The sequence below is a fragment of the Myripristis murdjan genome, chromosome 12 (assembly GCF_902150065.1).
Source record: "Myripristis murdjan chromosome 12, fMyrMur1.1, whole genome shotgun sequence".
In the NCBI taxonomy this organism is placed as follows: Eukaryota; Metazoa; Chordata; class Actinopteri; order Holocentriformes; family Holocentridae; genus Myripristis; species Myripristis murdjan.
The window spans coordinates 25727991-25845016 of NC_043991.1; the positions used below are offsets into that span (position 1 = coordinate 25727991).

Here is a 117026-nt window from a genome sequence, read left to right on the forward strand (position 1 = left end):
TCTCCCCTTTGTTTCTGTTGTTTTTACCCCCCCCAAACACACACACACACACACACACACACACACACGCACGCACATACAATTCCTCCAGCTCTTCAACCCCACCTCCTCCTTTTTCTCTAATTAAAGGACGCGAGTCAGACCCATAGGCAGAGCGACTGGCCCAGAGAGGAGCAGAGCTTGGTTTGACGGCCGAGTGGCCAGTGCTGAGTGTGGAGGCAGCGGGGAGGCGCGAGGAGGGGGTCCAGTAGGATAGAGAGTATCTTTGTTCTCTGGCCTCCAGGAACCAGTGTTGTGGTATTTGGCTGGCAGGGGAGATTCACACCCACACACTGCCCAGAGAGAGAGAGACCAAGGGCAGGATAGGGAGGTGGATAAAAAGGGGCTGGGTGGACAGACAGACAGACAGACAGGGATGGATATGCCTCACTGGTGCACCACAGAGCAAAGCACAGACCTCCAAATGTGCAACCCCGACCTAGCCGCGCAGCTATTATGGTTCGGATCAGTGGGCCTGTAAAGACCAACTGCCTGGCCTGGCGCACTGCTCCAGTTCTCAGCCAAAACCAAGCAATGTTCCTCTCTACAAGCCAGAACACCCGTTTAGTGGGGCAGCAAATCTAATTTCTGTTTTTTTTTTTTTTTTTTTTTTTTCATTTGCTGATACAAGTATTTTGGTGTGTGTGTGTGTCTGTCTGTCTGTCTGTCTGTCCATGGTTGAGAGAGTGTTGCTCCAGTTGTCCTTTCTACCACAAGGTTGTGAATTACAGCCCATTTCCTGTAGTGTATAAAATGAAGGTGGCACCCCTCGCACTCTGGGCTATTCAGCCGGGGGAAGGGCACACAAAGAAGTGTGCGTCTGTGTGTGTGTTTTAGGGTGACTGTGTGTATGTGTGTGTGTGTGTGTGTGTGTTATGGGTGGGGGTGGTGCACAGGTATGTGCCCTGGTCTTTATCCCAATGGCCAGCATGGAGCCAAGTCCTTCCTGTGTTCCATTGTCCTACAGCAAAAACATTGTTGGCCTGCTGACACACGTGCATGTGCACACACACACACACACACACACACACACACACACATACTCAGACAATATAGAACGGGAACAATGATTACACAAAATCCACAATGCACAGAGCTGAGTCTGTTGTGTCTAAGGAATACTTGCATTGTACCTGCAGCTGCCCTGGGAGCTGATAATAAAGGTTAATATACAACAAAACATTCTCATCAGTGGAATTTGGGATGCCCATTTTCTCCGACCATTTCACTGTATCCTCAGATAAGACTGACTCCTCAGTCGTCCCTTTTCACAGGAGAGCCATATGTTTGGGTTTCTTTACTACGTTTCGGCTAGGTGTTTGGGGAATTAACGTGTTTCCCAAAGGGACAGTTTAATCCTAGCTAGTGGTGGCAGGATGCATACCAGTGTGGATACATAAACCAAGGCCACATCGTAAAACCCTAAACAACCTAACGAGGCCGCAGCAAATTGGTCTCCAGCTCAGTTTGCAGAAGCCACTTCAAAGAGCTGTGGACATGTAGAATGATTACACCATCCCCATGGGGCTTCTCCTCTGTGAACAGCGAAATTATAAGCACACACACACACACACACGCAGTACAGGAGTTCCTGAAAATCTGCATTTCAATGCACAAAAAAGACAAAGGTCCACTGATTGGCTAAAATCTTTACAAGCCCTTACAGTAACCCATGTTTTCACACAGGGAAGTTCCATTCACCACTCATTACTCACAATTTAATTAATTAAAGTGAGTCATCCTCAAATTCACAAACACAGATGAGCGGGTATGTCTAACCTTGAAAAAAAATCTCATACATGCATGACATGATGTGGTTTATGGTTTCTGCCGTGGGAACAGCAGTTTATTTGAACACTTACAAATAAGATCTCTACAGTAGCTGGAGCAGGAGCAGGGATATTCATGATGGTTTAACCAAAAGGAAAGACCGCTGGCTGCAGAAATGCTAATTTTATCAGCAGAAAAGCTAAATAAAGAGGGGAAGACAGACATTCAGAGGAAGATGAGTGCACTGAATTAACACTGGTATTGCCCTTAGGGGATGATGACAGATACAGATTTTTTTTTAGTCCGGTTGAGTTCACTGTTGATTAGCCACAGTCAACTCTTAGTACCTTCATTATATTACCAGTGCTTACAAGCATGGCTGTAATGGCCTGGCTGGCTTAAATACTATTTTTGGTAACACTAGTCTCAGTACAAGGTGTCAAAGTCCTGGTGGTACCGTCGTCAAGAGGGATTGCTGGGACAAAAACACCGCAGCAATGACTGCTTTGCAAGAAAGATGTGAGTTTGTGAAGCAAGAATTTCTTCATCTGGCGACCAAGTTGAGTGTCAAGCAGAACTCACCCTGTGTGTAACATGGTCTCTTTAAAGTTTGTAATGCCATCACATCCTCTGAGAGACAATTGAAGGGTATCTCCAGGTCAGGCTGCCAGTTTCAAACGTAATTTCACAAATGCCGTTTGGTTTACCAACTGTGATAAGCTATTCCATGATTGTCGTGAGCTAGACTGAACCAGCTCTCATCAGTCATCAGCAAACTTTGTGCCATGTTTGGTGTTCATAATGTTACAGCATGAAAAAGCTAAGAGTGGTAATTTGCCAAAAACTCCTTAAGGTGGATTTCCATGGCCCTGTACACCAAATATGAAAACTCATACCAGTCATACTTATGCTGTTGTAGCTATGGCCTTGTGAAATTTGAACCTTTAACTGCTATGCCCCATGTGACCACGTAGGGTAGTATCTGCTGGGAAGCCTTTGCCCACCATGTGCACCAAGTTTCAACCCGCCTTGAGTTATTAGTCATCATGTGGTATCAATATTCATCCCAGGCTCAATAGAAGTCTGTCCTCTTGCCATCTCTCTCTTAAACATGTGCTGACTATAACACAGGCACAGTAGCCACCTCCTTTCAACACAAGTTTCACACACCTAACCCTAAATACACTGTCCAACAAATGGCAGCTCACATGAAGGATCCGAGGCTAAAGCGATCTCTGCCAAAACGTCTTTCTTCCTCTCCTTGTTCACATGGTGAGACAACATGCAGCACATGCTTTTCACCGTGTCCGTGGTTGGGAAGAACAAAAGAAGCGTTAACAATGATTTAGTCATGAGTTAGTCACTATACACAATTATACACTCTAGAATGTAATGCTTCACTTAGGCCAAATCAGTAGTCAGAACCACTGATCTGGCCATGTGGAGAAAGCTATCTCCTCTGTGGTTTTAAGGTTCTTGTTAACATAAACCTTTCATTATCAAGGGACAACAAGGGGAAGAAGTAGATTTGTGTCATGTGAATGGGAGTTACGTCATTTTAGAGAGGAAAACTTATCTCTAAATAACAAGAAAATAGAATTGCTGAAAGAATGACTAAATGTCTTCCTTGCAGACAAGAAAACAAACTCTGTTATCTACAATTGTGTGGGCAAAAATGGGATTTTACAAGATATATTTAATCAGGATACGGCCCCTTTAATATTTTTGTTAGTCTGTGTCCAGTGTACACTGACCCTGAATTTCAGAGATATTTGGGTTCTAGTTATTAACAGCCTAAACAAATCTCAGTGTCCATGGTGACACAGGATGAGCCTGAAGGACTGTGAGATGGCGCAGTGCCAGAGGAAGTGGGTGCATCCAGTTACAGCTTCAGCTGTGAGGAGCAGGGCCAGTGGTTAGTTTGCAAAAATGAAAAGACCAAAGCAACATTCTGCAGCAGGCTAGAGTGCTGCTGTCATTCGCAGGCACTTCATCGCATTTCTAAGCGGCACATTTGAATATCAATTAAAACCAAAACAGACAGCATCACAAGCTGACGACTACATTATCCACTGCAGCATCCGAGCATGCAGATACCCACACAGCTTTTTATATATGTGGGATCACTAATTCTCAGTGGAGTCTCAGGGAATTTGTTGTGTATTACTGTACCCACATAGCCATCCTCATGCTAAACTCTGTCTCCACTGGGGATTAGATGTGATGCTCATGTGGCAAGGGCCTTGATCTATTCTCCTCATTACCAGAGTGTCTGGGCATGTTTGACATTAGCATGACTCCCATACATATCAGACACTCGACTAAAAACTGGATGTGAAGGCCATTACAGGAAGGTGATAATTGTGACACCTGAGGACCTCTGTGCTCTGATCCAGGCTTGTGTACTCCAGAGAGCAAAACAAATAGAGGCACCACACCATGGGGGGCTATAATGCTCCTGATAAAAATGGCCTGTTTATCCATCCACTTACCTCCAAACAACCAACAGAGGGTTTGTTTTTCTACAAACAGCAGCCAATTCAATCCAAGCCCTGTGGTAAACACGAGGCCATCAGATTGGCAGAGATATAGGTGTTAAATAGCTGGAGCTCCACTAGATTATAAACAAGAGGACTGTCTTATTCGTCATTGTGTAGTTGATAGTTTTTGGCTATCTGTCTGGATTTACTTGATTTGGTGGATCTTTAGGTCATTGCTGGTGCATGTCACCTTTTACTAACCCTAAGGAAATACTTAGTCCAGCTTTCTTCAGTCCATCAGAAAAAGAATTGCCTCAGGCGTCAGAAAAAGGCTTTGTGCTGCAATCACACACTTCATTTCTAAAAAGGTTTTTAAGCAAAAAACAGTGTCGAGAAGGTAATGTCCAAGTTAAAGGAGCCACATCAGACTCTAAAATTATACATGTAAGCTACAAAAATCACTTTTTTTTTTTTTTTTTTATTCTTCAGATTTTACTGTAAGTAGCACAGTTTGTAATGAGAAAGTTATGTTCAAATTTTTACAAAATCATGCTCTAGGCTAATATTTTATACATTGTGTTGCAATTATATTGTTAGGCTGATTTAGTAAAGTAAACTGATTTTGTCAAAAGCCAAAAAACGATGATCATTAAACAGAAAATAGATGGAATCGAATGCTAATGCCTACTCTGCTTTCAATTACAGACAAATCATTTGAATGTGAAGAAACAACACAATCACCTTACGTAATGAACAGAATGCCAATTGACATACTAGTTAAATATCAACAGGAGGTCAGAAGGCTAGAAGCCATAAATTACATTTCAACAACATGTCTATAAAGGCCTATATGCTTGAGATGCATGTATTTGTGAAACTAATGTACAGTAAATGGCACGTATTCATCAGTGGGGAATTGATTGCTCATGGGTTTCTCACTCTCAACTGTTGACTCTGCTCGCAGAGTGTGACTTGTCCATACACATCCTGTCACGGTGTTTTCTTTTAAGGCTTTGATGCATCTGATTGGGTGGAGACCAAGAATAATACTACCAGCGCCTGTCAGGCCTTGAGATTTGATAGTAAGATGACATCATATGGTCCATGCTACAGCCACAGTTTTATCTTAACTTCTGACCTCGCTCTATTTCTGCTCCCAGGGAAGGAAGGAAGGGAGTCTGAAGAATTAGGGGCCGCTAAAGCCTGCAGCTCTGAGGAACCAGGGTTCATGTGACAGAGGGCAGTTACACATATATTTAATTTCAAAGAAATTATTAGTTTCTTTGCACTTTGTGTCAACCTCTTTGTGCTATGTTACTATATTTAAGCGGTGAATTTGTTTTCCCAGCCTTGGGTTTTCCCCCTCTCAAACCTTGTGAATCCATTACAGAGCATTTTCTCATGGCCTTAAACTTTCCCCAAACAAATAAGCATCTCAAGTCAAAGAAATCCTCACCAGCAAAGACAGCGGCTCAGATTTCATGGCAGATAAAACACGGCGCACATGCACTGCCAGCTTATTTGCGAATCAGCAAGTTCTGATTTAAAGAGCAAATCGCACCTCACCACATGCAGTGAGGATGAGAATGCCGGAGGACATGTGTTAACAGTGTGGCATGACGTGAAATGAGTGTGTGCCTGCACAGACTCAACATTTCTCACGCTGGGTCAGGAGCGCCCTAGTGCGGTGCATGCCCACACAAATCTTTATTTAATAAGTCCTGCACTTTCCCCTCAACGCTTCACAGTCGCCAGTGCATTATGCAATAAAACTGTGGTTGATTGATACTCTCTCTCTCTCCCTCCCTCTGTTCTCCCAGGGGTTCCCACACTACATACACCTTAACAGACCTAGCCCCTTTTGGCAGTGGTCCATTTGGCAGTCACACCATAAGGAGCAGCATGTGCATGGCTCCATAATAAAATAATCTTTGCCCTCGGGTGCTGAAACTGCACAGTTACTCTCTGACAGTTTCACTTGCCCCGAGAGAAAGAAAAAAAGAAAGGGAAAAAAAAAAAGAGACATTTGGTGCAGACATCTACTCAGTGTATGTGAAACATGTTGTAACCGACAATTTAAGGAAAAACTTATTGTTGCACTTATGTTGTGCAACTGAAATGCCTGTGGAGAGACTGGACCAAGTCTGACCGATGGTAATAAAAATACATTACAATTAGTAATACTTGTTGCCAACTCTGTCTCAGCTGACCACAAATCAAGAGAGAGCAAGAGAAAGCTTTTGAGAACAAAGAACCATGCGGAGGTGAATAATGGGTAAACAAAACTGAAACAGGAACTAAAATATATGTTTGGGTTATTGTACAAGTGTTGTTGGTGTGGACATCAAACTTCAAGCTATAACAGGAATGTGTACTTAGGCTCTCAAATAAATAACCAACATAATAACAATTAGGCAGGCAAAACTTGGTGGATGGGCTTCTCCAGTTAGTATTTCACTTCTTGTATGCTGTATTTCATCTATGTTGTATTGTATGTTACATTTGCGTTTGACTTCTCTTCAGATTCATGTTTTTAACAACATATATTTTCTCGCATCGTGATGGGAAGCTGATGAGGATTTCCTGGTAGTCCTGTCTGTGTGTAGAGGGCGAGTGAGCGCTTTTATTTGGCTTGAGGAGGGGGAGGGGGAGGAGGAGGAGGAGTGGGAGGAACATGCAGAGTCGCCTCTAGTTTTCATTGAGAACTCAGAAGGCACCGCGTTAACATCCATGAGCTGAGTCCTCTCGGAAAACGAGCCTCCTTGTTGGATTTTCTTGCATGCCGGGGGATAATTTTATTTTAAGCCAGCGTCTGGAGGATACCAAACTGTGGATCTATGCGAACCCTCCGTGGGAGTGTACGACATTTGTGAAGTTGAAGAGGAGGAATGTATCGTTTCTTTGTGAAACTAACATTTCTGATTCCAGCCATCGTCATCTCACAAGGTAAAGTGACCGATACGTCTTTTTTTAGTGAATTTCTTACACTTGTAAGGCTGCTTTGCACGACTGTGGATTGCACTTAAATGCGATTTGTCTCATATAAACATAAGATTACTTCATGAGGGGAAATAATGCCTGAATATTGAAGCGGTATTGACTGTCTTAATTTATCGATAATTTAAATGATTGAAAAAAATAATCAAACACTGAGCTGGGACATAGACAATGGTATTTTATTCACACGCTTGAAACTTTCACTGATTGATCCTTTAAGCAGCCTTGCCTGATTCATGGGAATTAAGTCACTACAAGTGCAGCAGCCAAATGCTGGAACAGACGCTGCAGCGGCTTCCACTTGGTGCGCTTGTGAAAGTTACCCTGCGGAAGATAACAACCTGTTATGGCCGCATTTTGAAGACGAGTCTTTGCTCTGTGTTGTAGCTTCGATGCAGCAGTTGATGTAACTTAGTGCGCCAACACAACAATTAATTTGGTGGTTTTTTTTGTTTGTTTGTTTGTTTGTTTTAACTTCAACAGGAAACACAAGCGCCACTAGTTTTGATCACATTTTACAATTTTGCATTTCACCAAATTGCTTTGGACTGTTAGCCCCTTGTTGGTTCTTGTCGCTACGCAAGTGTGAGACCATGTTTTAAATATTGGGGGGGGATAATGGGGTAAGTCGGTGCGTGTGTTGTGCCCGGGGGGCGCGGGGGGGAAGCGAGGGGAGGGCAGCTTTTGTCTGCATGTGTGGGAGAGTGTGAGTGCCGGGTGGGGGTGGTGGAGGTGCTGTTATTCCCGTCTGCCGGTAAACAATACCACAGAGGAGTGTTTTATGGCTCGTGCTGGACTCTGATTTCTTTTGTTCGGCATCTGAGCCCCGCAGCTGCTGCGCCTTTCCCCGCAAAGCGTGCTGTCCAAAGCCACGCACCACGCGCTCTGGCCTCACCGGTGTCCAGCAAGCTCTCCGCTATCCCCCACGGACACCGGCCTAAGCCCCTGACTGTCAAATCAATTAAAGATTAGGCCGTACGAGCGCGTGTGTGTGTGTGCATTAAAATGTTCAGTTCCTGTGAATAAAGATATTTGCAATCGGATCATGGAAACCATTTCCCACGATTTTCTCCACCTCTGCTCCTGTCATTTTTCACTGTGCATAGCCTGATCCAAAGCAACAGTTAGGTGCCTGCCTGCCATGACTCCACACCAGTGTATGCTTTATGAGTCAAAGGTTGGGACAATTAAAAGTGTTTTGACGATTTTTTTTTTTTTTTTTTTTTAACTCTGCACAGGTCTAAGATGCTCTCTGCCAACTGAATCCTGTCTGAATGGAGGGAGGTGTGAAGCCACCTCCAATGGAAATGGAGAATGCAAGTAAGTAAAAATCAGACAGTGTTGCAGACTTTAACAGAACATTGTAACATTTCAGTGTACATGTGACTTTGTTGGGCGTACGCTGTTTGATGAGACATTTTGGCGTTTGTGCAGTTTTGGTGATGCAGTGTAGTAACGGCACTTTAGAGTGCTCTCGGGTAGAAAGGAGTGGGGCCACCTATCTCCCTTTCATTCCAGCCTTTGAGAGGTCCCTGTGCCCAGCAACCAGAGGCCCTTGAGTTTCCTCTGGGCTGCTGTGCTCTTGTGCCCCTTCAGGAGCTACAGGGTCCTGTGTGCCTGCACACATTCCCCTAAAGAAAGGAGTTAAGAAGAGAAGAAATAAAAAAAGGGTCCAATTCCAGTGTGGTGGAGAGGTGAGAGAGGGGTGGCTGGACAAAAGCCTCCCCCTCCCATCTGTGGGGCTGTTAATGAATGCAAGACCCCTTCACCAGCAAAGTGAGAGGACGCGTCCAGTCCTAAATCTTGTTTTTCTGCTCTTTCATGGGCGACAGCTGGGGCTCGCCCGCCGCCCGTCAGCCATTGTCCTGTAGTCAGAGTAATGCTGTGTGACTAATCTGAGTGGGGCTTCCCATAATGCCACAGCCACCCCAAACACCACAACATACACCAAACCGCTGCCATAGCCCCCACCCCCCCACCACCACCCCCATCCACCCCTAATACCCCCCTCCAAAAGGCTTGTCTCCTTCTTTCTGAATGGATGCACCCCCCCACTCCACCACCACCCCCTTGTGATCTCCATTAGAAAGCCAGATGGCTGTGAAATGTAATTGGATTGGTTGTTGAGAGAGTGAGATTAATTGGAATAAAGTGCAGAAATTTGAAGGCAGACGTGGGAGCAGATAGAGGGGTAGATTGCAGACTTTTTGTGTTGGTCACGGACTGATGCTAATAGTATGGGAGTGAGAATTTATGCTTGCATATTCCCTCCAGGTGACTTTGTGTAACTCTATGTTCACAGCAATTTCATTTTGAATATGATTGTGTAGGAAGACAAAAGCCGGGTGGGGGTGAAGAGTGTGGAAATGTGTAGATTTCACTTCCTACCACGTCACCCTATCATCAGACAGTCTGGAGGAGATAATTTTTTTTTTTTTTTTTTTTAAATCAGATTATGTGTGATATGATTTGCAGTTGCGGTGTCATTTACATCCTTGTAAAGAAGCTCAGGGGTGGCCTGGCCTTCCCTGAGGGCATCTGATCATGGCAGGCGCTTCCTTGGTCTTTGGGGAGAGGGGGCTACTATTGAGGGACCCACGCTACTCGCCCAGGGCCACAATTCACAGTACCTAACCCCCCACCGCACACACGCGCGCACACACACACACACGCGCGCATACACACACACACACACACACGTGTGAGCACACTTTCACACACAAAAAACTCCCTCCACTGCCTCCCCTCCCTCCACAAAGCTGTTATTGTGGTCTCCATCTCTGCTCGGTCCAATTAAAAACAGACAGGATGGGAGCATCACTCCACCCACCCACCCTCTCTCTTTCCCTCCCTGCTTTTCCTTTCATTAATCATTCAACTTCACCAAGCCAAGCAGCCATCAGTCACAGGGGGCAGTAGGAGCCTCTGCGTCAGTGCTCAGGGGTCAGAGTGTAGCGTCCATGCTGCGAGGGCCTCCATAATGCTCAGTTGTGTGCGGATTTTTTTTCCCTTTTTTAGTCTATGCGGTATTCACTGGCAAATGCAAAAAAAATGTGGGTTACATGGGTGTCAACCCCACGTGGGGACAGTGACCCTTTGCACACCTGTTAAAAACGGGACACGTTTTGAACTTGTCTTGCGTGACAACAGTGACCCACATTCAGATTAGGGTGATGTTATGATGTGCAGTTATGGAAATATGATGGTAAGTAGAAGGTGTGTGATTTAAAAACCTGTCTGATGTGCATAGTTTTGGCGTTATGAGTGAGTCAGTCTCTTGGAAGGAAAAAAAAAAAAAAAACCCAGTCATTTGGTACGTTTTGGTTTACGTTGCAGTGTGGGAGTGTACGGTAACAGATTAGAGTGATTTTGTCGATTTAAAGCCTCTCAGCTAGACGATTCAGGCACAGTTCCCACGAGTGAGTGAAATCACATGTTAGTGTTCAGAGCAAGGATATGCTAGGTTTGATGACTATGGTAATCATTTTTTTACGGATGGGTTCACTGTTGAGCAGTTTGGATGCTCAATCTCCCGAAACCTGAGAAAACAGGACTAGCTGTTAGAAAATGTCATCACATGTTTTCTGTCCCATTTCTAAAAATACCCTCTTTTGATTTGAATCCTTTTGACATTGATCACACACAAAACAGGAAGTGGCTCATCACAATGTGTTTATCTCTGTGAATTCAAATTAGATTTTTGCTGAGGTCTGTCCTGAAGTCGGGACTTTCGTGCTTGTTTGGTTGAACTGACATCGTCGTTGTGTCGCATGGAGCATTTCCATTTGAATTTTACAGCCTTTCATGCAGGTCTTAATCTAGGCACTGGTTCATTTTGTGAGATCACATCAATTTCACAACATGTAAAGTGGGTCAGTCTAGGGAAAATCATAGTGGTTTCTTTTGCTCCTCCACAGTGTACACACACAAAGGTGCTGTGTCTTACTACATCACAGTTTCACTTTGGCGATGGCACCAGACGCATGAAAACATTAGCAATCCGGTTTAATGGGGAAGCCCTCAGTCGTGATTCCGTGAAGTGAGAGGTTATCTGAAGGTCTGGGGCTTCCTGTTTCCCATGAAGCACAAGTCTGCTCGTTCTGTAGGCTGTTTAAAAAGTACACTGGGACGTCGCTGCATGGGAGTTAAATTTAGATTCCATTTGCCAAACAGTAATGAGGGTTTAGGGAGGTCGAGAGGTTGTTGCCCTTCCACCTATTGACCCATGCGACTCTGCCTGTGCATGACTCTTTGCTGAAATAGACACTGTTTTGGTCTGAGCTCGCTGTTAATAATAAACCCCCCCGAAAACATCTCAACTGTCTCGCTGGATGTCTCACCGTTTACAGAAATAGACACGAGACAGAAAACCGATAGAAAGTCTGCCACGGTCGCATTTAGATGGCCATCTTGTGTGTGCGATCAGGCCTTCCAGACTTTGCGGGGGGGGGGGGGGGGGGGGGGGGGGTCTGGTGTTGCTTATTGATGATAAAATTCCTGACCAAAGGCTCTCAAGTAAGCCCGCCACCACCGAGGAGATGTTCCACCCTCCCTCAAGGAATGCTGCTCTTCATTTGTCCTCCTATAGGATTACCAGGCAGGACTCTGTTAAGGCTCAGCTCCTCATGGGCTTTAGGCGTATCAGCGGCATACAAGTGCACGACTGGGTCAAGTGTGCTTGCTGGTGTTGGGCTTTTATTGGGGTTTAAGCTCCAAGACTGCCACTCCCCCTGGTTGGGCCCATTCCCCAGATGCCAGGCGCCCTCTGATACAACATTGAATGGGGTCGGCGGAGGGGGGGGGGCTGGGAGCCGGGTCCAATCTTCTCTGCCTCGGATGACGGCATATTTTACTCTGGATCCGTCGGGAGTAGAGAGAAGCTCGGAGCAGAACATCGAGACTGGGGTTGCGGTCACTGATCCTGTGTGTCTGGACATCCTCAAAACCCAGGGATCAAAGATGTGCTGGTCAGAGCACGGAGATATGAGACCATTTAGCTCTAGTGGGTGCTGAAAGTTCACATGCACCAGTGTAGGCTGTCAAATGTAGACACACCAAGTCTTCTGGCAGCAGCATTTGCTCTACAGCACATGGGGCAAGAGTGTGTGTGTGTACTCCTCATTGTCCGCAATGTTCCCACATAATTTTTGGGGACATCTACTTCACTGGATAGTGATGCAGTAGTGAGAGGGGAGAGATCAGACAGGGACAGTGATGACATGAAACCAAAGTAGGTGAGATTTAACTCCAGGACATTGTTGTATGCTGAGCAACAGGTAGAGTGTCATAGGTGTTGTCGATGGAAATCAGAGCAGATGTTTTGGTCTTTGCAGAGAGAGAGAGGGTCTTCATGGTGTCTGGAGTACACAAGGCTGCATCCACCACTGAAACAATCCAGAAACATAAGCCGTGTCTCACACTCACCAAAGTATGTTTGGTGAGTGTGACCTGAGCGAGTGACCCTCAGAATGCTTCTCACTTCACTCCCTAAAATGTCAGACGCTGGAGGGCCAGCTTAATTAGCATCAGCGCGATCTCTCTATCAGCTTTCGCTCACATTGCTTTTTTCATCGCTGACTAAATAGTGAATTGTGAACATCACCACTTCCTGTGTTTACTCTATGATGTACCCTCGTTCTCACACTGCATAGGAAGTGTTTTGAAGGAGGTGGCTTTCAAGGGTTAGAAGTGCAGTGTGAAGTAATGTATAGTGCAGGCTTGATCAAGCTTTTAAGGTGCACTTGTTTTGCAAGGTTTTAGCTCAGTGAGCCAACACAAATTTGAAAATTACATTTGATTACTTTTTTCACACCCCAATCCATGATATTTTGTAATTTTGCAAATTTTAAACTATTTTGCTGTATGTATTACTATTTCACATCTCCTTAACTACATTCTGTGGTTCTCACACAGCCATTTTACACTCAGATCATGCAGTGATAAAGTGCAGCCCTGTAACATTATGGTGGGAGTTGAGAACGTTTCAGTGCAGTTCTCATTGTCCTCTAGCAGAACCGTTCTGTTCACATCGTGGTCTCACTAACAGATGTGGACCCCGGGGGTCAGAGCCTGGATAATGATTGGCCAGCTTGAGGGGAACATCAACTAACTAGACAAAACTAATAATGAGGAAAAGGCAGATATGGGCAGGGGCTTGAGGAGAAAGAGATGGGAGTCGGAGGTTGCAGGGGAGAAAGAAAACACGGTGATCTTGAAGCATTTTCATAAATAAAAGCCAAGAGTATAAGACACATACACAAACACAGACACTGTACCCCCACCTGCCCTCCCTCATCCATTTACATAGCATTTCCCACAGCGGTGGCATTTCCATTGCACAGTGAGAGTGGGCCTGGTTTTGTGTTGGAGGCTAAAGTCACCCCCAGAGTGGCAGATGGCAGATCGGGCCCAGCAGGGACGGAGGAGCAAGGGGGTAGAAGGCAAGGAGGCCGCTCCACAGTCACAAAAGTGTTTGGGGTCAGAGGTCGGGGAAGCATCTGCTCTGGCCTGAGGGGACATTACATCGCCGGGAGAGACCTGTTGCCAGGGTGTGTTGTAGAGCCTTTCAGCGTGTGGGTGGATCTTTGTCCCAGACCGGACTGACTCCGGGACAAAGGGGATCTATTACAGTTAGTTAGCGAGGGGTGACTCTTGACGCACACGCACACAAAACCACCATACATAGCATCTCCGTTTCACTCTACATCACAATGCTGAGTAAGTAGTTCATACTGAAATGGCGACTTCCTTTAGTGCTTCGGTTCAAGTAAATGCTTCAGCAACACGGGAAGCAGGCGGACTTCAAAGCCACCCAGAGTGCTCTGACGGTCTTCTGCCAATTGCAACTGTCTGGGCTCCCCGTGGGGGGGCGGGTGGGGGGCCACGGGACTGTCGAAAACTCACTGGATGGTCTCACCTAACTTTGAGTCAACCGGGGAGTTTTCAGCAGGGCCATGTGACATGAGGAGAGCGCTGCAAAAAGCAAACAGTGGGGAGCTGTAAAAAGCACACACAGGAGAAATGAGGAAAAACAGGGAGAGTGTGGCTAGAAGTCGAGCAGAGACGCACGGTGCAAAGCCAGGGACTGTTGAGCGAGAAAAAGGGGTAGTGAAAGAAGGAACAGGTATGGAAGACGGGGGAATTGGGTGGAAGGATTTGGTGCGACGGAGAGACAGAAGTTGCAACAGCTGACTTCACATGGGTTCTTTATGTCCCCGGAGGAGAGGTTGTCTTGTCAGCACCCCCATCTGACTAAGGGGACAGAGGGAGGAGGAAGGAGGTGGAGGGAGGGAGCGAGGGAGCGAGAGCGAGAGGAGGGGGGGGAGGAGCCCTGTCCAACAGCTGCCTTCATTAACATGCGCACCTGCTCCCTGTGGAGATTCTAGAAGGCCAACAGATGCCCCCTCTTACACACATAAACACGCACACGCTCGGCACACACACACACACACACACACACACACACACACACAGGCAGCGATTCAAACATAAACACACGCCTATTTGCTGACTTTAAATGCTCCTACACGTGACACTGATAGGACTTTGCAGTTCCGTAGAAGCGGAGAGCCACGTCAGATGCACATCGGCTGACCTCTGACCTCTCGACAGTTTGGAAATCAATGCCAATGAGATCCTGCCGATTTGTGTTTGCGGCAAGTCACAGTTATAACACAGCCATTGGTGGAAAGGGGGGTTTGGTGATCCTCATGATATCCTAAGTGGGGGTTTTATTGACTTACATTCACTCTCTCCGGCCTAACCCTAACCATAACCAAAAAGGCAAATTAACCGCCCAAAATGTAAAAAAAAAATCCCCCATCAAAGCTAGGGGAAAAAATACACTTATCCTACTCAATGTTTCCATCCTTGTAAGCAGTCAGCAGTTTAAACTAGGTGGCTGTAGTAGTGTGTGTCCTTGGTGTCAGTCTGGATGTGAGGGGAGTACCCGGGGGCTTAGGGCCTGAATGCAAACGCTTCATGCCAGGACAGCCACGGCCGCCGTGGTCCCCTTGATCTCGACGGTCATTTGGTATGAGGGCGGACAGCCTGGGGGTTAAAGGTAGCTGGGAACGGGCTGTTGCGGCCCGACTTTTTTTTGTGGCTTCTGTTGTCCCGGCGGAGTGTGTTTTCAAAAATCTGACGGCGTCTAATCCAGAGAGACACGCTAGAACAACAGGCCACTCCTGGCCCGTTGCGGCGGGACTCTGCTGGGCGGGAAACATCCAGCTCCCTCCTCCCCTTTTCCCCTCCCCGCTTCCCCTCATTTTTTAAAAATGATTGTTCCAGTGATTAAAAATGGAGCCGGGTAAAATATGTTGAATTAATACATCTGAATTTTAATCGGCACGCCTCCTGATCCACTCTGTCCTCAGGTGCCCCAGTGACTATGTGGGCAGCCGGTGTCAGTACCCGAGTCCCTGCAGTCCTTCGCCCTGCCGCAACGGTGGCGAATGCCGCGCCGTCTCCCATGGCAACACGTTTGATTTCCACTGCGCGTGCCGCCTTGGCTTCTCTGACCGGCTGTGCCTGACGCCCACGAACCACGCCTGCATGAGCTCCCCCTGCCGCAACGGAGGGACATGCGACCTCATCAGCCTCACGGCCTACCGCTGCCGCTGCCCACCTGGATGGTCAGGTATGCAGCCGACGTGTCCCAAAATCTCATTTCAGTCGTTTTGGACCATTCCATCCTGAGAAAGTGTGTGATTGTGTTTCTAAGCCGCTGTCCCGTTTGACAGGTAAAACCTGCCAGCTCGCCAACCCGTGCGCCTCCAATCCATGCGCCAACGGCGGCCAGTGCTCGGCCTTTGATTCGCACTACATCTGCACCTGCCCTCCCACCTTCCACGGCCAGACGTGCAAGCAGGACGTCAACGAGTGCGCCCAGACCCCGTCCCCCTGCCGCAACGGTGGCGTGTGCGTGAACGAGGTGGGCTCGTACCACTGCCGCTGTCCTCAGGAGTACACGGGCCAGCACTGTGAGACCCCCTACATGCCATGCAGCCCGTCACCCTGCCAGAACGGGGGCACCTGTGTCCAGAAGGGAGACACCACCTACGACTGCAGCTGCCTGCCAGGTGACAAAACATTTAATATCATATTTACACATGAGACAATAACAGGGCACGGCAAAAAATATTGACTTTTCCTGTTGGCGTATGGACAGACTTGTGGCCTGGTGTCTTAACAACACATACACTTTAGTTTTGTTATGGTGACCTAATAACCAGCGTGTTATTGTAGTACGATCTGATTGAGTGGAGAGAGTATCCTGTGGTTGCCCCCCCCCTCTCTCTCTCGCTGCCAGCCTCCACTGGCAGGATGCAGTCACACAGACATTTCCTTCTGATAATTTACCAGTGAGCCCCCCTGCTTTCAGGCATACACACACGCACACGTAGACACACAGATGCGGAAACACACACCTGAACCTATTCGTGCGGATACACACACACAAACATCTCCTCTCGTGTTCTCGCCAAATATGACTTGCCCGTTTGGCATCTTCAGTGTAATGGCAGCCAAAGCCGTTGCGGCGTTGTGTAAGACTCTGGTTAATTTTGAGTAATTGTGGTTAGTGCTGTTAGTGTTGGGCTGTGCAGCTGCTGAGATCTTCTTTCCCCACTCAGGCCAAACCGCATCGCATGAATCACTTTTCTATTAATACAGCTGCTCGCCACATTGTTTCTGCAGGGAGCAATGGTTTGGTCATTATTTCTTCCTTTCAGCTGCTTTATAGACCGATTGTGTGCTTATGAACAGTTAAGAGGCGGTTGTTTGGATATGCAGACGAATGAGGGATATTGTGTTGCATGTTAACGTTTAACCGGTGCCGCGCGACTCTCGTGGGTGTCCACGCTGGAATGCGGATGGGTGGCGACGCCGCATGGACACCTGCGGAGCCGCGGGTTGATAGTTAATCAGACGGCGATGGCTGTAAACCACTCGCTCAATCCTTTGATGTGGAGAAAGGATACAGAACCGTCACTTACAGGGCATTCAAACAAGCTGCCACGGGAATACACGGAGCTTATCTCTCACTCGAGCACATAGAGATAACAAAAGGAAAGGCGGATGTAATTATTAGCCCAAAATAAAATGTTGTCAGATACATTTTCTTTGTCTTTTTTCCCCCTTTGTTTGACGACTTGTCTTCTCCCGTCCCTGTTCATCAGGCTTCACCGGTCAGAACTGTGAGCATAACATCGATGACTGTCTGGGCCACAATTGTAAGAACGGAGGCGTCTGTGTGGATGGCGTGAACACCTACAATTGCCAGTGCCCGCCTCATTACACAGGTGACCTGAATATTGCTTCGTTTGATTCGATTTATTTTACAAGCAAAATAAAATATGACTTAAAAAGAAAACTCTTACTGAATTTCCACACCTCTTTTTCTCTCTCCCGTTCAGGCCAGTACTGCACAGAGAATGTGGATGAGTGCGAGCTGATGCCCAATGCGTGTCAGAATGGAGGGACGTGCCATGACACCCACGGCAGCTATCACTGCGTCTGCGTCAACGGGTGGACGGGGGATGACTGCAGCGAGAACATCGACGACTGCGCCAGTGCCGCTTGTTACCACGGCGCCACCTGCCACGACCGCGTGGCCTCCTTCTTCTGCGAGTGCCCACACGGGCGCACAGGTGCGACGACCTGTGACCCCTCCAGCTACAGGGTGACCCGAAAAAACGGGAACTTTTTAACAATCCAATAAAACCAAGAGTGATGGAAGACAAATATGTTATTCATAGTAATTGAAACCTGAAAACATGCCATTTAAGAAACAATGATGGAATTTTCATTTTTTAAAAATTGTGCTGCCACTTGCTCATGTCTGCCAATACGCACTTCAAAAATTCCCGTTTTTTTTTGGGTCACCCTGTATAACACCACACGCTTAATGACGTCGCTGATTTTGACAAAATGTTTCTCCTGCGGCGTGTTCAGGTTTGCTGTGCCACCTCGACGACGCCTGCATCAGCAACCCGTGTCAGAAGGGCTCCAACTGTGACACCAACCCGGTCAACGGCAAGGCTATCTGCACTTGTCCCCCAGGTTACACGGGGTCAGCCTGCAACCTTGATATTGATGAGTGCTCGCTGGGTAAGTAATAAAGACGCAACCGACTTTCTCCATGCACTGCAAAAACTCAAAATCTTACCAAGATTATTTGTCTTATTTCAAGTCAAAAATGTCTTATTCCTAGTCAAAATATCTCATTACACTTAAAATAAGACATGATCACCTCATTAGTAACTTGTTTTTAGACAATTGCCTCTTGTTTCAAGTGAAAATTTGCTTGAAACAAGTGAAAATTTGCTTGTTTCATTGGCAAAATTTGTTTCTTGTTTCTAGCTAATTTTCACTTATTTCAAGTGAATTTTCACCTTTTCCACTGGCAAATTTTGCCAATGAAACAAGCAAATTTTCACTTGTATTCACTTTAAAGATAGATAGATATACTTTATTGATCCCAACCAGGGAAATTCTGGGAAACAAGTGGGAAACAAGTGAAAATTGTCTAAAAGCAATTTACTTCTGAGGTGATCATGTCTTATTTTAAGTGTAGTGAGATATTTTCACTAGAAATAAGACATTTTTGACTTGAAATCAGACAAATAATCTGGGTAAGATTTTGCGTTTTTGCAGTGTGCAGAGTGTTTGATGCTCCGCAGTATGTGCACACACACACACTGGCAAAGATATATGACCCACCTTGCATTTTTATGTTTTTAGGTGCCAACCCTTGCGAACACGGCGGTCGCTGCCTGAACACCAAAGGCTCCTTCCAGTGTAAGTGTCTCCAAGGTTATGAGGGCCCTCGCTGCGAGATGGATGTCAATGAGTGCATGTCTAATCCCTGCCACAATGACGCCACCTGCCTGGATCAGATTGGAGGGTTCCACTGCATCTGTATGCCAGGTGAGACCATTGAACGGAGAGCGTAGGATATAGGTGGAATGACTTTGAGCATAACCAGTTTCTGTGTCACCCAGCCAGACGCCGTCCAGACTTTTTTTCCACAAAGTTTTTATTGTCTCTCTCTTGACAAGAACACACTAAACAGTTTTGTAACCCTTTATTTGATTCATACTCTTATAATGTGCTGCTACAGACTGGACAGTGGCAAAGAAAGGAAAAGGAAACTGCATTGACTAATCCCCGTTTTATCCTTCTGTGTCTATGGCATTTCAGGATATGAGGGTGTGTTCTGCCACATCAACATAGATGAGTGTGCCAGCATGCCGTGCTTTAACAATGGCAAGTGCATCGACAAGGTTAACTCCTTCCACTGCGAGTGTCCGAAAGGTAAGAAAACTAGAGGGTACGGAAAATATGATGGAATGAAGAAAGTTCTATATTCATTCATTCATTCATTGAGGAGTTCTTTGATCCTTTTGGGTCGAATGCTCAGGGGTCTAAAAGCGGGAGAGCAGAGCATAAGAGAGTGAAACATTAACTCATCCGCCAGTGAGTATAGCGTATTGTTCACTGATTGAATGTTAATGATTTTCTAGTTTCAGTAGTGGCACTGTAGCCCTCTCTCATGATTTGGAGAAAGGCAGTCATAATGGACTTGCAGAAAACATTAGCATATTTGGCGGGCATGACAGTTTGTGTAAGAGCTTAGCGCCAAAAAAATGGGGGCAGGGATTGGGGCACGGGGTGGCGAGGCGGAGGCAATTGTGTTGTGGCTTGAAAGAAAAGTTGCACTGCATGGGAAGAGCTTAGGATGGGGGGGGGATGGAGGAAGGGTGACAAAATAGTGCGTTATGACCTTCAGTGTCCCCCAGGCTCACTTGAGATGCAAATGAGTTTTTCTTTCCCACATTGTGTTATTATGCGCACTGTAGCCATACATGTAGAGCGCATGATGAGCTTGATTATTTTCCTGGAAATTGCAAACCATTGGGATTAATTTTTGTCTAGTCATTGGTGCATGCATGGTCACTTGACTTTGCCAAACAGGAACTTAAAAACAAAAAAAAAATAATAATTTGCCTTCCCGATTTATCCTCAGGTTTTTCAGGGAGTCTGTGTCAAGTGGACATTGATGAATGTGCCAGCACGCCCTGCAAGAATGGAGCCAAATGCACCGATGGTCCTAACAAGTACACCTGTGAATGCGCGGAAGGTACACCAAATCACTGTTTTAACTGATTTATTCATTTTTACTAATGTCATTGATACAGTTTATTGTTTTTTTTCAATGGTTGGTAACACTCATTGCTCCTCTCACAGTGCTGATAGGACATTGTCATTGTTCTCATAAGTGGTTGCTCTCTCTCCCTTTGCAGGTTACACAGGGCAACACTGTGAGACTGACATCAACGAGTGTTACTCTGACCCCTGCCACTACGGCACCTGTAAGGATGGCCTAGCCTCCTTCACATGCTACTGCCGCCCTGGTTACACCGGCCGCCTGTGTGAGACCAACATCAACGAGTGTCTGAGCCAGCCCTGCAAGAACGGAGGCACTTGTCAGGACAGAGAGAACACGTATATCTGTGCCTGTCCCAAAGGCACCGCAGGTCCGAAATGTTCAAACCTCAACCGCGCCGTCCGACTCTTTGTCATCATTCCAGTGTAAAATAGCCGGGTTTCCCTCGTGTTTTTTTTTACTTACTTCTGTTCCCAACTCGCAGGTTTCAACTGCGAGGTAAACCTTGACGACTGCAAGAGCAAGCCCTGCGACTATGGGAAGTGCATCGACAAAATCAACGGCTACGAGTGTGCATGCGAGCCAGGCTACACAGGTGAGCGCTGGGTGGGGTTTACAGGTGCAGGGGACGGTCCCCTGAGCACGGGGAGGGGCAGGTAGGACAGGTGGCCGGCGGGTCCAGTCCTGCAGAACAAAGGTGTCAGATTGCCTGTGTGGGAGTGCCTGTGTGAGTCCCAAACCTGATACATACACACACACACACACACACAATTACACACATACAAAAACACAGGCACTAACTGTGTTTGCCATTTGAAAAGACTCTATGACGCTGAGTCTTGAAAGAGTGTGTAAGGGGATATTTTAAAAGGGAAGGAGCCTGAGCTTTAAACATATCTGGTGTTTATTTGTTCGTCAGTGCATGGCAAAACTCAAATTTCTTAAAGTATCTTTTCGGTTACTTCGCTGACACACATCCACCTGCAACATAACAAAATATAAAATTAGAGATAATACTGTTTGAACCAAAACATTGCCAGCTTACCAGTCCTATCTGCCTATTCCCATGAGGATCCCCTTTCATGGCCCAGTAGAGCCGGTTCTGACTGGCGGTGGCTGTGAGAGCGTGTGTGATTATACTAAGGAGGGGGCAGGGAGTAACAAGTGTGTGTGTGTGTGTGTGTAGGCTGCTGTGTATCCCTCCTCCTCTTCCTCTTCTCCATCTTTTTGTGCTGACGGGGTGTGTGTAGAGGGCACGGCAGGACTCAGACACAGGGGGACAGAGGACTATTGTAATTGCAGAGTAGGCAGTTGGGCCCTCCCCTTTCTGATTGATGAAGAGTAGCAGAGGAGGGAGGTGAATGGGGGGGATCAGAGGGGGGTTAATTGTTACTCGGCCGTGTGTGAAATGGGGTTTGGCCTTCTGTCCCTCTAAACAGGCCTGGGTGAGGTTAGTTCTCCCTGGAATGGGGGTGGTGTGTGTGTGTGTGTGTGTGTGTGTGGAGGATGCAGTAGCCCCCTCCCCCTTCTCGCAGCAGCACCTCCCCCCGGATCCAGCTGAAACGCTCCTTCTGCCTATTCACCTGGCCCATATTCAATCAATGGAGGAGAGGGCATACAGCCTCCAGGGGCAGGCAGCCGAGGCCTCTGCCTGTTAGGGGACTCTTTAGTGTCGGCTCTGTCTATTGTCCAAAAGTCCCCCACAGCACCTCAGCTAGCTGCTTATAAATATGTCGGAGCAAAAGCACCACCGAACAAAGTGTCCAGCTGCAGGGTATTTACAACGGTGGATAATCATCACAGCATACGCTTATCCAAAGGGGATATCTCAGAAGTCCAGAGAGGCATGTTCAGCAGATGGATACCAAACTGTTCTGACGGTGGATCATGTCGTCTTTCAGGAGCAATGTGCAACATCAACATTGACGAGTGTGCCATCAACCCCTGTCACAATGGGGGTACCTGCATCGACGGCATCAACAGCTTCACCTGTCTTTGCCCAGAGGGCTACAATGACGCCACCTGCTTGTCGCAGGTGGACGAGTGTGGCAGCAACCCGTGCATCCACGGTCGATGCCACGATCTCATCAATGGGTGAGCACAGATTCATTTAGAAGGCACAGACGAGCTCCCGGAAATGGGATGGATAGCGAATAAATTAAGCAAAATAAGCAAACAAATGCACCACTGACCAGTATGCTTTAATTTGTGTTGAAGCTACAAATGTTTCTGCGACTCTGGCTGGAGTGGCCCAAACTGTGACATCAATAACAACGAGTGTGAGTCCAACCCATGTATGAACGGAGGAACCTGCAAGGACATGACCAGCGGATACCACTGTACCTGCAGAGCCGGCTTCAGTGGTCAGTCATATCCCCACCCTCCTGATGTTTGCTTGTGTCACTCCCTGCATTCCACATTTCCCTTTTCCCTGTTTCTCATCTCATCACCATTCAGTGTGGCTTCCGTCAGCCCGTATCTAACTCAAGTGTGTTTTCTATCCCGACACTGTAGGACCTAACTGCCAAACTAACATTAACGAGTGTGCATCCAACCCCTGCCTCAACCAAGGCACCTGCATTGATGATGTGGCTGGATACAAGTGCAACTGTTTACTGCCCTACACTGGTATGATATCTAGCTGCTTGACTGTCCTGCTGTATAGAAAATTATTCCTTTTTTCATATCTTTACTTGTAACCATCTGTTAATACGTGTGTTTTCACCGGGTCTAAACGATGTAAAGGCACAACCTTCCAAAAGGAAAAATACATTTTATGTTATTTTAGAAATCACAGACCACCTAATGGCCGCAAACGTGTGTTTTTTTGTCATCTCTTTGTGGAAAGATCCGCCTGTCTGCTCTGCAGGGATAACAGCGTGTGTGTTTTGGAATAACATGCGGCCGTGGCTAATATAAGGCTGGGAACTGGAGTCTGCTCCTAGCTCTATTCCCTGCTCAGCCGTGTCCTGTTTCCTGTCTGTAATCACACAATAGCAGGAAACAGGAAGGCACTTCCTGATTGGCCAGGTTGTCGTGGAAACGGATAAGGAAGTGGAATGGAAGCTGGGCTTTAAAAAAACTTGATGTCACCTTTCAAAATGGAATCTTTTAGACGGGATTGGGTTGACGGGGAAATAAGAATGGATAGTGCTGAGTCACACTTTTATAAGCGTGTTTTGAGTGATTGTACAATAAGTGCAGTGAAAGCTGAAACAAAAGTGAAATTACCGTGTCGCAAGCTGACATTGTTTGCCTGCTCTGTTTCGACCTCCAGGTGAAAACTGTGAAACCCTGCTGGCCCCCTGCAGCCCCAGGCCCTGTAAAAACGGTGGAGTTTGTAAGGAGTCTGAAGACTATCAGAGCTTCTCCTGCATCTGCCCCCAAGGATGGCAAGGTATCTATCTGGCTATGGAACACGTCTATTTATCTATCTAATTTATTTAACACATAAATCTAATAATCTGATCATCTTTTCCTTGTTTTTCCACTTTCCTTCAAGGTCAAACCTGTGAGATAGATATCAACGAATGCGTGAAGAACCCATGCCGCAATGGTGCCACCTGCCATAACACCGTGGGCAGCTACCAGTGCAAGTGCCAGCCAGGCTACACGGGCCAGAAGTGTGAGACAGACATTGATGACTGCAAACCAAGTAAGGGGGAGATCTTCATGAGTTCTCATCTGGTCAGCATTGCCCTTCAACTTTGTCTAATCTCATGTGCTCTCTCTCTTCTTTTCAGATCCCTGCAGTAACGGTGGACTGTGCAGGGATGGCATCAACAACTTCGTGTGCACCTGCCTGCCAGGTTTTCGCGGGGGAAGGTGCGAGCAGGACATCAACGAGTGTGAGAGTAACCCCTGTAAGAATGGGGCCAACTGCACGGACTGTGTCAACAGCTACACCTGCTCCTGCCCACCTGGCTTCAGCGGCATCAACTGTGAGATCAACACCAACGACTGCACTGAGAGGTACTTCACCACGTCAGAAAAACTGTTGACATGAGATGAAACCCAGCAAGATGGATATTAGCTGCCACTTTAAATTATGCATGCCACAATAACCTGCATAAACATGACCATGTGTTTTGACTAGCGCATTTGTTTTTACTTTTGTTTACCTGAATAATCGACGCCTAAGCATGCCATTAGTGGATTAATATTCAGTCTTTTGTCTGTATTGTCACCTTGTGTTTCTTCAGCTCTTGCTTCAATGGTGGCACTTGTGTGGATGGCATCAACGCCTTCACCTGCCTGTGTTTACCTGGTTTCACCGGTAGCTACTGCCAACATGACATCAACGAGTGTGACTCCAAACCATGTATCAATGGTGGCACTTGCCTCGATAGCTACGGGACCTACAAGTGCACCTGCCCTCATGGCTACACAGGAGTCAATTGCCAGGTATGTGAAAGGGACAGGGCAGATTTCATCTTCAGTGACATTAAATTGCGTAATTAAAAAGTGTGAATGTTATCTGTATGGCCTCATATGTACAGTTCAATAAGAAACGTACCCTCTTTGTTTCCCTGGCAGAATCTTGTCCGCTGGTGTGATTCATCCCCATGTAAAAATGGCGGCTCCTGCTGGCAGCAGGGAGCCTCCTACACCTGCCAGTGTCAGACTGGATGGACAGGCCTCTACTGTGACATACCCAGCGTGTCTTGTGAGGTGGCCGCCAAACAGCAAGGTGCGATACACAGCCGAAAGTTATTTGACATTGTGTGACAATGCTTAAATTAGTTGAAAAAATGAGTCAGACTGTGTGTCCTGTTTTCACTGTCGCATTGATCTAATGTGTAACGTGTTCTTGATCTCAGGTGTTGAAGTGGCCCAACTGTGCAGGAACTCAGGCCAGTGTCTGGACGCAGGAAACACACATTATTGCCGCTGCCAGGCTGGTTACACTGGGAGTTACTGCCAGGAGCAAGTGGATGAGTGCTCGCCCAATCCCTGCCAGAATGGAGCCACTTGTACTGACTATCTGGGAGGCTACAGCTGTGAGGTGGGGGATCTAACTCTTGAACTCTCGAATGGCCTAAGTCATGTTAAAATCTTTCAGCAGATATGTATAAATATTGTTCTATATCTGTTGTTCTGTATCTCTGGTTGACTACTTAGGAAAAAATATTGCCCCACCTAATACTGATGTTCTTGTTCCCTCTGTCAGTGTCTCCCTGGCTACCACGGCGTTAACTGCTCCAAAGAGATCAATGAATGTCAGTCTCAGCCCTGCCAGAATGGAGGTACCTGCATTGACCTCATCAACACGTACAAATGCTCCTGTCCCAGAGGAACACAAGGTATGTGGCTGTGTAAACAGTGCCCCACCCAAAGCCAACACACACAAAATTGGCATATGTGCATTTTCCAACTGTCAACCCTTTTGTCCCCGTTAGGTGTCCACTGTGAGATCAACCTGGATGACTGCAACCCTTCCAACGACCCACTGACCAACGAGCCCAAGTGCTTCAACAACGGCAAGTGCGTGGACCGGATTGGAGGCTACCACTGTGTGTGCCCGCCGGGCTATGTGGGGGAGCGCTGTGAAGGGGATGTCAATGAGTGTCTGTCGGACCCATGTGATCCCAGGGGGTCATACAACTGCATTCAGCTCACCAACAGCTACCGCTGCGAGTGCCGCACCGGATACACAGGTACTGACATGCATGTTGTGGAAACATCAAAAGACAGATATATCCCTGCATACAACACCTACATGTTCATAGGTGTGCCTGATACATACAATACTGTTTTGTCATTCTTCTCCAGGTCAGCGATGCGACAAAGTGTTTGATGGATGCAAAGGTAGACCCTGCAAGAATGGAGGAACATGTGCTGTTGCTAGTAATACACCCCATGGTTTCATCTGCAAATGCCCACCAGTGAGTATTAAGAGTATTAACTGTGGATGCAAACCATGCACTTACTACTATCCATTGTCCTCATTTATATTGTTAATGAGAAGGATCCCTATTAGCCAAGAACACTAGCTGATTGCATAGCCTACTTCTTATTTTTCAAAGTAAATCTTCAATGAATTTTATGAATTTTATGAATTGTATTATTATTAATAATTAAAATATGCTCTAAAAGAGTAGCATCAGATATTTACCCATTATGTCATTTAAAAAAACTCTTGAAAACAGCAAAAATGATATCAGCAAACACATCTGTAGTGTAATATATAACACAAAACCAACATTATTAAAACATTATAACATACTTCTAACAACTACAAAGGCCACCATCTGTGCACGCAATACATCTTTGGATCGTTTTCAAATAATGATTTGTTATTCGATTAACAGAAGTAGGATGGCAAATTATTCCAGTTTGGAATAGCATGAGAAATGATTGTTTGTTTTAGGAAAAATTCTATAATAAACTGACCATAACCGCTGTCTGTACTTTCTGTCCACCTAGGGCTTCACCGGCTCCTCTTGCGAGTATGATTCTCGCTCCTGCGGCAATCTAAATTGTAGAAATGGGGGCACATGTGTCTCAGGTCACCTCAGTTCACGCTGCCTGTGCCCTCCAGCCTTCACTGGTCCTGAGTGCCAGACCCCCACCGACAGCCCCTGCATCTCCAACCCTTGCTACAATGGTGGCACTTGCCAGACCACCCCAGATGCCCCTTTCTTCCATTGCAGCTGCCCCAGCAATTTCAATGGGCCACTCTGCCACATCCTGGACTACTCCTTTCCTGGAGGGATTGGCCGTGACATCACCCCGCCTCCGGAAGTGGAGGTGAGCTGTGAGATTCCTCAGTGTGACGAGTGGGCGGGAAACCACATCTGTGACTCGCTGTGCAACAATCACGCCTGCGGTTGGGACGGAGGAGACTGCTCACTCAATTTTGACGACCCGTGGCAAAACTGCTCTGCAGCTTTGCAGTGTTGGCGGTACTTCAATGATGGGAAGTGTGACGAGCAGTGCAACAGTCCTGGGTGTCTCTATGATGGCTTTGACTGCCAGGGACAGGAGGGACAATGCAAGTGAGTGTCTTCTCATAAGATACAATGGAGCAGAATAGAGTTGTGTATCTTATTTGTGTTGTTATTATGGATTTGTCATTGCTTTTACAGAGATGACATCATAGAGAAAATTTGTGATCCATATTTTCACTCATACATCAGTCAAAATATCAACCATGTTTCCTTGCTTTCTTCCCCAGTCCTCTGTATGACCAGTACTGTAAAGATCACTACGCTGATGGACATTGTGACCAGGGCTGCAATAATGCAGAGTGTGAGTGGGACGGCCTGGACTGTGCCAACAACATGCCCGAGAAGCTCGCAGACGGGCACCTTGTTCTGGTGGTCCACATTCCTCCAGAGCAGCTTAAAAACGGCTCCTCGGCCTTCCTCAGAGAACTCAGCAGTGTTCTCCACACCAACGTGGTGTTTCGGCGCGATGCCAAAGGCGAACCAATGATCTTCCCTTACTATGGCAGTGAACAAGAACTGGCCAAGCACAATGTGAAGCGTTCCACAGAAGGCTGGCCTGAGTGGGCTGCAATGCCGGCGAATGTGTTGACTCAAGTGAAGGACGGTGTCTCTGCCATGGTCAGCCCACGGAGACGCAGAGAGCTGGATCACATGCAGGTTAAAGGGTAGGTAACACCTCTCATACGCTATCCATCCTTTTAGTCATCCATCCATCCATCCATCTTTAGATGTTGTTTGGAGTTTTGCATGTTAACATTTCCATCCATTTCTGCTTGAAGGTCTGTGGTGTACCTGGAGATTGACAACCGTCAGTGTTACCAGCAGTCCACTGAATGTTTCCAGAGTGCCACGGATGTCGCCGCATTCCTCGGAGCGCTGGCCTCCAGTGGGAATCTGAATGTTCCCTATATTGAAGCTGTCACCAGTAAGTGGCCCGGCTCTAGCCCATGCCTTTCTGTATTCTACCTCCTACACTATAACTGGTCCACCACCACAGAACTACAACCTGATTCACAGGTGAAACGCACCAAGTGACACGCTTTGACATTGTTTCTTTTTTCAGGTGTTAGACCTACTCCCACCAGTTCCGAGCTCTATCCCATGTATGTGGTCTTCCTGGGCTTGGCTGCTCTGGGCTTCATCTGCCTTGGTGTCCTGGTGTCCCGTAAGCGTCGCCGCGAGCACGGCCAGCTCTGGTTTCCAGAGGGATTCAAAGTGTCTGAGCCCAGCAAAAAGAAACGCAGAGAGCCTGTTGGAGAGGATTCTGTTGGACTGAAGTAAGCAGACCTGTAGCTGCAGGCTTAATCTAAGATGGAATATAAATCCACCGAAGGCTTTGCACTTTAAAGTCATGTGTGCATGCCATTTCAAGGCATTACAGGAATGTTTTCCAGAGCCTTAATTGATTAATATAAATGAACAGTGAATCATTTTGTCCAACACTGTATTTGATCGTGTTATCCAACATTTGTATTTGATGTCATGTGACTCATTTAACCTTTACCTCCTATTTTTAACCAGGCCTATGAAAAACTCTGACATCAATCTTATGGATGACAATCAAAATGAATGGGGTGATGAAGATCCAGACTCCAGACGCTTTCGGGTATAAATTTTATAAATATCCCATGTTTTACTGTAACCAGCAGTTTTCACCTGTGCTGATATGGAGATGATTGATTTGCTGACTAGTGCTTTTTATTTTTTTCAGTTTGAAGAGCAGGCTATGTTGGACTTTGGTGACCATACTGACCACAGAAAATGGACACAGCAGCACCTCGATGCAGCAGACCTACGCATCCCCTCCATCGCCCCTACCCCTCCTCAGGGAGAGATAGAGAACGACTGTATGGATGTCAATGTCAGAGGACCTGGTGTGTACAACTATTGGATCTTTTCCTATTACTTAATTTATGGTAGAAAAATTCAGTTATGGAAAAATGACTAGAACTTCACAGTGGCCCTAAAATATATTTGTCTCCCTCCTCCTTTCAGATGGTTTCACTCCCCTGATGATTGCCTCCTGTAGTGGTGGAGGACTGGAGACAGGTAACAGTGAGGAGGAGGAGGATCCCTCAGCAGAGATCATCTCTGACTTTATTTACCAGGGAGCCAACCTGCACAACCAGACTGACCGCACAGGTGAGACTGCTCTCCACCTGGCCGCCCGGTATGCCCGCTCCGATGCTGCCAAACGCCTCCTAGAGTCCAGCGCCGATGCCAACGTGCAGGACAACATGGGCCGCACCCCGCTTCATGCTGCCGTGGCTGCTGATGCACAGGGCGTCTTCCAGGTTTGCGAATTCATGAAGTTTGTCCAGTATCTCAAAAATTGACTTGGAGATTACTGTTTTGTGATGGACATGGATACTGAGCAAGTTTATTCAACATGTGTGTCTTTATTGCAGATTTTGATCAGGAACCGTGCGACAGATCTGGACGCCCGCATGCATGATGGGACCACACCATTGATTCTGGCTGCCCGATTGGCCGTTGAAGGCATGGTGGAGGAGCTGATCAACTGCCATGCTGACGCTAATGCCATTGATGACTCTGGTAGCTACCTTTTTCCCACCTAACAATGTCTATTTACAATGAATTTACTCAACCTCAGCCGTGTGCTGGATTGTAACATCAGTGTACCTGGCCTGCTCACCCTCTTTTTCTGTCTCTCTGCAGGTAAATCCGCTCTTCACTGGGCAGCAGCTGTAAACAATGTGGAGGCTGCTGTGGTGTTGCTGAAGAATGGTGCCAATAAAGACATGCAAAACAACAAGGTGCGTGAAATTGTCGTCAGTGTGATTGAGACGTTTTACCATTATTTGCACTCTTAGATTTAAATCTGCATATTCAGTGTATTCATTGCATTGTTTGTGAATTTTCTTTAGGAGGAGACGCCGCTGTTCCTTGCAGCTCGTGAAGGCAGCTTCGAGACAGCCAAGGTTCTGTTGGAGCACTTTGCCAACCGTGAGATCACCGACCATCTAGACCAGCTGCCCAGAGACATAGCCCAGGAGCGCATGCACCATGACATTGTCCGCCTTCTGGACGAGTACAACTTGGTTAGGAGTCCTGGGCTCCACAGTGCCCCCCTAAGCGCTGCCAGTCTCTCCCCACCGCTGTGCTCCCCCAATGGCTACGTTGGCAGCCTCAAGCCGGCGCTTTCCGTCAAGAAGGTTCGCAAACTCAGCTCTGGCGGGAAAGGAGGGAAGGACGGTGGCAAAGAAATCAGAGTGAAGAAGAAAAAGTCACTGGATGGGAAGGGCAATCTGCTGGACACCTCAGCTGTCCTTTCCCCAGTTGACTCTCTGGAGTCGCCCCATGGCTACCTGTCTGATGTGGCTTCATCTCCCATGACGTCACCCTTCCAGCAGTCACCACCCATGTCTCTCAATCACCTGCAAGGCAGCGGAGATTCACTTATGGGTCAAATTAGCATGGGTAAGGATTTGGGCTGCATGTCTTTTGACCCTAACCCACCCCGTCTCTCGCACCTACCTGTGTCCAGCCCCAGTGGTCAAGGTGCAGCCTCCATAGGTGGAGCCAGAGGAGGCCAATGTGACTGGGTCTCTAGAGTGCTCCCAGGTGTAGGACAACAGGGTAGCTTCAGTCAGGGCCCTCCCATATCCCACAACCTGATGGGTCCTCTCCACGGAGTCAGTACTGCCACCTTGTCACAGATCATGGGATACCAGGGTCTGCAGACCAGCCACCTTGGCCCGTCCCCACACATGATGCAGCAGGCTCACGCCCGGCAGCTCCAACACCAGACCTCCAACTCCACTACAGCCGGGCAGGGTTTCCCCAGTGTTGAGCTCAGTGGCTCCGACATGCAGCAAAACAACGGCTCAGGCCGCTCCATGCCTATCCACACTATCATGCCCCAGGAGACCCAAATCCTCGGCACACAGTTCCTCACTCCTCCTTCCCAGCACAGCTATTCTGGCCCGATGGACAACACACCAAATCACCAGCTACAGGTGCCTGACCACCCTTTTCTAACTCCCTCCCCTGGCTCCCCTGACCAATGGTCCAGTTCATCTCCACATTCCAACATGTCTGATTGGTCAGAGGGCATCTCCAGCCCTCCCACAAGTATCCATTCTCAGATGAATCTCATCCCAGACCAGTTCAAATAGAGACTTGTAATCGAAATGGAAAGAACTATTAAATGGAAAAAGAAATATAAAAACTTAACAAAGCAAGAGAGTGGCAAACCTGACTGAAGACTGAATATTCTCCCTTTTTTATTATTGATTTTTATACTAACGATAAAAACAGTTTTAGTAATTTTGTATTTATTTATGTGCTTTTGACACGGAATATAAAGAAGATGCTTTTATATTTATGCTTTTTTAATTTTAATTTTTTTTTTGTTTTGTTGTGTATGGAGAGATTAGAAACTGTTTCAAAGGAGTATATATTGGAAAGAGGCTCCTAGATTTGTACACTGGCTATTTATTTGTGTCTTGTGTTGCTATATTCACTGGATTTATTTTTATTTTCATTTTTTCGGGAGTTCACAAATTTTAATTTGGGGGTGCATTGTCTCCTTTATGTTTGTACAGAGATTTTTTTGGTTCAGTGTTTATAGATTATCGTTAAAGTTTCAGTATTAATTGGTTAGATTTTAACATTGAAGCAGGTTTGTTACTGAACTACATTTCACAAAGTCTTATCACTGAGTCTGTATTAAAAGACGGATGGTCAAATATTTTTTTATGGCATTCCCAAAGTGTCACAGCGTAGCTTTCTACCCCTTGCTCTCTCAGCTGACCTGAAAAGAGAGGAATAGCACAGAGGGTAACAGGGCTTGAGTTATTTATGTTGGAGATTTGGGACCAGATAACACAATCAGATTTTTTTCCCTTTTTTTTTTTTTTTTTTTTTTTTTTAAACATAATAGATATTCACTGCCCCTTATCAGTTGGACATCACATTGGAAATGGAGCTGAAGAATTTACCTAAATCAGCCTGAGCCTGTTTTGGTGTATCATGGACTGGTGTAGAGTAATTGATTTGATGATTTATGACCCAAGGATGAGCAAAGTGTTTCTTCTTTATGTGTTTTATCCCAATTCAGTCATTATGGTTCAATTCAGTCATTATGGTTACCTTGTTCAGCCTACTAGTATTACACTGAGGCCCTTTTGTAGAAATTTCACATGTTACCTTTGCCACAGTTTACAATGTTGCCAGCATAATTTTTGTTTTTCTTAAGAAAAACAATGTATTCATGAGATTTCCTGTTAAAGTGTCTTGGACGGCACTTTGTGCTTGTGAAAGAAATGGAAAACTTCTTCTGTGTGTTAAATGACATCACCTGCACTTTGTGTGGAGTGTAGTATAAGGTGTCTGTATGTCACGTTTTATAAACTAATCCAGAGATAAAGATGTTTTAAGAAAAGATGTAATTCAAAATTGTTGTTCATGCAAAGTTGTAGTTTGCAAAAAGTATTTCCTGATTCAAAGTTCTTTGTAAAAATCATTTTGATTCAATAAATTCTACTGTTAAACTTTTATTTAACTGTTTCCATACTCTTTACTATTTGTCATGTGTTTTGACTGATAAAATCTGTTATTTGAAATTGGTGTGGCATCTCTTACAGTGATATGAAAGACTCAACTACCATACCATCATAATAGCTGGTATCTGTCGCCCTCTGGTGGTCATGGCTTGAAAGTAGCATGATGTAGTTTGGCACCTGATAAACAGAGCACCTCATTGCAGATGCTCAAAGCCATTTTAGTTTGTCAGACAGCATTGTGCTCTCCTGAATAAATGAGTGGATGCCACCATATAAAATAGACGTAGCATGTAAAAGTAATTTGTTGTCACTATTTTTGATCACATTTGGCTGCTGCACTCATGCAATGTAGCTGTTAATCAGTGGATCCAAGGATGTAGCCTGCATTCTTAGAAAAGACAGACATGGCTAAACCAGTGACAATTCAGACTGAAGAGAAGAGAACAAAACAAATCATTACAAACTATTTATGGTGTCCATAGCTGTACTTATATGCATGGCCATTTCTTCACCCTGGATGGAATTTTTTAAGGTGTATGCTTTTTAGCCTCGTCTGTGATCTGGGTCCTGGGCTTTGGAGAGTTCATCTAGCTCACACACCATACAAAATACAGAGGAACAAAGTTGCTTTCTCTTAATCATTACAGTACATTTTACATTTGGGTGTGAAATAATTAGATGAGAAAATGAAACATGAGAAAAAGGAAAAAGGCTTAAAAGGAAAACAGCATATCAATGATATTTAGAGGATACTGAAATCACCTAAAAAAATGAGCCTGCCCTTTGCTGTTATTATGGGTGTAGTCACAAAACAGATAAGCAACTTAGATATGTCCCTTTATCAAGACAGTTATTGTATATCTGTTGACATCCTGAGACATCTTAAGATTTTCAATGAAATATTAACAAAAACCTTTTGAGGATGTATATATTAAGGTAACACAAATTCTTAGAGAAATGAAAAAATACACCATTTAGATGTAATTCTATGATGTATGAAATCAAGTACTGTGCTTCAAAGTTCAGACAAATATTGGATAAATAATAGGAACTCATATGTAATTTGCAAATGAGACAAAGTGACATTTACACCATCAACCCTCCAGTCTAGAAACAACTGACTATCCACCTCTGAGCTAATGCTGTTGTTCCCTGGTTACTTTGGAGTTTGGGTCTGAACACACTGACACATATGATGCTGAGAATTTAAAGAGTTACTGTGGAGGCCAATGATCACAAGGGGATGTCTCATCTGGAGTATTTTGAAAACGGGATATAGTGAAGCTTAAGCCTTGACCCCTGGGGGTCAGAGAGAGTGGACTAACCCCCTGAACTCTCTCTGACCTTTCTGCAGTTTGAGTCAATAAAACTACATGGACTGAGCTCGGCTGTTATTTACAGGGAGGAAAGGCTAAGCAAAGGGTGCTTAGGGTGGTGATGAAATAATCTGTGATGAACACTCATATGGATGGGCCTTCCTACTGATTAAAACCATCAGTGATGCTATTAACCTCTAATCTACACCTGCAAGTAGGCATACTATATACTACTGTATACTCTTTACTCTCCAAATTTATAATATCTGTATGTAGAAGAAAACAACCACTCCAACCTACTTCATCAGCTTGTCCTCCATTGTAGCACATAGCACTTTTTTCTCCCCTTTTTATCAGTAGACTCACCTAGTTTTGATAATGCCCCACCTTTTGATTTGCACATGGTCCAACCATTTTAAAAAATGTGCTACAGACTACACTGCACTGGTAGATGCTCGTTCTATGATCATGCTTTAATAAACTACTTATAAGACATTGCTGGCTCTCGGCTTGATCATTATAAAAAAATAATTATATAGCACTTTGTAAACATTAGATGAGTATTTGTTGTCATTGTCAACCCATAAAACTTGTTTTTCTGTATTTATTGTCATATATTGTTGTTTATTGAACTATGATTAATACACAAGTAGGGATTAATGCACACATTTATACATATTGCACATATAGCACATATATTTGTTTATTTTTGACTTTGATCCTGGTCTTGATTCTGGTTCCTGATGCAGAGCTCAGAGTGCAGCTGTCCATGGTGCTGACATGAAGACATGTAGTTAAAGTCTCAGCAGTGATGTTTTTTGCAGTTGCCTGGTTTGTGATAGTCATTGTGTGGTAGTGACAGTGTACAAATGTGCATCTGGTGCAGGCCCAACAAAAACTCTCACTGGAGCCCATTGCTATCATGTTATCCTCTGGCTCTCTCTCTCTCTAGCAGGCGTACTGCGCCCTCAGCAGGCGTGCAGGAGTATAGCAGCTTACATGCCTGAAAAATAATACTCGTCCCCATAGAGACAGGCTCCAGCTCCTACAACAGGGCTGCCACCCATTCAACTTGCCGCTGCTCCCCCATTCAGAGGCAGTGACAGCAAATATGAACCTGTCGGCTCTTGGAAATCAACCATTCCCTCGATAAAACACGCGGCCGGAGAGTTGCCAACCACGTATTTATCGGATTATATTAGCGAACGACCGTCAGCCGTTGCTCTCACGGCTAACGGTTTCCAGGGAGGCCGGAGATTTGTGTTACCGGACAGGGAGGAGTCCGCTGTCATTTCACCGTTATCAGAAAGGAAGCAAGCATTTTGCGTGTTGACGGTACCGTCACCTGTCAAAGCTGCGCCGAGGACCAAATGCACACCTAGAGGTAACTTCATGTTTTATCTGTCGCCTCGTATTTCAGAATATATGTGCAGCTAGCTAACGTTAACGCGTTAAGACAGCGTACAGTCACAGTGCCGCTACGCTGGGTTATTCATTGGTTGTACAGCTCCACAGGCAAGCTAGGTGAAGCTACATGTCAGTTCGACATCCGCTGACAAGGATGTTGTTTCGCTTATTTCTGGAAAATTAACCCCAAAGGTGTGGCTCCCAGCTGTGTGCCACCGAGGGAAACGTGTGCAGGATGTCATTGTAACCACAAAACAACACCAGCTGATTTCACTGGTGCCGCTCTCTGTGTTTTTGAAGCCAAGTGTAATCTAATCAGAGGCTGGTCAGGTGGTGTGAGGTTAGTATCTGGTTGGGATGAAAACTTGCATGCACTCGGGCCTCAAAGACAACACGATTGAAACCCAGAGAGCACCAGGCAGCCCCCGACAGCTAACGGGAGCAGGCTGTGTCCTGTTGTGTGGCATCACCAGAGCAGCGTTAGGTAGGTGGGCGTGACATTAATGAGCCGAGTGGCTGGCGAGGCCGTGGCTGCTGGCAACCACCATGAGCGATGATGTAATGGCTTTGAGTATGGCAGCACACGAGATTCTGCCTTGCTGGTGATGTGCGTCTGCATGCGCTAACATTTCTGTGTCCTGTACAGGAGGGATATGGCCGCTTGTGCCGGCAGGGACAGCACCTGGAGGAAAGCGGATCCGGCAGCAGGTGAAGCGGGAGGCGGCATGGAGCCTCAGATTGTACCGCTGGAGCTCTACGACTCTGCAAGAGCCAAGATCGATGCAAATTTGCGCTGGTTGTTCGACAAAGCTTATGGCACAGGTAAGCTTCCAACCTCTGTTACTCTATTTGTTTACTCACTATTTAACTGACTCATCGGGTGGGGTGTTTTTGTTGCATGGTTATTATGTTATGTGTTTATGCTTGCCAAACATCTGCAAGAGCTGATGGTGCTGAGGATGTAGCATTTGCTATCCTCAGCTGCCTGTAGTAATAGTGCTACTGCCTGTAGTAGTAACCATGGGCCAAAGAAGCCAGGAGCCCAGGGTCCTCTTGTAGGGAAATATGCATTTTATAATGAAGTAATAACAGCTGCGAATGATATTCTATTGTGTGCTGCATTGTACACATAGATATAAACAATGTTAATAGAGCACAAACATCTATGTATCTATATATCTGTCTATATAGCTATCTATGTATTTGTCTGTGTGCCCTATGTAAGTACAAAAGCCCCATGTATGTACAAAAAGTATAGTATTTTTCAGCTGTTGTCTCGGTTAGCCAGAGTTCTAAGCTCAGTCACTTTTGCTCAGGTTGCATACGGGGTGTTGGGCATGTGTCTAAAACAACTGCATTCATATCGTAGACAAAATAAATCAACCAGCAGCTTTACTGGCATCTTTTTGGTGTCTATAGATCATCTACATCACACTTTCATTGGCTTGTAGTGGCACACATACACCTACACATGCACACATAGTGCGTAGCTGTCTTTTGAGGACTGTGAACCCAAAGAGAGCATGAGCTAGTTCTGTGGCATAAGATTATGTTGGGCCCAGTCAGTAGAAGACAAGGTGAACGTGTTGTTGCAAATTTGTATAAGCTGCAGAGGCTCTTATTGGAGATTTGTTATGGATTAGTTGGAATGGAAGAGAAAAGCAAGGTCACCACTAATTTTGGTTGCTTAATAAATACGAATCACAGGAGCTACAGTGTTAGGACCTCTTTTGTTCTTTGTTACAATGCTATAATAAGAGAATTCTCACCACTTTTCAAGAATAAGTGCAGCCTGCACCGGAACCAGGATTTGATACAAAATAATAACAGCTGTGGAGCAACACCAACCATTTCCCCCAAGAGCTACTGCTGCATTAAAGTTAGAGAGGAAACAGAGAGAGTTTGGTCCACTGTGTTGGCTGTAAAAATAGGCTTGTTACTGGAGGGCTGCTAGTTTGAATCTCTGCACTCTCTGGTGAAATGTAATGTCTAAAGTGTAATATTTTCCCCATCCTCTCCCTCCCTTCCTCCATCAGTGGTGGACTCTGCTTGTACCAGGTAGCTGCCATGTGTGAATGTAATAGTGTGAAGCAGGGCAGTGCTGAAAAAAGTATGCGTGTTTGTCGTTTTCTGGATAAATGAAGCTTTTAAAAAATCCATTACGGTCTGAGCCTAGCTGACAGATTATGATCCAGCAATATAATTTGCTCCTGCCAGTGACTGAAATGAGTTACAAAAGATTTAGGAACTGGACATTTCATCTCTCTGTCTTCAAGGACTCCATCAGAGCACACAAGTCCTCTAGCCTAGTCTTCTTCTTGTACTTTTTTCTCCCCTTCACCTCGGTTCTCCATCAAGAGGCACTTTTGGTATCTTTGTTGCTATGCATTTACTGTAAATGAGAGTTTATTCATATTGATCTGCTTTTAAAAGTGAAAGCGAAGCAGTCTTTGCTATCCTTGGTTTTCCAGTGGTCTTGATGTAAAACTAGGCCCAAACATATGGATGGATTTAGTGTTTCTCTCATCAGGTTTTCAGCAGCTCTCTTGCCATCTCTGTTATGTCTCTGACCCCCACTCATTTATGGATTACTGGGTACATAGAAAAGCACAGTTCACACTGAGGACAGCAGAACTACAGCAGCATCTTTACTGAATCAACATCCTGTGGCCACACGTTTTGTTTGACTGCCCCTACAATTTTGATGTCAGTATGCAGTATTCTGTAAATTTAGCACAATTAAAAAAAAACCTATGTCATTGTACTACATACTCACCAACTACACTTACTTTGCAGTGCACCTATTTTGAACTTTCATTTCAGGTCAGCACTGTTAGTAGAATGATTGTAATCAAATGAGCTCATAGCAGCAGGAAGCCCTTCGTGTTTGTGAATAAAGGCTCAGGCTAAACTCCCATGCTTAGCTTTAATACCAGGTCACTGGCGATGTGAGTTCAGATGATGTCTACTAAAACATTGAAAAGACTTGCACTCCATCTCTAGGCTGTAAGTAAATGCCTGGAAATTCCTTCATGAATGTGGGTTTTTGTGTCACTTGCTGAAGGCTCTCTTGAGGGTGTGAGGAAGAGGTCAGCTGTGCTTCCTGTGACAAGCCTGCTAGTCTCTGCAGCTTCATCATCATTGTAATGATGAGGCATTCCTGGGAGAGACAAGACAGTCATTCAGCAAAGGGAAACTCTCCTCTTTGTCTTTGTGTCAGTTTTCATGAGTCAGATGTACCCTTCTTTCCAGAGCCTCATTTCTGATCATATCGGGCCTGATATTTGCTTGTGATAGCCTTGTTGTATGTTGTATTGTTTATGATTTGTTTATGATTTGATCAGTTTGTAGACTTATTTCCTAGATAAGGCTTGTGTGTTAGTAAAGTCTGAGTAGTTAAGTAACTTATTGTGGGTCTGTGGCCTCAAAATAAAAAGATCCTTGAACTTTAACTAGGTTGTTCAGTATGAGGCTGCCAGAATATTCAACATCATGTTGAGAATGGCTGCCTTTATTTTGTAACAAGTCAGCCTTTCAGGCTTAACCCACATTATATGTTTGAGATAGCCTTTGTCACCCAGCACAGCGTTGTTCTAGGGCAGAGATCAGATCCCCATAATAAACAACACACCATCACCTGCTCCCCCTCCAGGCTTCCTGCTTCCCTTAATCTGATTGGCTTCTCCTGACGTCACAGTGCCAGAGACACTAAGCAGGCGGCCTTGTGCTGCGAGACAAATGGTGGGACTAACAGACAGGCATTGCTTCACTAGCTAAAAAGTCATGGGAACTCCTTATCAACCCAGGACTGACAGTGCCAAAGTGCAAGAATATGACGATTACCATTCGATAATTATTTGCAAGAAACATAACAATACAGATATGTTGGTGCAGATAGATTTTAACATTTTATATTACATCTTACATCTTATCTGAGAAGTGTTTTGTTGCCGGTATTCTTACTGAATTATGTTGTACTTTGGGCCATGTAACGTTAGCACTGATCCTTTGTTTTAGAAGGCAGCAGGAATCTTACATCTCATCAGCACATCATCAGCAACTCAATCCCAAGCCCAGACCTCATAAAACTCAGGCTCTAATATGTGATGTTACCAAGAGATAACCTTCATGCTCTCATAAGTACGCAGCCCTGTAGCGAGATAGACACATCCCTGCTACTGGTGTAAGTTCAAATCCCACCAGAACTTTCTCTGCCCCTCTGATTTCTGACTGTTTAAATAGAAGAAGCTCTAAAGGTGAATGTACTGTCCTTTTCCTCATTGGCGCCATGAGTCAAATTAGTCAGTTAGTCAATTAGTCAGTCAGGTCAGTCATCAGTCACTTAACCCTCTTATGACACAACACCATCAGTTTATTTACATACTTGAAAAAATAATAAGATTTATTTTTTTCTTTGTCTTTTTTATTCTAATTTATTTAAATCACATTTCTAAGTTAAATTTATAATTAACAGATAAGTTACTGTGAACCAGGGGGGCCCAGTGAATTTTTGAAAATAACCTTACTGATTTTTTTGTTCAACTTTTACAGTCATTATTTGTTTTCAACTAGATGATCCTATGCTCACTTTGCCTATTTATAAGCAGGTTTGACTTATACATTTCAGGGGGTGATTCTGATGTTGAGTAGTTAGTCTTTGACTCAATAGTCACTGACACAATCACCAAATAAAATTATGCATCATGGGTAACAGCATCTTTTTACTGCTTCCTTAAACTTCCAATAGTGAAATGGTCATTTTCATATTTATCAGTGTCTTGATTAAATAATTAATTAAAATGATTTTGCTGGAGTTTTGAATTGCTCCCAATAGTTTGTCACTGTGCCATTCCATTCTCAAGTACATTAACATTTAGTAGTAAAATCATTTTTTGATATTTAATTAAAGGACCAGTTATTTTTTTCAGTTTAGATTTTTTTTTTTTTTTTTGCATTTCCGTTTTATTTGACAGTGACAGTATAGAGAGACGGGAAAGGCAGGAGAGAGAGAGGGGATGACATGCATCAAATGGCCTGATGTCAGATTCATACCCAGGATGCTGTGATCAGGACTTAGCCTTAACAAGAACAAGTGGTGCAGTACCAGGTGAGCTACAGCTACCAGGTGAGCTAAGTTCCCCAAGGACTACTTTTGAAATGTCAGGTCATCAAAACACAGCGATACTGCTTCTTCACCTGAAATGTAATGTGGACAGCTTTATTACGATGATGGAATACTGGTGTAAAGAAAGTTTGAAGTGTCTGAAAGTTACATCATGAGTGGAAATAGCTGTATAAAATGTAAAAAAAAAAAAAAAAATGATATGGAAGTTCTAAAATACAATTGCCAGCTTTGAGGAAAGATTAGCATAAGCAGGAGGAATAAACATAAAATCTCTGGTATTGTCCTTTAAATAGTAAAAAAAAAAAAAAAAAAAAAAAAAAACTCATGTAGGGTTGTGGTGGTCAAAATTTTGAAGAAATCTTGCCAGGATCTTTCCCCTATGTATTGGGGGAGGGGTGGGTCATCAGAAGAGTCAACAATGTGCTGTTTAGACATTGTTGTTTGTCTGTACTGGTGTGAGAGTGAGCACTGACAGTCACATGTCTAAGTTTTTAATGAGATTAGAACCTGACCACTTGTGTCTTTGTAGCTTTATTGATGGCTTTTGGAGAAGCATCATCAGCTTTTTGGACTTCCTGATGCCATTACCAGAAATTAGGGTCCTTGGCTTTTTTTTGTGGATTAGAATATATTTGATATTTGAAGTTTTATTAGAATATAACAAAGTAGAACAGCTTGATTATTTCACAGCTTAGGTGCCTTTGCCAACCTACATGCTCTCCGAGATGATGTTTTTTTTTTTTTTTTTTTATAGTGATTCTGTAATGTTAGAGTTATAGCTACTGTCTTAGCTAGACTATGACCAGTTCAAGCAAGCAAACCTTGAAGAATGAAAATTGTATTTCTGAGACATAAAATACACATGGACCAACCTTGTTACGTTTTTTTTTTTTTTTTTTTTTGATGAAATGATAGTTAATTTTTTTTTTATCAATATTACTGTCTGTAATATAATGTATTTCTATAATCTGTTTCATGTTCCTTTTAGTCAGCTTCCTTTGCTTCCTGTTCACAAGTACTTATACATGCGAAAATGCAGGTCTGCATGTTCCTTCAAGCTTGCTCATTTGAAAGAGCAGCGATGCCTTTCTCGTGCAGAGCACAGCGTCTGTCTGCCCTGCCCTGACAGTCAGTGTGATCTCTGCAGATCAATCTGACCTTGTCTCTTAAAGAACAGGAACAAAGGGTTTTCCTGACACACCCCCACCCCTTTCACTTAATCACACACACAGACACACACACGCACACACACTCTGGGGTGGGCTGTAATACTGGAATCAGGTGGGTAACAAATAGCTAGAGAGTATCTTCAGTCAGGATTAGAGACTATCCATCCTCTCACAACACACAAACACATACACACACACACACACACACACATACACACACACACACACACACACACACACACACACACTCCTTCTGATCTCAAATGCCTGGCTATAAATCAATTCACTGAGCAAGGCTTTGGCGTGGTGAGTGGATGGGACAGTGACCCAGCCCCTGCCTCAGGCCAAGCTGGCATGCTTCATCACCATCGCCAGGGCAACCAGGCTGGGTTGAGGGGGTTGAGAGACAGTCAGGGGCAGCAAAGCTGTAGGAAGCAGCAGGGTGACGAGGAGTGTGAGGGATGCTAGGGAAGGATTTTCAAGAGTGTGGCAGAGGAAACATGATGGAATGAAGGGATAAATAGAGGCATGAGGAGATGTAGATAAGAGACTGTGCAGGTTTTCACATGATGAGGTGTACATGGTAGCATTGTGTAACAAAAGAGGGCGGGGTGGGGTCCTCACTGGTGGTCAGTGAGTTGTAGCTTTAATTGGAGCCTTCTGTGGCCTGTGTTTAAGTTGTCTTACTTGTCTGCGTCTGCGTTTTCCTTTGAGGCTTGGCTCATTGTGTTTCTTCAGCTCAGTCAGCAGCATGGCTTCCAATGCTAAGCAAATGTGAATACATGCTGTTATTGTAACTCTGTTTCCAAGGTTGCTTGGCTGATAAAGATCATCATGTACCTTTCCATGATGGGATTATGCATACTAGCCCAGCCTAACTTCAAGAATCACTGAGACTTTGTTCTTGATTACTCAAGAAATAGAATAGAAATAATACTGTACCTCATCATACTTCTGATTTACAACACATTTTCAGTTTGTCCTTGGCTTTGACTATGGCTGCTATCTCTCCGATTGAAAATAAGATAACCACATTCTGTCAATATTCTCTTGCACAAACCAACAGAGAGCAGATGAAGCTAAATTTCATGAGTGTTTTGGTTCTTAACTCTGGATTAACATGGCGTGGGTACATTTATAACCTCCATCACCCTAGGGGGTAAAAATAGCAACTCCAAGTCTTAGTTTAGGAGCAGGGAAACACCGGGCTAGCCAGGGACAACACTATCACCACTAAATCCTCCTGGCTCGTGGGTTTAAAATGTCTGATCCATCTGTAGCTCCTTAGGGTTGGGTGCCTGGCACGCTGCTCGCCCAGTGTCTCACCGTGTCCCTCCTCCACTTAGACTGTCTAATACCTTGACAGTTCATGGGAGCTACTTATATAACAGGGTTAGGCTGTGCTGGACATGTGTCTGTACATGCTTACAGAAGATAGTTTGGGTGCTGGTGTGTGTGGTGAACTGTGGCGGCATGGAAGAGTTTATTAGCTTGATAAATATTTGGTGACAGGTAAAAAAAAAACCTCGTAAATTAATTGACAGACCTTGCAGTGTTGACATATCTAGATTAACCTGGCATGACGAAAGCAGGGTAAAGCAGATCCTTGTGGTCCAGTCATTTGTTCCAAATAACATGGTTTACCCTGTTCAGCTATGCTTTTTATGGGTCAATTCAAATGTACTCAGCAAAATGTGTGAGTTTGGTAATGTTCACACCTTTGTCCAGTCATTGGAGGAAGGTGTAGTTCAAGAACAGAGTCTTTCTTCCACACAGCTGAACAGAGGCATGCATAGATGTAAAGAAAAGGGTGTGGCAGCGCTGTTAAATCGGTTGTCTTTACTGTGCAAAATGTCAATAAGTTACAAATAATTCAGGGCTTTTAGCGTGCCAGAAAAGAACACAAAACATGAAAAGTTCATGGAAGTACCCAAGCATAAATGGCAGACAGTGTTGCCCTTGAGCATGAAGTTGTTCAGCATTTTGTTCAAGATGCATGTGTGTTATATTATTTTCATTGTGGATATGGTAAATTATCTTTACATTTGTGAGGTTCACATGATAACATATGTACATACGTTTATAAATCAGGTTGTACCACTTTGTGTCCCTGCACCCAAACCCCAATATTATTGTGTCTTGCAAGAGCCATGCTCCTCAGTAAGTGTTTCCTTCAATGTGAGGAGAAAGCTAGTTTTTTAGCCTCATGTGTGCACTTTATTTACCAGTATGTGCAAGTCTTTACAAGTACAACAGGTTTCATGGGACAAGTACTTTACATTGTAGAATCAGTAAATGATATGAAATGTAGGGAAATATAAACAATAAATTAAAAAGCGACCGAGAAAGAAATCATTGTAGTGTTTTCCCGTTATAATGACACAATATTCCTGGAATGGAGAACAGAAATAACAGCACTTAGGACTGTCTTTGCCAGTAGTCTCTGATACCCATCCCTAATATGAGATATTACATTAGGTATTCTAAGTTCATTGGATATCTCACCACAGTGATCTCACTACCCAATCCATGCTCATGATATCAGCAATGTCTCATACACAGTTCAGAAATTGTTCACAAGTAGGCCTATGCCTGTGAGCCTTTTTGTTGACCACTGAAACAAAAACATCTGTACAAGCATCTCTTTGAGTGTGCAAGTACTGAAGATTTTTATCCAGCATTTTTCATTGCTTTGTATTATTGATGTACCTTCACTACTACCCAGTAAACACAGTTTTAATATGCAACTATGCTTAAATAAAACATTAAAGGTCTTGTTGTTGCAAAATTTGGCAAAATTAAATGTTTCTGTAACTGAGACAAAAGTCACATGCTAATGCTTGTCGCTGTTCTCCTGTTTCCCAGACCACATCCCTCAGGACCTGCGCGACCCCTTCTACACTGACCAGTATGAGCAGGAGCACATCAAGCCACCCATCATCCGCCTGCTGCTGTCTGGGGAGCTCTACTGCCGTGTGTGTGGGTTGATCCTTAAGTCCGAGTACGCTGCCTCTCTCCAAGGCCATCAGTCTGTTATTGAGGCCCTGTCAAGGAAAGGCATCTACGTCCTGGAGAGTGACAACACGCCTGTCTCTGACCTGGACCTTAGCTCTGCTCCAATCAAAATGGTGGGTAGCAAAATCTTGAGGTCTAACATTTGGGGGCCTGAAGCTATTTAAATCTCAAGGAAATCAGAGAGGCATTGATGAATGAGTTGGGATTGTGTTTATTTGGTCTTGGTCTTTCCTTGGTCAGGTCCTTACATTCTGCTGAGTGTAGCTGCGTACCTGGTGATCTTCTCCATAGCAGTTCTGTAAATCTGCCAACTTGGGCCATCTGTTAAAACTCAGCCTGCTCTGTCCCACAGCCAGTTTCACAGCTTACAGGACAGAGCAGTGCAGTGAGTCCTCATAAAGTAGCCTTCCAAACAGAGCGTGCTTGCCCAGTGTGCCTCAGTGCAGCAGATGATTGATTTGTGAGGTGTCTGCATTTGGGATTCTTTTGTGGTAATGTCTTCACACCTTGTTACTCTGTCACTGCTCTGAGGACGGCCTCAAGTGCAAACTCAACAAACAAGCCAAGATAACAACAACTTATGCCACATATCTCCAGACATGATAAAGGAACTCAAATCATTTTGCCAAAAGGACAGTGTAGATATGGCAACTCAATATATCAGAATGCAGTGTACTATATAAACATTTTGCTTGCTGATACCAAATAGCAAATGATTGCTGCCTGCTTGTGTGCTTATAGCCCTGAATTAAATAGATGGCATATTTGAGTCACATATGCTGTCGCTATCGCTACATCTTCCATTAATCAATTCATTGTATTCCCACTTTTGTTCCACTTTGTTTTTTTTTTTTTTTTAATGCCATTGTCTTTTGCTTTCTGACTGCTGAAAGCAAAACACCAATGATGACAGAGGATACGCCTCTCCTTTTCTCCTTGTAATAATTTTGCATGAACAAAACTGCTTTGTGAACATTGTCTAGTTGCAACTAAGTCATTCATAGAAAAAGGTGTCCTCACTCATTCATAGATTTACCTACTGCAGGTGTAATCCCATGGATTTTCAGGCTGATGTTTGCTAAGCTGCATCACTGGCAGGTCAACTATGTGCAAGAGAGAGAATTTGGTTATATTGTGGATTAAGCAAAGGTGTATTTAAGGATAGTTGCTTTTAGTTACCTTGACTGTTAGGACAGGAATCATAAGGCTTTTTCCTCGTTTCTGGAAGCATTTTCAAGTTAGCTTAGATCCTTTGCAGTACTCTAACATAACCTCATGAATTTGCTGCCCACACCACTTGCTGATAGAGAAAATACTGCTATAATAGAATACAGGCAGCCTTGTTACTTAGTTCTATCTTATGTAACTCAAGTAATCATAAAGCCAAATGATTGAAGAAGCTTACATTTTGCTTTTAACATAAAGCCAGGAATAAAAACACAGAATGACACAAGCTTGCCCATAAGCAAAGACAAAAAAAAGTGTTGATATGACATGTCTGTTTATGAATATATGTTGTTTACAACTGGCTACTTGGATCAGAATTGTCTTCCAGTAGACAGGATTCATCCAGTGCAACTGCCGCCCCACTGGCGCCATCATTAGATGCAGCAGATGCTTTGAATAGACTCCTAATTGGAATATTTTATGGAGCCACATCACACAGCAGTGGTGCCCATTAACTGACTGTCTGTCCAGCCATCTGCCTTTGCAGATGGGTGCATGGCTGGTTTGTTTGAGAAATAGATGTCTATTCTTGTGATATCCGCCATGTTGTAAGAAAATATCTATGAAACATTCCTGTGGTCTCAGTTGTTTTCAATAAGAGGGCATCCAAGTGCCTAACTTCCTGCAAGCAAAAATACACACACGCACACACACCTACACACACACACACACACACACACACACACACACACACACACACACACTCTCCCTTCATTTGCAATAAACATTACAGATGTGTGTTATTTGTGTCTTCTGTAACTGCAGAGGCATTGTCATGGCTAGCATTTGAACAGTCTTGCCATCCTGTCACTTATAATTTGTGAGGGTTTTTGCTGTCTGACTTCAGCATCTTTCAAACTCTGGATGTCTGAAATAATTGCCATGTTGTTACTTCCTGCCCTGCCAAGGTAACTCAGAGATGGAGCATCTTTCTCTCTTGGTTGGAAAGTCACTTTTTCAGTGTGCCTTCTCCCTCACAGAAAGCTAAGAGAAGTAGATACTCCACTCTAGATAATCTACTAGACTACACTGATTGTATGCCCTTGACAGATTTATTTGTGATGCGTGCTTTCCATTGCTCGCTGGCGTTATGTGTGTGTTATTTCACATGATCTGTTTTTTTTTAACAGGCCTGTCTTGGACCTGTGATTACAATTACAATTTTTAGTTTTAAGAAGGACACAAGATTTATGGAGTCACTTAGACTTGATCAGGAATACTACAAAACAGCAGGCAGAGGGGGAGTGATAGGAGCATAAAACATCATCTGAACATAGTGCCTGCCAAATAAAAACTTCCATTTATATTGCAGTTGCACTGAAAGATCATGTAGAGCAGGGGTCCCCAAACTTTTTCCTGTGAGGGCCACATAACTATTCCCTTCTCTGATGGGGGGCCGGGGTCAGTTTGTAACAGAAAAAGTGTGACGATCGCAGGGGTGCCTAAATGTAAACATTGATTGTTTTCCAGAAAGCCACACATAACCAAATATTAATAACCCTTTCCGGGATCTTCACAGAAAAAAAAAAATAATAATACTAATAAATAATAATACTATTAATGAAATAAATTACACTATTAATGAAATCAATAAAAATCAAATAACCCTCTCTGGGTTCTTCACAGAAAAAATAAAGTCAGGAAATAAATAGCACTATTTGTGAAATAAATAATAACCAAATAACCCTCTCTGGGTTATTCACAGAAAAATTAAAGTCCATGGAACATTAACTTTCTGTTGTGCAGTGCACAATCTTAACAGGTAAAAGTTCAGCTTAGTTGTCAGAGCAGAATCTCTTACTTAAATGCAGGGACGGTTTTTGCTATAGGCAGTGTGGGCAACGGCCCAGGGCGCAATCTACTTGGGGGCGCACGAGAAAAAAAAAATCGCCAGTTTTCTACACTACCGTATTGACCCGCACATGCCATCAGTAGCCTACCATCAGTCGGCATCAGGCGGGCTGGGGGGTTGGCTGTGGCACCGGCCGGTAGGCCGCGCCCACCCGGTCTGGTCTGCCGGATCTGACAGGTGAGCGGCTTAATGCCGGCCAGTGCCGGCTCGCCTGATGCCGACTGATGCTGCCCCGGTTGGATTAGTAACATGAAAGGGCGCAAGCCAGTAATTTCGCCTAGAGCGGCAACATAGGCAGAACCGCCACCTCATATGAGCAATCTCTCAAAGTTCTTGTGTTCCTTCCTTATAATCCTTTTGTAGGTTCCAGTAGGCTTGTCACGTTCTATGCATGTATTAGTCTCGATCGCGTGGCCAGACTGAAAAAAAAAATCATAATGCGTCTCTGGTACTGTTCAGGGGGCCGGGCCAAATGTGGAGGCGGGCCGTATCCGGCCCGCGGGCCGTAGTTTGGGGACCACTGATGTAGAGTATCTGGCCCAACCTTACCTCATTCTCTGGGATTCCCTGCCCTTAATCTCACAGGACTATTTCTCTCTGTGTTCTCTTTAGAGTAATCACACTGAGAGAGCTTATCAAATAAAACATTTTTTTTTTTATCAGTATTACTATGGAAATTAAGATGACCTGAGCTCTGCTGCTACTGTGGATCTTGCCATAAGCATTATTTGTGTGGGAAGTGTTCTAATATTGACTAAAAGCATTCCTATACATCCCACAAATGCCCATAAAAATCAGGATCAATGACTATTAATAACATTAATAACCATTAATAGGTTCATGGGTAATAAACAGTCTTGGTTTGTAGACTTGTGAAAATATACAGTAATGGAACACAAAAATAATGACAAACTGTTTAAGCAGTGCACTACTGTACGATAATACCGGTAATAATAATAATAATAATAATAATAATAATAATAACAATGAATTTTATTTGTAACACACTTTACATTTAGCAATCTCAAAGTGCTACAAAGAAGAAAAAAGATTAAAAGGATCAATAAAATTAGTATTTTCTTTAAGCATCACAGGCAAGTCAAAACTACTCTGCAGGTTGTAAAGGATGCTCAGCAGAGTGAAGAGGGACGATTCTGTAATTAATTATTAATTAAGATTGTTTGGCAGAGTTCAGCTTTGGGAGGAAAATGAATGAAAAAACAAAACAGCTGTTAGGGTAATAATGATGTCATCATGTTAACTTACTACCCTTTGGTAAACTCTTTGATACCCTTCCATAATGAACTAATATCCTGTCCTCCTGTCCTTTGCTGCTGCATTTTGCATGTTCATCCAGAGCTCCCACATCCCGCTGATTGATGCCCTGATGATGGCCTACACAGTGGAGATGATCAGCATAGAGAGGGTGGTGACCAGTGTCAAGCGCTTCTCCAACTTCAGTGCCTCCAAGGAGCTGCCTTTTGACCTGGAAGATGCAATGGTCTTTTGGATCAACAAGGTGAGAAGTGTGTGTGTTTGTCTGTGTGTCTGTGTGTTTGCATTCTTTCGCCCGTACTCACTTGTCTTCATGCCTACAGGTGAACATCAAGATGAGGGAGATTTCAGATAAAGAGCTGAAAATGAAGCAGCATCTGCTTGAGTCACCGAGTCATCAAAAGGTAACAGCCTGTCTCTTTCTGTGTAGATGGCCTTCTCCATCACACGGTCTGTCTCACTTTCTCTTTCTGTTTCTTTGTCTCGTCTGTATGGAAAAGAAACTCCTTTCTTTTAAATATATTATGTGTCTTTCGGTTTTGTTCTCTTTGTCTTTGTCTTCATCTTCCCTCACTGTTCTGCCAGAGGGGTGCATGGTCATATTAGATTGTCCAGTGAAACAGCATCACAGCATAAAGTCTAACTCTATTGATTGAGCTTGCTGTTAAAATATCCATGTTAGCCTGTTATCTCTTTTCCTGCATTGGTCTTTTTGGTAAATTACAAAAGACGCTTTGTTTGTTCAGCCTAACCCTTTTTCAACTGTCTATGAGATCAGATCTGTCTCCATGGCAACAGTTGCTGAGGGGACAATCTGATCCCCTGTCACTGTATCCAACCTTTGACTTGTCTGCTGCTCTTCCTGTGTCTCACCCCAAAATACCTCCCCCTCCTGCCTCTTGGATACTAGTCTCCCTCCAAATGGTATTGGAAGCTTGTACCTGTAAGTGCAAGAGCTAGCCTCTCCAGTCTCCTGTGTGTGTGTATGTGTATGTGTACGTGCGTGTGTGTTTAAGAATGTGTCTATTAATGCGCATTGATGTGGTAGCACTCTGGCAATTATATTAAGTACCTTATATGGTGCAAGATACTTTTTGTTGTGCTAAAACTGTAGCTAAAACAATATGTGAAAGCTAATGAGATAAACAACAAAATTAACGTAACATATCATTAATCAAAGCCAACTTTAAGGAGAAGTGCATCACAGCACAATGAGTACAAACTTCAAACAACAAACAAAAAGATGATATGGTGTCTCTTGGTTGCAAAAGCAGACCCAACATGCATGCCGAATACCCTAGCTGATTTTCTTTTACCTTGCTTGAACCCTTTTAGCAGATCCACCCTCCTTCCCTTCATTTCTCACTGCAGCTTCAAACAGTGACTGCACCACCATCATCCCCTTTTAATAAGCTGCACCCACCCGATGCTTAATGGCTGCTGTTTCTCTAACTCATTGTTTCCATAAAGCAACCTGTGTGGAGCCCAGTGTCTGCATGATTCAAGTGCATTATAGCACTTCCTGCCATCTCTCCTGACTTGCCTCACTTAGTCCTTCACTCTTTCCCAATCATTACTTTCATTCTTCCTCCATCAGCCTGATATAATGCATGCTGTGGCCCACTGCTTATTGGAGCCTGTGGAGTTCTCTCGTGTGGTAATGTACACCATATACCCTTATCTTAATTCCCTAAGTGTTCCTTAGTGTTTTCCATTTTTTCTGTCATTTACCTTTTTCATTAGCTACTAAACATTCTTCAGTCTTCTCTAATTTCTGTACCCACAAAGTAGTAGTATAAATATAGATTTAGCTGCCCTAGCTCGGACTGTGTCATGCACAGCTTGATTTGCTTTTAAGAAATCGGTGTTGATGTATTTGTTGCTGTTGTTGTTGTGGACAATATATTTCTCTTGGCATCAGTCTTTTTGTGTTAAGAGAAACCAGCACTGTTAATGTAGCACATAACATGCACAAGGTGCCCCTCCAATAGGCACAGCTCCAACTGCCCAGATCTGATCCTTGCTAAAAAAAAAAAAAAAAAAAAGGCCAGTCAAATCTGCTGGATCACCCCCAATGTGAATTTGATGCCAAGGGCAGATACATGCTTACTATACTTACCACTTTTTGTGTGCCACTGTGAGAGAGACATAATGACAAAGAGGAAACTTGATATAGAGAGACGATCTAAAATAAAATGATCAAAACTATGTGATAAGTGTGTATGCTTTTGTGTGAATAGTGAGCATGTCATTCAGTCTTACCCATTCAGACTGGATAGGTTCCTTCACCTGTGTTCACCTTAATTAAGCTCTGACATGCTCTTGCTGTGCAGGTGCGTTACCGTAGAGATCACCTGTCGGGTCGGACGCTTCAGCACTTCCCCCTGTTGGAGGACCTGATGAAGGATGTGTGTGATGGGGCGGCTCTGCTGACTGTGATCCACTTCTATTGTCCAGAAGTCCTGCGACTAGAGGGTAGAGTAACCACCAGAGCTATTGCTAAACTGGACTAGGAGGCTGTTTCTTATACCTCATGATACACTCTCTAAGTTGTCTATGAACCAGGCTTCCTTCATCCTGTGCAAAGCTGCTTAATGAGAGAAGGAATTCAGTAGTTGTTCACCACCTGAAACTACAATCTGCCGTTCTATTGCCAATTATGTTCATATAATCTTTTTCATTTAGTGACTGATTTATGCTCTCCTCTGCCATGTAGATATCTGTCTGAAGGAAGTTCCCTCCATAGCAGACAGTGTATACAACATCCAGCTACTGAGGGAGTTTTCCAATGAGTACCTGAACAAAAGCTTCTATCTGAGGCCAGAGGACATGCTGTACTCTCCACCAGTGCTGAAGGTGAGCTCCAAAAAACACCCGCCAGGGAATATCTTTAAATAAGAAACACATTCCAATACTTTGTCCACTGTTTTGCCACTAACCTTGAGATCTGCTGTCTATGCTGTCTTAAACCAGAATAATCTGATGGTCTTCATTGCTGAGCTCTTCTGGTGGTTTGAAATTGTGAAGCCAGACTTTGTACAGCCCAGGGACCTTCAAGAAATCAAAGATGGTACAAAAATGGTCTACCATTGCTTTATTTTTTATCCTTCTTCCATCAGTAGTGATAAGAAGGAAAACAGTCCAGTGCATTAGAAATGTAGCTGACACCCTCTTCCATCATTCTTGCAGTGAGGTTGTTGCTGCAGCCGAAGAGCTCCCGACCCCATGTGCCCATTTCCAGTGTCACGAAACGTAGTTTCGTGACCTCATCAAGCTCTGCTGACATCTTGACAACACCCCCAAGCCCAGACCTCAGGTATTCTACCTATATCTACAGCACTGTGAACAGTTGTAGCTACTTCCATCACTCTGCAAAAAAACAGATGGGTGAGATTCAAGCTCAAGGTCTGATGTCTGATCTGTACACCAGACTTCTTTATGATTGTGTGAGACATCAGATCAAATATAGTACTGAAAATGACACTGCAAAGATGAAAGTTGTTAAATTGTGTCTCTAGCAATTGGAAAAACATGATAGAACAAACTTTTCAACTTTCAAACTTGTCAACTTTTTCCTCACTACAGTCCACAGTAAGCAATGACATGAGTCAAAATGTTATAGCCCATCCAACACCAAATATATCATAAGATGCTGTAGTTTTTATGTTATGGTAGCTGTTGTCATACATTGCATTACATCTAAATAAAGTTTTAGTTTTTTTTGCTCTGGCTTTCTTTACTCAACATCCCTTTGGGTGTTCAGTACCAAGCAGCTGTCTGTCTTCAAGTTGTATACATACAGGTTCAAGATTTTGAAAGAAAAGTAGTTGGGCAAGTGAGGCATGCTTTTTTTTTCTTAAAGATTTTTGTATGCCAAGGTATTTCAATATTTCATGACATTCTAGAAATATTTCTGTGACTAAAATCAAGCCAGCTTCAACAGCTTTAACTCAAAACTGAAATTTCTTTCCTTCATAGTAGCAAACTGACTCCATCGCCAAGCCCCTCTCGCTCCTTACTGCCTCTGAGACAGAGACAACAGAGGATGTACGAGGATGGCGCTTCAGGTAAGATCAGAAACATCTACTCAAGTGACTACATGCTCATATGAAAGTGGATGATTTGTTCAATGACTTTGGTATCTCACTATAATGAGGCTGTTACACCATATGTTGAAAGAAATATATGTTATATGAACCAGGATCACTTAATACATGTACAGTAGTTCTTCTAGGTGAGATTTGTGCAATATAGATTTATTGCAAGCTACAAAAGAGTTTTAGAATACTTGGCTCCAACTAAGAGTTGGATGGCTCAAGTCACAAACAAAAGTAGTCCCACGCAAAAATTATGAAAAAGTTTTAGGATTTCTGAACTGATTAAACTGTGTGTATCTATATCTATATCTAAAAATGGGTTCCTGCCATGCTACAGGTACAGTTTCAGAAACTGACAACTCATCGTATTCAGTCAGTACAGAAAGATTGAAATATGGCCTTGTGATTGTTAACAAGTATGGTGAGGCGTGTGATTTAAAGGTCTTTTCTGTAACTAGTGAGCTTGTGAGCACCTTGAATGACCACAATGCTGAGAATGTGTCATTGTTGGCAATCTGACTGGTCTTGCTGTGGTAGCTGGGAACCTTGATGGCCTTGTTGAATTTTTTTTTCTTTTTTTTGTCAAGCTGACAGAAAATCTCGTTCCCTTTCTGTGCTTATTTTTTTTAAGATAGTTAGCGCCTCAGTAAACAATAGCACTGCATATCATCAAATATCTTTTGAAGGCAGGTTTACTCACATATTCAAGAGATATAGGAATAGAAAACCCTTATAGAGTTGTAAAAACTATGACTCATAATGATAGTCACCCCAGTACTTAAGTACGGCCCAGTACTTAAGATAAGAAAGTATTATGATTGCTTTCCCATTTGTAGTACTGGATGTGACTTTAACAGTTATCTCCAGGGCCAACTGGACTGCATTACAGAAAAGTTTGTTGCTCTGAGTTTATGACTCCAGAGTGAGTCTGCATGTTGTAACCATGTGGATCATTGTATGATGAGAATTGCCAAGTTAGGCCTGGGAGAATAAATGGGATTCATCTTAATGATACACTGACAGCTGCTCGATGTTTTTGTCCTCATATGTTGAGATCATTTATTTTCTACAAGAGAGTTGTTATTATTGGAGGTCCAGTTTCCAACAGCAGCTTTATTTTCTTTGTGCAGGGCTGAGAAATAGGTCCAGCTCTCTATCACATGTGGATGGGCAGCCTCAGGACTCAGTACTGGCCTGGCCAGAGAGGAGGCAGAGGTAAAATCTGTTCAGTGTTACTGCACTCACTATCCTTACCAAATTTCATACAACTGTACTAGAACTATTTCTTGTTACTTTGCTGCACTGAACTTCTCTTACATACATCTTATTTGCCTCCTTCTCTCTTACTCCACTTCCCAGGCCCTTATCCCAGCAAATACCCTATGCCCTGCATTTTCCCCTGGAAGATGACGGGGATAGTGTCAGCCTTGCTCGCTCCATCAGCAAAGACAGCCTGGCCTCCAACATCTTGAGTATCACTCCAAAACACATGTTTGGTACAGGTCCCCAGCTGCCTCCACACAGGCTCAACGGTCAAGGCCTGCGGGGTCACATTCGTATAGAGGATGAGGAAGAGGAGGTGGAGGAGGAAGAGCTGGTAGCTATTATCCACCCTTCTGCACTTCCTCGACATCGACTTGAGAGTGACATGGAACAGGATGAGCTGGAGATACAGAATGGGGCCTCCACCTCTAGAATGTCCGGTGCCCGTTGCTCTCCCTGCCATGACGTTCACTCTGTTCCATGTGCTCTGGACCCCAAGGCAGACAGCTTCTACCTGGAGCCCCTGATGCCGGCTGTCCCAAAGCCAGCCAAAGAAAAGAGCATCAGTCTGAACAAGGAAGAGGAGAGTGGTGAGAGTCGCTCAAGAACAGCTGTAGCTGCTAAGAAAACAAATGTCAATATGACTGACACCAGCGAGAGGAAAAACCCTGTTGCTGAATCAAATAATCTTAAAAGTACCTTTGTACCCATATCTCGGGTAGAATCAGCCAACAGCCCTCTCAGCCCTCCCACAGAGGGAGCAATAGGCTCCTCTCAGTCTGATAGGGAAAAGTCCCAAAGTTTTTTTCTTCATCTATCAGGAGAGTCAGAAGATCAGGTCCAGGCAGTCCTCCCTACACAGGTGTGCCACAGTCCCTTCTTCATTCCCTTGGAAGATGGCCATGAGTCTGACTCAGACATTGCAGATCTTGAGGAAGATGAAGAGGAGGAGGGGCAAATGAAAATGAGGAGTACATGTCCAAAAGAGGTAGAGGTGTCTGATTTTGGCGAAGGAGAGGGTGAGTCAGCCAAGTTGAGAGAGGACCTGAAAGTGAGTGAGCGGGATGATAAGGAAGATGTTAGCGGACGCTCTAGCCCTTGCCTCAGTACCATATCATGGGCAAGCAGCTGCAGTGCCTCAGGCAGCAACAGTGTCAGGATGACCAGCTTTGCAGAGCGTAAGCTCCACTTGATTGGCTTCCGTGATGGGTTCTCAAGCACCAGCAGCTCCCAAATGACCACACCTGATGGCTCTGAGACTCCCCCCTACCCTCTGGGAGGTTCATGGCGACTGAGGAGTGATGGCAGCTCCTGCTGGCTAGGGAAGGAGCCTGGTTCTGTATTAGCCAAGGATGGGGCCCCAGTAGTGCCCTCAGAACTGGTGCAACTTCATATGAAGCTAGAAGAGCAGAGGCGTGCCATTGAACACCAGAAGAAGAAGATGGAGACTCTGTCAGCACGACAGCGACTAAAGCTAGGTAAAGCTGCCTTCTTGAACATAGTAAAAAAGGGGGGAGGAAGGAGTGACACCCTGCCTCAGCCCCTGAAACATCCACAGGAAACTTTAGGCCTGACAGCTGCTGATAGGAGTAAAATGAAGACCCATCCCTGCAAAGATGACTCCTGTCTTGAGGCCCTGAAAGTTCAGGCAACAACAGGACAGACAGAGGGAGAACAGAGAGAAAAAGACAATAGGCTGAATACCAATATCCTGCCCCAGGATGATGGGGCTGAACCTGACTTGGGTGAGTGCAGTCGCTCCATAGAGCTGCTGAATGAAGCCATTAGCTCCATTCAGAAGCAGATGATGCAGCTCTCTTTACAGCAGGATTTGCTGATGAAGCAGAGTGTGTTATCGCCTCCTGGAGCCCAAGAATCAGGCTCTACCCCAGCTCCCATCACAACACAAACATCAGCCTCCACCTCTGACCCTAGAACTAGTGCTGTGGCTCACTTTGTGGACATCAGTGGCAGCAGTTCTGGCCCTGCTCGCCGTCCCCCCAAGCTTAGCTCGAGCCAGCGCAACCTCCGGACCAAAGCCTCAGAACAAAAACAGAGTAAAGAGAACAGCAGGGTGATGTCCATGAAGCCCAGCATTCAGCCTTCAGACTCCAGAACCTCCTCCAGAGAAAGTATTAGTGGGGACCAGGAGGCGGGGTTTGTAGAGAGCTCCAAGCCGTTAGAGAGAAGCAGCCTGAGAAACACCACCTTCAGAGTCCATGATGATGCCAGTCACGGCAGCCCCAGAGAGGGACCTGGATCGCCCCTAGACCAGCCCTTACCTCAGGACCCATCTGTTATCTCCAGTAAGTCCATGTCTCCCTCAAATGGGAATAAACTTGCCAGTTCAGGGAAGGAAGCTGTTGGTGGAGAGGAGAATACCAGGGTCAAGGGTCAACTGATTGAGGTTGACCTATCAGATCTCAAGGACCCACTGGAGGAGGGCGGTGCAGATGTTCCAGACAGCACAGATGACAATGAGCAGAAGAATGTATTGGGCTTCTTCTTTAAGGTAGGCTACAATCCAGTGTGTATGCTTTATGTGCACTTGTGTATGTATCAGGTGATACAACAACAGTCCCATCTGAGAAGTGTGATTATTGATGAGGTTTTACTGAAATATTCAGCCCAACTGTGTGTTAAATATGAAGTTGTCACTCTTTTCTGTCCTCCAGGATGATGAGAAGGCAGAGGATGAAATGGCGAAGCGTCGGGCTGCCTTCCTTCTCAAACAGCAGCGGAAGGCGGAAGAGGCCAGACTACGCAAACAGCAACAGGAAGTCGAGATTGAACTCAGACGTGATGAGGCCAGGTGCATATAAAGACACACACCCACACACACACACACACACAAACCCACCACTACAAAGGCCAATTCTGGCTTATTGGTTCAGCTTAGAAATAGGTTTAAGTTAAGGTTTAGATTCGGGTAAGGGTTTTGTTAAGGCATGCATTGGTAATGGTTAAGATTAGGGAAAAGCTGTAGAGGGCTGTAAAACATGAATGGATGCCAGTATAATGTCACTAAGATAGAACGGCAAGATTGTGTCTGTGTGTGTGTGTTTGTGTGCATGTGTTCATGTAGGCATTTATCTGTTCAGTCTGAAATCTGAGAGCAAATCTGTCTCTCTCATAGGCGTAAGGCAGAAGAGGATCGTGTGCGTAAGGAGGAGGAGAAAGCACGACGGGAGCTAATTAAGCAGGAGTATTTGCGGAGGAAGCAGCAGGAGCTGATGGAAGAGCAGGGCATGGTCAGGCCCCGCCCCAGGACTAAATCCCGCAAGAGCAGGCCCAAGTCACTGCACCGTGAGGAGTCCAACAGCCTCTCCAAAGGATCCAATACACGTAAGAGCAGGCTGACAACTCCTGTATCGAGGCTAGAGATCAGTGTTTGGGACAATTTGCACAGTCTAAAAAAAGTACTAACTATAATTTGGTCTGTAGTTCTCCATGTTGCCCATTAGTGTGTCTAACATTCACAAACTGTATTCTCTGTCTGTTTAGCAGAGTAGATCTGAGTTTCTCTGGTAGTTAGTGGTGTATATACACCACTAACTACCAGAGAAACTCAGATGTGTGTATTTTCAGTTAATTTTGCTGTTTGCTCTTTGCATTTCTAGTGTGTTTAGCCATGTCCTGAGTGTTTATATGTGTGTTGCGCAGGTCATTCTCTGAAAGTGTCCATGTTGATCAAAGCCCAGAGCTCAGCAGCAGGCTGCAGGGGAGGTGAAACTTCTAACCTGCTCTGCATGACAGTCATGACACTTCTTGTACAAGCATCCCATAATTAGGCCTTTTGTGACAGTTCCTCATTAATAATCTATCTTTGTTCTTCGTAGATGGGCCCATTCTCAGTCTCTGTATGACCTCAGTTTGTCAGTTTATTGTTTGGCCTTGTATGTCCTCTGCACCCCTCTGTCTAAATTACATTACACATTACAAGGCCAGTATGTGTCACCATGTGTCACTAGAGAAAGCTTGAAAATAGAACTGGTGTGGGATGGGAAAAAGAGAAAATAATGTCACTACAGATTTTGGGACGGGTACTGAATCGTGCTGTCTCTGTGACTTCCAGTTGATTCCAGCCATCGTGGATCCACTCTTTCTCTGGCTACTGAAGCTGACAGTGTCGCCTCAGGAGGGGCAGATTCACAGAGGTGAGAACACCTATTGTGTATGTGTGTGTGTTAGAGGATGGAAATACTCTGTTCCTGTCTTAGATATTCACACAGTCATTTCCTTCTCTAACAAATGTGTGTGTCAGGGCTGGATCTGCGTGCTCCATGGAGTCGTTCCCTATGCTGAGCAGGGCGTCTAGCAGGAACATGGAGAGGGACTGGGAGAACGGCTCCACAGCCTCTTCTATCACTTCAGTTGCAGAGTACAGTGGTAAGCAGAAACAGATGCAGTACACCAGTTATATAACACACTGCTAGTGGCAATGTTTGTTTTTATTGTCATTACTCACACAACAAGCACTTACCACTCACCTGTCACTAATTTAGCAACAAATCTCACATGAGCTGGTGCACAGTTCAAGATTCTCAGGCAGAGCCTTTTAAATCTTCCCAGTGTCAAAGTTAAACAAGTGTTTGGGATCACCAGTTTTATTCTATTTTATTTTCTATTTTGTTCTATTTTACTTTTTACTTTAGCCACATTGTCTTTTATTCCATAATCCTTTTTTTGTTTGTTTAAATGTTAAACTTGTTAACTTATATTTAAAGGTTTTATCAGTTGCTCTTTGCAGCTCTGCTTTCAACAGTGCTATAGGAATGAAGTTAACTGCAAATTATCCTTGGTTTTTATTAGGTCCTAAGCTCTTCAAGGAACCGAGCTCCAAGTCCAACAAGCCAATCATCATCAATGCCATCGCCCACTGCTGCCTGGCTGGCAAGGTCAATGAGACCCAGAAAAATGTTGTCCTAGAGGTCAGTGTGATTCATTGAAACCAGTTTATTGATTACAGGCTTGTGTCAATCAGTAAAGTTTGTGTCTGTGCCAGACACAAGTAAACTTGTTTCTTGAGCTTATTACTCATGTTGTAGCTTTTCTAAGCAGCCTTTTTAATATTCTGCAATTTAAATTTTGTTGCTGTTTCGTCGTTGACAGGAGCTGGACAAGTGTGAGTCCAACCACCTGATGATCCTCTTCCGTGACGGTGGGTGTCAGTTTCGCGCCATTTACTCTTTCTCACCAGAAACTGAGGAGATCATCAAGTTCACCGGCACTGGCCCACGCACCATCAGTCGGAAGATGATTGACAAGCTCTACAAATACAGCTCGGATCGCAAACAGTTCACCATCATCCCAGCCAAGACTGTGTCAGTCAGTGTGGACGCCCTGACCATCCATAACTACCTCTGGCAGATCAAGAGGCCAGGCAGCGCAAGGAGGAAGTGACAAAGAACAAAGACAGGGGAAAAAGAAAGAGTGGACTTTGACAGTCGCTACTCTACTCCTACTGTTGGGCAGGACCCAATAGTTTCAGAGATGATTGACATGTCATCATGTGACTGGCATATCATTAATTAGCTGGTTTAGCCTGCTGGTGCACTCTGTAGATGTTCTCTAGCGGTCTCTAGGTGGTGATGTCTCCATGGTAATGAGAGACTATACAGTAATTAAAAGACCTGCCAACTGAATGCACTCAAATGGTGTGCTCAAATTTTTCTTTTGTTTCAGTTATTTTGTTTAAGCATTTCTTTCTGCATGTCACACTTTTATGTTTTAAATCTTAGGCACATCCCACATGAATAATGTTGGCACAAAGTACCCTCTATATCTTGTTTTTTTTTTTTTGTTTTTTTTTTTGGTATTTCTTTTTTATATGACAGTGACAGTACAGAAAGACAGCAGAGGCAGGGGAGAGAGAGGGGATGCCATGCAGCAAATGGCCCAGGCTGGATTCAAACCCAGGCTGCTGCAGTAAGGACCTCAATATGTGGTACGTGCTCTACCAGGTGAACTACTGCTGAGTCTAATAATCTCCTGTAATGGACTTCTGGATTCCTATGTAGCAGGGAAGTGGAGATGGATTCCCTAGTTAAATACTACTGAAACTACTAACAGTGTATACTACTGAAACACCTGCAACAACAAACTGGCATTAGGAAACATTCACGTGATATCGACTAAAAGATGGTTTGCTATTTCAGCCTGGCAAGAAAAAGATTGAAGCCCTGCTGCTGTGATTTCTCCAGGCACTTCATAGATCTATATTTATTAATTAATAACTACTATTGTTCATCATTCTATGTATGAAGAGGGCGCTTTGAACAAACAGACATGTTTTTGTTAAATTTAAGTACGGAATGGATGCTAATATTTAAGTGTTGCTTTTTCTTTAGTGTGTTTGTGCAGAAGTGTCTGAGTTTTTGTGTTGGGGAGCTGTATGCAGCATTTTGCTATGAATGTGTTTACTCTTTGGAATATGCTTTAAAACTTTTGTCATGGGATATGACAAGATTATTGTCATGTCAGTGGAACAATGGAGTAAAGCACCACCACTTGTTTCTCAAGTGTTGGAACTGTGTGTTGCTGTTATGGTGGAGGAAAGGTCTTACAAACAATATGGTGTTTTTACAGCAGGGAATATGGTACTACTATTTATTCCAAAAAACAGCAAGCGCTTTGAGGCTCAGTGCATTATACCTTATCAATAGTGCATTATATCAAGTTCAAAATGTATATCCCACACAAACGAGCCCTCTGAGATCTCAAAGTGGCTCGCTGAACCAAAATGAACTGAGCTATGCAGTGCTGCATTGGCCTTGCTGGAACTGCACTGAGAAATTGTGAAAAGGAGTAACCTTGTGCTACTGCAGTTCAGGTAGAGGCGGCCGTCTAGTGTGAATAAGTGCTGCTGTAGCCACTGAGATGTCTGCTGCTCCGCACCTGCTCACTGGATCCCGGTGAGAGATCAGATTTCCATGTAGCCTCTGACTCTCAACCTGCTGCATGGCAGCACCAGTAATTTCCCTCCCATGACTGGCTGTCTGCAGCTACTCAAGGTGAGGGAAACTGCACAATACTTGATATTTTTTTGCTGCATTTTGTACATTTTTGAGTAGTGTTTTTTGTACATAATGTGCAATTTATGTTTACTAAAAAGCTGGCACTATTTTGAGGTTTATTCTGTTACAGGCTTACAGAGACGTTCTGGTTTATTTGACTGTGTTCTACCGTATGTTTATTTTGAAGAGAAATAATAAAATTTACTTAGGTAAATTTTCTGAAGAAAATGTGTGTGCTTCTATGCTTGTGCCTTCTATTTGTGTGTGTGTGTTGTGTGTTCATGTTTGTGGGCGTCATATGTCCCTTCCTCACTGTCTCCTTCAATTGCTCTTCACCTCTTTTACCTTCTCCCTTCTCCTGCCCTCTTCCCAGTCTCTCCCATCTGTCTCACTCCACCCCACCACTTTTGCTTCCACATCTCCCTTTCTCTCCCCTTTTCCTCGCTTTCCCTCTTTGTGTGTTTAATTGATGCCCACCTAACCACATTAAATCTACCAACTGGAAGGCAAACTTGTGATCCCACAAAGAAACACTGTGGCATTAAGATGTTTCTTCATAATATGTCACTTTAATATATTACCTAAAATCAAATTAAGTACTCAGTAGTACAGTTAATTTCAACATTTAAATATAGGAAGTCAACAATGATCATGTTTTTGTACAAGAGAAAAACTGTTGCTTATAAGTTCTGAAATACGTATCTTGCCCCAAAAAGCACAAATGAAATATTGGTAAGCAATTTCTTTCATTGAGCAGAGCTGAAAGTTATACGTTAGATAATTCAAGATAAAAGTTATCTCATTACTAATATACATATCAAAATAAAATCCTTTATGGCACAATATTGAATAGGACATGGCACGGTCTGTTTAAAGGGTTAAATTAACCTCTTGTAGTGCAAAAATCTTGTCTAACCTAAGAGATGCACCGCATTCTTCATCACACTGAGAACATATAAATAATAATAATAATAATTATTAGTACATAACTACATAATCAACTGAAGAACTACTTCAGTGGTTCAGCTACAAAAAATAGTTTTGAAAACCTAATGTACATAACATTTAAATGATGTCACATACCGTTAAACGCTAGATTTGTTTCCCAATGTGATAGATGATTATTTGGCCTGAGTATAGTCTGTGGCCCAGGTAAAGTTGAAATATCCACATATTTCATGATTTTTGGCTCCTGGCAATCTCTGTACAAAGCAAAAGTTAACTATGGCTCCATTTAGTTTGCTTTTTTTTTTTTTTTTTTTTTGTCAAGTTTTTCTCTCTTTGTTGCATGCGGCCATCTGGCAACACAGTTAACAGTAACATTCAGTTCCACACAGGCAAACCAGCCATAACCACGGCCAGTCAAAACTATCCTGCCAACCCCTAGACACATGGACCCATTTGAGCGACTGCCTGGTTAGCTCTGTCCTAACAAACAGCTCTATCATCATGTTGCCTTGTTGTGTTTGACAGCACATTTTACCATTTACATGTCGTTGGTGAGCTTTAGCCTCACTTACCAGACACATATACCCAAGACTATAACTCCCCCTATACCCCTATACCCCCGATACCCCCTATACCTAAACCCATTGCAACAGAACTGGATTCCATTTAGATAAACACGTCAGAGCTGCTGCCTCTACATCTCAAACCATCTGATCCACCAGCTCAGCCTCCACGCCCAAATAAACCATACAGTACAGAATTTCAGGCCAAAAATGTTGACATGAGGACCTGCCAACCTCTGGGATGGTGTCATTTTCATGTACTGTTTCTAATAGTGGGCGTTGTGAAACCCTTTAAGCCTGTAACTGTGATTAATGGCATATATATGGCTAGTCCTGTAATACTGAGTCTTTTAGTTGGTGAATCAGCTTAGCCCACATACAGAAATGGAGCCAACGGCAAGACTCCAGGTATAATGGACCTGCCTGAAGGTCCTATTAGGTAGCTGCATTAATTTGTTAACAGGAATGTCCCTGACTGCTCATATGAGAGCTTTAAAAAAAATGAATACACTATTTTTACATACAGCATCTATGGCGAGAGGATGAAAATGTCACAGATGTCATCAAATGTCATCTATCAAACAGTAGGCACTCTTATAGTACAGAAGTAGACCAAAAATGCTCGAACACGGTAGCACAAATCGTCCTCTTCCACATTGGGCCTGCGTGGAGACAAGCACACCCTCGTGAAAGGGAGTCACTGGGAGCCGGGGTGCAGCAGCGCAGGCTGGCACAGCATCAGAGCTGAGTGTCCTCTCTGGTGTCTGCGATCGACTCGTGTCTCCCTCTCAGGCTGCTGCTGTGGACAGGCGGGTTTTCAGGGACGTGGGCCAAGGGGTCCGATCGAATCAAGTACCTGGCAAGGACAGCACAGGCAGATGAAGAGGAGGACACACTGCAAAAACTCAAAATCCTACCAAGAATATTTGTCTTATTTCAAGTCAAAATGTCTTATTTCTAGTCAAAATATCTCATTACAAAATAAGACACGATCACCTCAGAAGTAACTTGTTTTTAGACAATTTTCATTGTTTCAAATTTGCTTGTTTCATTGGCAAAATTTGCCAGTGGAACAAGTGAAAATTCACTTGAAACAAGAGAAAATTAGCTTGAAACAAGTGAAAATGGTCTAAAAACAAGTTATTTTTTAGGTGATCATGTCTTATTTTTAGTATAATGTGATATTTTGACAAGAATTAAGACATTTTGACTTGAAAGAAGACAAATATTCTTGGTAAGATTTTGAGTTTTTGCAGTGCATACACACAGGGACACACAAATACATCTAGAAACCAGTGTGTAACTGTATGTGAATGCCCGTTTAGCATTTACTGTCACTAAAACTGTTTTGGCGATCAAACTGTTGCACTGCATCAACTGTTCTCCATGCATGTGTACGCAAGGATTATCAGTTGGATGACAACTAAATCATATGAGACTAAAGGATTTAAGATTCAGATTTTGTTTGCAGTGTGACAATGTTTACATGATAATACATGGGCAACAATGTTCATGATGTGATCCAATAATCTATTTACAGTTTATACTAAACACACGTGTACACACAGAGAGGGTAGGCAATAAAAAGGGGTGGTCCATACACAATGTCATTGAGCTCCAGTCTGGTGTCAGGAGAGGGGTTAATCAGGACGTAGGACAGAGTGTTTTGGTGATCATTCTGCTCATCTGAAACAGGAACATCACAGTCATCTAAGAGAGAGCCGTCACATCTGTATCACATTCAGTGGTGGACAAAGTATAGACACTCCTGGTCAAATTTTACTCCGCTGCAAGTGAAAGTTGCTCAGTCAAATTACTACAAAGTACTTCAGTATTCAAGAGTAAATTTTAGTTTTTATATCAATGTAGTGCTGTTTTGACCTCACAATGCATTTACAGAACCTCCTAATGCTTTGAAACCACCTCATCAATGCACTGAACCACTCTGACACAAATTTACTTACCACCACTGGGTTACTTGTTTGCACTTTGCTAACAAAATGGAACGGATGCGTTTTATTTTGAAAGCCGATGTCTTGCCTACGCTTGGTTCACAGTGCTGAGTGATGTATTTCTGCTTTATGTCCAAAGCTGTGTGGCCAATCGCATTTTTAGAAAAGAAAAAAAAAAAATCAAACAGCTGACTTCAAAGCGATGCTTAAAAGGCATGGGTAATGACAACCTTCATAGAAATGCTGTGGAGTCGAAAGTACATTTGACTTTGAAATGTAGTGCGGTAAAAGCCATATGATTCCAAAAAAAAAAAAGGACAGATACTTGAAAATGTGCTTAACTACAGTAAATGTACTTTGCTGTCCACCACTGATCACAGTGCAATATTACAGTCCTCAGTGTCTGCAGGCTGCTGGATCATGTTTGAAAAACTTGCCTTGTAAGTAGCCCAAGTTGACTCTGTTCATGACATCACTGGCTGTCAGGTTAGCCACGTCCTCTGCACAGAAGGACAAACAGAGGTGCAACGTTAAAACAGTGAAGACAGACAGAGACAGGCATGTGAAAGGAAAAGGCACAGAGCAACGGGCCACAACAAGAGACCGAGGAAGGTACAGCTTCATTAGCCGTTGCTCTGTGCTCAGTAAGGGCAGGGAAATACTTGCCATCCTCACCGTATCCTGAGGTGGGGAGGCCCAGATGCTTCATGCGGTTCCGGACCAGCTCGGACAGCTCCTCCCTCTCGGAGCGTCGGTAGAGGCTGAGCCGCTGCTGAGCCATGCGCTGGGAGTGGTCCTTGCTTGACTCCCGGCTCACCCCCTGCCACCTCACGCTCTTCTTGCTGAGACGACGTGCCCACTGCATGCTCTTCTTCCTCAGCAGGGGGTGATCCGACTGGTCATTGCTCCGGGCCTCCTCCCCCTTCTCCTTGGTGTCGTCGCACTCGTCCACACTGACTGACGCCTGAGACTAGGGAGGCAGGAGGTTAGCGTTGAGGCCAGGGTGCTTTTCATTATTGTGATTCTATAAAAACATACGGTGCTGCACAGACGAGGGCTGTGACTCTTACCTCAGAAGTGGAGAAAATGTGTGATTCTGTCCGGTAGATCCCAATAGGAATTTCGGCACTAGAGGAGCAGAGCTTCTGGAAAAGTCTGCCGTAAGTCCTGATCCATAAATCTTCCTCAGCTACTTTCATCTGCAAGAACAGAGGCACGGTTACATGCACGCTGGTGCCAGAGTGTGGCATTGCTTCAGATCATTTCTCACACCCAAGAAGCTGACTCACAGCACAGAGGTATCCTGATCCTGGAGTGGTGTCCAGTCCCAGCAACAGCCTGGCAATAAGGATCATGTAGTCCTTCACAAACGACTGACATGGACATAGAAACAGCAAAATACATGACACATGAGGCATTTTTATTATACACTCCCATACTATTGTTAATTTAATCAGCTAAAAAAACAGAGTGTATTGAAGAATTGTAGGATTTTTTTTTTTTTTTAATGTTTGGATTTTATGCACTCTACGTATTCCATCTTGTAACTATATTTTAAAGTGGGACAATACTTTAAAAGAATTTTTAATCTCATTCCTCACTGTTGATAAATGAGGATACAGTATTAAAGGAAAGCGCACTCATTTTCCATCTAATGTTACATTACTTATGGCATCCTATCCCTGTTTTTATGTTCAGTCTAAGTCTATTTGCATGTGAATTATGTAATTTCTGTATTGTAAAGAAAGCACTTTGAGCTGCATTTCTTATATTAAAGATGCTATACAAATAAAGTTTATTATCATTATCATAATTCTTCTTCTTCTTTTTCTTGTTAGTGGTGGTTCTATTCATGAGTGAACACAAGAGGGCAGTTTTGCCACATCATGCCAGCGCTGCTCAGTCACTTCAGGTGATACTGTTACTCTGCTTGCTGAAATATGCACACTTACATCTGGCAGTGAAGAGAGCCATCTGAGGCTGTAAGTGCTTGGCTGTAAGGCAGGTACCCACCTGGTAGAGCAGGGTGTCCAGCATGCTGATACTGAACACTCTGCCTGCAGCGAAGGGTAGGCGGAACATGAAGGCTAAGTTAGAGCCTTTGTCACGTTCTTTCTGTGGAGGAAAACAAGGCACGGTAACGGTCAACCCGCCTCAAATGTCCTTTACTGGCAAAGCATGTCGCTCGCTGCAGAAGTCCAGAAAGCCAGATGGAGAATATTATGATGTCAGCTCAGCGCACAGCATAATTTACTATCAGCCCTCTTGTGATTTCTCTGGTATGCCTCACCTTCTCCAGCTTGGAGAGAGCCAGCGAGTAGCAGTCCTTAGCCCTGAACTGCATGAACCTCATGTTGGATGGGTGGGTGAGCTCCGTGATGATACTGAGACTGGGAAACAACCTAAAGTGAGAGGGGAGAGTGCTGGCTTACAGCAAGTGGGCAGTGAGGACGGAATAATGTTGAGGAAATAGAGATGACAAGATGAGACAAAATCACAAAATCTTATTCCCGAGATGATTTAATCATTCTGGCAATGCTACCTCACGATAAACCACAGTCATAAAATGAAAGCTCTGGGTATGAAAAATAGGGGATAGTAAAAATATTATTACTAAAAACCTGATACGAAGCCATTTGTTACCTGAACATCGTCTGTACATTCACTATCGTTTTTGCATCTGCCATGTAATCTTCCTCGGCGCTCATCGTGCTCTCTTTATCCACAACAACCAAGTTATCGGCGTAGATAATGCCACACTGCAGCAGGCTGTCCAGACTACACACACACACACACACACACAGCACAAACACACACACACACAATCAATGAGAATAACAGCAGTTTAAACACATTTGTCTGGAACATGCATCCGATTAAACTGCAGACTAAGAGGAAATCATTTCACGTCAGCGGACTCGGAAGAGCAGAAAGTTCGATCAAAGCCTTACTTGTCTATAGTCCCGGCCATATAGTAGACCATAGGGAAACAGCAGATGGCTTCCAGGAAGTGGTTATCTGGTCTGCAGGAAATGCATTTTAAACACACAAATCAGGAATGCAACAGTAAGTGGAATTTAAAAAAAAAAAAAAAAAAAAAAAAAAAAGCACTTGCATCTGACACAATGGATAAAACCAAGCGCTATAAGTTATTATTTAAGTCAAAATTACAACTATCCCCAGCTAAGCACACAATGAAGCCACTGAAAACTTATTTTGCTGATTATGTCATAGCCACTTAGTGTGTGTGTGTGTGTGTGTCCCTTGGTCAGGATGCAGGAGTCAGTGTGTGACAGCGAGTGCCGGGGGCTCAGGAATCTCTGGGTAGGTGGGCTCCCTATCTTGTGTGTTTGCATGGCGGAGGAATGAGTCCACCTGGTGCTCAACACAGTCAAACAGATTGAGTTTCTTTATTAGCGCCTGTCCTCAGCCACCACCACTGCACCACGCTGCTTCATGCATCAGCACAGTCCCGCTGAGCAGAGGCCCAAGGCTGGCGTAAGTGCTTGAATTGCATGTGTCCGTGTGTGTGGGTGCGCACGTTTGTGTGTGCGACAGTGAGAAAAACAGAGAGAGAGAGAGAGAGGGTTTATTGTTATGTGCGTATTTCTTTGAGAGACCTGAGAGCATGCATGTGGGGGCTGAAAAGGGACACATCAGGGCTGCTGATGAAAGCGTGCTCGGTGTTCTCCAAAGAAATCTTTCTCTCCATCTTTTTCTCCCCTCGCAGCAATATATATAATTCAGGTTCAAGGCAAACCAAGTTGCTATGGTTACTGTCTGGAGCTACGGAGCACAGAGCTTTTATTTTCTTTGTCACTCAAAACACACCGTCACTGTGAGCAGCGCCAATAACCTAACGCCGGGGCTGACAATGGGGTCCCACCTCCGCAACCTTGTCCTAAAAGCAAGACTGTGAGAGCTTTTAGCAAGTACAATATTTCCCAGTGGGGAATGCTGAAAGAGAGTATTGGAGAAGGAAAGGGACTGTGTGTACATGAGCAGCAATAGAAGTGTATGTTTCTGTGTGTGTGTGTGTGTGTGTGTGTATATACGTTTGGAGGGAGGAGTCTAACTCACGGGTTGTCCAGCAGCAAGACAATGGGGTTGAGCTCCTTCCTGGGTCTGTAATAGGCTCTGAGAGGCACTACGAAGTTATAAAGGCCGTTTCCTGCTGTCTCAGCAGACACAATGATGAGCTTGTTCTTAAAACCATATGCCTTGGCATCTTCAAAACTGTTGTGTTTGCAGCCCTGCATAGGATGGCAAATATTGAGATTTTAATGAGGGGAGGGACAGAGGGACAAGTGGGAGAGAGGGAGGGGCGACGAATGCTTACCTGGTCCAGCCGGAGGCAACAGAAAGGGGCTTTCTCAGCCAAAAGATGGCACAACGTGGGAGAGCTCCCAATGTAGGGAGAATTAGGGGGGTAACCCTTGATGTACCTGACAATGAATTTAAAAAAAAAAAAAAAAAAAAAAAAATAGATTAGGGCATAACAAACTACAGATTGATCATTGCAGTCACCACACAGTCAGATTTTCTTCTAATTGTGTAATTAGGGTTTTTTTTTTTTTTTTTTTTTTTTTGTAGTTATAATGAGAAAAGCTTTACAAGGTCCAGTGTGTTATCAGCTTTATTGTCATTGGTGAAAGGCTGAAAGGGATTCTGGCTTAGAATGAATGTCCCAATAAATGAAGCACTTACAATTACTGGCATTTTGACGGCCGTATGTTATGTTGACTCTGCCGTGACCTTGTGTGCACATTTGTGATATCATGTTAAATCATTCTGGACCACTAATATGACCGATATCTCCCAGAGCAAGCAAGGATGGCATATTTCCACCTTCGCAACATTATAAAAATATGGTCTTTGTTGAACATGGTCAACGCTGAAACCCTCGTACCTGATTACTGTAATGTCATGCTCTCTGGCGAACCAAACTGCATTACTAAAAATATAGAACTTGTGCAAAATGCTGATGCCAGAATATTACCCATAAAAAGAGAATTTGATCACATTCTGCCCATTCTTAGAAGTTAGATCTGGCTTTAACCTGCGTACGCTGACATATAAATTATCGCAAAGGCTTGCACACCATATTTATCTGACGTTATGGTCCCTAATATTCCCCCTCTCTGTCTCAGCTCTTTCCTGGCTGTGGAAACGAGCCAGGTAGGAACACAGATCTCATAATAATGACAAAAAAAAAAAATCTGAAAATTACGACAGACTAGTTCATTATCATAAAAAAAAGAACATCATTTTCCCCCCAAAATGATTTAAATGCCGCTCTGTTTCAACTTAAAGACTTCATGGAACAGAAATCAGAGCTCAGTTAATGACATATTCCTCTGAGAAACAAAATATGGATGGAATTAAGATGCAAATCAAACAGTGGGAGAGTGCATTGTGTTGATGAATGCTAGCCACATACTAAACGGCAGCAACTGATTACACATTATTATGAAAGAGTAATTTAAAAAAAGCAATAATTTATTCTAACGGATTTTTATCCCGGCATGCCTGTTGTGCCTTCTCTGAAATCACTATATTCACTATGATCACAAATAATCACTATAATTACACCATTATTTGGACATTGTATACATGTTACCATGGAAATGAGGACGCAATGAGCTGCAAAGCATATTGCTTTATGAAATTCTGTGGTATTTACTTGGGTTTATATGATTTATTAAATAAGAAAATTGCTTTTCATTAAATTAAAGAAAAGCAGCATGCTGTACACACATGCACACACACACACACACAAGCACACACAGAGAAGCCTCACTCAGTAGAAGAGTGGCCTTTCTCGTCTGAGAAGGCGGTGTCATCCTCTGATTGGTCGCCAAGGAGGTCACATGGCAAGATGGAGGAAGAGTCGGCGATTTCCTGAACCGGGGCGATGCTCGGGCGACGGCCTCCTGTTCCGTTCACGGTGGGCGGGACCAGCTTCCCGCCTGAGCTGTCAGGTGGGCTTGTGTTCTGGAGATCCATGGCAACGGTGCCTGTAAAATATGTTTACTCTGAGTTTCAAGTCACAGATGAGGAAACTCCCCAACAGCTCCCCTGTAATACACTGTACTGCACTCCACTTTCCTTCTTACCCATGCTCGCGATGATGCTGTGCACAGGAAGTTGCGAGGGTCCATCGTAGAGCCCCCCTCCAGCGCGCCCCTTCCTCTCCTCCTGGTTGAAGATGAAGGCAGAGTTCTCCTCCTTGGTGATGTTGATGTAGTAGCAGGTGTCTGTAGCGGCCATAATGTGGCGGGGGCCGGGATTGAGCAGGATGTTTTTGTTGTCCTCCCTCTTTATACCGATCAGACACACACCGTACCTGGACATCACACACCTCTTAGTTCAAGACGGAGCGCGAAAGCACCTTCTCATCATATCAAGAGTGTATGAAACTGAATACACTTCAATCAAGGCTCCACAGGCCAGAATCTGATAGGATTTGCTTGTTTGTTTGTTTGGTCAAACTTAGATGGTGCAAAAAAGGGTTTCTGTATATTCACACACCTGAAATCAAAACCTTAGAGTTTGCTGTTTTAGACATGTATTTATCTTGTTTTGTTAAATGAAAAGCACACTACAGATGAGACAAGACAAGAAAGAATAATAGCTCACTGCTGAGATTTTTAAAAAAAAATTTGACTGCACTTGGTGTCACCGGATCAGACAGACAGGAATCATGACATTTTAAGTGTTTCGATAAATGTTTAGCAATGTTTTCAACTTGTTGTCAGCATCCGAGGAGATGCTTTAGCTTACATGTCAACTCACTTCTTGTGAGCGTGAAAGGAGGCGTACGTGAAGCTTTTGCCATTATACTCTCCGAAGAACTTGCTGTCACACACTCGGATGTGGTAGACCTCGTTGCCGGAGCAACATCCGTACATCCTCTGCCACTGCTCCGGAGACTGCTGTCCCTCTCTGCATTAATGCCACGAAAATCATTTCAAAAAGACAACTGATCATGAGCGGCACCAATTCCTCTGAAAGCAGTATAAAAAAAAAATTAGCCAATCATTTTTTCTTTGTATCCTGCATTATCTCTACACGTGCTGGCACACATGATGAACTGAGTCATCGTCTTCCCTTGTCAGTGAAACAAAACACATCAAACAGTATCAATAACAATCAAATCTTAGGAGGTATCATCATTTGCAAGCTCCAAAATCTCCTGCGTCTCTCCCCCCCATCGCTCCAGACTAAGATCTTTGGGGTTTCCTGTTTTCTCCCATGGAGAAAGACAACTTGATCCATCTGTCAGCCAGTCTGCTTAGCGCTAATATGTCCCTCTGTAATGACTTCCTCTAATTATACTTTAATGCTCCAGCCCCCTGACTGAAAGTTATGGGCTACAGGAGAGGCCCCGAACAACCTTAAAGTAACAAATTACATGCTTGCTAATTTTTTTCTTCTTATTGATCACACAAGATGGCTTATAAATCCTCTCTCGGTCCCTGTGGGTTACATAACTCACTGTAAAACAATAAAAGGCAATAAGATTCCTGTCATCATCAGCAACTCGCAAGGTGTCTTCTAAAACGAGAATCTTGATGAGCTTAATGCCTTACATACACATCCAGCATTCACTCGCACACACACACACACACACACACACAAATGCAGACCGTTCAACACTTATGCACCTTTTTGGTTATAATAACTATGTGCAATCCTAAAGCTAGCTTTTGTCAAGCAAAATTGCACAAAGTTGGAAGTTTCAGCAACAGACTAAGTGCAATGGCCCATTGATTTCCCTCTTAATGTGGTTTCCCTCTGCTATTGTCATCAGCAGTAAAAAGTGACCTGTTTTCATGCTGTGAAAAATCATTTTCGACTGGAGAGCTTTTCACACTGTTGTAGAAAGAACACATTCTCCAAAAAAAAAAAAAAGAAAAAAAAGAAAAGAAAAAAGAAAAAAAAAAATCAAATTTCCATTTAGGTGCCTCCTGCTCGCTGTTGTTTTCGAATGCACTCTCTTTCCTTCCTGGTGTGATCGGCACTGAAATAAGTCCCTGGACTTTATGTGGGCTTATTCACATCTCTCTGCCACTTCTATTGAGTCTATCTATAAATTGAACAGGCATACAAGCGTCTATTCAGAGAGACCAAGAAATTTTAACTCTGTGATCCCGCTAAAGAAAACTAAGGAAACTGAGGAAGCCCCTGGGGTTGAAGGATTACTGACTGTCCACGGGAGGTGTGGACCAGGAGGGTGACCAAGGTGGAGGTGGCAGGACACACACAGTTGAGAGCCAACATGGCGTACTTGAACTCCTCCTCACACACAACATGATCTGAAAGGATGGAGGAGAAAATGTGAGTCGATCGGCGGAGCTGTCCGTGGTGCTGAAATCAAATTATAACATGTGACGATGCTCGGATAAGGTGCATTTTAGACAGAAAACTAATTTCACAGGAGTTACTATTTAAATATGATATTTCACTGAAAGTCTCACCCGCAAATTTAACATGGAACTTATTTTCCGGTTTGAGTATCTGGACATATAGAGGACAATTGGGAGCAAAGTCCTTCACTGCCCAGGCTCTCAGGATGGTCTGGTGGTCCTGCACAGAAAAAAATCCAAAGATCATCAGCCTTCTGTTACCAATTACTAAATATATCTGTCTGATTGACCAAAATAATAGCGCAACAACTGACTTGCTGAATTAATTAAGTAAAGAGCTGAATTAACAACAGCTAAATGCTAAATTACAGTGGTCGTAATTGATAGTTGTTCTTACTGCAGCCATGCGATCCACTTCATTGCGACTGCTCAGAATGAAGCAGGCCTCCGCGTCGTCCATCCTGCAGAGGTGAAAGACAAGCTTGTGAACAAATACAGAAAAACAGAATGACAACAAGCCCAATCCTAATACAGCAATCAATTCCTATCAGCCAATCAGGAATCAACAGGCATCACATTTGACCGGTCAGAAGAGAAAAGAACTACATTCATTGAACACATTCACTTTACCTGCCAGACGGACAAAGATGTCCCTGAAATACTCTGTATATGTGCAGGGAGTGTGGGACTCTGTATTTGCATAGCATAAAAACAATCAGTTGAGTGGAGAACGCAAAAGAGTGTGTGGGAGGTTCTGAACCAGTGCCAGAGGAATGATGTTAGCTCAGCACACACCCACTCCTCGACTTGTCTCCGCTCTCACAAACCTCAGGCAAATGTATATAATCAAGTTATGTACCCGGTTTCCACAAAAGCAGCACTTATTTTGGGGTAAGATGTTCCTTACTGAGTGTCAATAGCAATCAAAAGAATCAGAGGGACAGCGATAGGACCATCCTGCCACATCAAACACTTCAGTGGTGTTTAAATCCTCTCCACATCAGTGCTGAGATTTGCCAAAAAGTTTTAATCACAAAACTTAAATGACTCATCCATAATATTAGAAAAAAAATGAGACCACAGCAAGTTAACTCTCCTCAGAGAAAAAGGCCCATTCCTTTGTTCAGTCTGAGCCAAAACGGGTTTTCATGAAATTATCATGTCGTCTGAGGGAACTCAGATCAGCGAGGTCACACAATATCTCTGAGAAGCTTGTTCTCCAAGATAGGGGCAACCTGCTGAGATGGGGTGACTAGCAGGTGATGTGCTCTAATCCACTCATGCGTGAACTTAAACATGAAAAAAAGGGTTTTCATTACTCAATATTTGGAGAATTCGATTTTTTTTTTTAAAGCGGGGTAGTTGTAAATGCAAATTGTTATATGGAAACAATGCATAATCGTGGAAAGTGCCATGAAATCTAATTTCTGTTCATGTGATGAGATTGATTAAAGTAAAAAATTAAACAGAACAGTAAATAATGGATTTTATATTACTGCCTTTCAGTAAAAAAAAAAAAAAAAAAAAAAAAGAGTAATAGTTGCCATATGGGCAGGCCATGCAATAGAGGGATAATTGGTACGTGAGGGAGAGTCTTTGTTCTAATTGCATGTCTGAAGAAGAGCACACGCTTGAAATGTCATGACACCCTATGGGTGGTAAACAAATTAGTGGGAGCATATAAATGGTGTATAGCATATAAATAGTACATTCTGTTATTATTATTACTTCTATGCATCCTGCAGTGCAAAGTGTCAAAATGTTAACATCCACTATGGACGTTCTGAGCTGTGAAAACGCTGCAGAGATGCTGTGGGTGCACGCTGCACAGTTGGGAAGTCACCATCTTTATTTGCCTGGACCATCAGGACACACACCGTGATGCAGTTTAAAACAAGTCGCCCCCACAAATGACGCAGGCAGCCAGCCAGTTGCTTACAAGATGTACTATCCCTCTGATCAGACCAGTGATGTTAGAGTTACGAGTTATCACACACGAGTTAAAATGTTCGACCTTTAATTTTGGCACCTCCGTTAGGCCAACCAATGTAATTTGTCAGGATGGCTGAATCTGTGTAGAAAGCTTCATGTCAGATGGATTTAACTGCTGCATTGGGCAGTGTAGCAGACAAGGCCTTTCAGAGTTTGAAATTTGGACCTGTAATTTGACCTTTGGTGGCTGAATTATCACCCAAGATACTCCACTCGCAAGACAAATGAACAGAAATCAATGAGCCTTATCTCCAGCTTTGATGTATCTCGTACTTAAGACCACTCCCTGTCATAACTGCTAACGCTTCCCCTTGTGTGAGCCCGGTGGTCACAGGCTCATCCACTTACTTGGCTCTCATCAGGTCCTGGTCTTTGAGAACAGATCCCTGCAGGTAGATGACCCTTTGTGACCAGAGTGGGATTTGCAGCACTCTGCGCACCTGGAGGTCCATTTCACTGGGGCACAGGATCACCACGTAGTAATCCTTACAGATTACACAACAAGCACGTCAACGTCTATTGTGGCATTAAAGAACCATGTAGCAGATCAGTACCAAAGTTTCCATCTCATACATGCCTGCTTTTGTCAATAATTAAAATCTTCCCATACTACGCGTGTACCAAGTGGGAGCAACTGCTAAGCAAAGTTGTTTTTTTGCTAATTTACAGGCCCATCTGGATCTCATGCTGCTGCTCTGTAGCTCACCAAGACCTTAAACATGACGCTGTTTTGTCTAAACGAAACAGGCTTCTGGCAGAAAAAAATATATATTTGTCGGAATATGAGATTCTCTTACTGAGTCCCAGCCAAAACAGAAGCTGTCTAGTCTGTGGTGTTTTCAGTGAAGATGGAAGTAACTGGATGTGAGAACGGCCAATAGGGTAACCGTGGAGACAGAATTTTTGGTGCAATGTATTTTGTTGACAGTTCAGAAAGAGGAATTGTGGTACAGGGCCAAGAATTTTTTGTGCTACCATTTCTAACAAATATTAGAAATGGGCAGCTTTTGAAATGCGATCAAAATATGGGAGAAAATCGTGAGCAATGGGAGAACAGTGGGACTGAACATGCGGAGAGAAACACGCTATTCCTACTGTGAGCATGTGTGTGAAGTGTGTGTGTGAGTTTTATCATATGATATAAATGCATGAATGTGCATCTGTGTACTTGTGCAGTGTGTTTGCAGTATGTGGAAGTTGTACCTGCAGCCTTGGATGGGCATAGAATTCATTGAGGAAATCCATGAGCAAGTCGATTTTGAGAGCGCTGACACACAGCACCACATGTTTCTCTGTCTGGGCCCGGTGGCGGCTGTAGTTCCCCCCTGACTTCTGTCTCTCCATCCACAAGTAGATCAGTTCCTCAAACTAACACATAACGAGCTGAGTGAACCAGAAGATCCAAAAAAGCGACTGCAACATTCAAAAGTTCAGAAGACCAGATGAACACAAACTGAGGCCGAAATCTTATCTATTGTATTTGTATTGCTGTCTATTCTATTTCAATACTATTAAAAATAAAACCGCAGGGGAGCAGTGGTGTGCATCAAATTTCACTCCACTACAAGTGAACGGTGCTCAGTCAAATTTTTACTTGAGTATGTGCTTTAAAAAATACTTAAGCATTCATAAGGACATTTTCTTTTTAATATCAACGCATTGCTGTGTTGTTGTCAGAGTGCATTTACTTCTTGCTTGAAGAACCACACTGCTACACAAATGCAATTAACACCATCAGGTTGGTTGTTGGTGCCTTGTTTTGTTTTAAAGTGGATGTCTTGCTTGGGCTTGTTTCAGAGAGCTTGATGATGTATTTCTGCTTTTACATCAAACCCAGTTGAGAGCGGGCACCGTGGTTGGAGAACACACAGGAGAACACTCACAACTTTGGCCAATCACATTTTAGAAAAAAATCAACAGCTGATATTAAAGCTATGCTTAAAATTAATGTCAACTTTCATAGAAATGGAGTGGAGTTAAAAGTACATTATAATGAAAAGTAGTGGTATGAAAGTAGTTTCCAAAAAAAAAAAAAAACAAGTACTCAAGTAAAGTACAGATACTTGAAAAATGCACTCAGTCTTCAAGTAAATGTACTTCATTACTTCATAATTGTCCACCAATCCCAGGGAGCACAGTGTGTGTGGAATTATGAGTATTCCACAATCAAAAGTTACCAAAAGTAGCTTGTAAGAGCTTACCTAACAATTATGTCACTTACACATTAATAAAACATGAAGTGCATTATACATTTTTCAAAACAATTCACACAACTTTGTAAATTAGTATCAATGTGAGCCTAACCCTAACTGATAGAAACAACTCCTCATAATATATTGATACAAAGTTGAATATCAGACAGGTTAATTTTAAGTTAACCATCAGCACTGACTCAATTATGAAACTCAGCTGATGCAGTTGATAATAAGATCTTTTCAACACCAGACAGTCCAAAAAAATAAGTGGTGACCTAAACTCTACTCTGGACAGAGAATATGTCCACGTACTGAGCAGCAGCTCATTATTTTCAGTATCTTCCTACCTGGAGAGGCAGCACCACCAGAGCCACACAGATCATGATGACTACCAGCAGCTGGGACGGCCAAATGCGGGGAGTGACGTCTCCAAAGCCGACGGTGGAGAAGGTGACAATACAGAAGTAGAAGGAATTGAAGAGGGAGAGGTTTTTCCCCGCTCGCTCCAGGTGCTGGATGCCGCAGGTGCTGCACAGGACAGGTTAGGTAAAGCACAACTGTACAAACAAATGTGGAACCAGAGCTGAAACATTTCTTGTACTCTTTTTCCCTTGTGTAGGGACGGATCCATCTTCATCCACACTGAATAAGGACAGCCTGACTTTCAAACAGCGAAGTAATGTGTGCTAAGAGTGTGTGAAGGTGTGAGTGTGTGCAGCCTCACCCCGTGAAGACGAGGCAGAGCAGGGTGCAGATGAGAATGAGGACCTGGTTGAACATGGCTGAGTTGGTCCTCTGGATGGCTCTGTGGACGTCGTTCTGTGCAATAAGAAAAAAAAGTCACAGTTACATTTGACACTACAACACCACATGGTTTAAACATATAGTCCATCAAATGTTTTCTCTAATCTGTCAATAAAATATTTATTGTTAAAAAGGTCATTAAAGACACCACGACATGAGCACCAATAACTATTTCATCATTAATAGTGACCTCATGGCGCCGTATTGGGCATAAATTAAAAATTCATTCTATCCCATTACATAAATCTATGTTTCTCCCCTCTGATTACCCGTTCATTTATATTTTTGAACCCTACCCACCCTACCATCATATAATAACAAAAAGTACACAAAATCTGAACAAACAAGGATAATGATGCTTTTGACTCACTATCATGTTCTCCAGCGCACACTTTGCCAGCCAGCAGTTGAGAAACACGGGGATGAAAATGTTCCTTATCGGGGGCCAGAAGATCTGAGGAGAAAGTGGATCAGTTCAACCCACCGCTCTGCAAAGCATGTTTCCTTTCTCCGACAGTGTCAGCCGGGCACTAAAAAACTTCCCACGCCTAGGAGAAACACTTACCTTCGGTGTCTCGCTTTTGAACACTTAGTAACCGCAATCATGACACTCAAACTCCCAAAACCTACTGTGGTGCCGAGATAGAGCCTGTTCTCTGCTCTTAAGATTTATGAAATGAATCAGAGGCTGTCAAGAAAATATTTCATTTGCTTTCTTGGGGCTGTGTCGCTGGGGCTGACTCTAAATGCTTTTTTTTATGGCTTCTGGTTAGGCTACACGTCCTTTATGAAAATCCTGGATGGTCCTCTCTGTCTGAGAGATGGGATAGACATATGTATTTGTTTATTTATAAAGGCCCTTATTGGGAAGCTGCCATCTTATATCACATCCATGCTGAACTGGTCATTTAGAGCATTTCAGACTCGATCCAAGTTCCTCATGTCTGTGCTGAGCTCGGAAAATCTGCTTTTAGTTGCTTTAGTTCCTCTGTTTGCACCTGTTTTACCTGAACTGTTGTCTGTATCTTGTATCTTTTAATCATTTTAATTATCTATACTGACATACTTCTTAAAGGATCTCCTTTACCTTGTATCTTTTATTACTTCTGTCATTTTTTATGTCATTTTTCTTAGTCTTCAATGATTTTCAAGTGTAAATCAAGGTGATATTAATATTATATACACTGAAGATAAAGAGATAATGAGTGCTGACATTTTTGAGTTTTGCCTTAGTTGATTATATATTGAGAACAATACAGGTCTAGAGAGTGTTTCGCAATGTTGAGATGATGGAAGTTTTACCGTGATAATAAAGGGGACTGTGTTGATCATCTCCAGAAGAAAGGACACCTGGAATATCTGTTCCCATATGTTTCCCTAAAATTTAACACACACACAGGCGCACGCACACGCACACGCACACACACACACACACACACACACACACCCACGCACGCACACGCACACAGTGCTACCTGTTAGCAGACAAATAGAGTGTGAGTCACCACAGATACACCTCTCCAATGTAGCCTGGCACTTTCAACAGGACTGTGACCACTTAATCCTTCAACTCAACCCAACCCTGCAATTACCATCTTATCTACATCCTTAATGTGTGTTTGACAAATGACTTGTGCTAATTATGCCACTTATAGATTGACAGGCTCACAGACTGTACGTGACTAATTGCACAGAATATATTACCGAGGCTGACGTGTGTGTGTGTGTGTGTGCGAGCGTGCATCCTCACCTTGTAACTTAGATACATCAACAACATGGCCTCCAGGAAACTGATGAGGGCCACAATCACCTGAGGAAATAAAAACAAGCGGAAAAAAGTTGGACAGTATAATAAAGATTAAATCAAGAAGACCTAATGACTTTGCGAAGTCTGTGCTTCAATAAAAACCCACAGTGCTTTCATATTTATGCAGATTGTCATGTGGTTTTATTTTTAGATTTATGTCTTAACCCTGCTGTTATCTTTGGGGACAATTATGCCTCGAAAATACAAGATTAACATTATTCTGGTTCATATTTCATGACTTTTCCTAATTCAATAGGAAGTGGGCAAACATTAAAATTAACATGATGATATGTTTTCAATGTCCTGTGCACATTTGGCACCCATTGGTGTTTCATTAGAGTCTATCGGACCCCAAGCTTTTTTTTTTTTTTAGCTGTGTAAAACAAATATCATCATTTTACGCAAATTTATTTAAGTTGTTTTGGATGACACTGAGGAACCGTAAGACGCGGTTTATAATCTTCTCACTCACCTGAATGGCCCAAACTGGAACTTTCCTGTCCACCCAGAAGATCAGCTCCCTGGCACAGAGAGCACACAAAAGGCCGCTCAGCCTCAAACACCGAACAACAAGGACTGTACACTGCAGCTACAGGTGGTAGTAAAAAAAAAACTAAGAGGTACATGCCCTCGATGTCGAGAAGAAATTAATTACAACTGCCTTAAACACCATCAGCAAGAGGAAAACCCAGTCCTTAAGATAAGTCCTAATCAGATATGGTATAAAAAATGTTGTCTTAATAGATGCACCGATTCATCATATCAACCTCATCCAATATCGTTTTCATTCCAGGTCAAGCGACAAGAGGTGTGAAAGAAATTTGGAAAGAGATCGAACCACGTAACGGCACAAGCACACAACACGTCTCCCACTGGGGGCTATATAATCTTTTCTCAAGTATTTCCTCCCGTTAAGAGTCATCACACCTTCTACTCACCATTTAATCTCGCTGTCCTGCGCTGATCCGTTCCACTGGCAGTCAACACTACGAAGGAAGAAGTGGATGAGAGAGTGATGAGGGGGTTTGAGAAGACGGCGATTAGACGAGAATGCATGTGTTGAGAGACGCGGAAAGCCCTCGAACCCTGATATACAGCACACAGCAGCTGCGTATGCTGCGTAGCACTCATGCAAGTCTAAATTACACAGAGATAATGTAGTTTGCTCTTCTAGAGGAAGACCTAAAATACTAAAAACATATTTTTTTTCCCACATATCCCTAGTGCAATCTGTAGGAGCCACATGCCACGTCCTATTAAATGTACATATTGTCACCTACGGCAGTCGGCACATCACACGGCTGCTTTCAGTAGTGGTGGCTTTTCAATTTATTCACTGTTCAGCAGTGTGGCAGCAGGGAGAGGGGGTCAGCAGGGAGAGTACATTTTTTGTTGACTACTTTGCTTTGCCTCATCACTTTGCTTCACTGTAATGGAATGAATAGACTTATTACTAACACAAAAGTTTTCCCTTTATTTTTGCAAGGAGAAAATAAATGTTCAAATGGATGTTTGGATGTGGACCTGAGATTTTTCTGACAGCACGTCACAGACATATCTAGTTATTTAGCTCCTTGGTGGCTGTGTTAGTATCTAGTTGCTGTGGCAAAATCTATGTTGTCAGATAGTTTTTATGTCATTTGGGAAGGCTTCCGGTCTGTTGCAAGCCTCCCTGTCTTAAAGTCTTAAAAACAAATTACATCTGAAAATCTCAACAGCCACTACCACAAAGAATGACATGGATAACTACCATAATCCACAGCTCACAAAGAGTTTTGTTGGAAACTATTTACTGCAAAAGACCACCGGCAACCTGCATCTATCCACCTCTGGTACGTACTCAAGAGGATCGGTAAGTGAGAAAATATCTTTTTATCGTAATTTTCTTCCTCTGGTGGTGCACCGTGGCTGAGTGAATGCAGAGAAATCACTGCTGGAGCAACGATCAAGTACGTCAGACACTGTTAACATTCACTGTTAACGTTCAATGGCTAAAAATACCCTGGTTCACAACAACATTGTCATCAGCATCAACATCACCCTCATCATCATCACCATTGCTGTCCTATGTCATGACTCAAAACTTCTAATTCTTAACTCTCCCCAGTCCCCACCCCCATGGACAGACCGCAACTCATTTCAATTCAATTCAATTCAGTTCAATTCAATTCAATTCAATTCAATTCAATCTATTTTTGTTAGGCTCAATTAATGGCATGTACCAAATACCTAATACCTACACTGCAAAAAATGTAACAAATCATATACTCTCATATTCAGTGTTTATAATCTTGCTTTGTTATAAGAAGCTCAAAAAATCTCCATCTTAACGAGTCATGGGTTAGGCTGATCAACATGTTTCCAGAATTCTCTTGAATCAAGTGTGTAGGCTGATCTGCCTTGTTTCAACATATTTCTACTTCTTTACATAAAAAAATATTGTGAGACAAGTGCAACTGCACTAGAAGCAAGTGGGATTATCTCATTCCCCTGGCAGGTATTTTAACTTTAAAGGAACTTTAAAGACTGATAATGAGACTACATGACTCGTTAAGATGGAGATTTTTTGCAGTACAACACGTACTTAAAAAAAACTTTTGTCAAAGTCGCTCATCAGACTTCAGACTTGGACACTGCTCTCAGTGTGCACAAACCATTTGCCGCTGGCCCCGGCTGACTGTCCCGGGCTGTGGCTGGTGCCCGCTCCCTGTCCCGGGTTGTCTGTCATCACTCTGATGATGTACAGCAGGCAGGTCAGCAGCTTCAGGGAGAAGTTGAACACTCGAATCCTCAGGCCTGAAGGACAGAGGAGAACTGATATTCCCAGAGAAATCTTCCTCTGGCTTGAGCAACATGACAGCGGTGCATCACATATGTAAAAGAAGGACTCCTGCATTGACTACATCTGTGTGTGTGTGTGTGTGTTTGCATACGTGTGCAAACATATGTACAATACACAGCTAGCGGGAATCCTGTGAGAATCAGCTCTTTCACAATGGATGGGCCTCCAACAGGCAAGAGTTGCTTTTACTCAGTTGTTCCACTGAACCTGAGGATCAGCCAATTCAGACGTGAAAGAACAACCCTACACGACTTACTTGATCTTTGGTTTTTGATGAAGAAAAGCTTCAGGCGCTCCTTAAAGGTGTTTTCATTCACATAAAACTCGACCTGCACCCTAACAAAGGAGAGAGGAAGAGAGTAATTATCGCACAATAATCAGCACCACAAACAGAAGGGAGACACCCAAACACGTGGGAGGCATCCGCTTGTTTTTTTCTAAGCACTCGCCGAGGCAGCAGAGTGGACACAGCTGAGCACAAACGTATGTTGTTTTGCTGTTGTTTTATCATCAGCCTGTGGGGAGGGAGATAATTGCGTGTCTCTGAACCTCCTTCACATCACATATATAGAACATGCAGCTATAAAGAGCCAAAGAGGAGCAGCGTGAGGACTCAAAACAACTAGGATTTCACATTTCAAAGGCTTTACAAAGTAGTATCTTATTTAAGTGTTTGTATGTGTGTGTGTGTGTGTGTTATGCCTTCAAGATACAGTCCTAAAATAAAGCAGTAATACAATTATACAATTTTTCAGCTTTTTGCCTGTACAATGACAATTCGGCTTAAACTGTGAACACAAGTGAGTGCAGATGTTTCTGTTAAATGAAAAATGGAGGGAAAGAGATGCTAATGGCAGAAAATTACTCTCTCTACATTTGATTAATTAAAATTTTCCTTTCATCTTTGCACTTTGATTTGCTGGCTAGGGATGCACCACAACACAAAACACCATGTTTTCAGCAGGCTGGCTGAAACAACTTTCCTCGGATTTAAACATTACTCCTGCAATTTGGAAATTACACAATGACTCTAAAATACAATTTTTAGATAAATTGTGCTACCCCTGTGTGTGTGTGTGTGTTGGGTACCAGCGGATGAGGAAGAGTGAAACCTAGACAGAAAAAGAGAGAGAACATGAGAATATAATATTTTCCTCCTAATAAGTGATTACAATTGCCCTGCCCTGGACGCTACTGGCAACGTGGAGAAGCACACTGATACCCAAAAAGTCCAACCAGCTGACTCGTAGGCAGCTTGGCAACATCCCTACATAAAGAAAGTATATGGTACAAACTTGCCACTGTGTGTGCGTTTTGGGTGTGCGTGCGTGTGTGTGTGTGTGTGTGCTCGGCAGTATGCTTTCAAGAGCGACTGACGACAGATGGAGGGAGAGAAAGGAGAGAGTGACAGATACACAGAGAGCAAGAATAACAGTGATGGGGAGAGTCTGAGAACAGGCTGACAGGGGCACAGTGGAGAGAGAGAAGCAGTGTGGGTAGTTGTAGACATAAACACATCCAGCGCACGCAGCTATTTCAGGCCTGCATAATGGTAAAACTGCACCGTGATTGGAGAAAATCCTTCAGATATGTCAGGGAGCAGAGAAAGTGAAAGCCTCTGCGATGGGCTCTGACAGCAGCTCTCAGAATTGATCTGGACTGCAGTGGGGCAGAGGTGGGTTTGGGAGGTAAGCACTTAAACTGAAAGCCTCTCATTACAGTTGTTTTGCACACTGTGGCAAGCTGGCATGAAGGACCTACAGACTGCTCTGTTCTGTCTCCTCTCTCTCTCTCACACACACACATACAGGTACTGACACACACACAAACGCAGACACATAATAGTGCACATAACCACACTTGACCAGCTCCTATAGAGCGCACAAGTACGAGCTGAAGAGGTCTGATATGGCGTCATGTCAGATTTTTTTATGGAGATCAGGCACAGGAGACACATGACTCTGGGAAAGTAAGAGTCCTTTAAAGGGACTGGAAACAGAAAATCCTATTTTCGAGGAGTTTTCAAAGTGGTGTTTGACACACAAGGCAACAATATTAGGCACTAGCTCCACATACAAGGGCACCATCATCATCTAATTTATTTAAAACCTTAGAAAAAACATTGACAGAGAATTGTCATTTTCAATAGTGCTGAAGCACATACAATAGATGCAGTCACAACTTAAATCAAATAGCAATAAAAGAAGAATACACGGATGTATCAATTAAAAACAAGGTAAAATTAACAATGTGAAAAGTAAAGGTGAAGGAGTTGACAATGAGACAAATAAATACATCAATTAAACAAGAAGAAGAACAATTTAAAAAATTAAAAGCAATGACAGTTCCAATCAATAAGATTAGTGATTAAAGAGTGTTAATGAGGTAAAGCTGAGCTGAGAGGTAGGAGGGAGCTTTTGTAAAATAGCATTATAAATAAATAAGAACAAATGCTGAGTCCTCCTCACTGACAGAGCAGGCAATGGTGTATCTCCTAACGACCTCCATTGATGAATCTTAATGCAGAGTGGTATACTGCATGTAAAGGTTTGAGAGTGGAACTGGCTGCCCGCCCATAAATAACATCCCCGTAGTCCAGTACACAGAGGAAAACTGCCTCTACAATTCTCTTTCTCATAAATAATGGAAGGCAAGGCAAGGATTTATTTAAAAAAAAAAAAAAAAAAAAAAAAGTCCATTTTCGGTCTCAGCTTCGATAACAACGTGTCAATATGGACTTTAAAAGAAAGGTTTTCATCGACCCAAATGCGTAGATATTTATGTCGCACTCTCTCTCTATTAGAATGTTATCAGCACAACGAATTTCAACACTTTCATAGTCAATATTTCTTGCATTTGAAAACAAATCCACTTTGTCTTTTCACAGTTTAGGACCAGCTTCAAATTATGGAGGTGTTTTTGAAGGAGGCTGAATGATAGATTTAGAGTGCTGGCATGAAGAGAATATGGACAGGACATAAAGGACTGCGTCATCTGCAGAAACGTAGAAATTACAATGTAATGGAGCAGTAATATTGTTTATATAAACAACAAAAAAAGACTGAATTTTACCTATTTTGACACACTGCGGCCTATTAGAGAGATATTCAGACACCACTGGCAGGTACCTTTGTCAAAACCCAAAGGCCGAAATTAAATCAATACAGAGAGCAGCACATTGTTTTTTGTTATCCAAATCTGAGACTATATTGTTAATATCTAAAGAAGTAGCAGAAATATTGCTACGCTTAGAATAAGTGGTTTAAATTGATGTCAGTGGTTCATTAACAAGTGACTCGGGTATTTTTCCAAGCCAAGATAGTTTTTTGAGATTGTACAGTCAGTCATTATTTAATTCAGAATTGCTACCAACTTAATGGAGGGGAAGAACATAGGCAGTATTCTGAACTGTAGTAATGATGCCAAAGGTAATGCTAAGATTGAGAATATGAGTCACATATTCACTTACATATTCACCTGTTGCTTTTCATGCATCAATATTGCATAAGGCATCAGCTACCATGCTACTGTAAACAGGACATGAGCTCAATGAGTGGATTACTTCAGTGCTGGTATTAAAAAAGGATGGCATATGTTCTTTCACACAACTGATGGGACCAACATTAAGACTGTCAAATAACTGACAAGATGCAACAAAATGAGCGCAGATTTCATGACTATCATTAATCTGAATAAGGCCATTAATAATGGAGGCTGGTAGACGAGCGCTAGAATTGTTAGAGGTAGACATGACCATTTCCCAGAATTTGGGTTATGAGTGGGATTAGTGAAAGAGTGCAGATAATAGTCAGTTTGGGCTTCTCTGACAGCAGCAGTGCACTTATTCCTCAATTGTCTAAAGGCAAGCCATTGACAAGGGTCTTTGATCTGCCTAGCAAGAGCCCATGCTTTGTTTCTGGAATAAAATAAGGTAGGAAGCTCAGCTGTGGAACAGGGAGTGGAGGTACACTGTGTGGATAAAAGTATTGGGCCACATCTCTTAATCATTGAATTCAGGTGTTTCATTCAGTCGGATTGCCACAGGTGTATAAAATCAAACCCAGACTCATCCATCAGACCACCAGATAGAGGAGCGTGATTGGTCACTCCACAGAACGCGTGGAATATCTGGAGGGAAGAAATTTCATAAACTAACTTTTTGCAGCGGTGGCATCCTATTACATTACTATTACAGCACCACACTGGAATTCAGTGAGCTCTTTAGAACGAGCCATTCTCTCACAAATGTTTGTAAAGGCAGACTGCATGGCTAGCTGCTTGATTGTATACACCTGTGGCAACAGGACTGAATGACACACCTGAATCCAATGATTAAGAGGGGTGGCACAGTACTTTTATCCATATAGTGTATGTTTATATAGTACATGGAAAGTTGTGGCTTCAGTTTAGACAAAACATTGGCAAGACAAACATATAAAACATTAGTTAATGCAGTTGTTTACAGTGCTTTTAATGCAAACTCATCTGAGATAGGCTAATGTTACTGTTCGTGCTTAATTCATGTTGGAAAACCCATTACTTGACATGTATAACAACATTAATGCAGCTGATTGTGTGCATTACATTAAATAGTCTTTGTAATTGTAATTCATGATTTATTCGTTTTAGTAAAGTATTTGTCAATGTATGTAATGGCAGACTGCATGGCTAGCAGCTTGATGTTATACACCTGTGGCAATGAGACTGAATGAAACACCTGAATTCAGTGATTACCAGGAGTGGCCCAATACCTTTGTCCACATAGTGTAGGTGTAATCAAATGTGAGTCATCCTGTGGAGCTGGTCAGCAGCTTAATTGCAGCAGCAGGACTTAGACAAAGCTGCTGAGACACACACACACACAGACACACAAGCACACAAAACACTCAGCACATTCTGAGCCTGGTGCGCTTTGAATTGCTCTGTCCTGATCGGTTGTCATTAAAAAGAGACAGGAGAGCAGAACACACACCAGTAAAGAATCAATTAGCAGAGGAGTGTAACAGGATTTCACCGTCTGCAGCCCTCCTCCGCTAGTCAGACACTGATATGCGGCCTATCTCTGGTTTAATTTATTTAATTCATTTTGAGGAGGTAGGCGTAAATATACGGTAAATGTATGGTACATATGCAGCAAGCCTATATTTAGTAGGCCTATTCCAGTGTATGCGCATCACTACATCAGTAACTGATACGCAGCTGTGGCTATTGTTAAGTGGGTATATGGCAAATCCCCCTTGTCCAGAGGTGGGTATACACTTTATACCAGACTCTGACTCCGCCCCCTCAAGAACGGACTGGGCCAATAGAGCCGCCCGGGCCACTGAGCACTGAAGCAACCGGGACCGCAAGTCTACTGCCAACTGCAAAGATTTCACAGCAGCATAAAAGGGACTGGAAATTGATGAGGTAGCCTAGATACAATATCGGCACGGCCGCCATAAAGTAAAAATCTAGTCAAAGTATAAAAATGTCTGTAAATTGACTTATAATGCCGTGCCTTATGTGTGCATCGTCAAGCCATGTGTGTTATTTGGCGACGCTCAGAGCACTATCACTGCACTTAGAGGCTCCTCTTGTGAGAACAAACTTCAACCTCGACTGCACTCATTTTTGGCTTTTCATGGACAAAAATATTCTCCCATAGGCTATATTTTTTTTTTTTATATATTTTTTATCTAGTCTGTCTGGGTTCCCTGATAATGATTCAATGTGTATGTGTGTGTGTGTGTGTGTGTGTTTTTTTTTTTTTTTTTTTTATTTGCACTCCCAGCACCCTGAATTGTCTTGTTGTGATAAAGGTACCAAAACACGGAGCAAAATATTTATTTAATGAAAACAAGAATAACCATTGAAAATTTCTATTAATATACTTTCTTAGGACATATCTCATTTGTGCGGTCAAGCACTGACACACTGACATACAACAAAGCAAAACCTTGAAAGGTTCATATACATTAGCGTTTATAGGCCACAGTTATCAGTGTTTAAGTGAGCTGATAACTGCAATTCAACCTTGCTGTCCACCAGACTGTGTGAAATGTCTTCCCTTCCTGTTATAATACAGAACATTATTGGGTTGCTCTCAAACATGTCATTCAATATTACTATGTGTAAAAATTTAAATATTATGTGGGGCTGTGGGGGAGAAAAGAGACACATTTTGCACAAAGAGGCAGTTTGCTCTGACCTATCCTGTGTTAACAGACTTGTGTAACATCGTGCAACACTTAGACACTTAATAGCAAACATGAGCGCAGCGCAAAGACCTCCACTGGACACAATTAGGCTCCAAGTGGCTGGTAGTGCTTAACACTGAGTAGCCTGAGTAGGCCTGTAACACACTGAGAGCACTGTAAGATTTTATAAAACGGCCCACCTGCACAGTCTAGTTGAATTCAATTGAATGACTCAAACAGGCTGACCGGGAGTGTGTGTGCGTTATGTGTGGGTGGGGGTGGAAGGATGCTTGGGGTCTGATCGGACCATGGCACCGCCAGGTCTCCACGCATCAGTCCTGTAAGCAGAGGGTAGACAGAGTGACCACTGACTGACTCTTCAAACTATAAATTACACCACAGCAAGCGCAGTAAGATGTAACAGTATTGCGTCTCTTTATTCCAGGTTTGGTCCGTATCACCAAGGCTACAGAAAAATCTGTAAAGCAAAAAAGGCTAAAGGACAGCACAAGAATGTGGCCGTGACTGTGTGAGAAATCATCTTTTTTTTGACTCCACATCAAAGTCTGTCTTACACCCACTGTGGTATAACCTACAGCTTGTACATCTTGTCTGACAAACCGCGGATCATAGCAGGTGTAAAGAAACACTCCAGCAATTATGTGGATCCAAACATTTTTGCGCGCGCTTATCAAATTCGCCAGGTGCGCACGCTGATAGGTGTAGATGCCTCTATCGATGCTCTGCAAGTTAACTTAATAGAATCCCCAAAAGTTTACAGCAAAACGCAACAAAAACATGACTGATAGAGCTTCGCTGCTGATTATCTCGTGGGTAAAAGAGCAGAGATTGCACGGAGGCGCATCGCCACGCCGTTCCCCGCTCCACACGCAGCGCGCCCGGTGCACCTTCGCTCATGCACGGCTATGGAGAAAGCTCATTGTTTCTAATGTGTGAATGCAGCCTGCAGTCTCCAAGTGGCCCCTACCTCTGCCCAGCATCAATACCAAAAGGATCCAACCGCCAGGTGCCCAAGGACGGATTCACCCAGGTTGGGATGATGATCTTCGGGTCCATATTGTGAACACCTGTAGCCGCTGAGCTTTCTGAAACGATGCGCCGCTCGGTCAGTCTTATCCTACTGTAAGCCTGTTGGCCAGCGCGCCTCCACACAGCTCTAAAATACCACAGGGCGAATAACTGTCTGTTTGTCGCAAGATGAATTCAGTTTTGAGCCTGGAAAAAAAAATCCAAACACGGTAATGGAGATAAAGAGCAAAAGACGAGAGGGAAAATTGTGATTATATTTCCCTTCTCATTAATTATTTCTGGGAATCAAGTGCTTATGAGAACATATTTTTGAAAATATAGGTATAAACTCTCTCTCTCTCTCTCTCTCTCTCTCTCTCTCTCTCTCTCTCTCTCTCTCTCTCTCTCTCATATGGGCCTGTTGCCACAGCAACATTGCTATGACAAGAATAACCCATACTGATGCAGCGCCGGTGCTCCTGACAATCCTGCAAACATTCACCGTGGAATAGGAAGGGCCAGTTGGATCAGAGGCACATAAACACCAGGGCTCTGTTTGGATGTTTTGTGGGTGCCCTCTAAATGCGTCAGCCGGTTCACCTCGGGAGAAGTATTGATCTGCTATAGGTCTGGTCGCACAATTAGAAAAAAAGGGCATTCAACAGTTTGCCAGCTGCCAGCATAAGTTGAGTCAGAGGTCTGAGTCAAGTGTGTCATCTGAGGCTCTCATGAATGTTAGCCGACAAGAACACACTGTCTATATTTCTCCTTTTCTGTTTCTGCTCCAGGTGTATGTTATAAGGTAGCAAGACGGGGGAGGATCTCTATATTTTGGCTTTTTTTTTTTTTTTTTTTTTTTTAGCAGTTTTGTTAATATAAGTCAAAGAAAAGAGAGAGTGAAAAAGAGAGAAAGAGGAAGAGAGATGCTTTGCATAGAGATTAGAGAAGACACCCTCCCTCCCAAAAAAAAAAGTAAAATAAAATAACAAGAAGAATGATGTGGGAGGCACTTTCTTCTCTCTCTCTCTCTCTCTCTCTCTCTCTCTCTCTCTCTCTCTCCTGTGACCCTCCCTGTCCCTCCCACCTTTTTCTCTTCTGTAAATCTGAAGTGGCTGAAGTAGTAATTTATAGCTGACCTCCTCCGTGAGTCAGTGCTTTTCAGAATACCGGAAGTGCCCATTCCACTTATACCCCTCGCCCACACTGGCACAGGGTCTTTGTGTCTGATGCTCAACATGGCTCCTAAGTTACGTCTGAGACCTTTACACCACAGCTCCTGCCTGCGAAATTTGTGACATTTTCACTTATGCATTTTGCACTTATGTATTGCTTATTTTAGAGCAGTTTTAGTTTTAGTTTTGATGGATGGAATAATTAAAGCATTGAGAGGGAAAAGTGCAACAGATAATAAGAGACTGAAATATTAGAAAAGCCTGAGACCTAAAAGAATATAAATGTAGAAGGTACTAATGGAGGAGTGGGCAGGAGGGAAGGAAAGAAAAGGTGACTTGTTGCCTGCGGGTCTGCGGTGTAGGTGAGATTGATGGTTGCATGCATCTTTCAATATGTGTGTATGTGTTTCTGTTCATGTGTGTGTGTGTTTGTGAAGATCTGCTTTGGCACAATGATGGATGAGGTTTATCCAGTGCAGATGTGAGCAGTGACATTTGTGAGTTCCCATGCAGCTGGCACACACAGCCCCAGAGGCTGAGCGTTAAATAACAAGCCTGAAGCGGCAGCCACCTCAACCCCCTCTATCCACCAGGAGCAGCAAACAGATTCACATTCAAGGAGAAAACAGAAAATTAAAATAACTCTCTAAATGAGCTTGTAAACGTTGGCAGCATTATCAAAGAGGAAGCATTGGCTGTCACAAGGACATCTGAGGAGGAAGAAAAAATCACCTTTAACTAAAAGCTTTTGACAGAGCTACTGTTATTCCTTGTCAAATAGACGAAGCAAATGATAAAAACATCTCAAAGCACAGTTTTGTCGGTACTGCAATCACAGCTAAAAATAGATTTGATCGTCATTCTCATGAGGTCCACCTGATTGAACTCCAGATGATATACGCAAAAAGTATCTTGGTGAAAGGCAAATGGCTCATAGCTCTAGATTACTGATTTCACTTGAAACAACTGCAATAACAGAAAAAGGGATGCAGGATGGTTTTTTTTTCCCAGTTATTTTTTGACTGTTTCGACTTCAGAAGCAGAACTATCTAAATCCCTTTTGCAGCAGAACCACTGTGAAGAAAAAAAAAAAAAAAAAAAAACAGTGAGCAATGCAGACTGCTACTGATCTCTCCTATCAGACCCCACAGGCAACAGAGGAAAGGAAACGGAGGAGACAGGAGAAAGCCAGTGCAGGGATAACAAGAGGTAGATAACAGAAGGGATGATAATGATGCAGATTTTCATTGTGATTTATGTCGCAGTTTTGTTGCTGACAAAAAATGGGTTGCAAACCATAATGAGGGAATTTTCAAAGTTCTAATACACTCAAATTAACGTGTGCCACATCCACCCAAGCCTCCAAACACACTCACACACGTACATCAAAACCATTATGAACCTGAGAGTGAAGCAAATAGAGCAATGCTTAAGTGTTTTTTTTTTTTTTCTATTGTAAGCACTGTGTTCAACCAGGTTAATTGGCCTCTATACAAAAAAAAGATAAAAGATATTGAGCTGTCTGGTTGCAATTTGTTCTGTAATATGAGCACACACCACACGCACACACACACACACACACACACACACATGCTCTTGTTTTTCTATCTTTGTGATGGCATTATATCGACTTCCATTTACTTTTTTACAGCCTTCTACAGCCTTTACCATAGCCATAACCAATGCATGCCAAACCCAAACCCTTACCTTAACCTTAACCTAATTCCTTAACCTAATTCTAACCTTAACCCTAGCCTTAACTAATAAGCCAGAATTTGCCAAAATGACGAGGAAATCAGGACTCATTTCCAAAAAAAATGTACTCATTCTGTTGGTTAAAATTGCATTCTGGTTCTCACTAGGTAGCATCCTTATTGCAGCATTTATAAGTACAAACACACACACACACACACACACACACACACACACACACACAGAAGAAGAAGATGAAGGGAAGAAACTCAATAGAAACTCCCAGCCTTGTTCAGCACCATGGACAGAGAGAGCTTCTCTGCTGTTGCGCAGATGATGATTTTCATGGTTGCCAGTGCACAGTACACACCGTATGCCCTTTGCTCTTTCACAAGCACAAATTTAACAGCTGTACAAATGAATTATACAAGTCTTTAAAACTGAACATGCCCCACATAATACACAAATTTCATCACGCTTGAAAAAATTGTCTAGGAGTTTTGCCCATGTTTTCCAATGTGTGTGATACTGCCAAATGCCTTTTTTTTCAGTACATCATCTCTTGTCCACAGTGCATCCTACCTGTCATCATTCGGGAAACTCTGATCCCCCAGCAGCAAATCTCTGAAGCGGAAGCGGGGCGGCAGGGGAGGCACTTCACTCTCCTGCTGCTCCATTTAAGAGCGGAGATGTCCAGGATGACCCCGCTGCTGTTACTCTTGGTATGGAGGGGCATTGGAGATGAGCTGAAGGAGGGAGCGCAAAGCGAAGAGGAGGAGAGGACATGAAGGCAGAAGGAGAGGGAGGGGGCAAAGGGAGAGAAGTTGGGAGGAATAAAGAAAAGTTGAGTAGAAATGTGGAGGAGAGGAGAATGCAGGAGCAGGGAATGCAGATTGGCAGGGAGGAGGTAGGGAAGGAGGAAAACAGCAAAAGTTAACTCACTCATATGTTTTTTTTTTGAGAATGCTTTTTACAGTATTATTGTACTGTCAGATTGATTAGTTTAATTAGCCTTCATACAACTAAAAGATACTGAGCTGTGTGGCTGCAGCATATTCTGAAATATGAGCAGTTCAGTGTTGTTCCAAAAATGTCTCATAGTCTTACAGACAAAAGCATAAGCAGTCAATGTAAGTTCATCTGAGAAGTCATGCAAACTAAGTGAGTCAGTATCCTACTGCAGACGCAGGCACAGGATGCAGTTAACTGTGGCTGAGCATAACAGTTGGTCCATTCATGTCTATGGATAACAAGCGACAACAGAAGTTTCCATGCATTCCAGTGAATGTTAGGTGTTTGACAAGATAAGTGGAGAGTGATGACACTGAATGAAGAATTAGTGGTGTTACTCTTCCACAGTGACAGATTAATCATCAGCAGATATCAGCAATATCTGGCAACCCCGGGTGTCTTACAGCTCGCAATTTGAGACGAAAATTCATAACTTAATTAGCAGCAGCAACACATTTGTTTTGGGGCCTGATATGCAAACAGGTACTAATCTGATGCAGAAAGCGATAACACGTTTTGTTTCTGATTCTACATCTCTTCAAGCTGTAAGAAAGTGCTTGCATGTCAGAAAAGAAGGCTTTAACCCAGATTTAGAGACAGCCAAATGCAATCATTCAGCTTGAGATGGACTTTGCCGACATTCACCGATCCAGGTTTCAGATTATTCTAAATTGTAAATAAAATGAGCTGCATGGAAATGTGGGGGGGGAAAAGCCTCTAATCACCTGGATCAGCTGAATGGGGCAAGTGTGTTTCGAATGCCACTTCTAAATCCACACCTTATCCAATCATGTCCAGAGAGGCCCTTAAGTGACATGCAAAGGGGGGAAATGCAGTACAGGGTGATGTTACCTGTGGCCCTGGGAGCAGAGGGCGTGTGAAGATGAACCAGTGTTTGTCTCTTGAAGGAATGAGAGGAATCAGAAACCCCAGGGTTAAGTGAATGACTTTATACGTCATCATGACTTTGGTTCAAGTCCACCAGCTGCAGTAACATTAGCCAATACTTCAGAGTGATGTCAGCATAATGGATGAGCATTTTTGTCAGTTAAGAACGTTTAATTTAATTTGATTGCACCAATGTTTTCACATCATCTCTTTAACAGTTTTCCCACCCAAGCACTCTTATTTTTTTCAGATAAGGTGTTGGTCATCCCACACTGATTTTAAGGCAGCATCACCTTTAGTAACAAGATACTGATTCAGTAGGATGTAGGATTTGGTGAACTGAAGCCACCTCTAATCACCTGTTCTATGCCAACACTGGGGAGTTGCCCGGTTGCTCAAGTTAGTGGAACCGTGCAATTTAAACAGTGAATATGCAAGTCAAGACACTTGAACTGGTGTAAAAATCAGTGTTTTCCTTGGCTAATCTGATATTTCTTGTGGGCTGGAGATGTGTGTTTCTGTTTCGGGTCTCTCCAACATGATTCGCTGACGGTCGTGAGTGTGAATTTCACAAAATCTTGATAATGTGGGGGAGAAAACAGAGAGAAGCAAGTGAAGATCATATCATCTGAGAACAACTGAGGATAACAAAGTCCCAAACTTCTCTCTGCTCTATCTTTCATCCTCCCCTCTCCATCTCCCCCTCTCCCCCATTGTGTCTGTACACATGCTATATAATGTGCTTGCCAAACTTCCTAAATAATAAATGAAGGGTATATTTCCCATGTGTGGTGGGAGCAATCGAGCAACATCAAATACAAAAGTGAATGGCAAACAGCAGCACGCAGATCCCAGTGATCACAGGAGAGCATCTTGGTCATTTGAGGCAGACAATTCAAAGCAGGCATACCAAGAGAACACAACACAGTGCTGAATTATGGCTTTCCTGAGTGGTTCATTTATTATGATATCTAACCACGCTGCAATATTTACAACAGATAGTCCCCATACTGCAACATCAATATGTATAGAGAGACAGCAAACAGGAAAGAATGACAGAAAGAAAAACGCTGAACGCAGCAGTGGTGACAGGCAGCATATGGATGGAGCGCCGGCAAACAACAGATCTGTGATGAAAGAAAAAGATGAGTGCGGTTTAAAGTGATGAAGAGAATTTTGCCTTCATCTCACACACACACACACACACACACACACACACACACACACACACTGAGAGTGCACTATACAACACACTGAATGAACGTACACGCATTCCACAATATGAAAATCCCACAGCTGCAAATCATACAAATGATGACGTTCATGATGGAAACTTACTAGAAATATGAAGAAATTGCAAACACATAATTGATTTGAAATGTAATTTATTACACTGTGCTATCACTGTTGTGCATGTTATTATTATTATTATTATTATTATTATTGTTACAGAACAATAACTTAGTTATGGTTTTAGTAAATCTCCACATGAGACATGGACAAGTTAGTCTCGTTACTTCTTGTGTGTGTGTGTGTGTGTGTGTGTGTGTGTGTGTGTGTGTGTGTGTGTGTGTGTGTGTGTGTGTGTGTGTTTTATTGGGTTTTCTTACCGTAATTTGTGGTCGTTCGCGGTCCCATCATCGTACACGAATGACTGATTGACGTAACATTCACTGCACATTTTGGCCGGAGACCCGGCGGTGCCGTCGGACTGAAGAGCTGCGGTGGTCGGTGCTGAGTCCCCTTTGACAAAGTCGCCTTCCTCGGTTAATTGCATCGGAGGATGCTCTGCCAAGGAGCGGACTCCCGGAGAAAAAACGCGCACTTTTCCAAGCCCGGCAGACAGCTCCCCGTGTGCTCCCTCACCTTTTCAGGTGCATCTTCCGGCGGCGTTTCAGGGATATTAGGGGGGGGTTAAAGAATCGCCAGTCTCCTACCCTGATAGCCACAAGTGCTGTGGCAACTGGTGAAATCAGCTGATTAAGTATGGAGAAATGCAGGACACCGGAAATGTCCTCAGTGTCCGGAGTAATGTGAATCCCTCCGTCCGAGGCACAGATCTGTCCTCAGCTTCACGCTCTCAGCAGTGATCATAGCAGTTGTGACAGCCTTCCTTGCTGAGGTAGAGGGGTACACCTAATGACATAAATGTTGAGTTATCACCCAACTCTTGATCAACAGAGGGATATTAGCACCATCTGTCGGAGGCTCGGGGTCTCATCACTCCGGCTGGGGTGTGAATGTGAGCCGTCAGAGGCTCTGCGCACATCACACAGGCCTGCTCCGCTTTAACAGCCTGCCACACACTATCAAAGGTGTGTGTGTGTGTGTGTGTGTGTGTGTGTGTGTGTGTGATTACCTGACTGATCACTGGGGTCACTGAGGGCATCCTGTGCTTAACAAGGAGCTTGTTTTATTCCAACTATCATGGCATTCATAAATCAGAAAAATGCATTAAGTAGGTGAAGATACATAATTTTATATCTGTACATTATACAAAGCAGTCCATGACAGAGGGGTCCTTTAAAAAGACATGAACACTGCTACCACTGGGAATAAGTTAGAGCATTATGAGTATGTCTTATAATTATCAATGACATTTAACGAGTGAAAAATTGAATTTTAAAATATACTGAAATACTGAAATACATGTTTACCTACTAACATACATTCCTAATGAAATGCATAAACATTTAGAAGTACTTTGAAAACTGAAAATGCCAAATGGCAAAAGGTTGCCAACATCTGAAACTGAATTCTGGTCTCTATGGATGGATAAACAGCCATGGATGTGTGTAAAACAAAGCAAATAAATTATGGCAAATCTGGTTCCATGATTGATGGGTAGTGACAGGAGGTGAAAATACATGTTTTTTTTCCTCAGTTTGGCTGTTGTTTTTGCTCACAATAGGCTTCAGTCTGTTCCCTGTCTGCAGATCCATTGGCTTCTGGTTTCTGTGCAGCTAGAAAACAAGTCCAGTGGGCATCATGCAACTGAACATCTTTAAAACCACCAAAATATGACATTACTTTTTTTTTTTTTTTTTTAATAAGCTTTATTTTCTCCCTCTCTCTCAAAATTTTGCTTTGAATTGATGCTTAGCTCAAGATCTCAATTTATTCCATTTCTCCTCTGTCTCCATTGTCAGATTTATGGTTTACACAGTCCCACTGACGTCTGTGGATAGCAGAAGCTGCATACAGATAGGTCTGTCATTTACAAGTTCACCAGAAATAATCTCATATTTGCATAGCGTGGCCTGAGCACCCTGCTAATTACACTCTCCCATTACAGCATGAATAGTTTAATTATAAGTGGACCATCCTGGAATCTTGCAGTAGCTCATCGTCTAATTTGGTGGATTTCAAAATGGGGTCCCCGAGATGGTTACAGGGGGTTCCCACTAAAAGGAGCAATAGACTAAATGAATCTCTGTGACATTTTCTGGAAGTCAGAACAACAAGGAATGTATTATAAGAATATCCATTTTGATTTGTTTGGAAATTTACAGTCATCCTACTTTGATCAGCTTGGCTGTATGGACTACCAACTTTTTTCTTCTTCAAACTGAACAAGTTTTCTTAGCAATTGGGCAAAATTGTGTTAGTGGGGGTCCGTGGACTATTGTCAATGTATTTTGGGGGTCCTTGACATAAAAAAGGCATCTCCTGATCTAACTGAGCAGTTCTTGTGAGCAGTTCTGAGTTTTGTAATATATTCTATAATATATTTAAAACAAATAGCTGCTCATCAGCACTGGTTCAGTGAGTTAGGAGAGGCTTCCTTCCCCATTCCTCCTCACTCTAGACTTGAGCATCACAACAAACCTCGGCTCAACACCCAGCGCTTCACAGTGCGGTGTTCCTCCAGGGACCAGGCCAGATCTTCGTGGTGCAAGAGGCCATAGCGAGGACGCCTGTGGTCACCATGCCAACACGGTTCAGGGTCAAGCAGCTTTTGGGTCCTCACTCTAAGGCGCCATCCTCTGCGTCCACGGAGACTGCCTTCACTGTGACAGCTGCCCATCCATGCTCACCTATCCCCAACGATCGCTTTTGTGATACTGGGCTGAGAAAGCCTGTGTTCTGCCCCAGCGTGTGTCCTGAGAGTGTGAGTATAGCATCGGTCGGTAGTCCATGCCTCTAAGCCAGTTAATAATTTGGTGGGTCTTTGTACTCAGAGGAGACTGGTGTGGTAATCGCCCCAAAGTGCCAGGCTGTTAGCAGAGAATTACATCTGCTTCGACTCTGTCTGCTCCTGCTATCTATTGAGCTCAACAAGGATCTGCTGGGTATCGAGTTAGGGTGATGGGAACAAAAGAGCCCTACTGTGGTTTCACAGCCTGCAAGGTTCACACCTACCAGGATAAACTCTTTCCTCAGATCCCAGGGTCAAGCCGGCACTGACCCAGTGTTGACTGACATGGGGTGGGTGTTCGGGAGAGAAGCAGCGACAGAATAGCTTTTATCCCCACAAGAGAGACAGGAAGACTGGCACAGACTAACACACAACAGGAGTAAATGCAGCCCTCACTCCGTTGCTATATGCTGATGCAAAAATTATACTAGTTTTTGCATAATTCTAAATTATGGCAATGACATGTCTGTACAGCGAGAGAGAACTGGATCAGTGTAAAACACTTTTTAAGGTTCACCCAAGATTGAAGTTCCTTACAACGTAGCTTCCAGTGATCCACTCAGGGTCCACCTCTGCTAGGCAACACAAAGTATGACATAAAAATGAATCAAGTGCATATTTTGTCAGTGTGCATCCACTTTAATAAAAACCTTCACTTTTCAACACAAAAAAATCAAACATCTAAAGAGTTTAGCAAAATGGGTAGTCTGCATTTTTGGTCCAGCCCTGTTTCATTTGAAAGATATCTCACTGTGAAAACTTCAGCCTGTGTAACTGCTGATGTGGTTTGTAAGTACAGATTGGCATGTACTATTTCACTTTTTTTTTTTTATTATTATTGTTATTATTGCTTAAGCACCTGGTAAGGACTCAGTAACTAAACATGTGTTAACATTCCCCAGTACGTTTCAGCAGCTACTGTCTTCTCCTCTACACAGTGACATGATCACTGTTGCACAGTGTAAGTGTACTTACTAATTGTGAATTACTGCATGAACCACAAATTTATTCCTAATAATTTAAATATAACATAGGATAGCTCTCCATTTTACTTGGGGAACATGGTTAATCATAAATATGAATGATGGCTTATTTTTCACTTTTGGAGTATCAATAATTAATGTTTCAATAATACTGGGAATGTAAAGACATTAATGAATCTGATACAGGCATTGGACATGTGCCCATGAGAATAAAGCAAGATAACAGAAGATGATTGGATATGTGGATATGCCCCGGGAACATCCACCCAGGAAAGCCTAACTTATTAAACTGTGCAGATAAAATAATGGCAGAGAAATTATAGACTTAATATAACTTCACAGTATAGCAAGAAATTAAGATTCATTCTCATTTGTGCCTAATCACTTCCAGATAACCACTAACACTTTAGTTATTCTTGATGGAGCCGAGTTGATGAAATATTTTGTTGAACCATATTGCTATCTCCAATTAATTCCCAAGTATTATAACATTTTTAACATATTTGTTGATGAATATAGAAAACTCAATCCAGTTAAAAACAACTGGACAGCTACTTAACACCATCTGTGATAAATCTTGTTGGCATGTTAGTTGATCACAGCAGAGCATAACAAAATATTAACCCATGGCTAGTTCAACACCATTACCATTACTTAAGCATTCCCTAGAGACCCGTGAAGAGAAACTGAGGTTGTTGTAATCAGTCCGCTCCCTCTGTGCTGACGGAGGCCACTGCGGAAACATAGTAAGGTCCTTCTTTCAGGTAAGTCTTGAGACGCAGATAATGCTGGCTGCCCAGTATCTCTGCTGCCGTCGATGAACTCACAAGTTCCCCCACCAGTTCAAACTTTGCATCCTTGGCCTCCTTGGTTTGTCCTGTTGAGCGGTCCACAATGAACTCCATGAAACCTGGAGTGCTGATCATCAACTTCTGACCCCATGGCTGGGTCGCAATGGCCTGGAACACACACACAATCATAAACAATTACATATTCGCGAGGAAACAAATATTCCCATTTTAGTGTTGCTGATGAATGTAAACTTACTCACACTCACACATAACATTAACACCCTGTCCTTACCTCCTGAATTGGATACATTTTAACTGGTAGTGGGTATAAAACAATGAGTATATAATCAAATTTCATGATGTTGGAGACAATCACTTCAAGGTCAAGTGCAGAATATGTGCCGAGTGTGTGCTGTGGGCTAATCAATTAAAAACTACAAATTCTATGTAATTTATGTTCCCAATTTATGTTCCTTATTGCAATTGCAATAAACCGAGGTACTGGGTAAAATGCCACAGTTCAACATGTTGGTGACAAATCATTTGCCAACATACTCTGTACAGTCGTATTTCCTGTGACTTTGACTACTATTAAGAGCTCCATCATTCACTTCAGGAATTAGACAAACAATGGCGCCACCTTCCTTTTTCCCTTTAAACGAAGACCTAATATTTCAGTGCGGCTGCTTTACAGGTGACTGAGGGGTCACAGGGAGGGCATAAGTGTGCTGTGTTTGGGTCTCTGAAGCGGCTCAGTGCTCACAGTGAAAATGTGCAGAGCCCCACAGTGTAGCTCAGGGAAAGGCTGTGTGCTGATGTTGCAGATCATGTCCATGGGATGGTTAGACAAAAGGTGGAACCAGGACTCCGTCAGAGCCAAAAGGTCTTCTGTTTGCTGCTCTGTCTGGAACATAAAACCACATCAGCATTGCAGATTTATAACATGATTAAGCACAACAAACTTTTTTGCAGACAGTATTCAAAGGCACAAACACAAGAGGCCAAAGTTCAGCACATGCATCCTGATCAAGTTTTTAAACGTGCATGTGCAGGGCTGACACACAGGCAACAAACAAGTGTTTTAATCCACTGACGAAAACACTGAATAAAACATTAGCTAGGAAACTGGTCAGGAGCCACATGGCATTTTCTGATGATCGGTTATATTTTTTAATGGATGAAAAACACTACTTTGCACATGTCAAAGTAAATGAATATATTTCGTGATCTCTTTATTCATTCTGCCAAAATTTCAGTTTCCTGCTTGACACTAATAAATGAGTCATGACAGACTATTTGCCTTTTTTTCATCATTATTATTATTTTGGTCTGCATATGATTGCTCTATAGCCAAGCTGTCTGTCTTGTCAACTCTGTGAATGCGTACCAGGAGTTCAGTGTCCAGACTGAAGGTACTGACTGAAAGAAACTGAATCGCAGGGGGTAGATCAATTAAATGATTTCAAAAAAAAAAACACAGAAGCTGGATGATGCACAAAACACCCATAACAAAAACTGAAGAAAGACACCTCAAACTAAAGTAGCTGGCGGTTGCTGCATCTGTGCTGTAAACACTGCTGAACCCATCCTGATGTGACCGACGCAGACACGATATAGAGGAGATACACTGCACACACACATCGGATGCAGAGGACAGTGGCCTTTTGTTCCCACATACACACCTGCAGAGTTAACAGCTGTGAGATGGCCTCCAAGCTGCGTACTCTGAGCTCTGTGGCCCCAGAGCCGGCCAGGTGGCTCATTCTTAACAACACCGCCTTAAACTTCTCTCCTGAGGATACATAGAGGGAATCAGTTAAAAAAAAAAAAGACAATGTAATCACAGAATACAGAGCACATATAATTAATTACGTTACAGTAAAAGCTAATCTAATAATTCTGACAGGGGACGCTGATTTTTTGGCTCTGTGGTCTTGATGTCGCTCTTTTCCAATTAGACTACAATGAAGTACAGCTTAGTTTATCACTGCGTAACTCATTACAAGTGTATGGAGCATTTAAAGCCCAATTTTCATAGCAAAGTGCTGGGCATTAAAACCTGGCGATGTCCTCTCTGGGGTGTGGCAAACTTATTTTTGCAGTTTTCAACACTGGTGTTATCTTGGGAGAGGGGCCTGGCACAAGAGTTAACGCCACTAGTAGGAGGAATACATTATTAACTGGTGGAGTTTGGCCGGACATCAGCAAAGGCCGATCAAAAAGGCTTCTCCAATCTCCTTTAAAACAGTGAACTCCCTGCTACATGACGCACACTGGCATTTTCTAATGGAAGAGATACTCACCTCGGCTCTGGGGAGTTCAGTTTAGACCATGAAAATCTCAAACCGATGAAAACGGCCAGGACTGGTTTAATAGCAGGCAAAATTTGCAACTCACTAGTGTTAAACCTGGTTGGTGCCTAACGCCGGCTTAACGCCGATGTGAAAATAGAGCTGTAATCATGTGGTGAGGCATATCCAAACTAACCCGTTTTCTGCAGGACCTGTTTGCCTTCCACGGTGGACCCAAGCAGGCCCAAAGTGTCCAGAGCGACGCCGATCATCACAGGGTCTGGGTCGAGAGCCATCTCAAACACCTTGTTCTGGAAGGCTGGGTAGGTTTCACACACCTGCTGGGGACTGTCCATGATGGCCAGGTTCCCAAAAAACTTCACCAAGCCTACATGAGTAATATTCACACTATTAAAGTCAGAACAAACAGGTTTTAATACAGTACACAAGGACACACTGAAATGAACACCAAACATCCCTTGTGCACTAGGGATGTTCGGTAGGGGTGTATGAGGGTTTGCTCCATCTTCACACATGTTTGTGCCCCCTCAGTGTCAAATACCTGGTATCACACAAGACCTGCTCATAGTTGCTACAATACACACACTATTGTAGTATCATCTATTGCATGCACATCAGTAATTCAAACAACTCTGACATGCAGCTATATCATTACAAGCATGTGTCTTATCAAAAAATTGTTTTGGTCGTCGCTTCAATTTTTCTGCACGTAAAGTAAAATCCATAAAAACACCTAAATAGTGATGGAAACTGTTAGAACAAACAAAAATTGCTATTTGAAATGTATCTGACACTCCTGTCCTAAGCCTATATCTACCCTGAATAACCTATGAAGCAAACAAGTAAAAGTACATGAAGTGAATATAATTACTGAAAGAAGAAAGGAAAATTTATAACCACTGATTTGAAAACAATATTTCTTCAAATACTGAAAATGTGTTGGAGAGTGTCAGTGGACAATCTGAAGAGTTTTATTTTTTTTTTTTAAACAGGTTTGTGGCGTACTGCTGCACTCCTTACTCTGAAACGTAGCATTACACTATTCCTCAACACAGCAGACAAAAGCACATGTATCAACAGCCTTACTTCTTGATCTGGGGCTGATAAATGGCAGAGACCAAAAAACAAAAGGGCTAAAATAACTGAGAAATAACTGAGAATCTGAGGACGGCAGGATGAATTAGAATGAATCTGCTGTATCTTGTTAGTGCAGTTTTCTACAGCGACTCACCGGGAAGGTAGAGGGAGGAAAACGGGTCCGTGTCCGCTCCTCGGATCATGTTGGAGATCTTGTCCATTATTCCCTGTTGGGCCAAGTACTGCCGGCCATGCTGACTGTGCGCTAAAGTGGTGACCATCTCAATGGCTGTGGCCCTGGAGAACAAACAGACACCAGTTAACAGCTTTGACTTTGAAAGCTGCAGAAAGTCAGCCAGGCAAACTCTTTTTAACATGTAGCAATTATTAGTACATATTTTCCATTGGGTAAGATATTTTTAGCTGCTACATACCATCCGCATATTTGTGTATTTTTGTGTGTAAAATCCATCTCATTACCTGATCAATATATCATCTCCTGTCAGCTCGCTCAGCAGCTGAGAGATGAAACTGCTGTTTGCACAGTAACCGAGGGAAACAGCAGACACAGAGGAGATGTCAACCATCAGCTGCAAAGGCAAAGAAAAACAAGTGAGTATTCAGGTTATCAGTTTGAAACTGATGTTATTTATATGCACCAGTTTTATTTATTTATTTTGTTTTTTTAACATTAAGTGCATGGAACCATCTTTCCCACTGAGAAGCACACATTTATTCCTTCAGATGGGTAAGAAAAGAAAAACAGCTCCAACAGAAACACTGGGGAGATTTTGGGGTTGGTTTCTTGCTGACTTTGAGAGAGGAGTGCACTGGCTGATAAAATGTGCATGAGAACAATTTCTGCTCCTGACAACCTTGTTGCCTCTATGATATTCAAATTATATGAAGTTATGGTTTTAGGGCTGTTAACTATAAATAAAAAAAAAAAAAAATAGCTGTGCATATTAAAAAGTAATCATGCCTACATTCATGGGGCTGATTGCTACAGCCCATTGCAATTGACTTGCTGATTACAGTGCCTGCCAGCTAATTGCAGGATGACTTTATAAAAACAAAAAGCTCATAAGTGGGGAAACTTCAGACCTCAAGGACTACAGTCATCCACTAACCTTCAGTTGCATGACAGCAAACTCAACTAACATAAATGAATAATTCAAGTTTATTTAAAACGCTTAATCACTGTTATGATTGGAAAAGGCTTTACAGGCCCGCAGCTCATAGAAAACAGAACAACACCCCCTCACCTAAACCCTCACGAAGGCGAGAAAACACTTCCACAAAACCCCTGAAGCGAATTAGGGAAAAAACTGAAGAAATCTTTGAAAGACCGCAGAGAGAAGGAAATACAGTGCCAAGTAGGTCATTATTATTAAATTATTACACAATGAATTATTACTTTAATATAAATGAATCCCAGTTTCTCACCAGTACCACAGCTAATTTAAAAAAAATGACTTATCAACACACTAAACAAAAACGTGTTAAATTCCTGACTGACTGAGTCCAGGCTTTCCACAACTTGAAATGTGTGTGTCTTGCCAGCTAATAACAGACTCTACACACTAGAGCTGTCCCATGCAGCTGACATCAGCCTGGCTATGTGTGTGTGTGCGCGGATTCCCCAAAACAAAACAAACAAAAGGGATGGGCCGGAAAAAAAGTACCTCATATATTCTGTATCGGATGATGTCACTTGTAGCCATCACATCTTTCATGACTTTCAGCAGGTCGCTCCGGAACAGTGTGTCTAAGCCAGGCTTTGAGTGACTGAGCTTGGATAAGGAGTTAATGGCCTGCAAAGGAGAGAAATCATTGCATTTAGATTACAAATTATAATCTGACGAGCATCCCCAGATGACTGACACGACACATCAGTCAAAATCACACCCACCTGTTTAGCTACGGCAATCTTCTCTCCTCCGATGCAGCGGATGACCTCTCGGAGAATGTCGTGGTTCTCGAGGATTTCGGTGACAGCGTCAGGGTGCTCCACCATCCTACCAATCTGACAGAAAACATAGGATTAACATGGCCAGGTGTGTGTAAATGTGTGTGTGTGACTAAGAGGGAGAGACAGAGACTGGAGGAAGGAGACAGGCTACCTGTGTCAGTGCCAGTATCTTCACAGTATCATTGGGATGGGTCAGACCTCCATGCAGCTCCACTCTGAAGTTGTGGGCCAGGTCCACGGGGCTGAAGGCCATCAGCATGCGATCCAGGATGTCCACACATAACTCTATCTGCTCCCTGGGAAAGCAAGTCACATTAGAAACTAACTGGGCGTTGACGCGCCATTGTAAACAGTGAAGACAACACTGCCTTCCAACAAATGCCTTTTAGCCACTTTAGCAACCAGCAAAGAGCTTCAGTAATGAGCAGGCATCCAGTTCAGCCAGTTCAGTTTCGTTTTCTTAACTAGTGTAACTACTAACATGAGAGACTGACTGACTCAGCAGTAACGTCCAAGCTAACGATAGCATTTGTGAGACGAGCACTGTGCAAAAACACAACCTTTCATTTGTGTTCAACAGAGAAAAGACCACGCCGAGACGCTGTCCTCTCAGTGAATCCCTCAGAGCGCTCACGGGTGTCGATAACACGGCTGTTTTCAAGTTTTGCAGCTCCTCAGTTGGGTCCTCAGCACTGGAGATTTCCTCCAGCAGGCTCTCTATAGAGGCAGCCATGACGTTCAATGTTTGGCGGAGAGTCCACAGCAGCGTATCAGAAGTGTTGTCAAATGTGTCGCCAGATCTCGCGAGACCTGGGGCGCTCTTCTGTTGTGTTTCCGGGCAGGCGCTTGTATGCGTGTGGCTGCCTTTCACCGACTCTTTGGCTCCCTCTACAGGAGCCTGCCACCATCGTTCAAATGACCCATTCCAGCTAGTAGCCTAAAGGTACAGTCAAACGACAGCTATCTGCCTCACTACCCCCCGTAAGATATTACTCAGATATTTGGAAAAAGCCAGATGAATTGATTCCAACATTTACAACTATATGAATATAAAATTATATACAAAAATAAGACCCATAACCCATAAAAGAAGTAGCAAAGACAGATAGAAACAAATTTTTGTATATCAACACAAATTGAAACAAAGAATCAAATTATTACACTATTATTCACACAAATACAATTAAATTGCACAATAACACACTTCAAATTCAACCTGTCCCCTTTGTTTTGTTTTGGGGAACCCCTGATTCCTGACACTCAACACATAGCCAGGCTGATATCAGTTGCGTTAGGCAGCGTTAGTATATGGAGTGCTATTAGCAGTTCTGTCATGCCCGACTTATGTGACCATTATGATTTGTTGCATGTACAGTATGTTGCCTAAACAAATGTATGTTGTATGTATGTTAGCCATGTTTGCTATGACACTGATTCTTGGGAATTTGGATAAATCATGTCCCACTAAGAAAAATGCTATTTCTGTTGGAAATTAACAACATTTTAATGAATAAAAAGAATCAAGGGCATAATCAGGGGGTCCTTTGCACATTTGTAAGGTTCTTTTATAGGTTTATTTTTAATTTTTATTAATTTAATGATTATATGTTGGCCCATGGCCTACAAAACCAGTTGTCTTCGGATAGGAGATAATCATTTCAACTTGATTAAAACAACAAAAAGTAATAATTTCATTGAATAATATATTTACCACATGAAAGAGTACATCATAATATGTATTAAAAACTACAAACGATGAGTTTTGAACAATATTTACTATTATTTTGTGGTTGCTCAAAATGTGTCCCACATATTCATGTTTTAAATGAATAAACGTACAATATGTTTCTTTGGTGCTGTTGAGTTATTTAAGTAATAATCTCTTTTAATACAAAAATATGTTTTTCAAATAAAAAGAAACATTACGGTGACGGTGTTGACAAAAACAAAGTAGCCTAAAAACTGGAAAAACGCCTATTTTATGGAAAAAATGCAAAATGAGAAAGTTGCACCGGTACATTGCTGAACAGCCAAGACCTTGGCCTATAACAATATACCTTCAGATATACCTTCACTCACTTTTTTTTTCTTAAAATTAAAACCTGTTTTATCCAAATTCCCAAGAATGAGTGATGGTTGTTGCTTGACTTGATATTTCTTGCAGCTCTTTTAAACATTACTAAATTTATGTACTAACATAAATTTTGTTGTGATATAAAAATACAACCTCTAACTATGATAAAAGAAATGCCATTGAAACTGAGTCTCTATACAGACAGAGACAGGCGGAAGCTGCTGGATGGTTCTAAAATATCATAAAATTACATACTGTGCCTTTAACGAATCACGAGTTCTTGGAAGTGGACAGACATATACACATACAAATGGATGACAAGAAAACAACATAAAGTGTCTTGGTAAGATAATAGGCCACCGTGAGCCGCCAGAACAGCTTCGATGCTCCTTGGCACAGATACAACAAGTTTCTGGAAGAGATGTGACTCCATTCTTCCAAAAGATACTAGAGAGGGATATTATAGTAGGTCTGCAGTACATAAACCCCTCATTACAAAGACAGATGTGCATTTGAGAGCTCAGTGGTGCAGAAACCATAGGCCCTGGTCAACAGAGATGTGGGAAAACATGATGTGGTCAGATGAGTCATCCTTCTCCATATTCTGGACATCAAGTGGGTGAGTGCATGTGTTGTGAGCTCACCAAAAGAGAGCTACAGGCCTGAATGTTGGACCCGTACAGTGAGGGGGTTGGGGGAGGGTTAGGTTTAGGGTGGTTCTGTTATCTTCGGGGAGTTATTGTCCCTGCGATGGTTTGAATCCACTTGTCTCCTTAGTGGGAAGGCTCATTGCAAATCAGTACAAAGCTAGTCTTAGAGATCACTTTTATCCTATGATGAAACATTATTATCCCAGATCTCAACCCAGCTGAACATCGAAGGGAGACTTTGGACCAGTGTGTTAGACAGTGCTCTCCACCGCCATGCTGCTTCAGGTCCCCCAGTCACGGCTGTTTCAAGTCCTACAGTTTCAAGTTCAAGAGCATGTTTGACCTCTTTGACCCATGCTGTAATGTCAGAGCAAGAGACAACAAGGAGAATATCATAACACAAAATGTGTATCAGTTTGTATGTCCACAAACACTAGAAGACTCAAAATGTGTTAGCCTTGCCTGAAAAGACTATATACCTCACCTTTCACCTATACCAATGATGATCCAAACTGCAGGCAATACAGAGACCATGATACGTAACACCATACCAGCAGCAGCAGTAGCACCGTCTCCCACAGCGGCATTTCCAGCATCTATATGTCTATATGCCACCCTTAATCACTCAGAATATTTCTGCTCTAGTTAGAAAAACAAGGCTGAAAACTGATGCAAATGAGAGTGATGGGTTTTGTTCAGCGTGATATTATCTAACTTTCCTCCTTGTTCACGTCATTAATGTTGTATGTGTGCTGCAGGATACTGTTTTCTTGATTGGCCACATGACTTGGGGTTGGGGTGTAAAGTTACCTGCTCCTAGAATTTCCTGGCAGTGGAAACCCTGTCTATCAGCTAGTGTTGCTGCAGACCTGACCAAGACAGGAGATCTCTTGGTCACCTACCGCTGGGTGTGTACTACTTCACAAAGAGAAACAACAAGGCAGGAGCAGGTATCATGCAGGTACTGTGTCAATTCTTTGTTGCTCATCAAAAGATGATTATAGATGGCTTTAATTTTAATAACCACCATCACTTACTATTCATTAATCTGATTGCCAAACAAATTACTGCACAGTAGCAATGATTTACTGAGTTGAGACAGACCTCATGTAATGCAAATAGTTTCATGAAAATTCAGTCTTTCTCTCACTTTCTGTGCTCTGTTCCAGTTCTGTCTTTGCAAGCTGCGCACTCACCAGTGGTGTTTCCTGCTCTTCAATGTGGTGCTCTTCCACGCTCTGTTGTTTGGAGCAGACTTTGTTGAGGAGTACCTCCTCCAGCCTACTCCAGGGGTCTATACTGATGCTATGGTTGTTGATGTCAGGGAGAAGGCAAGGAAACTGGACCTGAGCAGTGCCAGGGAGAATGTGTCCCAGGCCTACCCCATCGCTAACCCTCATGCCTGCCGAAACTCTGATCTCTTCCTCCTCACTCTCATCTTCAGCTCCCCAGCCAATGTCACCCAGAGAGATGCAGTCAGGAAGTCCTGGGCCAACAAGACACACATCCAAGGGTTTCCTGTACAGGTTCTTTTCTTTTTAGGATCAACCCAGACCTCAACTGCACAAGAGATTCTCATGAAAGAGTCTGATCATTATGGTGACATGATCCAGGGTCACGCAGTAGCTGACTCCTCCCTCCGCAGCGCAACAGAGAGGACACTGCTGGCCCTTCGGTGGGTGGTCACCATTTGCCCTGTGGCACGCTTTGTCCTGCTGACCAAAGACTCTGTGTTTGTCAACCTGCCCACCCTCGGAGCCTATCTGCTGGGTCTACACAGGCACCCTGAGGACCTCTACCTCGGTAGGGTGATCCAGAGAGCCTCCCCTGATCGTGATCCCACTAGCCCTGGTTACCTGCCTCCAACCCTCTACCCTGAAAAGTATCTCCCTGATTACTGCGATGGGACCGCCTACGTTTTATCTCAGGATGTGGTCCGAAAAGTCTATGTAGCATCTGCTTTAGTCCATGCACCTGTGCCAGCTGATGTTTTTGTTGGCCTTTGTGCCCAGAGGGCTGGTGTGACGCCAACCCACAGTGCCAGGTTCTCAGGGGACAAGCACATCCGCTACAATGCTTGCTGCTACCGCTATCTGTTCAGCTCAGCAGGGATAGGGAGTGAGGAACTGGGTACAGTGTGGGCAGACCTGGGGCAAGAGGAAAGAAAATGCTCACTGTTAGAGACTTACTATGGCCTGGTGGCCTGCAAGGCTCTCACCTACCTGGATAAACTGTCTTTCTTCAACTCACACAGCCAAGATGACACTGGCTCACATGGCTAATTGATGGTGTCTGTGTGTGTTTGTGTGAGTGTGCGCAGGCCTGTGGCTGTAAGGATGTTTTCCTACCACAGTGAAAAACAAAGTATTACCGTGAGTTGGCTGTTAACTGTCAATTAATTGACTTCTGGTCACTGGACTTCTAACCCACAGAGCAGTATAATGGACAAGGAAATCATAAATGTGGATGACAGAATGCAAAATGATGTATGACCGCAGTGTGCGTGACTGCAATTCCATGTTCTGCTAGCTTTTAACAAGAAGGGAGTAAAACAACTGTAAAAGTTTTCTGTGATACTAAGATTTGTGGAAGTAAGCACTGACCAAGACTTGCGTACAAATCTAAAAGAGCCAGTTTTATTTTCAGGTTCCCTTTCATTCTCCATCATCTAAACTGGCAACAGATCTGCTAACCATATCCCCACCCCATGTCAGTGATTTCCCACTCAGATCAAAGGCCACAATCTACACTCAGTGGCCACTTTATTAGGTGTACCTGTATAATCTAATACAATCCAATGCAACTGTTCTGCCATAAAGTTTACTTTTATGATGTCTATAATATTCAGGCTTTCTTTTTGTCATAATAATAGAGGTGTTCATTCACTTCTATGTTTGGCATTGAGCTCATGTTAGTGGTGCTGTTGTACTGGACTGCATTTTATTGAGAGCTGTTTCTACTATTCTGTCCCCCCCTTATGTATATAAACAATGAGGACAAAAAAATGGAAACACCTCTCAGTATAATATAGTCCAGTACAAGAACTCTGCAAACTACAATCTCAATAATAAACATAGAATTAAATTTACACATTCTCCACAATGTCAACACAAACTGAATATTGTAAACTTTCTTAAAAAGTAGAAGTTATGGCAGAGCTGTTGTATTGAACTGCATTAGACTGTACAGGTGGACCTAATGAAGTGGACACTGATTGGATATAGCACTAATCAAAACAAATTTACAGTGTTTCACAATGAAGACACATAACAAATGACAGATCAGATTGGGACAAAATGACATGATGGGCTCAGCAAGGCTTTCAGGAAATATTGTATTTTGATACATCCCTGCAGGATTCAATACACTCAGTACATCAACTCAAGGAGGACATCTAGTGCCCAGTAAATGCTAGAGCAACATATGGATAATTACTCTGATTTAGAGGTGAGAACCATCAGACGTCACTAAAAACACTGTGCACTTGCAAGAATTGGACAAGACGGTGGTTCTTCAGTGTCATCAGCGACGACTGAGTAGTCTCCTATATAATAATTATTAGAGAATGGAGTCATTTTTTCAGATTGCTAATCCTTGTTCATTGAGGAAAAGTTTTCAAAATGGTTATAAAACATTTTGGCATGAAAGAATTGACTTGGATTTTTAACCTTTGAGGGTTTTCTCCCAGGAAGCTTTGACTGAAAGTGGACAAGATGCTGTTTGGGCAGAGAAAGACAAACCATCAGATCAGGAGTGTAATGAACCATCTCCAGCCAAACTCAGAGGGGTTATAGTTTTTCAGTAGATTATGTTTTGAATACAGTTTTGTCTGGGCAAAATAAACTAACAGCACATGTGTTAATTAAGTAACCAGCCATATTTGACATTGAGGCACCATCATCATTACAGTGGTGTGGTGCAAGTGACTCACACAAGTGTGTAAAATTCCAGCATAAGAGGACAGGGTGCTGATACCACATTATTCTCATGAATACATCACAGTACCTTTGTAATGGAGCATATATGACGAATATGAAAGATTATCTCTAATGGGTTTCTTTTTCTGTCATTGCCCCAGTGTAATATGTAGTTTCTTGATAAACTATTATTACCACACAGGAAAATAGATGTGTGTTGAAGCTAGAACAATCATGTCATGTCTGACACTTCTTAGTTTCTTAGATGAAATGCATGGGGTTAAACTTATAATTTCTTGGTGGATGACACTGTATACTTGTTTTCAGTTTCAAATCCTAAATGAAACCTGTAAATGTTATTTCATGTTTTTTTTTATTGTAGATGCATGCATGTGTGAGATTTTGCAATCTCAATTCCACCTTTTCTGGACTACATAAATTTGCATTTTGTTATTTGCGTTATCCACGTTTGTATTTTGATTGATGATGTTACAAAGTGAAATGTCTGAAATATAGACCAAAACACTGTTGTTGGTTTGAAAGTGTTTGTCTCCATTTCATTACTGATTTACAGCTATTTTTGTGCATTAAGTGCTGTTCAACCATGTCTCCCTTTCCCCATTTCCACAAAAAGAAAGTTGGCCGGTGTCCCAGTGACATAAGCTCCCAAAACAAAAATATTTACCCTACAAATAGGACTCCCTCTCTCTTCTGTGTCCCTACCAGTGATTCACAGAGCTGTAGTCCATTCTGCCTTGGCCAGGTTCCACTGTGCCTAAGCTTTGTCCTGCTGCCTGTCTCCCCACATCAGGCCAAGGTACACAGAGAATAACTGCCCAGCAGGTCTATACATTCTGGCTGGTGACCAGTCATCCCAACAATTTGACTGGCATGCCATCGGTGTGCACCCGGATCGCTCTCCAGGATTAATCTGGATTAATTAAGATCAACACTTTTCATCCATGGCCTCAGCCCCTCATGATCCCTGGCCTCTCACCTCGCTCTCTGGTTTTCCTGTCTCTCTTGTCCTGAAACAACTGATCCCATGCAGCTCCAGTGTTGGGTCACTGTCATTTTATGTCACTGCCATTCCATTTGACACGATCAAATTAGTAGTTCAGACCCAGGCAATTGTGAGTTCCTGCGAAGAAGCCAGAGAAAGTCTTAAAGAAATACTCCAACTTTTCGGGAAAAATACCCTTTTTCCGACGTACTCAGACTGAGACTAGATGTTCAGTACCATTTTCACCTTGGTACATCCAGTGGTTTGGTTCCAATGGGTAACATTTTGTGTTAGTGTAGCATAAAGACTTGAGGTCTTATCTACACATTGTATCATGCATATTTGAAATACATGTCTATTTCTGAGCTGGCTCTTTAAAGTCACACACTGGCATGCAGATAGTGTCTTTATGAATGGAACTAATGCTAAGGTAATTTACAGGACATGTACCTGAATGCCACGGGTATTGCTCTGATGTAGAAGAACATTTTAGTCAAAGCTGCCAGAGATGATTATTCTTCACTTGTCATACTTTTTGCTAAGGGTATGAGTTGCTGCAACAAGGGGCTACACGGGGAGGATTGGAAAAACAGTATAGATGCTCAGGGCTTCATCAAAAGGTGATCCATCTTATTTCAGATTTCAGAACAGGTACCCTCATGTAGAATAAAAAAAACACCTCTAAAGTATTACAGTATCCCTCTGATTCAAACGTCCAGCCTGATTCAGCACTCTATATAGTCTTATCCACATCCACCCATATTATGGTCTTTCCAGCCAGTATGTTGTGCTGTGGGGTCAGTTATGATCCCAAGTACCGTCTGTGAATAGCAAGTCCTCAGCACAACCCACTAGCTCAAAAGCTCTGTCAGTGTCTGGTAGGAGTTTTCCAAGAGAAAGTAGAAAGAGGGTCACAGGCAGGCGAGGGAAGCCGTCAGACCCCACACCCACACACTGCAGTGCACGTACATGCTCACACACACAAACACACACATAATACGGCCTGCTGAGATTGTTAATGTGAGGTCGAGGGGTCGGTAAACTGCATGTGGGTGGTGCGGCGCTCTAATGAATGCCTCTACTCAGCGAGATGCATCTCTGCAGCGAGGGACTCATCAAACCAGAGAAACGCTGTTTTATTTAGACTGTTTGCACTGACTAAAGAAGTCTGGGGCTCCACCGCCAGTGATTTGAGGGGAGGTTCAGAGGAAATCAATGGCTCAACTGATTAAAGCCTTGCTTGTTTGTCATTTTAATTGTGTGTGCGTGTGTGTGCGCGTGTGTTGCACTCATGAGAACATACAATATTTGTGTTTATACATGAGTGTACAGTCATTATGCATTCTCATGACAGTTCTCTGTTCAAAGCTGCAAGGCTGAGGCGTGCTATTCATGTGGCCCTCCATCCCACTTTCACTTACGCAGAGGCAGCAACCTCAGGGATAAATCCCTCTCTTTTTGACGACATCTGTGGTTTCTCCTCCTTTCCCTTTTTATAAAGTCCATAATCTTTCACTTGAGGTTTTGGAAACTATGCCAATCTAGCATTTTGTGCCTGTGGAACAGTACCTGCTGTTACTTTTGACTCTTTGTGTTTCAATTATGTAGTCTGTAGGTTTTGGCTCTTCTTGCAGTGATGTTTCCACAAAATTGCATGCATTAAATGTCAGTAAAGTATTTTTTTCCCCCTGTATAGTAGGTATAGAAGTGAAATTCGATACATCCAGAGGCTTCTCATTATACTGTTTCTCAAATGCCACATATGCACCATAAGGGTAGAAACGTGATTTATTAGCTATTTCGATTTGCTGGATGATGATCTAGTATCGCTGGAAATTATGGTGTAGTTAGTTTGAGACAGAGCCCAAGTGTGTGTTTTTGAGTGTGCATGTGGGTGTGTGTAGGGGGGTGGGGGCTGGTTTGGCGTGTAGCTGTGTGTACTCTGTGACCATGTGGCAGAGCACAGCTAAACAGAAAATATTGCAGTCTACCTTTTTCTCTCTTTCTGTCTCACAGTTCTGGCAAGTTAGCGTGCAGCTGGCTCTCTTTTCTTTCTTTCTTTTTTTTTTTAAAGAGTAGTACTAAGGTTTGCACATTTGTGGGGAGCCCTTTCAAAATGACGGAGTCTTTTGGTAATTGCTAGTGGTACTGTTAGTTGTACTCTTATAGGCTGGGTCTGTTAGTGAAGAGAGGGCCTGACTCATTTACCAAAGGGATCCTCAGTCACTGCTGTCAGGAACAGTGCTGGGTGGAGACTCAGCCTGTAATAGAGCATCAGATCACATGTTATTAGAGGCTTGTATTTGCTGGTGGGTTCTGGTGTGGTACTGCAATACTGTACCTTCCCCTGTACTTTGTCGCTTATTCTCACTACCTAATAAACTAGACATCTGCTTGCTCTCCAAGGCTCCAACTTTCTTCTCCAGGTTGCCATCCCTTTGCCAAAACTGTTGGCTTTTTTGCTGTTCCCCATGTTTCCAAATGGACTAAAAGTCTAGCAGGGAATTGCATACACAAAACATCAACCCCACTTTATAATGTTATTGGTCAGATAGATAGACTAATTATGTAACAAAGACTAGACAAATAAATACAGTTAGGGTTACATATGATACAGGCAGATATACACATATATTTTATACATATTTTACTTACTTACTTTACTTATTTACTTTTACTTGTTCTTATAACAGAATTGTTATTGCCATTTTATTAGCTTCTGCCTAATATTTTGCTGTTGTGAAGCATGTTGTAACTATGTTTTGAGGGGTGGTATACAAATAAAGATGATGATGATTATTATTATTAGTAGTAGTAGTAGTGGTAACACTTTACAATAAAAGTACAACAATTAACGTTAGTTAACGTTAGTTAATGCCATAATGGTTAATTAACTGTTAGTTAATGATTATTATAGCATTTACTAATTTTAATAATATCTACAATAACCCTTAAATAACATATAAATTAAT

The 117026-nt window shown here is 43.1% G+C and overlaps 5 protein-coding genes across 9 annotated transcripts; 3 read left to right on the plus strand and 2 right to left on the minus strand.

The window, feature by feature from the left end:
• Positions 1-7032: 7032 nt before the first annotated feature.
• notch1a (notch receptor 1a) lies at positions 7033-32926 on the plus strand. Its single transcript, XM_030065413.1, has 34 exons — positions 7033-7235; positions 8525-8606; positions 15662-15924; positions 16028-16366; positions 17465-17587; positions 17702-17935; positions 18240-18395; positions 19029-19214; positions 19488-19601; positions 20314-20427; positions 20591-20824; positions 20939-21049; positions 22356-22548; positions 22672-22817; positions 22969-23082; positions 23732-23851; positions 23957-24109; positions 24198-24426; positions 24657-24858; positions 24991-25144; positions 25275-25459; positions 25625-25757; positions 25854-26111; positions 26227-26339; positions 26881-27452; positions 27632-28069; positions 28184-28329; positions 28468-28681; positions 28926-29010; positions 29116-29278; positions 29400-29698; positions 29813-29960; positions 30084-30181; positions 30293-32926. The coding sequence occupies exons 1-34, from the start codon at positions 7178-7180 to the stop codon at positions 31541-31543; spliced, it is 7428 nt and encodes a 2475-aa protein (XP_029921273.1). The 5' UTR covers positions 7033-7177; the 3' UTR covers positions 31544-32926.
• A 2336-nt stretch (positions 32927-35262) lies between these two features.
• Positions 35263-61914, plus strand: camsap1a (calmodulin regulated spectrin-associated protein 1a). 5 transcript variants are annotated; one of them, XM_030064989.1, is made up of 19 exons: positions 35263-35632; positions 36302-36477; positions 44815-45077; positions 49401-49562; positions 49642-49722; positions 50916-50975; positions 51652-51793; positions 52035-52174; positions 52292-52388; positions 52508-52634; positions 53297-53385; positions 54546-54630; positions 54775-57190; positions 57354-57490; positions 57815-58023; positions 58754-58835; positions 58943-59067; positions 59491-59609; positions 59791-61914. In XM_030064989.1, the coding sequence occupies exons 2-19, from the start codon at positions 36309-36311 to the stop codon at positions 60079-60081; spliced, it is 4794 nt and encodes a 1597-aa protein (XP_029920849.1). In that variant the 5' UTR covers positions 35263-35632; positions 36302-36308; the 3' UTR covers positions 60082-61914. The 5 variants fall into 5 exon arrangements, with proteins under 5 accessions (XP_029920849.1, XP_029920852.1, XP_029920851.1 ...); XM_030064992.1 differs by having other exon boundaries at positions 58757-58835; XM_030064991.1 differs by having other exon boundaries at positions 53300-53385.
• A 1368-nt stretch (positions 61915-63282) lies between these two features.
• On the minus strand, positions 63283-90468 carry kcnt1a (potassium sodium-activated channel subfamily T member 1a). The gene is made up of 30 exons (XM_030066003.1): positions 90334-90468; positions 83423-83502; positions 82979-83120; positions 81263-81310; positions 80797-80845; positions 80268-80327; positions 79820-79894; positions 78888-78971; positions 78438-78532; positions 78061-78241; positions 76722-76886; positions 75867-76003; positions 73924-73987; positions 73638-73746; positions 73367-73475; positions 71953-72102; positions 71274-71503; positions 70958-71174; positions 69497-69602; positions 69238-69410; positions 68109-68180; positions 67801-67935; positions 67448-67559; positions 67171-67272; positions 66447-66530; positions 66228-66356; positions 65833-66127; positions 65595-65657; positions 64807-64891; positions 63283-64061 (listed from the first exon to the last, which is right to left on the minus strand). The coding sequence occupies exons 1-30, from the start codon at positions 90420-90422 to the stop codon at positions 63944-63946; spliced, it is 3558 nt and encodes a 1185-aa protein (XP_029921863.1). The 5' UTR covers positions 90423-90468; the 3' UTR covers positions 63283-63943.
• Positions 90469-99898: 9430 nt separating this feature from the next.
• On the minus strand, positions 99899-107143 carry psmd5 (proteasome 26S subunit, non-ATPase 5). Its single transcript, XM_030066102.1, has 10 exons — positions 106971-107143; positions 106562-106706; positions 106351-106464; positions 106124-106252; positions 104919-105028; positions 104593-104735; positions 103537-103728; positions 102732-102841; positions 101813-101953; positions 99899-101217 (listed from the first exon to the last, which is right to left on the minus strand). The coding sequence occupies exons 1-10, from the start codon at positions 107141-107143 to the stop codon at positions 100960-100962; spliced, it is 1515 nt and encodes a 504-aa protein (XP_029921962.1). The 3' UTR covers positions 99899-100959.
• A 2946-nt stretch (positions 107144-110089) lies between these two features.
• On the plus strand, positions 110090-111416 carry b3galt9 (beta-1,3-galactosyltransferase 9). Its single transcript, XM_030065871.1, has 2 exons — positions 110090-110095; positions 110304-111416. Exons 1-2 carry the CDS (start codon positions 110090-110092, stop codon positions 111414-111416), a joined length of 1119 nt encoding a protein of 372 aa, XP_029921731.1.
• Positions 111417-117026: the final 5610 nt, after the last annotated feature.

Bases quoted from the DNA above. Each gene is read 5' to 3' on its own strand.
- notch1a (XM_030065413.1), top strand. From the start codon at position 7,178: ATGTATCGTTTCTTTGTGAAACTAACATTTCTGATTCCAGCCATCGTC. The intron at 25,460-25,624 runs GTGGGGGATCTA...TCCCTCTGTCAG, and splicing joins TGGGAGGCTACAGCTGTGAG to TGTCTCCCTGGCTACCACGG. The intron at 26,112-26,226 runs GTACTGACATGC...ATTCTTCTCCAG, and splicing joins GTGCCGCACCGGATACACAG to GTCAGCGATGCGACAAAGTG.
- psmd5 (XM_030066102.1), bottom strand. From the start codon at position 107,143: ATGGCTGCCTCTATAGAGAGCCTGCTGGAGGAAATCTCCAGTGCTGAG. The intron at 106,253-106,350 runs GTGGGTGTGATT...TCTCCTTTGCAG, and splicing joins AGATTGCCGTAGCTAAACAG to GCCATTAACTCCTTATCCAA. The intron at 104,736-104,918 runs GTAATGAGATGG...TTTGTTCTCCAG, and splicing joins GGAGATGATATATTGATCAG to GGCCACAGCCATTGAGATGG.
- kcnt1a (XM_030066003.1), bottom strand. From the start codon at position 90,422: ATGGACCCGAAGATCATCATCCCAACCTGGGTGAATCCGTCCTTGGGC. The intron at 81,311-82,978 runs GTTTGTGCACAC...CTTCCTTCGTAG, and splicing joins GCCGGGGCCAGCGGCAAATG to TGTTGACTGCCAGTGGAACG. The intron at 65,658-65,832 runs GTGAGGATGGCA...CCTTCTGTGCAG, and splicing joins CCTCCCCACCTCAGGATACG to AGGACGTGGCTAACCTGACA.
- camsap1a (XM_030064989.1), top strand. From the start codon at position 36,309: ATGGCCGCTTGTGCCGGCAGGGACAGCACCTGGAGGAAAGCGGATCCG. The intron at 52,389-52,507 runs GTACAAAAATGG...TCATTCTTGCAG, and splicing joins CCTTCAAGAAATCAAAGATG to TGAGGTTGTTGCTGCAGCCG. The intron at 53,386-54,545 runs GTAAGATCAGAA...TTCTTTGTGCAG, and splicing joins GTACGAGGATGGCGCTTCAG to GGCTGAGAAATAGGTCCAGC.